At 43.3% G+C, this 131172-nt stretch overlaps 4 protein-coding genes and 1 pseudogene across 13 annotated transcripts; 3 read left to right on the top strand and 2 right to left on the bottom strand.

Annotated features, from left to right (window-relative positions):
- Window positions 1-15087: 15087 nt before the first annotated feature.
- HSD11B1 (hydroxysteroid 11-beta dehydrogenase 1) lies at window positions 15088-45358 on the top strand. The gene is made up of 6 exons (XM_054474744.2): window positions 15088-15304; window positions 16104-16234; window positions 17024-17135; window positions 17258-17443; window positions 42870-43013; window positions 44733-45358. Exons 1-6 carry the CDS (start codon window positions 15217-15219, stop codon window positions 44948-44950), a joined length of 879 nt encoding a protein of 292 aa, XP_054330719.1. The 5' UTR covers window positions 15088-15216; the 3' UTR covers window positions 44951-45358.
- Window positions 45359-51239: 5881 nt separating this feature from the next.
- Window positions 51240-55932, top strand: LOC129029947 (adenosine receptor A2b-like; annotated as a pseudogene).
- A 10512-nt stretch (window positions 55933-66444) lies between these two features.
- On the top strand, window positions 66445-91983 carry TRAF3IP3 (TRAF3 interacting protein 3). Of its 9 annotated transcripts, none has more exons than XM_054474402.2 (17): window positions 66445-66704; window positions 67034-67215; window positions 70417-70816; window positions 72943-73090; window positions 73241-73298; window positions 73508-73532; window positions 73803-73832; window positions 73932-74027; window positions 82652-82723; window positions 85030-85170; window positions 85279-85416; window positions 87025-87160; window positions 87785-87847; window positions 88980-89039; window positions 90133-90269; window positions 91007-91120; window positions 91718-91981. In XM_054474402.2, the coding sequence occupies exons 2-17, from the start codon at window positions 67130-67132 to the stop codon at window positions 91808-91810; spliced, it is 1797 nt and encodes a 598-aa protein (XP_054330377.1). In that variant the 5' UTR covers window positions 66445-66704; window positions 67034-67129; the 3' UTR covers window positions 91811-91981. The 9 variants fall into 9 exon arrangements, 8 of the variants coding, with proteins under 8 accessions (XP_054330377.1, XP_054330368.1, XP_054330385.1 ...); XM_054474393.2 differs by having other exon boundaries at window positions 67031-67215; XM_054474410.2 differs by having other exon boundaries at window positions 67019-67215; window positions 70417-70756.
- C1H1orf74 (chromosome 1 C1orf74 homolog) lies at window positions 91975-94424 on the bottom strand. Of its 2 annotated transcripts, none has more exons than XM_054474756.2 (2): window positions 94063-94424; window positions 91975-93363 (listed from the first exon to the last, which is right to left on the bottom strand). In XM_054474756.2, the coding sequence occupies exon 2, from the start codon at window positions 93286-93288 to the stop codon at window positions 92479-92481; it is 810 nt and encodes a 269-aa protein (XP_054330731.1). In that variant the 5' UTR covers window positions 93289-93363; window positions 94063-94424; the 3' UTR covers window positions 91975-92478. The 2 variants fall into 2 exon arrangements, with proteins under 2 accessions (XP_054330731.1, XP_063528580.1); XM_063672510.1 differs by having other exon boundaries at window positions 94059-94238.
- A 953-nt stretch (window positions 94425-95377) lies between these two features.
- On the bottom strand, window positions 95378-115749 carry IRF6 (interferon regulatory factor 6). The gene is made up of 9 exons (XM_054474689.1): window positions 115542-115749; window positions 111571-111642; window positions 110840-111016; window positions 105985-106189; window positions 104923-105051; window positions 101945-102103; window positions 100171-100563; window positions 99343-99461; window positions 95378-98329 (listed from the first exon to the last, which is right to left on the bottom strand). The coding sequence occupies exons 3-9, from the start codon at window positions 111011-111013 to the stop codon at window positions 98105-98107; spliced, it is 1404 nt and encodes a 467-aa protein (XP_054330664.1). The 5' UTR covers window positions 111014-111016; window positions 111571-111642; window positions 115542-115749; the 3' UTR covers window positions 95378-98104.
- Window positions 115750-131172: the final 15423 nt, after the last annotated feature.

Raw genomic sequence — 131172 nt, 5'->3', positions numbered from 1 at the left:
GACTTCCGCCATGAGTGGAAGCAGTCTAAGGCCCTCACCAGATGGAGATGTCGGCACCGTGCTTCTTCTGCAGGCTGCAAAACCATAAGCCAAACAGACCCCTTTTCTTTAAAAACTACTCAGCCTCAGGGGTTCCTTTACAGTAACACAAACAGACTAAGACACCGGGCATGGGACAAAAGCCTTTGATACTGAAGACCTCAAGAGAGGAAATCTAGAAAGCTGAAGAAACAATTATCAGTAATGGCCACAGCAACATCAATATCCCCCAGAGATAAGGGAAGATATTTCATGAATTATGATCAAGAAGCCAATTTTTGGCTGAAAATAAACTTTCCTTCTCCAGCAGTGGCTCATGCCCATAATCCCAGCAGTTTGGAAGACGGAAGTGGGAGGATCACCTGAGCCCAGGAGTTCAAGACCAGCCAGGGCAACATAGAGAGACCCCAGTCTCTACAAATAAAAAAATTAGCAGAGTGTAGTGGTGCATGCCCAGCTACTTAGGAGTCTGACATGAGAGGATTGCTTGCACATAAGAGGCTGAGGCTGCAATAAGCTGTGATGGCGCCACTGCGCTCCAGCCTGGGCAACAGAGTGAGACCCTGTCTCAAAAAATAATAAGAAGATAAAATAAAGAACCAATTTTTAAGTATGGAGAAGAAAAAGGAGCTCTTTAAATGAAAACGCAACTGGACATTTAAAAATTAAAATGAAGCGCCAGGCATGGTGGTTCATGCCTGTAATCCCAGCAATTTGGGAGGCCAAGGTGAGCAGATTACCTGAGGTCAGGAGTTCAAGACCAACCTGGTCAACATGGTGAAACCCCATCTCTACTAAAAATACAAAAATTAGCCGGGCATGGTGGTGCATAACTGTAATCCCATCTACTCAGGAGGCTGAGGCAGGAGAACCGCTTGAACCCAGAAGGCGGAGGTTGCAGGGAGCCAAGATCACGCCATTGCACTCCAGCCTGAGTGACAAGAGTGGAATTCTGTCTCAAAAAATTAATTAATTAATTAAAATTAAACTTAAGCATTGGAAGATAAAATTGAGGAAATCTCCCAGAAAATAGGACAAAATGGAAAGAGATTAAAAAAATAAGACATAGAAAGATAAGAAACTTAAAACATCAGCTCAGGAGCTCTGATATCTTCTATTAAGAAGTCCAAAAAGAGAGCACAGAGCAAATGAAAGAGAATAAAATAATCAAAAAAATTTCTCTAAAATTTACCAAAATACAAGATTTGAATTTCCATATTCAGTGGACCCAGTGGGTGCCCAATGCAATGAACCACAAAAACAAAACTCATCAAAGCATATTATTGGAAATGTTAGAATCCCAGGAATAAAAGGACCCCAAAAGTCCTGGAGAAAGAAAAATAGTTCACAAACCAAGGGTCAGAAATCTGAACAGCAGTTGGACCTCTCAGTGTCAACACTGGAAGCCAGAAACTGAAAGGCAAGACAACAACATCTTCCAATTCTGAGAGAAAACTTACCTAGAAATCCTTACCCGGCCAAAAAACAATCAAGGAGAAGGTAATGCAAGGACAAGCAGATGGGGCTGACCAGAACTGTCACACTGTCCTTTATTTGGCCAGAGTCTGATGGATTAATGCCCTCTTAAAGATGTTAAAAATGTGAAACATCACTCCTGCATACAAGGTCTCAAAACATTCCCTTATCATACATGAGGAAGTAAACCAAGAAAGAGAAAAACAGGAGTTCCCATTCCCAAAGGAAAGTCCCCAGATTCAGGGAACAGGAGGACTAAGGGTTTCAGTAAAATGTCTCCAAGAAAAAAATAAAGGAGCTCATAGATTACCCAATTAATTTGACCTATTTATTTGAATTTTATATCTCTTGTCAGAGGGTTTGAAGGACATGTACAACTAAGAAAGCAAACAAATCAAAATGAAGTGATTATTAACTCCCAGGAATTCAATGAAGACTAGAAGAAAAGAAATGCATCATAGTACACTATATTGTTCAGCTGTAAACAATTAATCATAATAATATAAACACTATTGATTTAATTAAAATTGTGATATTATAATATTAGGAATCTAGAAAAAAGGGAATGGGTGTTTTGTGTTGTAAAAAAGCAAAATCCCAATATTCCTTAGCAGGAAATGAATAAGTAATTTCCAAAACTGCAAAATCAAATAGCAGTAAAAGCACATCGTTTACAAATGTGGAGTTGGTTTTCAGGGGAAAATAAATTAAGATTTAAAAGTGATTGCCTGTCAGTGGGACCAGGGCTGAGAAAGGAAAGAGCAAGGATTGTTGTCACTAGTTGTAAACCCTTTGTACCAGGTGACTTTTTAAGCCCTTCTCATGTATTATATTAATAAATGTAAAAACTAGTTTGTTTGTTTGTTTTTAAAAAAAGGAAATGGCTCAGTCATAACACAGCAGTCTCCCAGGGAATATATTCTACCTACCAGTCAGCATGTTGATGCCTGGAGCCATTAAATTAAGTCTCTAACAAGCTAAAGTTAAAAGTATTTACCTAATTACCCAAAGTAGAAGTTGGGACCGGTGTGTCTACAGGTTACTTTAGAAGCACCTGGGGACTGTCAAAGAAAACCAGAGCTAGAGAGCAGTTAAAGTGGTAAAAACAGGTTTTCATCGGGACTATTGCAATGGGGGAAAAGAGATCTCAGTAAAGAACTGGACTCAATTCCAAATACACCATGGGCAAGTGAGTGATAATTTACACTCAAAGAGCAGGATGGTGACTGGTGGATGGAAAATTACTAAGAGGAAACATCAGGGTTGGGATAAGGAGGGTTCTGGCTGAAAGGAAACAGGATTATTTCTGAAGACAGGCCAGGGTGGTCAGGCACCCCCTGGGGGATGATGGCAAATGAAAAAACCAATTAGAGATGAAGGAATCCGGTATTAAAATGGGGGGGTGGGGTGGGGGCGCAGTTCTTGCTAAACTGACTTAGCAGGATTCTTTGTAAAACTGGATTTTACAAGGAAGTGCCCAGATGGGCCTAGAAGGTTCAGGAGCCTAACTAAAGTTTGGCCAAAAAAATCTTTGTCAGGAGCCTTGTAAAAAATACAGATTCCTAGGTCCCACCCTTAATAAGCCAGACTCAACAGGACTTGGTGGGGTCTAAGGATCTGCCCTTAGTTCCCACAGAGGATTCATGGAGGTTTGGGAAACACTGGACTAGAGTAGAAATCAGGAGTGTGTGTTAGGAGGAGCAAGGACATCAGTTTACATGTATTTTATGTGTGTATAACTATTTCTGTATATATAAGTCTCTCTCCTTCCCTCCCTCTTTCATTCTCTTTTATTTTCAGTTAACCCATAAATCCCTCTGGACTGCTGACGGCATTGCCAGAAATTAAGTAGCCATCCGAGTTATCTCTCCCAATCCTGGGGCTCCCTCTGCTGGCAGAAGCGTGTTAAAATTCTTAGCATCCTATATCTAGAAATTCTCCTTCAGTTCCCTATTAGGTCAGTTTTTCGAGACTGTCGCCAAACCCTCAAATTTCATGAATCCTCCCATCAGATATAAAATACAAAGTGAAGCCTGGGAAAACTTTCTTGCCTTAAATTTGTGAATATATAAAGATTAGGAGGGAGCAGGACAAGGCAGAAATGAAAATGAAAGGTATATGCTGTGGTCAGTACTGAGAAAGAGGAGACATTTGAGAATTTAAGTTCCCACCTTCTTCTTCCCGGCCCTCCCCCAGGAGATATGAATAGATGGGAAAGCTGCATTTAGCTGCTTTCCAAAAATGCAAAGAAGGAAACAAGTTAAACTAAAAAGCTCACTGAATTTGGAAGCAGAAGGCAAGGATTCAATATCCACCCGTCCTCTACTTCCTCGATTCTCAAAAGAAGTGGTCTCCTTTTCCAGAGCCATGTGCCATATCATCTGGAGTATGACTCCATAAATCATATCCTTCCAGTGATCTTGTTTTTACATTCTACTGGATCTTTCCCACAAACAGAAAGGATGTTCAGCCCAGCACACTGTCTGGCACAAATGCTCAATGCATTTGAGCATTTGAATAAAATTTGAATGAAAGTTTAACTCATTTCTATCCCCCAAATCAAAACCCTCTTTCAGATCTCCATGCTTTTCAAGTGGCTCAAAATTGTGGACCAGTAAACATTGCATTCCCTCAGGTACTTCACTCTTCAACTCACAGCATTTCCACTTTAGCTCCTCTGGAACTCTGAGGCAAAGATCTCCAATGATTCCTTTATGCCAGACCCCCTGTATTCTTGGCACTTCTCACCTTCCTTGACCTCTCCCATCTCACTGAGACCTGTTCCCTTGGGTTCTGTGCTGTCTGTCCTCCTGCTCCCAGCTCACCCTTGTTCTCCTTTGCTGGCCCTCCCCTTCGGCCCAACCCTCAAACATGAGTGTAAGATTTCCCTCTTAGCCTTCACTCTGTCCCTGGTGGCTTCATCTCCTCCTATGGTTGTAACATTAACTTCCATGATTTAATTCTCCCAATTCTATATCTTTAATCTGGACCTTTCTTCTGAGTTCCAAATACCTACCAGACATCTGTATGTGGATGTATAAGAATCAGTTCATCCATTAAACACTCAAAAAATGCTTACTGAGCACCTACCCTGTGCCAAGCACCGTACTAACACTGGAGATGCAGGGGCAAGCAAGGTGGAAATGGTCTCTGCCTTCCCAGAACTATCTAATGGGAAAGGCAGACAGTGAACAGCTAGGAGTAAAAAGTGATGAGTGCAATGATTAGAGAAATGCCTAGGGTTCAGAGAGCACCTTGTCTGATCCCCAGCATTCCCTGAAGGTGTGACTTTGAAGAGCAGTACCTGAATGATAAGGAATTGGGGCAAGGGGAGGTTCCTGGGGAAGAATTTCAAAAATTATGAAGAACTTGTAAAGCTGTAATAGGTAGTTTGGACTTTATCCTAAAGACAATAAGGAGCCACTGAATCTTCCAAAGCAGAGAAATGTGCTGATCAGTTGTGGTGTGAAGAATTGGATGGATTAGAGCCTATGGGGAACTTCACAGTGCTGGGATATTCATGTCTTAAGTTGGATGGTGAGCCACGAGGCTTTTGTTTCATACTTATGCTTTATACATTATTCGTGTTTTCCTATGTTCTTTTGTGAATACCAAATATTTCACAAGCTAGTTTTAAAAATTAATAGATTGGGGAAGGTGAGGTGGCCAGAGAAATGTGAGGAGGTCACTAAAGCAGAAAACAGCGGTGGCCTGAGTTAGGATATGGTCTGGCTCTGTGTCCCCACCCGAATCTCATCTCAAATTGTAATCCCCAGGTGTTGAGGAGGGAAGGACCTGGTGGGAGGTGACTGGATTATCGGGGTTCCCCCATAATCTCATCTGTTCTCATGATAGTGAGTGAGTTCTCATGAGATCTGATGGTTTAAAAGTGTTTGGCAGTTCCCCCCTTCGCTCTGTCTCTCTCCTGCCACCAAGTAAGATGTGCCTTGCTTCCCCTTAGCCTTCCACCATGATTGTAAGTTTCCTGAAGCCTCCCTGGCCATGCAGAACTATGAGTCAATTAAACTTCTTTTTTTATATAAATTACCCAGTCTCAGGTATTTCTTTATAGCAGTGTGAAAGTGGACTAACACAGATGGTCACAAAGGGTGAAGATTTGGAGATGGTTCTAGAGATACTTAGGAGGTAGAATCGACTGTACTTGGTGATTAATGGAATATGGAGAGGGAGGAATAAAGAACTCCTAAGTTTCTGGATTACTAATTAGATGGATGGTGAAGCCAGTGATTGAAATAGAGATCAATGGGAAATGGTGAGTAAAAATAACAAAGTCATTGGAGAACAGTTTGGCAGTTTCTTAAAAAGTTAAACATGGCTGGGTGTGGTGGCTCACACCTGTAATCCCAGCACTTTGGGAGGCTGAGGCAGGCAGATCATGAGGTCAAGAGATTGAACCATCCTGGCCAACATAGTGAAACCCTGTCTCTACTAAAAATACAAAAATTAGCTGGGTGTGGTGGTACACCCTGTAGTCCCAGCTACTCAGGAGGCTGAGGCAGGAGAATTGCTTGAACCTGGGAGGTGGAGGTTGCGGTGAGCCAAGATCACACCACTGCACTCCAGCCTGGCCACAGAGCGAGACTCCGTCTCAAAAAAAAAAAAAAAAAAAAAAAAGTTAAACATAAGTTTACCATATGACCCAGCAATGCCACTCTTGGGCATGTACCCAAGAGAAATAAAAACATACGTTCACACAAAAATTTTCATACCAATGTTCATTGCAGCACTATCCATGATAGCAAAAAAAGGGGAAAATTCCAAATGTCTGTGAATTGGTGAATGGATCAACAAAATGTGGTACATCCATACAGTGGAATATGATTTGTCACTAAATGACACATGTTACAATACGGAAGAATCTCAAAAACATGTTAAGTGAAAGAAGTCAGACAAAAGATCACATGTTGTGTAGTTCTACTAATACAAAATGTCCAGGGCAGGCAAGTCTATACATGGAAATTAAATTACTGGTTGCCTGGGGCTGGGGGTGGAAACAGGGAGTGACTGTAAATGGGCACAAGAAATCTTTTTGGGAGATGGAAATGTTCTAAACTAGATTGCAGTAATGATTTCTCAACTCTGCAAATTTATTCAAAATCATTGAATTGTACACTTAAAATAAGATAATTTTCTAGTATATAAATTGCACTGCAACAAAGCCGTTAAAAAATAATCATGTCAGTTTCAGCATGATGAATTTGAGATGTTCAGGAGGGCCTCAGAAGGAGAGGGTTTGGGTAAGCAGGTGGTTATACTACCTGAAGCTTAGGAGAAATTGCTGCACAGGAAATAGAGACTTTTAAGACTCATCCATCAACACAAAGGTTGTAATTATAACCATGGGAAAGAAGGGAATTATGCAGGGAATATAGAAAAAAAAAATGAGAACAGAATCAAGGCCAACTCCAACATTCAAGGAATCCAGAAGAAAAGATAAGCCTATAAAGAAAACTGAGAAGCAGCGAGAGAAATAGAAAGAAAAGCCCGGTGACTATGAATTGACAGAAGCCAAGGGAGGAGGATGTTTGGGGAGGTTAAAGTGGCAAGTGATACTTAATAAGAAGGATCAAGGAGAAAAAAAGCATGGTAGAAAAATCCAGCTGGTTATAGGAGAGCCCAATAACATTGCTGGGCATAGCTCCAGGGGCTGCAAGCCCTTGGGGTCAAGGCCATACCCAGCGCAGCCTGGCAGGGAGAGTGAAGTGCTGTTGGGGGTGTGAAGCTGGATTGAAGAGCTGAAAGAGTGCAGAAGATTCAGAATTTTTTGCATAAGGCAATGAGGGGCTACAAAGAGCCAGTGGATAGAGTTCTGGGATGGGGATGAAGAGGCCACAGAGGGCAAAGTCTTCATGACTTGAGAACAAATGGCCAGAACTACAGATTCCAACAGTGGGCACTCATGGCCCTCAAAGATGTGCCTCTGCTTGCTTCTCCAGGCTTCTTACTGTGTAACCCCACCTTGTAAAATTCAGTTATCCAGCCATATGGAACTGTTCATAGTTTCCCAAACATGACTTTCTCTTTCACACCTCTTTCTATTTTCCCACACAGCTTCCTATGCAAAGAATGTTCTACAAACTAGCCCTCCCCTCTCCCCACACACTCCTGAACCCAACTCAGTGCTCACTGTTATCATTCTTCATTTCCTGGAACATTCCTGCTCATATTTCAACATGGATCAAAATGAACAACTTCCTGGAAGCAGCTCCTGCTGGCCCGTCCCACATGTAGAATGGGCTACTCCCTTCATTATGCCCCTACTGTAGACTTCCGTTAGTGCACTGGTAACGTCTTACACATTTCATTTATTTCCATATCTTCTTCTTCTAGGGCATGGAGAGCATTTCAATGGTGTTTTTATTCATAGTACCTGACCAACAGTAAATACCTAACTAAATAAATGTTAGTAGATGATTCCTCCACCCTGCTACCATGTGCTATGTACCTCTTTTGCTACTTAGGGCCTTTTTGGGCTGTTTGTGGCCAGGATGCTGGGCTCCACTTTGGTAAAGGTAGACCAGATGGCTATCAGTAGCCATGGTCCAGAATGTTTTGTCCATACCTGAGACCATTTCTCAGGTTCTCAAAGCCCAGTGCCACTTCTAAGCTTTTCAAATTAAACACAGGACACTCAGTTAAATCCAAATTTCAGATAAACAATGAATGATTAATGGCTTTGTTTTTTCTTTTTTTTTTTTTTTGAGATGGGGGTCTTGCTATGTTTCCCAAGCTGGTCTCAAACTCTTAGCTGAAAGTGATCCTCTCTTTGGCCTCCCCAGTGACTGGGATTATAGCCAAGAGCCACCAAACCTGGCTTGAATCATGTTTTAGTGTAAGTATGTTCCTTTCAAGACATCTTCCCTTCAATAGTTTAGGAATATTTCTTTCAATAGTTTATCCCATCTTGATAGGTAGATAGCTTAGATAGAGGATAGGTAGATAAGATAGATAGATAGACAGACAGACAGATAGACAGACAGACAGACAGGCATCCTTAAAATAACTATTTGTCATTTATCTGAAATTCAGATTTAACTGGGCATTCTGTATTTCTATTTGCTAAATCTGGCAACCCTATGTCCCACCAGGGGCAAGTGACTTCCTTCTAATGCTGACATCCTTGGAACCTTGAGATGCCCACCTGGCTGGGGCTGTGGTGCCACCCTAGTGTGCTTCCTGAAAGTTGGGCTGACCAACCAAGAGAAAACACAAGATGGGCCAAAGCCCTGTGGTGGCCATGCTGAGGTCAGTCCTCTCAGCTGTGTGGGGCTCTCCCACCGCTCCCCATGCTGCCAATGTTTCAACAGACCTTCCATTGAATAACTTTGTTTAGTTATTACATGGCCCCCTCTCTCTTCTATGCTCAGATGTGAATCCACAGGAGCTAGGCAAGAGAGAAAACCTGAAAAACTACAACTACAACATGCTTAGAACTGTCTACTTAGATCATGCCCTTAAAACATAACAACAACAGAATTTTTTTAATTATAAAAAGAACTGTTTGCGTCTCCATCTCCACTGGGGGCAGGGATCAGACCATGCTCGTGACCTTGTGAGGGTCTCTTCTTCCCTAGAAGGCCCTTGGCTCTCCCAGGCAAATAGATTCCAGGTATTCTACCCACTCAGTCCCCTACCACAAGCTACACGTGCCAGGCAGGAACGGGAAAGCACACAGAGGGCAATTTTTCCCATGCCTACTTCATTCTCCCAGATCCACAATTCTGTTAGCTAAAAAATAGAATAAATCTGTCCATTGAGACTGACATGAAGGATTGACAAATGAGAACTTCTCCCCTCATTAGATACACACATGAGGGAGGAGAACAGGAGGAAGGGAAGGAGGAGGGAGTCTGTTATTGGACAAAATCGCATGAAATGATAGTTCTTTCTATAGAGAGGAAAGGATCTTGGCAGCTGTGAGTTCCTAAAATCAGACCTGAGGAACTGGGGTGAGAATGGGGGTGGGGGTGGCAAGAAAGGGAGAATCTTATGCATTATTGTGTTAGTTCGTTTTCACACTGCTGATAAAGACATACCTGAAACTGGGAACAAAAGAGGTTTAGCTGGATTACAGTTCCACTTGGCTGGGGAGGCCTCAGAATCATGGCGGTAGGCAAAAGGCACTTCTTACATGGCAGCATTAAGAGTAAAATGAGAAAGAAGCAAAAGCAGAAACCCCTGATAAACCCATCAGATCACAAGAGTAGCAGGGGAAAGACCGGCCCCCATGATTCAATTACCTCCCCTGGGTACCTCCCCCAACACGTGGGAATTCTGGGAGACACAATTCAAGTTGAGATTTGGGTGAGGACACAGTCAAACCATATCATTCCACCCCTGGCCCCTCCAAATCTCATGTCCTCACATTTCAAAACCAATCATGCCTTCCCAACAGTCCCCCAAAGTTTTAACTCATTTCAGCATTAACCCAAAAGTCCACAGTCTAAAAGTCTCATTGGAGACAAGGCAAGTCCCTTCCGCCTATCAGCCTGTAAAATCAAAAGCAAGCTAGTTACTTCCTAGATACAATAGGGGTACAGGTATTGGGTAAATACAGCCATTCCAAATGGGAGAAATTGGCCAAAACAAAGGGGTTATAGGGCCCATGCAAGTCTAAAATCCAAAGGGGCAGTCAAATTTTAAAGCTCCAAAATGATCTCCTTTGACTCCAGGTTACACTGATGCAAAAGGTGGGTTCCCAAGGTCTTGGGCAGATCCGCCCCTGTGGATTTGCAGGGTACAGCCTCCCTCCTGGCTGCTTTCATGGGCTGGTATTGAGTGTCTGCGGCTTTCCAGGCAGATGGCGCAAACTGCCAGTGGATCTACCATTCTGGGGTCTGGAGGACATTGGCCTTCCTCTCACAGCTCCACTAGGCAGTGCCCCAGTAGGGACTCTGTGTTGGGTCTCCAACCCGACATTTCCCTTCCACACTGCCCTAGCAGAGGTTCTCCATGAGGGCCCTGCCCTGCAGCAAACTTTTGCTTGGGCATCCAGGCATTTCCATACATCTTCTAAAATCTGGGCAGAGGTTCCCAAATCTCAATTCTTGATTTCTGTGCACCATGTGGAAGGCTCAACACCACGTGGAAGCTTCCAAGTCTTGGGGCTTCCACCCTCTGAAGCGAAAGCCTGAGCTCTAGGCTAACTCCTTTCAGCTCCTTTCAGGCTCCTTTCAGCTGGGACACAGGGCACCAAGTCCCTAGCCTGCGCATAGCACAGGGACCCTAGGCCCGGCCCACGAAACCACTTTTTCCTCCTGGGCTCTGGGCCTGTGATGGGAGGGGCTGCCATGAAAGTCTCTGACATGGCCTGGAGACATTTTCCTCATGGTCTTGGGGATTAACATTTGGCTCCTTGCTACATATGCAAATTTCTGCAGCTGGCTTGAATTTCTCCTCAAAAAATGTGTTTTTCTTTTTTACATCATCAGGCTGCAAATTTTCTAACTTTTATGCTAGTTTTCACTTTTAACATGGAATGCTTTTAACAGCACCCAAGTCACCTCTTGAATGCTTTGCTGCGTAGAAATTTCTTCTGCCAGATACCCTAAAAAACCTCTCTCAAGTTCAAAGTTCCACAAATCTGTAGGGCAGGGGCAAATGCCAATAGTCTCTTTGCTAACACATAACAACAGTTACCTCTGCTCCAGTTCCCAACAAGTTCCTCATCTCCATCTGAGATTACCTCAGTCTGGACCTTATTGTTCATATCACTATCAGCATTTTTGTCAAAGCTATTCAACAAGCCTCTAGGAGGTTCTAAACTTTCCCACATTTTCCTGTCTTCTTCTGAGCCCTCCAAACTGTTCCAACCTCTGCCTGCTACCCAGTTCCAAAGTCATTTCCACATTTTCAGATATCTTTTCAGCAACAGCCCACTCTACTGGTACCAATTTACTGTATTAGTTCATTTTAACACTGCTGATAAAGACACACCCGAAACCAGGAAAAAAGAGAGGTTTAATTGGACTTACAGTTCCACATGGCTGGGCAGGCCTCAGAATCATGGCGGGAGGTGAAAGGCACTTCTTACATGGAGTGGCAAGAGAAAAATGAGGAAGAAGCAAAAGTGGAAACCCCTGATAAACCCATCAGATCTCCTGAGACTTATTCACTATCAAGAGAATAGCACAGGAAAGACCAGCCCCCATGATTCAATTACCTCCACCTGGGTCCTTCTCACAACATGTGGAAATTGTGGGAGATAAAATTCAAGTTGAGATTTGGGTGGGGACACAGCCAGACCCTATCAATTCTCATATAATGCTAAGATCCTCTCCTGTTTCAACGTTGCAGTGTTATTCTCCCAGGAAAGGCAGAACCTCTGAACACAGTGTTCACCTACTTTTTACTCTGAGGTTTACCCAACAAGATTCATTTTCAAATGAGACCACTAGCTTAACAAAGCTACTAAACAGTCATGAAAAGCACTACAGCTGCCACCTTCTAAATGACAGGTGTTTCTTTCATGATCAACGTTTTATGCCAAATGCAAGGAACTTCCCCTCTGCCTGCCCCTCCTCACATTTTTGCCATCTCCTATCAGTCTCCCCAGATTTGGCCCATCCTTCATAGTCCCATTCTTGTTCATTCAGCCCCTATGTTCTTCTCACTCTGTTGCTTGTGCTTGATTCCATTTACTCCGGTGGGAATGATCAAATCAGAGAGAATTCCTGGCTGGGCTCTAATACTCACCTCCAGCAGTGAAAAGCCCATTCTGTGCAGGTAGGCTCCAGGTATCTGCTGAAAACCTGCTCTGGAATGTGAATGGTCAGTGTATTACAAAGGAGGGTGCAAGAAGTGGAGTGAACACTTCTCTGTTTTGCTATGGAACTTTAATTCAATCAGGGAATACTTGACTTGAAACAAATGCTAGCTGAAACAGTTGTATTTCATTTTGTCTTTATTATTTTTTAAAACTTTGTTGAGAACCCCAGAAAGAAGATTTGGGGGATGGGATTGATCTGTTCTGACCAGAATGCTGAATCCCAGTAATTTCCCCAGATTAAACCAGGCTCCAGGAAGACAGCAATTTTCTCATTGCTGCAGTATCTCAAAAACACTAAAACAGCAAGTTTATTGAATGCCTATTTTGGAGCAAGGCTATTGGGAAAGGGAAAGAGACAAAGATGAAAAAGACATAATCCATGTCCTCCAGGAGTTTACAAGCTAATGAGAGAACCAGCCATGTAAATATGGACACAAATTGGATTAGATGTTTATTATATAATATGGTCAAAGTGTGGTTCCCATGGGTCTCTGAGACCCTCTTGAAGGGTTGAAAGGTCAAAACTATTTTCATAATTATACTAAGACATTACCTGACTTTTCCAGAGGCTACAGGATGTATGCTAATGCCACTGCCCTGAATGCTAATGGAATGTATGCTTACGTATTCTTGAGTTTTAGAAAAAAATCCTTAGTCTTAATTTCTAATGCATAAATTGCAATAGCAATATCAATAGGTAAAACCTACACAGGCAAAAGTTCTTTGAGGTCCTTGGAAATTATTAAGAGTGTACAGGGGTCCTGAGACCAAAAATTTGAGAACTGCTAAGATTTAATGCATCAACTACCATTACACAGTGTCCTTGTTTCTCACCAATGCATTTTATACAGCAATTATTTTATCTAATCCCATGAAAATCACTTTATTGGATGCTTTTGCCATATCCTTATTTTCTAGCATCGTAGCTATTAGGTCATCTAATTATTAATCTGTTTGTGTCTTTGGGTTTAAATGTGTCTTTTGAGGCCACACAATGTTGGACTTCATTTTTTAATGGAGCCAACAATCAGCAATTGTTAATGCATTTGCTTTGTGTTCTATTACTCTGCAGTTTATCTTACTCACTGTTATTTTTGCTTTCTTTAAATTTATGTTTTCTTAATGGACTTTAAAATTCTTTATTTCTTTTTTATGTCAGACAATAAACATCCCTAGTCTGCCCATCTTTCTATCATTTCAGCATCATCATATTTCCAAATAACTTTTCATTGTTTCCTATAATTTTACTATTAATAGTATAGGATTAAGAAAATAAACCTTATCTGGGTTCTGGCTGGCACTTCCTTCCCTCTAGGGATGAAAATGGAGTCTAGCCTGTAATATATCTTGGTATCATAAATATATTTATAAAATTATACAAATGTAGCTTGCAGTTCTAAAGGCATGTAATCTAATTTTTAGTTGAATTTTATCTTTTTTCTCTTTTTGTCCTTCATAGACCTCGAGCTCTGTCTAGCCCTCAACTGTTCTCAAATCTCCATTGTTTTCTACAAGTGACCCTCACAGCTGTGGGCCTTTGTTGACAAATTGTTTCATCTCCTCTGGGTCTTAAATTATTTTCTCTTACTCTAAAGTGAAAATTCGATGAATGTTTCCAGATACTGCACTTGGAATCATAACTTAATTTCCCTTAACCTTGTGTAAATTCTGTCCCCCCACTACTCCCAACTCCTATCCCTCCTCCAAAGCACTGATACTTATTATCACATTTAAATGTTTTCCCTGCTCTACTGATAACTTACAGAATGCAGGATTGCATTGTGATGGGGTAATTTCCATGAGTTGATTGGTTGGTTTTGAGTTGAAAAACTTAACAACGATACATCTTAAATTCTTTCTTTGAGGATTATTCCTTAATGAATTCGTGCTACGGACATACTGAGGTGGTTATTTTTATATTTCCCTGATAATAAATTCTAAATTGCTAGGGGTTTCTCACCACCCTCGTCCTTTTACTGTTACTAGATCTATTTTTAGCTGGTGTGGGCGTCCCCAGCTAGTTTCACTTGCCTAATGCTAGTTCTTTTTTCTTCTACATCAGGTCGCCTCTTCCTACCATCTTCTCCATGTTTCTTGTTGCTCTACAGCATTTACAAGACCCAGTTTAATAGTTTAGTGCCTTTTTTGTCACTCATTATTTCGTCTTTGTTCTCTGTTAAAGTAATAGGTGTACGATCCGTTGCACTTGCCTTAGAGTCTTGAACCAGTCTTGGATTTCCCGCCATCTGGGTTCTGGCTGGCTTGCAATTTCTCCTTTGATGTAATACTTTTTCATTGAACTTGAGTGTGGGGCTTATAGAGTTTCTTTGCTTTCATTATTTTTTCCCAAAATGTGCACATTTTTTTCTTAAGCTTATTTTGCTGTTTTGTGTTGTTATTTTTAATTGCTTCCCACTGGGTGGGGAAGTAGGGGGACTGAGAGTGAGATTTCGCTTGAGTTTGGCTCTCCTTGCTATTACTCACATTTCCCCCCAGAAGCCCTACATGCACTCCTCTGTCTCTGTCTTTGACAAATCATTATTGAAAGATCATTGATCCCTGGCGTAAATGGTGTTAAGAGTAAGATGGACTCGGGTAGGGATGCTCAGGAATCCAGTCCTGTACAGTCATGAGCTTGGCCATCTGGAAGTCTCCTCTTGCTCAATGAAATGGAGTAAACATTGTCCATTATGAAATCCACCACACAGGCTGCCAGGGACGAATGGGATCCCACCCAAAGCCAATCGCTGCTCTGACAGGGAAATTGGCTAGCACTGCCTGAGACTACTCCAGCCTCCCCCGTCCCTGATGTCACAATTCAGAGGCTGCTGCCTGCTTAGGAGGTTGTAGAAAGCTCTGTAGGTTCTCTCTCTGTGTGTCCTACAGGAGTCTTCAGGCCAGCTCCCTGTCGGATGGCTTTTATGAAAAAATATCTCCTCCCCATTCTGGGGCTCTTCATGGCCTACTACTACTATTCTGCAAACGAGGAATTCAGACCAGGTAAGTACCCATGCGTCTCATTTTGGAGGAATAGGTTTAAAAAACACAGGGGTGCTTGAGTGTTCCTGAGGACCAACATGTGTTCTTGATCCTCAAAGCTGGTGAAAATGAGGGAACCCTGAGGTAAGATGGTATTTTTGTGTCCTCCAGCTACAGGCTGTGGGCAGGGGGGACTGTGTAAGAAGGGTAATCGTGTAGCCAAAATCTAGCCAAATAGGCCATGCTTTATTTGGCACCCTTAATGGAAAGCAGTTTCAAATCTTCTACAAAAATGAGAGTAATACCCAAATTCACAACTCAGCAGCTAATTGGGCTCTATGAAGAGACTGATAAGTGGGAGGCAAAAAAAAAAAAAAAAAAAAAAAAAAAAAAAAAAAAAAACTGGAGATGATGACTACATAGAAGTGAGGGAAAATCCCTGGAATTTCTATGAACACATGTGTTTTGATTCCTTGTTAAATGTACTTTCAATTGAGCAAAATTGAAAGAGTCCAGAAATGTCTGGAACTCCAGCATTTTAGCTGAACCATGACTTTTCTGGCTTCATCCTATGATCTCTTTCCATGGAGGTTTTTAGAAATGACAGTAGGGAGGCTGTCAGCCCAAACCTCCCACTTCAGAGCATGTTTATGAAAGACCTGGCCTGTTCCCACAGTGATTTACACAGTTTGTGACAAACTGATCTCGGCTCATAACCTTTAAGTTACAAATTGAGATAAGCCTGCCTATATCCAGAGAGGGAGAAGGAATTTTGCTGCCAACTTGGGTATGGTCCTCACTTCCTTTTGGGGTTCCCCAGAGATGCTCCAAGGAAAGAAAGTGATTGTCACAGGGGCCAGCAAAGGGATTGGAAGAGAGATGGCTTATCATCTGGCGAAGATGGGAGCCCATGTGGTGGTGACAGCGAGGTCAAAAGAAACTCTACAGAAGGTGAGGGTTCTATGCCCGCAGATACATGTACCATCACATGCTCAGATGTGTTCTTATATATGCTCACATACACACAGAAGCTAGCATATCGCAGATCTATATACAGATGCACATGCACACACACAGACACTTAATTTTGCGCTCTCATATATAGATTCAAACACCAAAAAACCCACAGGAATATAAAAGTATGCATTTAAGCATTCATTCTTGTGTGTGTGTGTGTGTGTGTGTGTGTGTGTGTGTAATATATTCTGCAACAGAGTCCTTGAGCTATATATGCTCACAGACATGCCTAGTCACACACATTTACACATGGAACTACAGATACATAGGGATGTTTTCAAAAACTGAAATCCCAGTACCTGCTCATGAATACATATCCTCATACCCATGCAGACTCCCAGACACATGCCCTCTCATGGACTCACAAACCCAAGGATGTACAAACATTCACAAACCTAGAGCTACCCACATAGTAACCAGCAACTACACTCATAATGCCTTCAGAAATGCCTATTCACAGAAGCCATCAGCATAAATCATGAACTTAAACCCCAGCACGGGGATGATTTATCCATTTGAACCCCACCATGTTTCAGAAAATATTTCAGACAGAGGACGATGATCATGAGGGTTATATTAGTCAAAACACACACAAACATACTTACCATTTCTTACCTAAACAGGGCTGTGAGCAATCTCTCATTTAAGCCCCCCATTACTTCAGAGACTACCCCCCAAAAATCTGCAGCTAAGACTGATGCCATTTCTGCTGTATCACTGCAGGTGGTATCCCACTGCCTGGAGCTTGGAGCAGCCTCAGCACACTACATTGCTGGCACCATGGAAGACATGACCTTCGCAGAGCAATTTGTTGCCCAAGCAGGAAAGCTCATGGGTGAGGCTGTTTCTCTTCCCTCCACCTCTGAACTTTGCCCTTGGGTCACCAAAGAGCTTTTGGGAGGAGAATGGGAAAGGTATCAACCCCAGATGATTTCTTAATATAGCCATCTCTTGCAGGAGGACTAGACATGCTCATTCTCAACCACATCACCAACACTTCTTTGAATCTTTTTCATGATGATATTCACCATGTGCGCAAAAGCATGGAAGTCAACTTCCTCAGTTACGTGGTCCTGACTGTAGCTGCCTTGCCCATGCTGAAGCAGAGCAATGGAAGCATTGTTGTCGTCTCCTCTCTGGCTGGTGAGTGGGACAGGGACATATGTGGAAGGTAGAAGAAAAAAAATGCCAGGGATGATGCTAGGCTCTGAAGTAGACATAAATTTTTATCAGTTTCCATACAGAGAAGTAATGAGGGATTGGTCAAGGTAGGTGGGCTATAAAATTCTTTTAAGTAACAGAGAAAAAGCAGTAGCTCTGAGCGCTCATTGGAAGACTGAATTGTTTTCTACAAAGTAAAGTCAAAGGGACTTGAGGGGCTGCTGGAGGTACAGCCTGTACTGGTCCTAAGGGAGAGACCTAGTTACAATATTAACTTGAAGTTGAAATGTTCATAGTAATATTAAACAAAAGCTGATTAACAGCTTACTCATATGCATGAACGAGCAGATGTACTGATAAGAGACTTGTAGGCGGGTGATTTGTGGACTCAATGAGAGGCATGCATCCTGAGTAAAGGAGACACTGTTACAAACTAGTAACACCATAAAAAATGAAGGATTGGTCAAGGTAGATCGGCTACAAAATTCTTTTAAGTAACAGAGAAAAAGCAGTAGTTCAGAGTGCCTATTGGAAGCCTGAATTGTTTTCTACAAAGGAAGGTCGAAGGGACTTGAGAGGCTGCTGGAGGTACAGCCTGTCCTGGTCCTAAGTGAGAGACCTAGTCACAATGGATAAAAAGGACTTTGCTTCCTCTATGACCAAAAGCCATAGGTTGGTGAAGTTATGTAAATGTGAAGGTACAACTGAGAAGTGAACTATTTTAGCAACACACAGTTGTCTGATAAGTGGGCTAAGCTAAAGCTAAATAAAATGAACAACGAGAAAAAAAAAAAAAAGATGAACAGACCTGCCTATACTGGGTGTATTCTCCAAAATCTGAACATGTTAACATGAAAAGATCAATTTAAACAACCAGCTGGGTAGGGAGGAATTGTGTCCAGAGAAATGGTCATGAAAAGATCTCTGTGGGATCAAGAGAGGTCCCTGGTGTTCTGGATGGTGGTAGCATCAGAAGCCATCACCAGTAAAAAAAATAGTGAGTTCCCAGCCTGGGACATTTCTAGGCCCATTTTTATCATAGATCCAGGAGACAAGTTCCACACATCTTTGTTGATTAGTCAGTTAGAAGGATGTGGCTGGAAAGTGCAAACACCAGGATCAAAATCCGCCATCTAAATGTAGTTCCTGGCAAAATAAAAACAAATAACCTAGAGGACTCTGTAAACTGTTAAGCACTTCACAAACATTCTTATTGAAATTAATAGCACCATCTGTATTGTAAAGAGTTCTCCTTTCTGGCCCAGGGAAGGCCTGCATAGTGATTGGATAAAGGGGCAGTGTGTCTGTGCTACCCGCCAAACAGAGTGATTGATATGCATCCCGGTGCTTCCCAGACAACACACACTCCCCACCCCTCCCCAGACACAGACTCTCTCTGGGCTGGAAGAAAGGGAGAGCTTCCAGATGCATACTGAGTGGGAGGGTGCTGGGCACATCCCCAATCCATCCCAGGGCATTGGCCAAAATCCTCACATCGGTCATGATGTAGGTGGCTTTAATGATTTCAGTTGATTAACTAATACATTCACTCTAGGCAAAGGATGTATTTCACCTTTGACAAATGTAACTTTCTAGAATGTACCCACGATCTAAATGTGCTCAGAAGGACTAAGAATTACTGTTGAGCCCAAGGACGTGATGAAATTCTGATAATCTCTGTTTCCCCATATCTCCTACACTTATTGAATGACACTTGGTAATTTCCATGAACTCTGAGAGATGGGAAATCTAGCTGGATGAGTATCTTTGATGTTTATTGCTTGTGTAGCCAAAAGATTCCAGCTTTTTGGCCTTGAAACCTGTCTACAAACTTGCAAAGTACAGGCACATTGCTGTCTTGCCGCAACTGAAGGATATTCTCTGCTTTATGATGTATTCTTTTAATCAGTCAGTAAACATGTTCATTAATCCTTCCTCTTTAAAATCTAAACTCTATAAATATGGGATGCTAAACATCAAATTGATCTTAAGGTCAGCCAAACAGTACTGGGATGGAGTTTTAATCATTTCTTCTAGGGAATACATTAAGTTGTTTATTGAGTTTCAGTGATAAAGAATTGTTTTTATCCACAATGCATTTCTGGGTGTTGCATTACATGGGAATACTATACTTCTAATATGTTCCTTAAAGGCTTGGTTACCTCTGTAGCATTAACAGAGACAATACTGCTGCTTCTGGGAACCTCCTTGTAGTCCACATCTATCCACTATTCACCACCTTTTCTTGGCACCTATTGAGCAAGTTTCTTGTATGTGTAACATCCTGTTACATTGATTAGCCTCCTCTCCTTCCACCACTTGCTAGTTAGGATGTAAATTCAGCTACTGTAACGAAGACCCGAATTTACAATGGCTTAAGCAAATCTAAATTTATTTATCTCACACAAAACATGCTGGATAGGCAGTCCAGGGCTGATATGGTAGTTCTGTCCTATGAGGCTGCCCAGGAGGCCTTCTATCTCAGAACCACCATTCCTAGAGTGCTTGTTTACATCTACATGTCCAAGATGGCTCATTGGCATGTCTGATTCTAACTCAAGAAAATGAAAAAAGAAGGATACCACCTGGAAGGTGTACACTTTTCTTCTGCCACAGCTGGCTGCAATTGTTATCTTTATTCAAAGGGAACATGTGTCCAGCTAAAAATCAGGAGTTCTATTTCTGTAAAAGACACTGACATTGATAAACAACTAGCAATCTCTCCCACATCACCCATGCTAAAAAACACGTAAGACTAGAAAAAAGTATACCCTCCAGGCCATCCCACATGTGAACCACACACACACACATACACACACACACACACACACACACACACAAAAGACTCATTCCCTCTCACATTCAAGGTCCATCACAAAAAACAAAGTCCTTCCATCAGGCAGTGCGTGCAGGGGACAATAGGGTAAGAGAAAGAATGGAAAGAGAATACCTAAATAGCATTTGTGAAACAAACCAAAGTAGAAATATTAATACTGAATTTGACTAAAAAAAATCACTGGAGTGGGCAAAGAACATTTGAAAACATCTGGAAAAACGTTTATCTGACATTAGTCAAAATAGGCCATCTTAGGTTCAATATTAGAAAAGTAAAGTTGGTTTCATTTTCGGGCTCCTGGGCTTGGTGAATCCCATCACTGAGGCGTGTGTCATCAGTTGCACACATGGCAGCTAGAACTGAGCATCTAAGGCCATTTCTCCACCCGCTTTATGCCCCTGAGAGGAATCATGGACAAACCCTGTCTTCCTCTGCTCCCTTCTCCTCTCAAAATCTACTTAGCCCCCTACCTCCTATGAAGTCTTTTTCAGAACTCACCAGAGCCATTTCAATGTTTCTTCTTTGTCTTTATCTACTACATTTTGGTAAGTTAACTTTAGAAATCTTTAGAAGATTAGAAAGTTTCTAAAGTTTAAAGTTTAGAAACTTTAGAAAGAGAAAATCATTTCTCTTTTTTGGGTTTATTGGTAATCCAAATACTGTTAATACTACTCGTAACTACTAATAACGCAAATGTTAAACATACTCGGCAAGCATACGTGTAGGGATAGTAATCCTTCTGGATCAAGGAAAATGCAAGGTATATTTTGAAGTGAAATTGGACATCATAAAAGACTCAGTTGCTTTAAATATTCAAAATGAAAATAGATCAGAAGGAATAAAAGAACCTTTTCAATAACCTTTGAATCAGACTTCTCTTGAGAAGCTCCATAAGTGTCTCCAGTTAACTATTCACTTTTCTCCAAGTAAATCTTTTTAAAAAATCAACTTTCCCTATATATAGATAGTCTTATTCAAATGTATTCCTTTTCTGTTTTACTCATTCGCAGCATTGTTTCATACTGTTTTTTAATGTACGTGTGCAGTCTTTCAGGCACTTTGAGTTGACTAGCCGGGGGCAAACATTCATAAGACAGTGCTTTGTGGGAAAACTCAAACTAACAGATGAAGTCACTTGCTGGATCTTAACCTTTTGTCAGTGGAGGTCTGCCTGTGTGGTCTAAACCTATTTCAAAAATTCAACATTATGAAGTGGGGGAAAAAAAAACAGGTTTTTCAACTACACATATCAACTAACAGGACTTGGAAGACCTATAATGATGTTTTGCATAGACAAGGATATACAGATGTTAATGTCATCCCCGCCTTCAGTTCTGGCATACCCACTCCTTCCTGAAAGGTGGGCCAATGTCTCAATGTATGGCTATGCCTCAGGGTATTGGGGGCGGGGGGAACCCAAACTCCAGATTATGAACAGGCCTCAGAACCAGAGTGGAAAGGGGTAATTTATCCCTCGCCACAGTTGTTCTCATTTTTCTAAGAAAAGATGCCTCTTTACCCTTAAATCCAATTACCTCAGAAATAATCTTCAGGAACCAGGATTTCTGAGGTGAGTGGAAGTGTTTATCCATGTGAACGTAAGCATTTACATGAGGGATGGGGAGTGGCAACAGCTGCACAGGGTTGAACTGTGTGGTATGCAGAGGCGAGGTATGTGTGTATGTAGACGTGTCATCCATAGGGCCTATAAGAATGCCAAGAAGGAGATCAGAGTAAAATCAGCAACCTGGGCATAAAAATTCCAGAAAATTTATTCTATAAAATATAATCATTGTTGTCTCAATTTAAGAGATCGTGTTTGGGCAACATTGTGAGGATTGAGACAGAATCTGCTAGATTTATTTAGGAATTCAGTTCTGCATCGGCCCCAAAAAGAAAGGAGTGGGGGAGATTTGAAAGGGAGGAAGACTCTTTGATGAAGACAGTGACAATTTAGTGCAGGTTGAGAATAATATAATGCTACCCGTAATTATTGTTGCTTCATGTTCTCTTCTGGAAAGGCTAGGCTGAACTTAGGTAGTCGAGGTTACTTATCCCTGCTAGACCACAGGTTTCATTCAAGTGCACTTGTGGATGGAAATAGCAAGGTTCTACCATCATTCGTATCTTTATGTTTCCTTACCAAGGAGTTTGAGAAGGCTTACAACAAATACATTCTATTTGGAAAAACACAAATAGAAAACTAGGTCTTAAGGAAAGGAGAATATAAATGTGCCCAAATTAGACTCAGTATAGATCCTGTGCTTAAGCTTCAATATTGGCACTTGAATTTCTTAACAATAAGAAAAAGAAAAGAAAAAGGACAAGATCAGTATACAGCCAGCACTCTGTATGCCTGGGTTCTACATCTGTGGAGTCAACCAAATGTGGATCAAAAAAAAAAAAAATGGGGGGAAATAAATTAACAGAGTTCTAATAAGCAAAACTTGAATTTGCCACATGCTGGGTACTATGTTGAATTCACAGAAATGATATAAGGCGTAGGCACCAAATTAGGTATTATAAGTAATCTAAAGATGATTTAAAGTATACAGGAGGATGTGCATAGGTAATATGCAAATACTACATCATTTTATATATGAGGGACTTGAGTATCTATGGATTTTGGTATCCACAGAAGATCCTGGAAACAATCCCCCTTTGAATACTGAGAGATGACTGTACTCAGAGCAGGAAAAATGCATGATTCTTATACTCATTTAATTGTTTATTTTTTGTGTATTTTTTAAAGTCTAGGTCTTTATTTGTCATTTTGTCTAAGGTAATTTGGAAATATGTACCAGAAGCCTTAAGAATGTTTCCTTTGGCCGGACACAATGGTTCACGCCTGTAATCCCAGCACTTCGGGAGGCCAAGGCGGACGGATCACGAGGTCAGGCATTTGAGACCAGCCTGGCCAAGATGGCAAAACCCCGTCTCTACTAAAAATACAAAAATTAGCTGGGTGAGGAGGTGGGTGCCTGTAGTCCCACCTACTTGGGAGGCTGAGGCAGGAGAATCACTTGAACCTGGGAGGTAGAGGTTGCATTGAGCCGAGATCGCAGCACTGCACTCCAGACTGGGGCAACATAGTGAAACTCCATCTCAAAAAAAAAAAAAAAAAAAAAAAAGAATGTTTCCTTTATTTCACCCAGTCTAAGTGCAAGAATATATCAAGGAAATAGCTATTAAATTAGTCACAGATTTAGGTACAAAAACATTTGTTGTAGGATTTTTTAAATTGCAAAACACTGGAAGTAACCTAAATGTCTGGCAGTAGGAAAATAACTAGTTGTACTATATATATATATTTGTATCTGTATCTGTATCCATAGCTATATCTATATCTCTGGAAGGACATTTTCCAAAATATTAGCATGATTATATCTAAACTATAGAACAATGAATGATTTTTATTTTTAGCTTCATATTTTTCTTCATTTTCCAAATTTTCATTGTGTGTGTGTGTATGCATGCATGTGTAACTTTTATAATCATAGAAACATTTCAATAAGTTGTTGGGAGTGTTGTTTTTTCCATTGCTTTGTGCCTCTTTTCATAACCTTTTATGAGAAATTCATTTCAGAAATTATTTGCTTCTTGCTGTGCTTCCTTCTTTTGAATATAATCATATACACCCTCAATATCTTCAATGGATTGGTTCCAGGACCTCCCACAGATACCAAAATCCTTGGATGCTCAAGTCCCTTGTATGAAATGGCATAGTATCTGCATATAACTTAGGCACATCCTCCTGGACACTTTAAATCCTCTCTAGATGACTTATAATACCTAATACAATGTAAATGCTATGTAAATAGCTGTTATATTGTATTATTTAAGGAATAATGACAAGATTTTAAAAGTGTGTACGTGTTCAATACAGACACAAAATTATTTCCTGAATATTTTCAACCCATGGTTGGTTAAATTCACAGACGCAAAACCCATGGATACAGAGGGCTGCCTGTATTGATTTCCATAAGTAGAAGTTTGCTTAAGTACTTCAAGAGGAATGGTCGGGGAGAGAGAGCAGAACTTCATGTCTGAGAAGTTCATTCTATAAACAAACTTGAACAAGTGCTTCCCAAACATAGTCATTCATTCATTCATTCAAAAAATATGCATGAGGGTCAACTCTGAGTCAGGTACTATGCCGGATGCCAAGGCTATGGCAGGGAGCAAGAAGGCCAAGGCAAGATACCTGTTGTGCACCCACATTCTAGTGTAAGCCAAGTTGTTACTGTATTGTTTATAGTTGTAAAAACAAACAAACAAAAACTAGAAACAACGTAAGTAGCAACAAACATAAAACAAACACTCTAAGGGATAAAAATCATGTTATAGATCTATTGGAAGGGTTTTTATTTCTTGGTATACAAAATAGTAGTATGTTTTACAACTGCTTGCCTCTGAAAGCTGTTGAAACACAGCATTTTACCCACAGTGACTAGGCTGTGCTCTCCTTAAAGGCAGGCACATTGTTCATTCATCTCTGATTCCCTGGAGCTAACAAATTTTGCAAATAATCAACACATTCTTCTTGAATGAACAAATGATAAAATGGCTTGCTAGTACCTGGATTTCTGGCTTCATGTCTTTCCTTAAATTGTGTTGGAGACTCACAGTCATATTTTCCCTCCATATTTCCTTTCTGTTTCTAGGCCTTCGTGTCAGGGCTTCTTAATAAGGATACTATTGGCCTTTGGTGAGGGACAATTCTTCATTGTGTGGGACTGTCTGATGCATTGTCGAGCATTTTTTAGCATCCTTGGCTCTGAATAATTCAATCTAAAGGCCACTCATAGAGGCCAAGCAAGATAGGCATCTTCACGGGGGAGGAAGGTGGCAGCACAGATTGAAAAACTTGAGCAGGATGGGACAGGTTTGTGTCACAGAACAGGTTTGGGACATCAGAGACTGAGTGAGATGAGGATGGCATTCTCATGTGGGGCAGCAGTGGTGGCCTAGTGTGAAGTTTCAGAGCCCAAGTGGGCCAAGGAGGCTATTCATGTGGCACCTGGCACAGGGTATCAGAACTAAGGGGGGTGATGAGGGCATCTGCAAAGGGGCCTGCCGTGGGCAGCCCGACATAGGGTGAAGAAGGCATTCACCAGGCATTCATGTAGCCTGGCACTGGGGTGTCAGAACCCAGGTGGGATGAAGAGGCCAAATGAAGAATGATCACATACAGGAGCATTAATCACATAAGTAACACATATTGCAGATCTTGGAAGCCTCAGGTTCTCACTATCAATGTTACAAATATGAAAAGGAAGAAAATGAGAATGAATCCTCTAGTGTTGGATTGCAATTGGAAGTGTGGGTATGAATTAATAATTGTTTAATATACAAGGACAGATATGTAAATATAGATGTGTGTCTACATATACATGCATGTATTCACTCACTCTGATCACTGACAGGACCTGGGAGCACACTTGGTGCCCAGATCTTGTTTTCTAAATATCGTTCTCCACTAAAACAAAAAAAACAGAAAAAAAAACCACCAAGGCTTCTTAGAGAAATGATTTATTCCAGGGCAGTGGCAAGAAAGGTACAAGATAAGCCTGAAAATCTTGTTCTGCCAGTAAGTACAGAACTGCTCAAAGGATAATAGGCACACATTACTAGGACACAGAGGCTAACTTTAAAGAGATCCCACTAGCCAAACCTAGAACCATTGGGGCATCAAAACAAATAATAGTATCAGATTATCACCCATTGCAAAAATAGGAAATAAGTCCATGAAGTCATAAATAAATGCATGAATAAATAAATTAAGAGAGGGGAAGGATTTTTCATGAAGTGGAAAGCCAACTGATACGAAATGATGAACTTAGAAAATCACCATTTGGTAACCATAATTGTAATAATTCAGCCAGGAAGCAACAAAGGATGCTAAAAGTAGTGGGTAAAAGTTAAACAAGGAAGAGGGTATTTACATAGTCTCAAAGTACTACCCTGTGCAACAACAACCAAAAACACCACAAACGACCTGATTCAAAAATGGGCAAAGGATATATGACAGACCCACAGCTAACATCATACTGAATGGGGAAAAACTGGAAACCTTTCCTCTAATAATTGGAACTAAACAAGGATGCCCACTTTCACCACTCTTATTCAACACAGTACGGGAAGTCCTAGCCAGGGCAATCAGGCAAGAGAAAGAAACAAAAGACATCCAAACTAGAAAACAGGAAGTCAAATTTTCACTCATTCACATGACATGATTTTATAATCAGAAAAGCCTAAAGGCTACACAAAAAAACTCTTATAACTGATAAACAAGTTCAGTAAAGTTGCAGTATACAAAATCAACATACAAAAATCAACAGTGTCCCCATATGCTAACAGCGATTAATCTGAAAAAAAAAAAAAAGCCATTTACAATAGCTACAGAAAAAAAACAAAACAAACGAACAAAAAAAAAACACCTAGGAATGAATTTAACCAAGGAGGTAAAAGACCTCTACAGGAAAAACTATAAAACACCCATTAAAGAAATAGAAGAGGACACAAACAAATGGAAATATATCCCATGCTCATGGATTAGAATAATTAATGTTGTTAATATGACCATAATACCAAGAGCAATCTATAGATTCAATGCAATTCCTATCAAAAGACCAATGACATTTTTCACAGAAATAGAAAAAAAAATACCTAAAATGTTTAGGGACCCAAATAGCCAAAGCAATCCTAAGCAAAAAGAACAAAACTGCAAGTAATACATTACCTGACTTGAAAATATATTAAAGGCTATAGTAACCAAAACAGCATGGTATTGGTAGGAAAATAGACAAAACAATGGACAAGAATAGAGAACCCAGAAATAAACCCACGTATTTACAGCCAAGTGATTTTCAACAAAGGCACCAAGAACATGCATTGGGGAAAGGACAGTCTCTTCAATAAATGGTGCTGGAAAAACTGAATATTCATATGCAGAAGAATGAAACTAGATCTCTATCTCTCACCATATACAAAAATTAGTGCCCAACAGATTAAAGACTTAAATGTAAGACCTGAAACAATGAAACCAGAAGAAAATGTAGGGAGAACATTCCATGACATTGGTCTAGGCAAGTATTTTATGACTAAGACCCCAAAAGCACAGGCAAAAACAAAAATAGACAAAGAGGACTATATTAAACTAAAAACCTTCAGCATAGCAAAGGAAACAATCAACAGAGTGAAAAGACAACCTGTTTAATCGGAGAAAATATTTGCAAAATATTCATCCGACAAGGACTAATATCCAGAATATACAAGGTACTCAATAGGAAAAAAAATAACTCAATAGGAAAAAAAAACTATCTGATTTTAAAATGGGCAAAAGACCTGAACAGACATCTCTCAAAAAAAGACATAGAACATATAAATGGTTAACAAGTATTTGAAAAATGCTCAACATCACTAATCATTAAGAAAATGCAAATTAAAACTACTATGAGATATCATCTTATCAAATTGCTGTTATCAGAAAGACAAAACAGCAGATACTAGTGTGGATGCAGAGAAAAGGGAACTCTTATATACTGTTGGTGGGAATGTAAATTATTACGGTCACTATAGACAACAGTTTGGAGATTTCTCAAAAAACTAAAAATAGAACTATCATATGATCCAGCAATCCTATTATTGGGTATTTATCAAAGAGAAAGAAAATTGGCCAGGTGAAATGGATCATGCCTCTAATCCCAGCAGTTTGGGAGGCCAAGGTGGACGGATCACTTGAGGTCAGGAGTTAAAGATCAATCTGGCCAGCATGGTGAAATCCCGCCTCTACTAAAAATACAAAAATTAGCCAGGCGTGGTGGCCTATGCCTGTAATCCCAGCTACTTGGGATTATAGCTACTTGGGAGGCTGAGACAGGAGAATCACTTGAACCCAGGAGGCAGAGGTTGCAGTGAGCCAAGGTCGTGCCACTGCACTCCAGCCTGGGAGACAGGGTTAGACTCCATCTCAAAAAAAAAGAAAAAGAAAATCAATATATCAAAGAGATATATGCAACTCCAGTCATTTGCAGTAATGTGGATGGAACTGAAAGTCATTATGCTAAATGAAATAAGTCAGACACAGAAAAGCAGTGCATGTACTCACTCATATGAGGGAACTAAAAAGGTTTATCTCATGAAGGTAGAGAGTAGAATGATAGTTAACGGAGACTGGGAAGGATGTCAGCGTGTGGGCAGGAGGGTGAAGAGGGGTTGGTTACTGATTACAAATATGCAGTTAGAAGGAATAATTTCTAATGTTCGATAGTAGAGTGACTATAGTTAGTAACTATGTATTGTACATTTCAAAATAAGTGAGGACTTGAAATGTTCTCAACACAGAAATAATAAATGCTTGTGATGATGGATATCCTAAATACCCTTACTTGATCATTACATATTTTATGGATGTAACAGAATATCACATGTACCCCATAACTATATACAAATATTACTTATCAACTCAAATTTTTTAAAAAATTCAATGGGCAAAGGACTTGAATAAACATTTTACCAAAGAAGACAAACAAGTGGCCAGTAAGCACATGAAGAGATGCTAAACATCATTAATCATTAGGGAAATGCAAATTGAAACTACAATGAGATACCACCTCACAGCACTAGGATGGCTACTATCCCCCACAGCCACAAAAAAAAAAAAACAGAAATAGCAAGTATTGGTGAGAATGTGGGGAAATTGGAATGCTGTGTACTGTTGATGGGAATGTAAAATGGTAGAGTCACTATGAAAAACAGTATGGTAGTACCTCAGAAAATTTAAAATAGAATTATCATGTGATCCAGCAATTCTATTTCTGGGTATATACACAGAAGAATTGAAAGCAGGAGGCCAGGTGTGGTGGCTCGTGCCTGTAATCCCAAGGTGGGCGGATCACCTGAGGTCAGGAGTTTGAGACCAGCCTGGCCAATATGGTGAAACCCTGTCTCTACTAAAAATACAAAAATTAGCTGGGCATGGTGGCAGGTGCCTGTAATCCCAGCTTCTCAGGAGGCTGAGGCAGGAGAATCACTTGAACCCGGGAGGCGGAGGTTGCAGTGAGCCAAGATCGCGCCACTGCACTCCAGGCTGGGTGACACAGTGAGACTCCATCTCAAAAAAAAAAAAAAGGAAAGAAAAGAAAAGAAAAGAAGGCAGGGTCTCAAAGAGATACTCGTATATCCATGTTCACAGGAACAGTATTTGTAATAGCAAAAACACTGTATGTTTCACTATTAGCAACCCAAGTGTCTATCAGTAGATGAATGGATAAGCAAAATGTAGTATGTATATACAATGGAATATTATTCAATCTTTAAAAGGAAAGAAATTCTGACACATGCTATGACACGGCTGGACCTTGAGGACATCATGCAAAGGGAAATAAGCCAGCCACAGAAAGAGAATGAACCCTCTGGTGTTGGTTTGCAATTGGAGGAAACTCTATGATTCCACTTATATGAAGTTCTTAGAGTGGTGAAAGTTATACAAAGTTGAAAGTAGAAGGGTGGTTGCCAGGGGCTGGGAAAGGAGAGAATATGGAGTTATTGTTTAATGAGTATAGTTAGTTTTGCTACGTGAAAAGAGTTCTGGAGATGGATGGTGGTGATGGTTGCACAATAATATGAATGTACTGAATGCCCCCGAACTGTTTGCTTAAAAATAGTTAAGATAGGCCCCGGTGTGTGATGTTCCTCTCCCAGTGTCCATGTATTCTCATTGTTCAACTCCCACTTATGAGTGAGAACATGCAGTGTTTGGTTTTCTGTCCTTGTGATGGTTTGCTGAGAATGATGGTTTCCAGCTTCATCCATGTCCCTGCAAAGGACATGAACTCATCCTTTTTTGTGGCTTCATAGTGTTCCATGGTGTGTATGTGCCACATTTTCTTAATCCATTCTATCATTGATGGACATTTGAATTGGTTCCAAGTCTTTGCTATTGTGAATAGTGCCACAATAAACATGTGTGTGCATGTGTCCTTATAGCATGATTTATAATCCTTTGGATATACACCCAGTAATGGGATTGCTGGGTCAAATGGTATTTCTAGTTCTAGATCGGCTGGGGGAAGGATAGCATTAGGAGAAATACCTAATGTAAATGATGAGTTAATGGGTGCAGCAAACCAACATGGCACATGTATACCCATGTAACAAACCTGCATGTCATGCACATGTACCCCAGAACTTAAAGTATAATTTAAAAAATGGTTAAGATAGTTTTTTTTAAGTACCACCCGAAAAAAAAAAAACTTACTGATTATGATGGGGAAAAGAGTAATTTTACAGAAGAGAAACCTGATAGACGGCACCTGATTCAAATGATCATGGTTTATTAACATCACCAGTAATGGAATAAATTGAAAATGTGTATCACTTGATGGGGTGCAATGTGAAGAACAAAAGTTACTTCTGTGAACCTGCCAAAATGCATAACCTGAATCAAATCATGAGGAAACACCGGATAAATCCAAACTGAGGGACATCCATCAATAGCGCACTGGTAAATGTTTAACAACAAGCTATCCAGAGAGGAAGAATCAAAAGCCCTGATTTGTAGCCTTTCTGTGGAATCAACACTCCCATGATGACCATATCCACATGACATTCTCTTGCTTGCAAAATTTATAAACATTTAACCATCAGCTCTCACAATCTAGTACAAGCCAGCTTCAGCATATCAGCTTGTACAGAATAACTGGCTGTACTCTCCAACAGTGCCAAGGTCATGAAAATAAAGGAAAGACCAGAATCATTGCAGAGCAAAGGCAACTGAAGAGTCATGACAACTAAATACCAACACATGATCCTCGATTGGATCCTTTTGCTATAAAGGATATTATTGGCACACATGACAAAATTTGAATAGGGTCTGTGGATTAGATAACATGGATATGTCAGTGTTACTGTACTGGGTTGAATAGTGGCCCCAAAAAAGATATATCTACATCCTACCTGCCTGAACCTGTGAATGCAACCTTATTTGGACAAAGGGTCCTTGTAGATGTAATTAAGTTAAGGATCTTGTGATGAGATCATCCTGGATTAGCCAAGTGGGCTCTTAATCCACTGCCAAATGTCCTTATAGAGTCAGAGGAAGAGAAGACACAGACAGAGAGAAGAAAAAGCCATGTAAAGATGGAAAGTAGAGATTGTGACGTAGCCACAAGGAATGCCGGCAGCCACTAGAAGCTGGAAGAGGCAAGAAAGCACTCTCCCTCCGAGTCTTTGGGGGGAATGTGGCCCTGCCAACACATTGATTTCAGACTTCTTGACTCCAGCTCTGTGAGAGAATAAATTTCTGTTGTCTTAAGCCACCCAGTTTGTGGTAATTTGTTATGACAGCCCTAGGAAACTAATAAATTCCCTCATTTTGATGACTGTATTGTGATTATGTAGGACAGTGTCCCTCTGTGTAAGAAATGAACACTAAGTATTTGGGGGAGATGGGACATGAGGTCAGCAATGACCTCAATTACAGCTATTACCCTCAAATGGCTCAACAGAAAAAAAAAATAGGTTGTGTGTGCTATTCTTGCAACTTTTCTTTAAGTTTAAAATTATTTCAAAAGCAAAAAAAAAAAAATCCCCATCCTGGGAGTCCAGTGACTTGGAGGACATATGAAAGTGAATTCTGTGGGGCTTTTTCTGGGTTCTTCAGAGATACCCTGCAGGAGACACCACTGCTGCCACCCATTCCCCCTGCAGTTCCCTCTGTGTGAGCAATGCCTTCTCTAGCTCATTATTTTCAGTTCAGCTTTCTCCTCAGTTCCTAGGCCTCAATCAGCCCAGGCCACTTGGCCCAGTCTACCCCACCATCCCTGGGCAGGTGACCCCAGGGCAGCCCCCATCCACAGGATCCACATTGGGCCTCTGGGAAGCCAATCCTTGGACTACATGGTTGATCCCACAATGCACTCAGCTTTGTTCTCAAGCAAGGGCAGTTCCAGCCCTCCCTGTTGCCTTTAGACTTTAGATGTGAGTCAAATTCCAGTCCCTGAACTCCAGGGTACATACTAAAAGTTCTCCAAATAATGCTGTTGAGGCCCCTCTCATATGGCCTAAGTGGAGAGGGATGAAACTGCCCTGAGCGTTGGTGGATATAGGCACAGGACACTGAGAACTCTCTCTTATCCAAGGGTGATTTAGGCTAGGCACAGGTGATTAGGCAATGCAGGCAGAACTGGTTTGGGCCCACCCTTCAACTGTGGATGTTCCTCAAATCTATTCTTTTATTCTTGCCTTAGAAGATGTGCTGATACTCTGAGACTTTAGGAAGAACTCCATTTCACATCCCGTCAACAGGCCCCATACCTTGCATGGAAATATTCTTGCCAAAGTCACCTTGTGAAATTTAGTAAAAGTTTTATCTTATTTATCTCTGTTACATTTTTGTGCTATTTCAACACCAAATGCTCTTTCCTAGTGATCAGCCAAAACTTTGCCCTGGGTTTTCTCTGGCCACCTTAACTGTCCCCTCTCAGTCTCTTAGGTTTCTTGGCAATTCTCCAACCTTAATTGTTGGTTTCCTCAGGATTTTTCTATCCTAAACTCTCTTCTCTTTTCACTCAACACACTTTCCCTGGATAAATCCATTCATTCCATTGCTTCAATTATCACTGGATTGTGGGATGTCTCAATACTTATGATGACACCTCAGGTCTTCTGGGGTATGGAGAAGATAGGTGGATTTATCTTGAGAGCCCAACTCAATCCAAACAACTAAAGAGTTTAGACCATGAGGGTCTCAACTGAGAAAGGATTTTTAGGAAGAGCTGGGAAAAACGGGGGGCAGGATCCCAGATGACTCTCTGGCCTTGAAGCCATTTAGGCCTGATGCACTTCAAATTTGGCCTCATTCATTTGCCTGGGGTTGCTCTAAAAGTGTGAAGGCAGGCAGGAATTAAGTTTTTCAATCCTTGTGCACTCCCTTCTGAGCAATCAATTAAAGCAGTCTAAAATCCACCTTTGAATTGGTAATCATTTCAAAATCTCAGCAAGGCAGTTAGGGATGGAGGGTAGAGAGAGGATGAATGAAAGCACGTAGGCCTCCTTTTGACCTCTTCTACTCAGCTAACAAGCCTCAGTGCATGGCTTCTTTGCCAGTTCTCTGGCTCTTGCTGTTTCTACAGTGGCTGAGTCCCAGCATTTCTGGGACAGAGCTAATTACAAACATTCTGTCCCACTTATCATCATGTCTGCCTTCATCCTTCTGAGACTCTGTGTCCCATATTTTGCTTCAGAAAATATAGTCACCATAGCTCTGTTTCTTTGTGTTCTAAAATTTCCCAGGAAGCTAGCTGCCATCTTTCTCTTCTGCTATGATGGCCCACCCTCCCACATAAGCCAAAACTTAACCTTGGGTAGAAACACTTAGGCTTCCGACCCCCTCAACTGCACGACTGCTTCATGTGTATTAGAACAGTACATTTATTTACTTATTAATTTTGTTGAGCACATACACTGGCACATTTAAAAAAAAAACTGGCAGTCTAACAAGTGGATCTCATAGGGTGCAATCAGAAAACAAGTTGACTCTTTCTTCCCACTGCCTGTTCAAACCTGTTCTGTGCGCAGGTCCTCCCTGAGCCTGGACATGAGCTAGGGCAGATGGCAACACTTTTCTGGTTACTCCAGGTCAATAAAAAATCCTATGGCTGCCTCTAGTCCCCAGAACAGTCTCATTTCCAAATAGGTAAGAAGTCTAGTCATGTGCAATACAACTTTAACCAAAGCTTCTCCCCTTGCTAAACTGGAACCTGCTGTTGGTAGGAAATGTGTTCGTTCTTTCCTCTCTTTCCCCACTTTCTTCCCACTCCCTGACCCCCTCTAGCCTGTCTTGGGTTAAAGGCAAAGGAAGAATGCAGGGAAGAGGATAAGGAGTAGGAAAGGTCTTATTTGGCTGGCACCCAGCTAATACATTGGTCTTCTCTTGACATTCAGAACTCACGCTCTCTGACCATTTGGTGGATGATCAAATCTGACTCCTGCATTGCATGCTTTTGTGGATTCTTTGGAGGCCCTTTCTGGAATACTAGTTATTCTTCTTGTGGTTTGGGCAGCAGTTGCTTATGTTATTTCCTTTGGGCCCTGGGAATACAAGAGAATACACTCACCACTTCAGGCTGTCCTTTTGGGCAGAATTGGAAATGGCTCCAGAAGAGAAGGGATGAGTCCTGGGACAAGGCCCACAGGGTGGTGAGCAGAGTGTGGGATGGATTTCAGGTCCACCTACAAGGGAGAGTTTCCATAGGTGTGACACAATTTGGGCTATGCAATGGCTTTGCCCATAGCCATGGCCTCTCAGATTGAGTCAGACCCCAGTCCTCCTTGCTCATCAAACTCTTTGGGACAAGCTCTCTGAGGTCTCTTTGAAGTCACTCTCACGAAGACTGATGTGAGGAAAATCCCCCACCCCTTCTTTTTGGAAGATCAATGAGACATTGCTAATTTCTTCTCCCTAACTCCTATCCTCTCTGGCCTCCCAGTGTCAGCCCCTTTATTTCCTTGGGATGTTTGTTTGTGTTTCCATGTTCCCTGTAAGTGCACAGGTGGTCTGGAACCTCCCTTCAGAACGTGGAAGCCTTTGCCAATTACTGTGATGTTCTCAGCCTTTGAACCTCAGCTGAAACGAAAGCAGAAAAAGTCAAATTTTAACATCCTGTTACATGTTGTTTACTCCACTTTGACCAGGCCTTTTGACTCATGGAACCTTTTTTAAAAAATAAAAATCTAGATTTTTAGAGGGATTTTGCCCTTTTCAGCTTTCTGAAACTTCTAAATATGGTTTACATAGAGCAGAACATAGGGGTTTCCTCACACAAGCTAATTAGCATTATGTGGAAAAATGTTTAAGAACACACTTGTGAATAGAAATAGACTTTAATTAAATGCACCAAGGTTGTTTGGGAATGGAAGATTTTTCTCTCTTCTCTTCATTTTTTTTTCTGTTTTTTTTTTTTTTTTAAATATATGTTCCAGCTTTCCTTTAGTGAGCCTAGACTGGTTCACAATCCTTATCTGCAATTCCAAAATCCAAAAAGCTATGGGAAAAAAATGGAAACAATAATAAAACTCCAAAAACTAAGGATTTTCTTTTCATAATTAAATCTACCTAATGAATTTAACCTGAACTGAAGTGAGGCTACGTAAATCCTTTATTTATCTCAGTATGAACTTTCCAATGTTTTAGTGCAGAAATAATAACATGCTCTCTTACAGGCTGCCCCCTCCAACCCTACTGGAGATGCGATGTAGTATCTATTAATGCCCATACCACCATCTATAATCCAAAAACAAATTAAAATTCCATAATACATCTGGCTCTAAGAGTTTTGGATAAGTGTTTATAAGTCTGTACTTTTGTAAAAGAAAAAATGCAATAAATTTTGCTATTATTTTCTTTGTCTGACTAGCTTCTCACTGCCTATCTAACTCCTGCCTCTAATTTTTGTACAAGCCATTCTTCCACCTCCCTGGTCCTTCATGTACTTCCTTTCATCAAGGAGAATTTACAACCTACCTCCTCCAGGTGGAGTTTCCTGATAGTCCAATATCTTTCTTCACCTAAACATCCAGTTTAGATTTGAAATACATGTTTTCCTTAGTCATGCCAGTTTGGATTTTAAAGAGACTTAACTCATAATTCAGTGACTGCTCACCCAGCTGTCATTGTGGGACTTTAGCCTCTTCCAAAGACCTCTCCCCATTTCTTTCAGGAGTTCCTAGATGATGTTCAACAAGCTTAGGCCACCATGCCTTTCCTGCCCCACACTCATTCTCAAAACCCACTATGAATATCATTTATGGATAAAGCCACTCTTTCCTACTGAACTCTTTAGCACAGTCCTCTACTCCATAAACAGACTAGAAGAATGGGGGGCAGAGCTCAGATCTGCAGGTTAATGGTCCTTATTTGCACATGGTCCTTACGTGCATTGAATTTGAGTACTGGCTTAAACCTTTACAGATCAATAGCAGGTCACAAAATCTGAGAGATGTCAACAACAGCTATAGCCATATGTTATTATGTTACAGTGTACCTCATGCATAGTCTTCATAATAAAGGCTAATCGTTTTTCAATAGTCTTTGTCCAACCTTATATGCTTGCATAATAATTCATTTTTTTCACCAATTAAAAGCGGGCGGATCACGAGGTCAAGAGATCAAGACCATCCTGGCCAACACAGTGAAACTCCATCTCTACTAAAAACACAAAAATTAGCCAGGCATAGTGGCACACGCCTGTAGTCCCAGCTACTCAGGAGGCTGAGGCAGGAGAATCACTTGAACCCAGGAGGCGTAGGTTGCAGTGAGCCAAGATAGTGCCACTGCACTCCAACCTGGCAACAGAATGAGACTCCATAAAAAAAAAAAAGAAAAACCAAAAACATTTTTTAGGCTGGGCACGGTGGCTCATGCCTGTAATCCCAGTACTTTGGGAGGCCAAGGCAGGAGGATCACTTGATGCCAGGGATTTTAGGCCAGCCTGTGCAACATAGTGAGACATCTCTACAAAAAATAAAAAATAAATTAGCCAAGCACAGTGGCATGCATCTGTAATCCCAGCAACTCAGGAGGCTGGGGTGGGAGGATGAGCTATGATCTCACCACTGTGCTTTAGCACTTCAGCCTGGGTGGGTGACAGAGTGAGACCCTGTTTCTAACAACAACAACAAAAAAACTTTTTTAAACCATACATGCATCCATGTCATGAATTTTTCAGGTGGTCTTCTGACATGTCTGGCTCCTTCACTACTTCTCTCCTTTCTTCTGCTTTCACTTTCTCTCTTCTCTTACTTACCTCCTTCTCCTACAAAACCATTTAGGATTCTTCTATGTACCTTGAGCATAACCTGAGGCATAACTAAGGATAGGCAATGTGATGCATGAGCTCCATAAGTGGTATAAAAATAACTGCTCTAGGAATTCAGACTATGGCTTTGCAGGATATCTTGCTTCTGTATCTCTGTTGCCACCTAGACAAACACATTAAATGTCATAGTCAATATCTTTATTGTCATCTAGGAGTGTGTAGTGGGCTGAATGGTGGTCCTCCCCCAAAAGATAAATCCACTTAGATCCTGTGAACGTGACCTTAAGTGGACACATAAAGTCCTTGAGGATGTAACTAAGATCTCAAGACGAAATCATCCCCGATTATCTGAGAGGCCCTGAATCCAATGACAAGTTACCTTATAAGAAGAGTAAAAGACCCAGACAGAAGAGAAGAAAGTGATGTGAAGATGGAGGCAGAGACTGGAGTTGCCAGCACAACTCAGCTCCAACTGCCAGCAGACATTAGAAGCTAGAAGAGACAAAAGAAGGATTCCCTGCTATAGCTTTTGGGGGGAGCATGGCTGTGCTGATAACTTGCTTTTGGACTTCTGGATTCCAGTACTGTAAGAGAACACATTTCTGTAGTCTTACGCTACCAAGTTTGTGGTAATTTGTTATGGCAGCCCTGGGAAATGAATACAAAGGGACTAGGAGTGACTAGCCCTGTTTATTTATGGGTATCCTCATCTGTCAGCTTAGAAGTGAAAATAATACTGCTATTCATAAATTTTGCCTATTTTGGACTCGACTATCAAAAGAGAGAGAATCCTCACCAACGCAGGAAGAACTGGATTTAACACATGGCTCCTGGAAAACACTCATATAAAGAACAGTGGCTTCTGTAGAGGAAGTACCACCTAGTGTTCAAGAGTGTGGGCCACTAGAGTCAAATCTGAATCCTGGTTTGAATCCTGCTTCTCCCACTCATTAACCTTGAAACTTTGAGCATTTATCCTTTAGACTCTATACTGGCACATAAGAGCTAAATAAATGTTAGCTCCTATTTAGCTCAATTTCAGAGGTTATTGTGTTTGCTCCATATGCTTGCTTATTTTTGCAGAATACTTGTCTCCGCTTACTTATGCCTCTCCATGGCTGAAATGGCTACCCCAGTCCCAACCTTACATAACCTTTCATTCAAAATTCAACAGCAGCAATCAGAATCTTTTGGTCACTTGTCTCAATTTATTGAAAGAGAGACCACGATGTGTGTTCAAGCCAGTGTGCATATTCGTGATAACTGGGCCAACCTTCCATGGCTAGAAAGATAAAGGCTCTTTGAAGGGGATGAGGGCAGGAAGGCCATGGCAAGCATTTCTAGTACCCTGTAGCTTTTCACATTTTATATATTCCAACCTATTTATGTCTTCCTTCATAGTATACGCCTCCAATTTCATGCTTTAAAAAGTATCTCTAACTTTGAGATTAGAAATTCACCCATAGCTTCTTTTAGTTTTTTACTTTCCACATGTACTCTGTGATCTAATTTGAATTTATTTATTAGAATGGCACTTTTTTCCTCCAAGTAACTAGCTATTTGTCCCAACATGATTTTTTGAATAGCTCATATTTTTCTCACCAATTTGAATACTAATACTGCTAACAATAATAGCATTTTCTGAATGCTTTCTATGTGCCAGAGTTTGTGCTAAGTATATTACATGGGTTACTTCAGCTTGGTTATATTATTATCCACATATTATAGCTAAGAATTGTCATACTTGGGATTCACACCTGGGTCATCTGACTCTAGAGCTCATACTTTTAATTATTATGCTATTCTGATAAGTAATGTGGATCTATTTTTGTCTCAAACAATAAGGAAAATTATTGACATAACTGGAAGTCCAGATGTAGGGCGGGCTTCACAGTTGACTTGGCTGAAGCTCAGTGTCCCCGTGATTCTCTTGGCTCTGCTCTCTTCCATGTGTGGCTTCATCCTCAGGCTGACAATGAGATAGCTGCAGCAATTCCAGCCCCCATATCAATGCACAAAAATGTGTCAGAAGAAAAAGAAGATTGCTACTCTCAAAAACTCTTCCAGAAGAACAATAACTTTTTGAGACACTCCAACAAAATTTTCTTCAAGTCTCATTGGTCCAAAATGAGCCACATGGCCATTCCTGTATCAATCGTGAGTAAGAAGAATGGGATAAAACAGATTACGTAAGCTCACACCTACAGTTAGGAATGATGTCAGCTTTCTTTTGGCACATGGGCTGCATAGAAGTGAGGATAACTATCAATAAGAAGTAAGTTCAGCTCTCAGATACAGAAAACCTAAAATAATAGTAGATTCAATAAGTTAGAATTTAGGCCGGGCATGGTGGCTCATGCCTGTAATCCCAACACTTTGGGAGGCCGAGGCAGGTGGATCACTTGAGGTCAGGAGTTCAAGTCCAGCCTGGCCAACATGGTGAAACCCTGTTTCTACTAAAAATACAAAAATTAGCCGGGTTTGGTAGTTCACACCTGTAATCCCAGCTACTTGGGAGGTTGAGGCAGAAGAATCACTTGAACTTGGGAGGCAGAAGTTGCAGTGAGCCGAGAGTATGCCATTGCACTCCAGCCTGGGCAACAGAGCAAGACTCTGCCTCAGAAAAAAAAAAAAAAAAAAAAACAACAAAACACACACACACACACACACACACACACACACACACACACACACACACAGAAGTAAGTTAAAATTTAAATTAGGTCTGAAGGTAGGCAGTATAGGGCCAGTATAGTATGGCAGCTCCATGGTCACCCAGGTTCCTTCCTTCTATCTAAACTATCTAAATGTTTCGCCATCCTCAATACATGGCTTATACCTCATGGTCCAAGATAGGTCTGGAGCCATAGCCATTATATCTACCTTCAGACACCAAGAAGGACAAAGGAGTGGGAAGGAGAGACTGGCTTCTCCCTTTAAGGATGTGTCCCAACATTGAAACCAAAACTAAAGATACAACAAAAAAGAGAAAACCACAGGCCAATATCCCTGATGAACACAGATGCAAAAATCCTCAACAAAATACTAGCAAACAGAACTCAACATTTTAAAGGATCATTCATCATGATCAAGTAGGATTCATCTCCAAGATGCAAGGACGGTTCAACATAAGCAAATCAATAAATGTGATACAACACATCAACAGAATCAAAGACAAAAACTATATGATCATTTCAGTAGATGATGAAAAAGCATTTGGTAAAATGCAACATCCCTTCATGATAAAAACCCTCAACAAATTGGGTATAGAAGGGATATACCTTAACATGATAAAGGCCATATATGACAAATCTATAGCTAATATCTTGCTGAACAGGGAAAAATTGAAAGCCTTTCCACCAAGATTTGGAACAAGACAATGATGCCAACTTTCACCACTTTTATTCAACGTAGTACTGGAAGTTCTAGCCAGAGCAATTAGACAAGAGAAAGAAATAAAGGGCATCCCAGTTGGAAAGAAAGAAGTCAAAAACCTCACTGCAACTTAACAAAAAGAGATTACTTCTTCTCAGGTAATAGTTTAGGGCTGCTTTTGATGGACTTACATGATGTCTTCAAGAATCCAAGGTCATTCCACGTTTCTGTTCCACTATAATTAACATTAGCTTTTCCTAAAGTTCAAAAACTGACTGCTACAATTCCAGCCATCGTATCTGAGGTTCATTAGGAGGAAAGAAGAAGGGCAAAATGTAAAAGTTGCATGCCACCTAAATCCATCTAATTTATCGGAAATCAATATCTTTCCTAGAAACCTCGTCTGTTAGATTTCTCATTGCCCAGAACTATTACGTCGCATGGCCTATTAGGGCAAGAAAATCTCAGGGAGATGAGCATTTTAAAATGATTACGTTGCTGTCCTGAACAAAATCAGACTCTATTATTAAAGAAGGAGGAACGGATATTGGGTAGATAACACTGTTTACTATCATTTTCCATCTAGAATATTTTTTGCTATATGATATAAAACAAAGAGTTAATTTTTTCCAATTAGTTAACCACCTTTCTCAGCATCTTTATTAAATAACCCATCCTTTCTTCATTGGTTTGACATAAAACATATTATATTTGAAACATATAGAAATTCCAATTCTGATAACTGCAGAGTGGCACCTGAAAGACCATCCTTCCCCAGATTACAACTATAAACTTTTGACAAAATATCGATGACAACCATTGAAAGCACTGGAGATTAACCAAGAGCAGATAGAAAATGGAGGGTTATTGACACTTGGAAGAAGGAAATGACAGTAGGCAAGTTTCTCAATTGTATAGCTTTATGCCTAAGGGCAGCCCCAATCAGTGCCATATCTGGGATAGAAACCTGCCATCTTGCCAACATGAATAGCTAGAAGGAAGAGGTTGGGGTTACCGTAATAGCTGGAATGCAAAGGGAATATGCTGGAAAGGAGAGTCACAGTGGAGAAACACTGAATCCTATACATAAGCTCTGTCCAAATCTCTAGTTGTTCTCTGAACAATGCATGGGCAATGCAGAAACCAAGCAGCCAAGTTAAGATTCAAATAATTGAACAGAGATTTCAGTTGATACTTATTACAAGAGACAGAGTTTCACCCAAGTTAACTGGCCACTTAAAAAAAAAAATCAACACTCTTTGGAGGAATGTGACAGAATCCAGGCACCCTGCAATGTATCATTCACAATATCCAGGATACAATACAAAATTAACACCCATACAAGAATGGTAAATATGACCCATACTTAGGAGGAAAGGAAATCCATAAAGATCAATCTTAAAATTACCCAAATTCTGAGAATTAGCAGACAATGGATTTTAAAGTAGTTGCTATAACAATGCTCGGTAAAGACTGTAGGGTCTCAGGTCACTTCTACTCTCCTCTCCTAAAAAGGGTATTAATAATAGTTTATCCTATTAGGCATATGTCCACATATCCTCCAAACAACTTGAGTGAGAATTAACCAGTCTGGTGAACGTTTTTTTTTTAAAAGTGGCTTTGGGTAGAAAAGCGAAGACAGGATTTTGTTTTTTGTTTTTTTGAGATGGAGTCTCTCTCTGTCACCCAAGCTGCAGTGCAGTGGCACGAACTCAGCTCACTGCAACCTCCACCTCCCAAATTCAAGCGATTCACCTGCCTCAGCCTCCTGAGTAGCTAGGACTACAGGCATGCACCCAGCTAATTTTTGTATTTTTAGTAGAGATGGGGTTTCATCATGTTAGTCAGGCTGGTCTCAAAATCCTGACCTCAAGTGATCTGCTCGCCTCGGCCTCCCAAAGTGCTTAGATTGTAGGTGTGAGCCACCACACCTGGCCAGGACAGGCAGTTTTTTAATCCCTTTGTAAGGAAAGTAAAACATACCCTTTCCATTGTCAACGGGTCACTGAGTTGGCAGAGATCACTTGTCAAACTCTTGGATCCCCAGCACTTGGTTCAGAGATGGAAGAGTTAGCAGCTGTGGAATTACATGGCTCTTTTGTAGCCCAGCTTGTTTATCACCCTTACCAAAACCTTAAACAGTCCCTCTTGAATGAAGGCTGTCCTGCAGCCCAATCCCACCCTATGCCTTCGATACCTTAATGTTTTCAAAATTCAACACAGCAGTATAACTTCCATGGGGAATATAGAGAAACTAAGACTCAAAGGGGTAAAAGGACACCACAGGAGTTACAAAGCCTACTACAGATAAAGATCAGCTCTGTCAGAAGCTGAAATGGGCAGCCTTGTTAACCCATTTCTTTAATCTATCATTTAGGGAAAGTGGCTTATCCAATGGTTGCTGCCTATTCTGCAAGCAAGTTTGCTTTGGATGGGTTCTTCTCTTCCATCAGAAAGGAATATTCAGTGGCCAAGGTCAATGTATCAATCACTCTCTGTGTTCTTGGCCTCATAGACACAGGTAAGGTCAATACTTTGTGTTTTTTTTAATTATTATACTTTAAGTTCTAGGGTACATGTGCACAACGTGCAGGTTTGTTACATATGCATGCATGTGCCATGTTGGTGTGCTGCACCCATTAACTCGTCATTTACATTAGGTATATCTCCTAATGCTATCCCTCCCCCCTCCCCCCACCCAACCGGCTCGGTGTGTGATGTCCCCCTTCCTGTGTCCAAGTGTTTTCATTGTTTGATTCCCACCTATGAGTGAGAACATGCGTTGTTTGGTTTTTTAATACTTTGAATAACGACCTGCAGATGAACTGTCTGCCTTACCATTGTGGATAAACAAGGGTGCTGAACTCCCTGACCTCATGCGTAATGCACTAAAAACAAACCAGTGCAGAAAGCACTTGCTCTCTCATTTAAAGGCGTTTCTGTCACTAGTGGAGGCTCTGGCTACTCTTTGACTCTCCTTTCCATTTTGATTACCAAGGTGGCTGGGTCTCACCACATTCATCACTTAACCCTTTGCTGAACACCTTATGTCCTCATGGACACTCAATGGCCATTACATTTCTATATGAGACTTATCAAAATACAAGTTTGTGTTTCTTAAAAGCAGCACCAGTAATAAGACACACTGGTATCACGAACTCTTTGATGTGATGTGCTGAGAAGGACACAACATCATTTTTGTGGTGTTCTTGCCAAAATACATGACCCCACTCCAATCATAAGAGAACAATGAACAAAACCAAATCAAGGAACATTTTATAAAACATTTGGTCAGTATTCTTCAAAAGTGTCAAGGCCATGAGAGACAAGGAAAGGCTGAAGAACTGTCACACATTGGAAGAAAAATGGGAAGAAATTACTACTAAGTGGAATCCTGGATAAGATCCAGGAACATAGAAAGAACATTAGTGAAAAAATAAGGTCTGTAGTTTAGTTAATATATTGTATCAATTCTATTATTATACCTGTCGTAAATCATTGCACAATGGTTATGTGTGATGTTGCAACCAGGGGGAGCAGGTGTGGAATATAAGGGGGTACTGCCTACAATTTTTACAACTTTTCTGTCAAGTCCAAATACAAGTTTATCTAAAACATGTGGCAGATATTAAAAGAAAATGCTCTTTGAAGAGTAAGTGAGCAACAGTTAGAGAAATAGACAGAGAGACCGAGACCCAGGGGGAAACAAGAAAGGAATGGAGAGAGAGAAGTTGTGTAAGATGGACATGAAAACTTGGAAGGGGAGAGAAGTGAAAGTGGTGACAAGGGAGCAAAAGCCTGGATTCTTGTGTATCTCTTCCTTTTACAAGACAGTAAGTCATTATCATACAGCACTCTGGTTTTGCCCACTGGCACTTCCCATTAGCTACTGAGTCATTATGAGACTTCTATCCTCATTCTGCTCCCCCATATTACTTCTCCGCCTCCAACCAAAATACCCAGGAGAGGAGCATGATTCAGATCTCCCAAGTAATCACCTCTAACTGCTCCCACCAATCTCCATCCAGGAAGGCAAGGCCCCTATTAACACTAAGGCCTCTCTTTGCCCAACAGACTCTAACATACCCAGTCTCTCTATGTATTCCCTATAGCGCCTGTGAGGCTTGCAGAGCAAACACTGCCAAAAGCCCCTGACAGATAAGTGGTTGATGTCTCCAGGCCTTCCATCATGTAGACTGTCCTAGTCGGATAACCCTACTCTTCCCTTGTCATTCTATAGAAACAGCCATGAAGGCAGTTTCTGGGATAGTCCATATGCAAGCAGCTCCAAAGGAGGAATGTGCCCTAGAGATCATCAAAGGGGGAGCTCTGCGCCAAGAAGAAGTGTATTATGACAGCTCACTCTGGACCACTCTTCTGATCAGAAATCCATGCAGGAAGATCCTGGAATTTCTCTACTCAACAAGCTATAATATGGACAGACTCATAAACAACTAGGAACTCCCTGAGGGCTGGGCATGCTGAGGGATTTTGGGACTGTTCTGTCTCATGTTTATCTGAGCTCTTATCTATGAAGACATCTTCCCAGAGTGTCCCCAGACACATGCAAGTCATGGGTCACACCTGACAAGTGGAAGGAGTTCCTCTAACATTTGCACAATGGAAATGTAATAATAATGAATGTCATGCACCGCTGCAGCCAGCAGTTGTAAAATTGTTAGTAAACATAGGTATAATTACCAGATAGTTACATTAAATTTATATCTTATATATAATAATATGTGATGATTAATACAATATTAATTATAATAAAGGCCACATAAACTTTATAAATTCATAACTGGTAGCTATAACTTGAGCTTATTCAGGATGGTATCTTTAAAACCATAAACTGTACAAATGAAATTTTTCAACATTTGTTTCTTATTTTGTGGTCTGAACTCTTTATCTGTTCCTGAGTGGAAGAAATCACCCTAATCTTTGTTTGGTGGGGAATATTGTGTCTTTACCTTTTCTGTGTATTTCTGATATTCTTCATATTATTGCATATTGCTCCTCTGGGAAAGAAGACACCTAGGCATAAGGAACTAGGGCAAACCCAGGGAAATGGAGGTCCCAGAAACTTGAGCCACAGACCCAATGCCCGTTTACTGCTCTCAGAGGACATCAAGCATCTGTACTTTACATGTGAACACTAAACTCTACATTGAAAGTTTGGAGAGGGGGAGTTGGAGTTCAAATCCTGCCACTCACTCATTTAGACATTTACTCATTCAACAAAAATTTAGTAAGCACTTGTTAGGCATCACCTAACTATAATTAAATGGGAAACAAAACATCAGCAAAAGGAACAACTCAGCAAAGCCCTATATTGATCAGGGCCCAAGAAGTAAGAGATGACACCCTCAAATTGTGTAATTTTAGTAGCATTTAATAAAAAAAAGGGGCAAGGCACAGGGAAATCACAAAAGATAGTGATATCTCAGGGTTAGTTGCAGCTGTTTCCACCGTAAGTCCCACAGGGACAAGAGAAGAGACCTGTTACAAAAACCTCAAGATGTGAAGACCTGTGTGGAGAGTACCACATGGCAGGAGCTGTGACATTTAGTTAAGAGATGCAGCCAGCCAGCCAGCCAGGCGCTGTGGCTCACACCTGTAATCCTAGCACTTTGGGAGGCTGAGGTGGGCAGATCATGAGGTCAAGAGATTCAGACCATCCTGACCAACATGGGGAAACCCCGTCTCCACTAAAAATACAAAAATTAGCTGGGTGTGGTGGTGCGCGCCTATGGTCCCAGCTACTTGAGAAGCTGAGGCAGGAGAATTGCTTGAACCTGGGAGGCAGAGGTTGCAGTGAGCTGAGATTGTGCCACTGCACTCCAGCCTGGCGCCAGAGCGAGACTCCATCTCAAAAAAAAGAGATGCAGCCAGCCCACCAAGGATTGTGAAGGAGGTATCTAGGGGAAAAAACACCCTAGCCTCACCTCACACTCTTCCCTCCCTCTGATCTCTGGCCAGTGTTTTGCATTAGCTGAACAGAGGGGCAAGGGAGCAGATAGGTATAGACCATACAGGTCAGCTTCCCCATGTACAGAGCAGACAGAAAAGGGTAGAGAGTGTTCTGGAGAAATGAATGGAGTATATCCATCAGGAACCCCAACACTCCCAAACATACAGCTTCCATGGTAAGTAATGCTGGGACATGAGACATGTGCCTAAAAGTGCAGGGGAAATTTTCTTTTCCCGCCTCTGAATCTAAACGGCTGGGCAGCAGAACATATTGGAATCTATTGAGCCTGCCAGCCACATGGACAAAGGGCTGGATCTCAGCCTGCTAATATGGCTGCACTTTTCTTAGAGGTCCTTCCAAGGCTATGCTCAGTGCAAGGGAGCAGGAGAGACCTGGCTGCATCCATGTGCAAAAACAAGACAAAACAAAAAGGGCCAAAAAATGTAGTCTGGTTTCTGACATGAAATGCACCCACACTTGCAACGTCGCCTAATATATGTCCTGGTTTCTGATCAATCAGATTAACACCCTTCAGTCTCTTGTAGAAATGAGACTCCTTCTTCACAGTGAGATGAAGTGCAGTAATTCCTTTACTCAAAGGTAGAGATAATATTAAAGCTGAGTTAGAATTTGCCTGGGGAGAGGTTAAACCTCTTTCTAAATGAGACTTTCTTCAGAATCCAAAGGGGAAGATCTCAAAACATAGGTCTGAGAACTGAAACCATCTACACCCACATAGCTTATTATCTTCATTAACATGATTTTAACATTCCATTCTCTTTATCAGCATGACTTTACTATTCCAGGAAATTCTTGTCCGCAAAGATAAATGTTGCAAGCCCATTTAAAAGTGCTGAACTTTTCAACAGATAGCATCAAATGACTGCTACTCTTTAAGACTGCTTGGAACGCTTAGTTCCAAACCCCAGCTTCATTGTGTTCACCAGTCTCCAGCTATGGCATCACAATCCTCATCCAATTCAAATAAAGTCACCATGCTGAAGTCTCGCCTTAACCTAGACTTCAAAGCCCCATAAAGACCCTGACTTTACCCTCTCCACTCTCAGAGTCTACTAAGACTCCATCAAGACTCCAGCTTTGCCTTATCAACAGGTTGTTTTGGTGGTCATTTTTAGGGAGCCAACATTCAACAAGTCCTTCCTAAGAGGTCCTCTCAAGGGTCCTCATCCAGTTCCTAACCTGGCTCCCCTGCCCCTTAAATACCTGTCCCATCTCTCAGGAGTGGCAGGGGTTCCAGCAGCTGGAGCCAAGTTCCAATTTCAGTGGCACCAGCAGTACAATGACCCTTGTCTTTGGACTAGTTCCACTTAAAAGAACCTAGCCGTCCTAGCTCACTTTATCATGAGCTCAAAAATATACATCCAAGGACGTCCATTTTCACATCCTTATGTGAAATCCAGATGTGCATCACTCACTTCTCGCCCACATTAACACAAAAATTCAGCTTCTCTTTGTAGGTTCCAAAAGTAATTATATTCTCACTGAAAGTATTAGCAAGCAAGGTAGTGTTTGCAATATGCAAGGTAGCATATCTCAGAGGCGAGAAGGAAGACTAAGTTTACATTCATTCAGCGTGCATCATTTTTTTTTTTTTTTTGAGACAGGGTCTTGCGCTGTCACCCAAGCTGGAGTGCAGTGGCATGATCGTGGCTTCACTGCAACCTCGAACTCCTGGGCTCAAGCAATCCTCTGGCCTCAGCCTCCCAAGGAGCTAGGACTACAGGCATGTGCCATCGTGCCTGGGCTGATTTTTTAAAAATTATTTTTAGTAGAGATGAGATCTTGTTATGTTGCCCAGATTGGTCTCAAACTCCTGAGCTCAAACAGTCTTCCCATTTCAGCCTCCCAAAGTGCTGGGATTACAGGCATGAGCCACCGTGCCCAGCCCGGTGTGCATCATTTAACTCAAAAGATCCCCCTTGGCCATATTGCCCTCAAAGTGCTTCCTCTAGGCTTCCCCTCTTAATCTGACTTTGACCCCCCAGAGAATCCAGCCTCCAGCCTCCTTCTTCTCCCTCATATATTTATTATGCACAGTTGATTCTGACTCTAGCTTGAGGCTATCCAGCAATATCTTTTTTAACAAAAATAGCCTCTTCCCACAAAGAAATTCCTTCACCAAATATTAAATTTGTAGTAGCCAAGACAATTGAAAACAACCTTAATGTCTACTCATAGGGAAATGTTCAAATTATAGGAATTAAATTCAATATTATGAAATCACTGTGTCATGGTAACAAGGGATCAAGTCAATTTATACGTACATCCGTGGAAGGAATTCCAAGGCATACTGTTAAGTGTATAAAACAAGTTGCTTACAAAGATGCATAATATAATTCCATTTATGTTAATAAGTTATACACACACACACTCATGGAATGAGGATGTGTGGATTCCATGTGAATGGAATGGGGAATATAACTAGCATAAGGCACTATTGTAAGACCTGAGAAAATTAGGAACAGCTTTCTTCCAAGGAATACACCTGTGATTCTCAGACTGGCAGTGTTGCAAGTTGAACCATGTCCCCAAAAAAGACATATTAAGGCGCTAATCCCTAATACCTCAGAACATGATTTTATGTGGAAATAGATCATTCCAGATATAATTACTTAGGTGAAGACAAGGTTGCACTGGATTCAGGTGAGCAACATGACTAGTGTCCTTTTAAGAAGAAGGCCACATAAAGGCAGAGACACACAGGGACAACACCTTGTGATGACAGAGGCAGAGATGCAAGTGATGCAGCTGCAGGCCAGAGTACACCAAGGCTTGAAAACCCCTATCAGGAAGCAAGAAGAGGCAAGGAAGCACTCTCCCCTACAGGCTGCAGTAGAAGTGTGGCCCTGTCAACAACTTGATTTCAGTATTCTAGCCCCCAGGACTGTGGATCAATAAATTTCTATTGTTTTAAGCCACTGCATTTGTGGTACTTTCTTTGGCAGCCTTTGGAACATAATAGAGGAAGTACTTTCTTTGGCAGCCCTAGGAACCTAATCCCTGTATTAGGGATCCCTAATACAGGGATATGTACCCCTTGCCTTGCTTCTCTTTGTGGCCCAAGATTATGATGTTATCATAATGTAATGATTATAATATTATCATAATCTTGGGCCACAAAGAGAAGCAAGGCAAGGGATACATATTCCTTGACTCAGAATTTTACTTCTAGGAATCCTGACACACAAATGTGATCTAATTAAAACAGAATCAAGTCATACCTCCATCAAAACCCATAATTATCCCATTCATTCTGAGTAAAGGCCAAAGTCCTTACAGAGACCTCAAAATTTTACATGATCTGGGTCCTCATTGGCTCTGAGATGGCATCTCCTTCTCTTCTCCCCTCATTGCTCAAGCACTCTAAGAGGCCTCACTTGGCCTCCTATCTATTCCAGAGCATGCCAAATATGCTTCTACTTCTCTATACCACATGGCCAGCTGCCTTACTTCCTTCAGATTCATTCAAAAAGTTGCCTTTTCATGGGCTAAGGACATGAATAGACAATTCTCAAAAGAAGATATACAAATGGCCAACAAACATGTGAATAAAATGCTCAACATCAGCCAGGCATGGTGGCTTATGCCTGTAATCCCAGCACTTTGGGAGGCTGAGTTGGGTAGATCACCTGAGGTCAGGAGTTCAAGACCAGCCTGGCCAACATGGTGAAACCCCATCTCTACCAAAAATACAAGAATTAGCCAGGCATGGTGGCAGCATCTGTAATCCCAGCTACTCAGTGGGCTGAGGCACGAGAATCACTTGAACCTGGGGGGTGGAGGTTGCAGTGAGCCGAGATCACACCACTGCACTCCAGCCTGGGCAACAGAGCGAGAATCTGTCTCAAAAAAAAAAGAAAAAGAAAAAGAAAAAATGCTCAACATCTCTAATGATCAGGGAAATGTAAATCAAAATCACAATGTGATACCACCTTACTCCTGCAAGAATGGCTATAATCAAAACAATCAAAAAATAATAGACATTGGCATGGATGCGGTGAAGAGGAAACACTTCTGCACTGCTGGTGGGAATGTAAGCTAGTGCAATCACTATGGAAAACAGTGTGGAGATTCCTTAAAGAACTAAAAGTAGAACTACCATTTGATCCAGCAATTCCACTACTGGGTGTCTACCCAGAGGAAAATAAGTCGTTACACAAAAATGATATCTGCACATGCATGTTTATAGCAACACAACTCACAATTGCAGAAATGTGGAACCAACCCAAATGCCTATCAGTCAATGAGTGGATAAAGAAACTGTGATATATATATATATATATATATACACACACACAATGGAATACTACTCATCCTTCAAAAGGAATGAATTAATGGCATTCACAGCAACTTGGATGAGATTGGAGACTATTATTCTAAGTGAAGTAACTCAGAAATGGAAAACCAAACATTGTATGTTCTCTCCTAAGTGCGAGCTAAGCTATGAGGATACAAAGGCATTAGAATGACACAACGGACTTTGGGGGCTCAGGGGAATATGGTGGGAAGGAAGTGAGGGATAAAATACTACAAACTGGGTTCAGTGTATACTGCTCAGGTGATAGGTGCACCAAAATCTCACAAATCACCACTAAAGAACTGACTCATGAAACCAAACACCACCTGTTCCCCAATAACCTATGGAAATAAAAAAAAAAATTTTTTTAAGTTGCCTTTTCAATGAAGCATTCCTTAGCCACCCTAAATAAAATTTCAAACCCACCCTGAAATGTTCTTTTTGTTTTGTTTTTTCAGACAGGGTCTCTCTCTGTCACCCAGGCTGGAGTGCCATGGCATGATCACAGTTCACTGTAACCTCTACCTCCTGAGCTCAAGCAATCCTCCCACCTCAGCCTCCAGGGAGATGAGACCACCGGCATGTGCCACCATGCCTGGCTAATTTTTGTATTTTTTGTAGAGACGGGGTTTTGCCATGTTGCCCAGATTGGTCTCAAACTCGTAAACTCAAGCAATCTACCCGTCTTGGCCTCCCAAAGTGCCGGGATTACAGGCATGAGCCACCATGCCAGGCCTGCCATGAAATTTTATGTCTGCCTTCCCTGCTTGTTTTTTCTCCTTAGTACTTATTATTATCCATATTGTTGGTCATTTATCTTGTTTATTATCTGTCCTTGTCCCAGTTACTATGGTGACATAACAAATCATCCCAAAACTCAGTGGCTTAAAACATAAAACGACATTCGCTTCGCTCGCAAATCTGTAGTCTGAGCAGGCTCAGCAGGGATACTTAATTTCTGCTCCACTCAGCAAGATTGGGTGGCTCAAAGGTCAGGAACTATAATCACCTAAAAGTGTGATTGTGCCTGCCCTGGGAAGACATGAACAGCTAGACTCTGAAACAGGTAGGGCACTTTAGGTGCCTGGCTCCTTGGGTACCTGAAGCTAAGCAGGGAGGGCACAGTGGGAGTCTCTCTCATCTTTGTGTGATCTCTCCACATGGTCACTTGGAATGGCAGCTTTAGGGTTGCCAGACTGCTTGGAGGACTTGAGATCTCCAAAGGCAAGTGTCCCAAGAGAAAGAGCCAGGCAGAAGCTATATTGCCTTTCAGGACTGACCATATGCTTTTGGTCAAAGCACTTCTGAAGATGCACCTCGTTTCAAGGAAAGGGAATACAGACCCCACCTGTTGATGGAGGACTGTCATTGTCACATTGTAAGAAGAGCATGTGGGATGAATGGGCTAAAAATTGCTGCAGCCATCTTTAGAAAGTACCATCTGCCACATTCCCCCTGCTAGAATGTTGGTTTCATGAGGACAGGAGTTTTTTCTGTTTAGTTCAGTGTGCCCCCAGCACCTAGAGAAGCACCTGGCACATACGTGTGGGCCAGAGAAGATCATGAGGTATCTAGATGCAAGTGATAAACTGTTGTACCAGACACAGAATCAGGAGCTTCTGAGGGTCACATAAACACAGGAAGAAGGCAGGTTTGCAGGAGCCAAGGCCCTGCAGATTGTCAAGAGGACAGGAGTGGGAGGGCTGATTAGGAGAGGAGGAAATGAGTGCAGAGACAGAAACACTGTCAGGTGACAAATTGATAGCCAAAGTCAAGTTAAAATTAGTTTTTGCCTTTAGTCTGAACATGTAAGAGTTCTCCTTAGGCCCAAAGATATTGTAAGGTTTCAGCCCATGTTCAGGATAAAGCAGCCTTTCTCTGATTCTGCTAATTTTGGGCTTATTCACCCCTCCATAGCATTAGGGGAGCAGAAGATATGAAAACTAATAGCCAGTATCTATGAGTTAATATTAAACTAAATCTTTGGTCTTTTGCAGGGCTGTACTGAGAAATGTTTAACAACTAACTCTCCAGAAAAAGAAGAAACAAAGCCTTAATTTGCTGATTTGTAGCATTTGCCTGTATCTATGATGTAAAGACTCTTACTGTGGCCAACTTCAAGTCACCAACAGGACATCACGGCATGTGGATTGGGAAGAGATGGACACCCCCGGCTCTCTCAAGCCTGTGTACTGGCTCCAGCACATCATCATGACTTTCACTTTCCACATTCCTGACAGAATTCGTTATTCTTAAGGAGACAGTTCACTCTCTCCTCCTCCAGGACTTGAAATCAAACTCTGATAACATGAGTCAAATTGGCGTTTTCTGTTTTTTGTTTTTTGTGTTTTGTTTTTCTGTCAGCAAGCGTGGCCAAGCTGACTAGCAGTGACAAGACATCAACATTCTATAATACCATTGCCAGGGAAGGAGAGGCAGCAAGGGCTCCTGAAGACATGGGATGCTCATACTCTTCCATTCTAAGGGCGTCAGCATCCTGCATGAAGTCAACAGCCTCGACCAAGGTGTCAGGGAGACCTGCAGTCATGACTTTCAAGTTTGTCAGCACTGCATTCCCCTGGGAGTAACAGAAAATCCAACTGTCTGACAGTGGCTGGCTGAATCAGGCAGAGACTTATTTTCCTCTCCTAACAAAAAGTCTGGGTGGAGCTGACTAGGGCCTTCGGGGACCTGGGCTCCTTCTGCCTTTCCACTCAGCTCTCCATCCTCCTCCTTGTTGCTGGGTGTTCACAAGACAGTGGCCCCACCCTCAGCATCACTCAGTGTTTCTGGCAAGAGAAGGAGGAAGGTGAAGGGTACAGGATGCACACCAGCTGACTCTGACCCCTGATAATGAGCACACTGGGAAGCCCCATCCAAAGACTTCAGTTTACATCTCACGGCCCACAGCCATGGCATGTGGCCACTGTTCCCTTCAGGGGAGGCTGAGAAATGGAGCTTTCAACTGGGCACATTGCCACGCCAAACAAAACTGTGGTTCTATTCAGCAACCAATAGTGTTTGTCATAAGTATAAATCACCAGAGAAGCAGGGAGATACAGTCAGAGCAGAAGGACACAGGTCTGAAGACATCAGCCTCCTAAGCATGCTGACAGCATCCACTCACACTGACCATTTGCAAGGTCCTACTTGGGCACCACAGTTCTATCTATGCTGGAGGAAATCCGGGGCCTCCCACATCTGCAAATTTCCCTTTGAGAAATTGTGATTCCCTCTCTTCAGTAAAGAATGTCATGAAAAGGCCTAGATATCAGTAGGAGGGAGCCCTGAGGAGGTGACCTCAGAGGAGGAGCACACACAGGCACAGGGGACAGACATCCAAGCTGCTGTTCCAAAGATCTCCTTCTCAAGGACAGTTAAGTCCCCCCTCACCAACAAGTCCCTCTCCAGAGCTGCTGTGCTACCATTCTCCACACTGACAGGACCTTTCTCCTTGGCTGGACCACTCTGGGCGAGCATGTGAAACCCACCCCAGAGCACTGTCCATGGCAAACTTCAAAGGATGACTGGATCAAAGACTCTCTAGAGCAGGGTTCTCCAAAGCTTTTGATCACATACTTCATTATTAAAACATGATTACACTTGGGGAATTCAAAAGATCCCCAAGATGGAAAAAAATGATTAAGCATGTGTGCTTCTAATAGATATATGGTTACTATTTATTTAATATATGCATATAATATTTGCTAGCATAAAACATAGGCAGAAATTGAAATCTTAAAAGGACAAGCTAAAAATAGAGAGATGCGGCTGGCAGACGCATAGTGCAGGCACACACAACTGTCCCACGTGAGGCTCATGGTAGACAAGGCCCTAGTAGATGGGCCATGGGCCCAGGTAGATGAGGCCTGGAGCCTGGCTGGCCAGGCCATGCTGCTGGAGGTGCAGGGCGCACCCGTTCGTGGTGTTAGGGCTGGCACGCCAAGTGCACTGCGGTCGTCCACCAACTCCTTCCTGGTGTCCCTGACGTGGCCGTGGGGCTCTTCGCCTTCCCCTTTACCATCATCATCAGCCTGGGTTCTGCACTGACTTCCACAGCCACCTCTTCCTTGCCTGCTTCATGCTTGTGCTCACACGGAGCTCTATCTTCAGCCTCCTGTCCATGGCCATCAACAGGTACCTGGTCAGCCACAGCCGGCTCAGGCATAAAAGTTTAGTCACTGGGACTCAAACAAGAGGGGTTACTGCTGTCCTCTGGGTCCTTGCCTTTGGCATTGGACTGACCCCATTCCTGGAGTGGAACAGTAAAGACAGAACCTCTAACAACTGCATGGAGCCCTGGGATGGAACCATGAATGAAAGCTGCTGCCTTGTGAAGTGTCTCTTTTAGAATGCAGTACCCATGAGTTACATGGTATATTTCAGTTTGAGGGGATAAGTCCTGCCCCCACTGCTCATAATGTGGCTGATCTCCATCAAGTTCTTCACAGTGACCTGCAGGCAGCTTTAGTACACGGAGTCGACGGACCACTCAAGGACCACCCTCCAGCAGGAGATATACACAGCCAAGTCGCTGGCTGTGATGGTGGGGATGTTTGCTCTGTGCTTGCTACCAGTGTGCACCATGGACTGTGTCACTCTTTTTCAGCTAGCTCAGGCTAAAGATAAGCCCAAGTGGGCAAGGAAGATGACCATTCTGTTGTCACATGCAAATTTGATTGTCAATCCCATTGTCTATGACCACTGGAACAGAGACTCCTGCTATAATTAAATTATTTACAGGTATGTTCACTGCTGGACTGATCTCAATAATGGGAATGGGCAGGTCAGGGCACAGCCTGTTCTCAGTGTGGCCTGTGAAGCAGGCTCTGGCCTCTTCGAGGAGAAGGCATAAATACATAATAAACAATGGGACAGGACATGACTGGCTGATTCTCATTGTGAAAGATAGCTATACCTCCCAAGCACATGGGCTGCCTCTTTTGAGCACTCCCCTGGAGCTACCATATATCTAGGTAACATATACATGTTATTAGTAGGCTCCAAGGGTTGACAAAGATATTTATGGTTCTATTTGGCTGCTTTTACTGTGTTGATGATGCTGACAGCTTGAATGGATTTTAAAAGCATGTTTTGTTTTGTTTTAGAGTCTGCCTCCTTTATGGTAGAAAATGACAAACTCTTTTACTCTGAAACACTGTGAACTATTATAATGCAAATATGTTTTAACTTAGAGGCAATGAAACAATAAAAGTTGCCTGTACTAAAAATGTATATTTGTTTCTAAGAAGGCAGCCAGGAAAATTAAAAGTATAATTCTTCAATCAAGAAACTGCCATATTAATTTGAGGAAATGATAGTCTCCTAAGTTCTTAAGTAGAATTGTCAACACGTAATAATTTTAAGCCCCGTTCTTTTCCATATACAGAAAACTACCCGAGGGGAAGAAATTGGAAGGATGAGATCCCTCTTCTACCAAATTCCCCTTTCCAGAGCTAGGGAGTGAATTTCGCTTCTCTCCAGAGTTCAAGTTTGGCCAAGTTCTTGGAACCTAAAACATGAACATTTCACTAAGTAAAATTATATAACTATATGTACATATTAGGTGAAATAAAAATAAAACATTTTTAAAATTAAATTTAATTAATTAAATAGAAATTCCAATATTCTGCCCATCCGAGTAGTTCTCCTGCACATCCCCCTTTGGAGGCTATGGCTCTAAAGTTGTATTAGAGAAAGAAGTCAGCATATGTTATGCTTTTAATTAGCCCTTTGGGACGTGAGTTATGGGACAAACCTTCCCTTGGCTTAGGGCGAACTCCAATAAGTCAGATACAGAAAGAAAAATATTGCATTATCTCACTTAAAAAAAAGAAAAACTTGAATACATAGAAAGAGAGAGTAGAAAGGTGGTTGGGGTACAGGGATGATGGGGAGATAAGAGTTCAAAGGGCACAAAGTTTCAGTTATGTAAAATAAATAAGCCTAGAGATCTAATGTACAGTATAGGGGCAGCAAAACTCCACCTCCATTCTCAGAGAGTCCTGGCTGAGCCCAAGAATTAAACTGACATAAGACAGATTAACAGAAGACAAGGAAACAAATTTATTTAATAGAAATTTTACATGGCACAGGAGAACCTCATAAGGAAATAAAGACCCAAAGAAGCAGTTAGAGTCAGTTACAAATTCAGTATACTGAATTTGACAAAGAATAGCACACTGTGAAATGTGATAAGGCAAGTGGCTTGGGCTAGGGTACTTAATTGGCTAGAGATGCAACTGGGAAGATAAGGGTTAGTTTAACAAGGTTTGTTTGTACAGATTTCTCTTGGCTTCAGCTTCTCATCCTTGATGATAAGACTGTTCCTTTTTTTTCCTACTACAGGGAGGATGTCTTTCCCATGAGAATGTCATCTGCTTTTAAGAAACAGCTCAAAGGTCAGAGTGATCATCTTGCACTTGCTGCTTTTTAAGTGCCCTTAACTCAAATAGTCAATATGACAGAATGGCGTATCTTTAACTCCTGAAACATCACGAGGACTATAGTTAATAGTATTGCATCATATACTGGAAATAACAGAGTAGATTTTACGTACTTTTACCACAATAAAAAAAGGTGACTATGTGAGATGATGAGTACGTTAACTTGCTTGACTGTAGCCATTATTTCACTATGTAAATGTACAGTCATGCATGGCTTAACAACGGGGATAAAACCTGAGAAATGCATCACAATTGATTCCATCATTGTTCCAACATCATAGAGTGTATTTACACATACCTAGCTGATAGAACCTACCACACACCTAGGCTGTATGGTGTACCTACCGCTCCTCGGCTACAAACCTGTGCAACATGTTACCATACTGAATACTGCAGGCAATTGTAACACAATGGCAAATATTTGTGTATCTAAACATATCTAAGCATAGAAAACGTACAGTAAAAATACAATATTATAATCTTATAGGACCACTATCGTATATACGGTCCATCATTGACCAAAACATCATTATGCTATGCATGACTGTATATCAAAAAATCCATTTTTAAAAGATGGGTACCAGATGAGCACTGGCTGAGTTGGGGAGGCTTTCTGGGAAGGATGATAGGAAACAGCAACCCTAGGGGAGGACAGATTGGTACACCGCATAACCTGGAATCAGAGGGTGGAAACTGGGGACTGGCCCAAAAGACCCTTAACAATGAGGGGCTGAGGCCCAAGGGACACAATGGCAGAGCGTTCGAGCATCTCTCTGCTGAGCGACTGGCTGCCCGGGGACCGCTGGGGTGGTGTGCGTCAGGGGCTCCCTCACACCGTCCTTGAACAGTACCGTGGACCACAAAAGAGCAAGGCTGCCCTAAGGAAAGACTTTGCCTCTTCGCCGGCCTCCCTTTGGGCCGTCAGGGTGGCAGCGCCACCCCGTGGCTGAATGTGGTGGTGTACCACGCTTCAGACAATCTCCTTGCCCACTGCGTAGCAGGTTCTACCTCAGGGCGGCCACCACCTGCACACCAGCGTGCCTACCAGTGAGTCATCGCTTAGGTCCCTGAACTGACCTAGAGGCGGGGCTGGACTCCGGCGTCGGGTAACTCCGTCCGGCTGCTGGGGCCTACGTTTGGCATTGAGCCCTGGGGAACTAGACCTGTTCAATAGCGACAGCTAGTGGTCACCCTCAAAAACAAGGTGCTCTGAGCCTCGCGGGGAAAGCACTGTCAAGAGATGGGGAAATCAGGACAGATTATTGGCCTTGAGTGGAAGGTGGCACATTTCCGAAGCCACTCTTGGGTAAAATGGTCTGTCGAAAACCCAAACGCTTTAAAGTGATGTACAACGACCTTGGCTGCCTCTCCAGCCACATCTCGGGCCACCTGCCTTGCTTTTGATTTCCCCAAGGACAAAGAACTGCCGGTCCTCTGAAGCACCCTGATGATCCCACTGTGTGTTGGCCATGCCATCTCCTCTGCCCTGAGCACTCTTCACTCTCCCCATTGCCTGGTTAACTCCTGGGCCTCCTTTAAGGTTAAGCCCAACCATTACCTCCTCCAGGAAAACTTCCTTCCCTTCCACCCAGTCCAACTCGCAAGGCTGGAGCAAGTGAGCTCCCACCTCTATCCCATGCCTCTACAGCTTTCTGTATTTGTTTATCACTTGAGTTTATCACACTTTTTAAATTTACCTGAAAATTGTCTTGTGTGTCTGTAACTAAGAGAAGATACTGACAATATTGTACCCATTGTTGCATCTCTAGTACTGAGTGCAATTTTAGGCATTTAGAAGTTATTTAATATTTAAGAAATAAGGAATTCATAGACCCTTATACTGGGAAAGGCTTTAGAAGAAATGGAGACCCACAGGGGCAAAACAGCCTTGCATTTCAACAGAGAGGTGAAGACGGATCTAAAAGTCATCTCACTGGATCCCAGTCATTGCCTGTTGCCCCACACCACGCTGTTTTTGCCCCCTGCTGACACCCAATGCACTGAGCTCTCAAGCTGGTGAGAGAGCCTTCCAGCTCTACTGACCCCGCCATCTCCACGATGCCCTAAAGCCCAGCTTGATTCCCTCCCACCCACTTCCTGGAAATCTTTGCTGTCAGAACTAACCTACTTCTTCACTAAACTTCTCCAGCAAACCCACTCCAAGGTTTTATCCCAAAGGAAGTATTTTAAAAGAAGAAAAACAAATAAATGCATGCATGAAGATGCCCATTGGCAGAATTATCTGTAAAAGCTAAAAATTAGAAATGACAAAAATCTCCATATAATTAAATAAAATTAAATTCCTCTATATAATTTCCACATGAATAAAATTCCTAATTATATCATGCAAACTAAAACGAGTTTCACTGCAACATTGGAATGTTTTTATTTTTACTTTATTGTGTTATCAAATACTTCCATAGTATTTACTATATTTAGGAACTATTCTACTGAATATTAACTAATTTAAATCCTCAAAAGAGCCCTGTGAGACAGGTGCTATTATGATTCCCATTATTAGTCAGAGCACATTTGTTTTGGTCTAATTTAAAATAGAATTTAAATGACACACAGTGAGAAACACTACGAGCCACTTCAAATGTTTTTCTTCCATAGAGAACAGTGTAAGACACATTCTTTAAAAAACTTAGTTAAATGAGTTTTAAAACTTACAAGATTAGATCAGACAAAATGCATTGACTCACTGAAACTACTCCTCCATTTTCACACAGCTACAGATCTGCAAGTCCATTTCATCATAACCATTAATAAATCGCAAGACAGATGCTCCAAATTGCAGGTGTTGCTAATAGTGATAGCTCATGTTTCTTAGTGCTTTACAAGTATTATATCTGGTAATCCTATAACAATTCTGTCAAGTAGATATTATCAGTTATAGCCATTTTACAGAGGAGGGAACTGAGATGCAAAGACCTCAAACATAGTGTTCATGCACTCTAAGCTCAAACAGATAGTAAGGGGCAAAGCCAGGCTTCACACCCAGGCAGTCTGACTTCTGGTGTCCCTGCCCATCTAGCCCCAGGCTGCCACTCAGGACAGCTTCAGAGTGAGCAACAGTCTTGAAGTATAGATGACAGATGTGATAGATAAAGTAATACTGTTACAAAGTTAAACATAATCACAGCTCTGAATTATTACAATTACAGAAAATTATTATAACATATTAATTTTTATTATGTATATTAAGTTGTATTTGCATTGTATTTGCCAGTGGCTAATAATTATCCAGAGCAATGCTGGATCATGTGGCTACTGTTTAATAATAAGGACATTACTAAACACATTGTGGGACACTAATATTATGAAAGACCATGACGATGTGAAAGCAAAAAAAATGGAAAAAATGGAAAAACAAAAAAATTTATAATATAGTATCAAGTGAAAAAACAAACATATAATTCATATAATTACATATTACAAAAATGTAGATTTCACTATGCTTAAAATATTATTAAAAAGAAATGCATGTGATCAAAAACTAGAAGGTAGTGTGAAAAATATGAAACTAATTTGTCTTTGGGTAGTAGGTTAAGATAATTATTTTTCTATTTTAAAAATCTTTTAGTAATACTATATTAAAATTTGTATAAATCTGAAAAAAAAAAAGGATAATCCGAATGCTTTCCAACTCATTTCTCTGTCCATCTGCCTTTAGTTTTCTAAGCAAGCCCTAAAGTTGCTCTCTGCAGGCGGGGGCGAGGGCGTGTGCAGGGAGTGCTGATGGCAATCTAATATGTGAGCACTTTTGGTGAAATCAGTTTGGTTCGGTGTTACAGCATCAATTTAATATTCTTTGTTACGGATGATAAATCGTACTGAGTATAAAACAGATTCTAAAGGTTTGTGTAGAAATGTATAAAATGTATAGAAAAGTCTCTGGAAGATATCTCAGTTTGGAATGTGAAGGCATTTGTGAAATAATTAGTATAGTTTAACTGAGGCTGTGCCAAGAGATGACAGTTTAACTAGGAAGGAAAATTGTCAGTTTCAGAAAGAGGATCACACTATTAAATGACCTAATTTTGTTAGACGGCCAACATCCCCAATATCAGAGTATTAATGAGTACAGTTACTAGCACTGAGGCTCTCAGAATTCTTAGCTAAAGACATTGATCATGGCTCTGACTGCCTAGGCTATGTGAAGAAACATGACATATAAAAAGTAAGTAGAAGTATATTTTAATCAACAGAAACCTCATATTTTTTATTTTTGTTGAATGATAATTTTTGGAAACTCAGTAATTTACATAAGAATATCTTTTAAATAAAGAATGTGGGCCAGTCACAGTGGCTCACACCTGTAATCCCAGTACTTTGGGAGGCCGAGGCAAGTGGATCACTTGAGGTCAGGAGTTTGAGACCAGCCTGGCCAACATGGCAAAACCCGTCTCTACTTTAAAAAATACAAAAATTAGCCAGCATGGTGGCGTGTGCCTGTAATCCCAGCTACTCGGGAGGCTGAGATGGGAGAATCACTTGAACCCAGGAGGCAGAGGTTGCAGTGAGCCAAGATAGTGCCACTGCACTCCAGCCTGGGCAACAGAGCAAGACTCCATCTCAAAAAAGAATGGATTTTTTAGCCACAAACTAGGAGTCCTATTTACTGGAAAACTCACACATACACTGGGGAGAGGAGGGTGGTGCTTCGGCTGAGCTCTAAAAAGCAGTAATTTTTCATTTAGAAAAGGGCATTTTATGAGTAGAAGACAAGTCATTATGATATTTAACTCAGGGATAGCCTTATTTCATATTCTGGCAGTACTCAAGGGGACAGAACCTCAAATGAAGGATAAAGAAGAGAAATGAAAGCTCTCTGAAGATTAACTTGTGGTTTGTCCTTTCCGTCCAAATAGAGATGGGTGCCTGGGAGGCCCCCCTTTTTCTGTTCTACATTACCTTTCCTTTTCTGTTTCCTAATATACATACACTCCTACCTCTATACCTACCCCACCTTCACCCCCAAGCCTGAGGCTGCAGCCTGTCAAGGCCCTTCAATGTCACAGCCAGTGAGACCACCTTTCTTATGAGCCTACAACAAAAAGTAACTTGTCCCTTGCTCAATGCTAGACCCACAAGAATTTATCCACAGTTATTTGTGCCTTATGGTTAGGCCTTTCAGATTCTTAGAATCTAAACAACAGATAAATCTCTTGCTAATATTGAATGTCTCTTACAGCATAAATTTGAGGTTTCATTACACGAAAAGGCTCTCTACCAACAATGATGATACAAAGCAAGCAAAGACAAGAGGAGGACTTAGAACTCTGTCCTGCCACAAACGTACAGTCATAACTCAACAGAGCAGCAACCTTGCAAACGTAGGAGTCAAGGAAATACTTATCTTCCTCCTGGTGAGTGTAGACTGTATCATCTCTGAGAATGAATATTTGTCTTTGGGATGTTTGTGTGGACATCTGAGTAAACAGTTACCAGCTAGACACTTGGAAAACTAAGGAGGAGAGTCTGCAAGTCACCTGATAAGGAGAACTTGAACTTGAATGGGAACAGACTTAAGTATGCCCGCCCTGAGCTGCTCTGCAAAACTTGGAGTGCCAAGGCCACTGTGGACTATCCTATTAAGAGTGTCTGCAGCACTATTCTAGAATGAATAACTTAGACTTGAGGAATGCAGTGCTGAAGAAACTTTGTCAGGAGTGTAGAGAAGGATTCTAAGGCAAGAACAACTCTTATGAATGAGGTTGCCGTTTCCCAGAAGATAGGTAGGAGTCACCCAGTAGAGTGGAAAGAGGAGTGGGATTAGAACTGGTAACACCCATGAGGGGACCCCCATAAAGTGTTTAACTTCATGGTGGCTCATGCCTGTAGTCCTAGTACTTTGGGAGGCCAAGGCAGGTGGATCACTTAAGGTCAGGAGTTCGAGACCAGCCGGGCCAACATTGCAAAACCCCGTCTCTACTAAAAATACAAAAAATTAGCCAGACATGGTGGCACACGCCTATAATCCCAGCACCTCCAGAGGCTGAGGCACCCGGGAGGCGGAGGTTGCAGTGAGCTGAGATCACACCACTGCACTCCAGCTTGGGCAACAGAGCAAAACTCCATCTCAAGAAAAAAAAAAATTTTTTTAACTCCTTAGTGCTGTCTCTTAGAGTATGGGAGAAGTCATATTAGCATATAGTTTAGTTACCCCAGCTGTATAATAAAATCTGATAATCTTACACATGCTTGTGTGGTATTGTGAAGCAACCAGGCTATAAAGGAAAGGGTAGCTTACCCCATACTCATCGCCTCATGGGGGACTACACAGGGCCCAGCATCTATCAGGGAAACTGTTTCAGAATATAACCATCAAAAAAGGGAGCCGTTGTTCCCATTGAACCTGGAAATTATGAGGAGAAGCAAAGGATACTGGCCACTAAAAGCCTGCTGCCCAGCTCAACAGCAGCCTGAATTAAACCCTCCATTGGAGGCCAGCTGATGATTACACTACAAATCTCTACTTGAGCTTAATTTGGTAAATTCGTTTTCTTAAATCCATTTTATCTAGATTTTAAAAATCATTAGAATAGTTACACAAATGACTCTCTACAATTATTTTAATTTCCACTGTATTGTGGCTACTTTCCATGTATCATTCCTAAACTTATAATGTCTTTTCTCTTTTTTAAATTGATTTAGCTCGCTGATAGTTTATTTTATTGATTTTGTTTTCTATTTGTATGTCTACCCTTCCTCCCCCTGCCAGATGCACACACAAAACTGAATTTTTTTATCAATTTTAAACAGGATTCTAACTTATGATATATTCTCCTCTTATCATTTCAAAATTCTCACCTCCTTTTTTTCTGATCATTTTTTAGCAATTCGTTTGAAAATAAATGAATAGGAAATTTATTTTTAATCTTCTTGATTTAGGTAATGAAAATGTTTAAAACTAGGAATTTTCCTTGAGTTCTGCTTGGCCATACCTCACAGATTTTGCTCATAATGTTGCCACTATCACCATTTTCAATGCATTCTTAATTGCAGATTTGAAATTCCCTCTATATTTCAGAGTAAATGGGAAGAATTTTTTTCCAAGAAGTTAAAGTATTTCTTTCTTCCATCTTTTGTTATTTATTTCAATTGTATTGTACTATGGTCAGAAAATCCTGCCATAATAGAGCAACTTTTCAAAACATACACTGAGGTTTGCTTTTTGATCAATATGGTCAATTTTTTTAATGTCTCATGGGCATTTGAAAATAAGGTATATTTTTTATTCTCAAAGTTCTGTGTGCGTGTGTGTGTGTGTGTGTGTGTGTGTCTTTTTCAATATAGATAGATAGGTATGACAACCTTATTAATTGTTTTGTTCTCAGAACACAATGTTAAGAGCGCAAACCTACTGTCTAGCAAACCTTGGTCCAACACTTTCCGTGTGATCTTGAGTATATCATTGACCGCCCTAAATCCCAGTTATCATGGGGGTAGTATCCCAATGACTGCGGAGCTTTGTAGACATTTCTTTCTGATGTTTAATGGAGTCCAAATAGTAGGTCTCTATAGGAATTCCTATTAAAATCTCCTGTCTTTCTTTACACTCTAATGCCCTGAACTCCCAGAATCTTCTCACTCTTCTATGCCAATAAAAATTCTCTGGCCAGGCGCAGTGGCTCATGCCTGTAATCGCAGCACTTTGGGAGGCCGAGGCAGGTGGATCACCTGAGGTCAGTAGTTTGAGTCCAGCCTAACCAACATGGTGAAACCCCATCTCTACTAAATACAAAAAATTATCTGGGCATGGTGGCGTATGCATGTAATCCCAGCTACTCGGGAGGCTGAGGCAGGAGAATTTCTTGAACCTGGGAGGCGGAGGTTGCAGTGAACCGAGATCGTGCAATTGCACTCCAGCTTAGGCAACAAGAGTGAAACTCCATCTCACTCTGTCACCCGGGCTGGAGTGCAGTGGCACGTTCTTGGCTCACTGCAACCTCTGCCTCCCAGGTTCAAGCGATTCTCGTGCCTCAGCCTCCCAAGTAGCTGGGTTTACAGGCACATGCCACGACATCTGGCTAATTTTTTATATTTTTGGTAGAGATGGGGTTTCACTATGTTGGCCAGGCTAGTCTTGAACTCCTGACCTCAAGTGATCCACCCACCTGGGCCTCCCAAAGTACTGGGATTACAGGCGTGAGCCACTGTGCCCGGCCAAAATTCTCTTATTCTTTCATCTTGGGCTCCCCAAGCCCTCTGTCCTCTACTCATTCCCATCTCTATGTGTCAAACTCCAGACACAGGGCCTTGAGCTATTGTCTCTCATCCTGAGTAAATGCCACTTGTCTTCAGTCGTAGTGCTTGAGAATCCATCCTCTGCTTTTCCCTGCCATTCCTTGTCCTTTTTCTCCTCAAAGAACAGAGAAAGAAGCAGAAGCAGAGAAAATGGTGACAAATTCTCCACATGTTAATAAATGTGATCACAGCTATTTTTAAGTCTCATTACCTGCCTCACGTGTGTCAAATCTTAGAATTCCAAAGAGCCACGTACATCACCCAACTACCACAGTGAGTAGCATCCAGACAAGGTGAATTTTACAAGGTTACAAAGCTGCTCAGTTAACTTGTCCCACTCCAGTTTCCTCTCCACTATTTTAGCCTGAACTTCTTGGGAATTTCCTGGCTGCATCATTTGTGATGGCTTCATCTTAATGCATGCAAATCAGTTCCCTTTAGTTTTTCCCTAAATTTCCTAGTCTGGTTGACTGGATAAAAAATGTGTAGAAGACTCTGCCTTCTATTCCTTCCTTCATCCCGCAGCTACCCACCTTTACACCCCCTCCTCCTTGCTCCAGAAAGGAGCAAATCCAGAGTTGGCATCATTCCAGAATCTGAGAAAGACACCAGCTACTTCAGAAGAGCAGAAACTCTTTACAACACCAGGATTGGGAAGAGGTGGCTAAAGAAAAAGGAAAATGCTTGCACAAAGAACTACCTGATATACATGAAAGCCTACACTGAGAACATCTCATCTAGGTCTTACCACCAAAAAGGCATTTTTTTCCCTCTCATAGAAACCACAAAGGTCTGAATCTGACCCAGAGGACTATCCTTTTCTAATCGTGGAAAGGAATCTTGACTTGAAACTGTCCAAGAGCTCCGACCAATCCAGTAGCAAGAGAAAGGGTGGCCGGGGTGCCTACTGATGGGAGGAGCTCCTGAGCCCAGCCCTGGAGGCCTCAGAGTTCAGGGGCCCACTTAGATGATACCAGAGAGCAAGAGAGAGGAACTGGGGTTTGCGAACCTTGTGGCTTTGTCTGTTTCCTGTTTCAGCAAGGCTGCTGTGCAAAAAAGAAAGACAGTACCAAGAAGGGACGTGTTAATAGGGCCTAGACCTATGGATTGAAAGCGTGTGCTTTACCCATCTGCTATCTTGCTCCATCTGAAACCAGAGCCAAGATCTTCCCAGGAGCTGGAATGCTTTCCTGAGTGGCTTGAGTTGGCGCCTGGGACTTGGAGGTAACTGAGAAGGAGGATGCTTTTGTGTCCAGGTTTGGGAACTCCAACTTTGGGGTAGGGCAGAAGATGCTCTACCATCCCAGCTCCCCTGGGTGAAGAGAGAGTGGGTGGCATAGTTTAAGGGTGCCAGGGGTTTGGGTAACGAAGAAAGTAACCTGTGTTGGTTTTCTGTGGCGCTAGCCATGGCACAGGGTACAGCTTGCACCACTCCTCTGTTCCAGTAGATTAGATTACATTAGATTAAGAGTGAGTCAAATGACTTAAGAGTTCAGGCTACCCAGTGATATGGGCATGAATTAAATGACCTTTTATAGTTTTCTTCAAAGCAGGGATCCCTGAACACAAGACTGCCTTCCCAGCAGCTTGAACGCAGGCCCCTCTCCCCTCAGTTCACACTGAGAGCTCTGGGCCAGGAAGGCCAACCCATGCAGGAAGCCATTCATTGTCTCCGTTGCACACATGGCCAGGAAGTAAAAGCAAGACTCAGAAAGGCATGTCAAGCCACAGTCAGGTGAGGAGCTGTGCCCTGTTCTCTCTCTGCAGCCTGAGAGACCAGGCTGAGCCTTCCCAGCCAGTAACCCTTCTTCCTCCAAGCTCTAAGTGAGCCCAGTCATGCTGCCAGGGGGGAACCTGAGAGATGCCAGAAAGCCTGGGCAGTGGCCCAGTGATCTTTCTTTGAACCCTACGGGGACCAGTTCCCTTTTCTTTAGCAGCCTATCCCTATCAGCCGTCCCACATACCTTCTTGTTTTCAAGCAAGTCAGTAGGGTCCAGATATCCCAGAAACCTGGGTAGGGTTCTATGCAGCATGCTGCACCAAATCCTAGCAGGTGTGGTAGCCAAGGCATCTGGGACCACTCTCCTCTCTAAGGAGCCATTTCCATTGCAGCTCCTTTTTTGGGTAAGAAGGCTCAATGTCTGCCCCAAGGAAGCAGAGAGCAGAGCAGCTGTGTGTTTCAGTGGACTAAGGTTGGTGGGCTGGGTGGAGAGCCCAGAGAGACCTCATCTCAGGCACTGTCTTCTCCCCCATAACCCTTTCCTCTGCGGCAAGAAGGTAGGAGGATTCTCAATGTTCTGCCTCCAATACAAAACCTGTGGGGAAGCTGGAGCCAAACAGGGAGGGGACCTCACACCTTATGTGTGACGCAGGCAGACCCCATCTCTTCCTTACCTTTCTGCTTGGTGTAATTGGGATGGCGATTATGTCCAGACCACAGAGAAGCCCTTTCTCCTTATAGCCCAAACCCAGAGGTCAGAGGAACCCAGAGGTCAGAGTCCAAACCCAGAGGTCAGAAGTAAATGGGACTTCAGCCTGGGGCCAGCATCCCCTCAATCTGGTAAACAATATACTCTGTCAAAGAGAGAGAGGGTTGAGAGGATGAGAGAAGGCATTCTTGGTCCTAGAAGTGCTAGTTTAGCTTGGAGCCTTTGTCTTACAGCACCAAGTCTTCAATATCCAACATCAGCATAACAAGGATAATATTCGCAATTACTTTTGCACCAACCTAATAAGAATACTTTATGTCTTTATTATTAAAAGGTAACATTTATTGTGTGCTTCATGCCAGGTGCATGGCCTGCATTTTGTCATTTAATCCTTATAACCTATAAGGCAGGTCCTAGCCCCATTTTATAAATGAGGAGACTGGGGCTTAGAGATGTTCAATAGCTTATCTAAAAACACACACAGGTTGTAGGTGACAGAGCCAGGACATGAGTCCACACAGTGTGACTCCAAGAGCCAGGGCTCTCCACTGCAATACATGGCAGAATAGCCAGGGGCTGTGGCTCAGGGATGCTGTGAGTGTAGGTTCTAGACATGGAGTTCACATGCACATAATCCTGGGTCTCCTCCATTCAGTCATTTATAACAATAGACATGGGTCTCTCAGACCCTTTCTTTTAAGACTTTAAAGAAAGAAAGTGGCAGGGAGGAAGTCAAGGGACCACCCTCTATGCCCACTCCCACCCTTATCCAAGAAGAAGAAGTAAGGAAAAACAAAGAAGAGAGCCATTCAGAATGGGTATGTAGAGGACAAACATTAACAACCTCACATTTCTGCTTGGAATCAATGTTGCCTGACACCAGAGTATGCCCCTCCAACCCTCAAGAGTCAGGCATTTGAGTGTCCAGGGCTTGACCACACAAAACTCCTCTCAGGGAAGAAGACTGCCCCACCCATGACCCTGGGGAATGAGTGGTAGGGTCAGAGAGAAAACAAGAATCCTGCAGAGAATTCCAGACTGAGCCAGGATAGCGAAGTCCCAGTAAAGGGGCAGAGAGTCTGCTACCTGTTGAGTCTGTTTGGCCTATAAATAAACCCCAAGGGGTTAGAGCTAGCAAATGCCTGCTAGTTGGTGAAGCTGAGATACTCTTCTCCCAGGGTGGTGGGTAATGAGGTCGTGGGAGGAAAAGAAGCAGCAGCAGCTGTGAGGGGGAGTCCCTCTTCCTTCATCAGTCCCTGGTCTGACTCCAGTGATCAGAGGAGGCAGGACACAGAATTTCCAACGCTCAGGATCCAGCTCATCCAAATCCAGCCCAACTCAGCAGAGTGACCAGAGGGTTCTAGGAGGATAAACTACAGAAGGTAGGTGGGGAAGAGTAGGAAAGAGAAAGGCACAGAGAAGGAAAAGGGGATTCAGGTCTGGGTGCTATGTGAATATCAGGTAAGGCCATGCAGAGGGACATCCTGTGGCCCCTACACCAAGCCTGTCTCCCTGGAAACTTCTGATTACTGTTTTTGTTTTGTTTCTTTTCTGTTTGCAGCAGCCTTATTGAGGTATAATTCATGTGCTTGTGGGTTTGGATGGCACAATCTGTGTCTGGGCTAAGGAAAGCAGACTTGGCACCAGAATTAGCCCTGACAGGGAGGTAATCCTAAAGAAATGGAACCCTCAGCCCCAAGAGTATTGGAGCCAGATGCTCTGAAATGGGTTTTGGCCAGCACTAGGCATGTGGCAGATGCTCAGTCAATACTGATTGGACTTGATCTGCACCTGAGAGACACAGCCCAGTCCTGAGCTTGGAGTAGGGGGCCCATGGACCATTGTCAGGACAGGTTGGAGGAATTAGGGTAGGGTTTCCCTCCTAAACCATGCCACGTCCAGGCTCACAAGCTAGTTGCTAAAAGTCAAGAAGAGAGCAGTGGGTCCTGGTCACAGGACTGGTCACCACCTGAGGGGGGTGTGGTTAGCCCTCCAGATCCTTGAGAAGTGTCACCCAACTATGTTAGTGACAGCTTGCACCAAGAGAGCAGTAAAGATACTGACTTTCCTTTTCAACTGGGGGATAAGAGGGCAGATTGGCTCAACTTAGCTGCTTCTCTAGAAGTCTGGAAAATGAACACACACCTGCCATCCAAGAGGCTATAAGCTCATTATGATTTTAATCAATTATTTCTCATGTTCCCCTGACTTAGAGGCATGGTAAGACGTTCAGTCAAGGAGTAAGTGGCAGCCATAGAGACCCTTTTACTTTACAAAGGGGAAACATCAGCTAGAGAAAAGCAGGAATTCACTTTTATAAGATTGTATTAGTTCATTAGAGACTGAGCCCAAGAGTCCTGACTCCCAGTATGATACCACCATGTCCTCAGTTTTCAACACACATGGATGGAACCCTGTGCTATTTCTGCCCCCTAGCCTAGGGAGATAGTCATTTTTCTGCCCATCTTCTGACCCCTCCCCTTCTCCTCCCTCTTGGCATTTGGCAGATCCAGGCATCTATTCCAGGAACTGGAAGCCAAGCGCAACAGGTGCTCGGAGGTCATCATGATCAACCCAGAGCCCAGGCCCTCCCCTGGCTTGGCACGGTGGGCTGAGAGCTATGAGGCCAAGTGTGAGCGCAGGCAAGAGACCCGTGAAAGCCGCCGCTGCCGTCCCAATGTGACCACTTGCCGCCAGGTGGGGAAGACGCTGAGGATCCAGCATAGAGAGCAGCTCCAGAGAGCTCGACTGCAGCAGTTCTTCAGGAGGAGAAACCTGGAGCTAGAGAAGGGCAAGGTGCAGCGTCTCCAGGCCAGGGAGCAAGGGCCCTCCAGGTGGCCAGGCCAGGTGACTGTCCTCAAGGAACCCTTGTCTTGTGCCAGCAGGATTTCTTCTCCCAGAGAGCAGGTGGGCCGTGTCAAGGGACATACTGCTCTGTGCTCTGGGACCCTCTCTGGATAAGGAGGGTGGGTGGGCTCAAGGTCACTAAAGAGTGATCTAAATTAAGTCCTTCTTCCTCAGTCATATAGTAAAGTTGCCAAGAGCTACTTATAGTAAAGTTGCCAACAGCTACTTATTCAGAGATTTTTGCTGTTGTATTTTCATTTGTTTAGCTCTTTTTGTCCTGCACTTGACTTGTAAGAGAGAAAAAATAATTTTTAAAAACAATTCCGGGCTGGGCATGTTGGCTCATACCTGTAATCCCAGCACTTTGGGAGGCCAAGGCAGGAGGATCACTTGAGGCCAGGAGTTTGAGACCAGCCTTTTGATAGAGACAAGACCCTGTCTCTATCAAAAACTTTACAAACTAGCCAGGCATGGTGGTGCACACCTGTAGTCCTAACTAATCAGGAGGCAAAGATGGGAGGATTACTTGAACCCAGGAGTTTGAAGCTGCAATAAGCTATGATCACACCATTGTACCCCAGCCTGGGCAACAGAGGGAGACCCTATCTCTAAAAAACTTAAAAATAAAATAAATAAAAATAATTCCAAAGGTAATGCCTATATCAGTTCAAATTTAGGCAACATACACATATCTTCTACAGCTATCTTACAGCATTCATTCATCCATCAGTCATCAAATATTTACTGAAAGCTTATTATATGCCAAGTACACAGGCCAGTCTTCTTGACACACACACAGACACATCTGTCCTCTTTTCTTCTGCAAGGCTGTTGTGCTCACTCTTCTCACTTCCTCTTGTGTCATTCCAATTCTATTAAATCACTTGGCTATAGCCTCATCTGGTCCAGGAAGCCTTCCCTGGCTTCTCCAGGCCACCTCTGCTGTCTATGGGCCTTGTGAGGTTAAAATCTTCTAAGATTGTGTAACCCTTAGAGGGCCCATTAGTCTGGCCTGGAAAGGAACAATGCTGGCAAAAACCAGGGTATGCTGAGATGACCTTGGCCAGCAAACCATCTTCCTACTGAGGTTGTGAGCATGTTGACAGCAGGGATGTGTCCACTAGGTTCCATGGAAATGCTTGGCATTGTTCCCTACCCAGAGTGGGTACTTCATCAGGGCTTCTTAACTAGTGGATCTGTTATGCTCAATAGGAGATGCTGTTCAGAGAAATGATCCTAGAGCCCAGTTGCAAAAGAAAATGAACTGTACACTAAGCAAAAAACCTTCCCACAACTCCCCACTTTACCTAGTCTTCACACAAAACCTCAATGATTTTCTAGCTGTTACTAAGAGGAAGGAAGCTTTCCTTTGAATATGGAAGGAACCTTATGGATTATCTATTCCAAACTCCTCACTACACAGACAGAAGACTGAGACCTAGAAAAGATGGGATCTGAACCCAGATCCCCTCACTCCCCACTCAGACCAGTTCTCTTTCCACATCACCATGCTGGCTATGTAAGTGGCCAAAACCAAATAAAGAGAGAGAGAAAAAAACAACAACTAGAGATTCTAGTGAGAAAACCTAGAGAAAAGTACAGCTCCACATATGCCTGGCCTGAGGAGGACCATTTCTGCCAGTCAGGACAAGGATGTCAGGAGCAGGAGAAGCCTGTGTGGCTCTGAAAGCTTGAGTGGGCTACTTTGGTTTTGTGGATCTGAAACATTGTCTTCGTCCTGTAATGAATTACCACAGACTGGGTGGCTTAAATAACAGAAATTTATTTCTTACAATTCTAGAGTCTGGAGGTCTAAGACCACAGATCCTGCAGATCTGGTGTCTGATGAGAGCACTCTTCCCACTGTGCAGATGGCCTTCTTCTCATTGTGTCCTCACAAGGCAGAGAGCAGAGAGAGAAAGCAAGTTCTCTCGTGTCTCTTCTAATAATGGCACTAATCCCATTCTTGAGGGCTCCCTGCTGTGACCTAATTATTTTTCAAAGGCTCCACCTCCTAATACTATCACATTGGGAGACAGGATTTCAACACACAAATTTGGGCGGGGGGACAATAAACACTCAGTCCATAACAAACATGATGGTTAGTTCTTCCTTCTGAAATCATCAGGAGAATCCTTCAAGAGGCTCCAGGCAGTGGTTTTCAGCATTCCCCACTTGCCTTCCAGGTGACAGGCACCAGCTCTGAAGTCTTTCCAGCCCAGCATCCTCCTCCCTCAGGCATCTGCAGGGATCTGACTGACCACCTCTCCTCACAGGCTGGGGGCCTTCCTCCACAGGACGCTCCCATCAAGAAGCCACCCAAACACCACCGTGGTAAGAGCAGAGCCTCCCTCACTCCACAGGGCCTGCAGAGAATCCTGAGACAGCTGTCCCAGCTCACTGGCAATGGAGAGTCCCTGTCCCTCCCCACTTCCCTCACTTCCTCCCCATAAGTTCTAAATCTACTTATCCTCCATCTCTCAGGTACTCAGACAAAGGCAGAAGGACCAACAATTAAGAACGATGCCAGTCAGCAAACCAAGTGAGTTCCTGACGCTAACCCTCTCACATCCCATCCATTCCTCTCTAGAGAGAACACAATGAATTTCCATGTCCACCTTAATTAAGAAAGAGGAAGCCCTTCCCCACCCTACTGGCTCTTCAGAAGGGATTTCAGAAGGAATCGACCCACTGCCTCCTGACTTGATTCTTTGGTCCATTATCATGATTTTTAATTTCTTCTCTTTCCAGTTACGGAGTTGCAGTTCTGGATAAGGTAAGAACATATTCACTTTGAAGGGGTGGAATCAGAAAGTATTAAGCTCTGACATTCTGGAATTCCATGATAAACTTGGTTGGGATGGAGGGGCATCTTCTTCCTGGATGGCAAGGGCATACTGAGCATAGACGTGGGGACTAAAGGGACCCTGTCAGAGCCAAAGCAGAAGAGGTTTGCTCTACACAAGCCAACCCAGGCTCTGGTTCTATGTCCCAGGGTTTCAGGGGACTTAGAGACATTTTGAATACCCTTGTTCTTTTTCTCCAGGAAATCATCCAGCTTTCTGATTACCTCAAAGTAAGTGGCATGTGACCCCTCCCCTCAGTTCCTCCATCCACCTACCCCCGATCCTCCAGGTTAATCTTACCCTCTTGCACTTTGTGCCCGCACCCCCAGGAGGCCCTACAAAGGGAGCTGGTCCTAAAACAGAAAATGGTGACTCTCCAAGACCTACTGTCCACTCTGATTCAGGCCTCTGACAGCTCTTGGAAGGTAAGGGAATGAAATTTTTTTTGAACAAAGCTCATGGGCTTCTATATGTTCCCATCTCATTTTTCTTTCCACATCATCACAGTAAGAGAAGGGGTTTTCTCACTACTGAAAAGTGAGCTGGGAAGAGGCAGGAGATGAGGGGGATGGTGCTCAGACCTAGAAGTCAAACAGGTCACAACAAATATATGGGTCATCACCTGAGGGTCATGGTGCTACATATCCAAAGAAGACCCAGAACCAAAAGTGGCAAGAATTCCCATTTTTTAATTTGTTGGAAGGAATGAAGGAAGATCTCAATATAGTTTATGTTACTGAATATGGTAAATGTCAAATATTTTCATATGGGATTCACACTGATATTTATCCAAACCAGCATGCCATGTACCCACTCAGTCCAAATAAAAATATCAGAGTGGGAAGGGACCTTAGAGAAAATCTGGTCTAATACTCTTATTTTGCCCCTAAGGAAACTGAGTTTCATAGGGGTCAAGTAACTTGCCAAAAGTCACACAGCTAGTTAGTGGCAGATCTGCAACTAAAATTCAGGCCTTTGATTTTAGTCCATTCAATGTACAATATTCATAGGTTATATCCTCTATACAGAACACTGGACTAGCACTAGAAATAATGAGATTATTTAGATAGGGTTCTTGCTTTGAGAAGGCTCATGGTTTTGTAAGAAAGACACATGACTAAACAATACAAAAACATGAAAAATAAAAGAAATGTTTTCAAGATATAGGAAAATACAAGAAGGAATGAGTGACTCCAGAGAAGAAAAGAGCCAGGGGAATACTTATACAAGCATTTGCCAGGAAAATATGGAAGCAGGAATAGTATTTTAGTTGGGGTACAGGCAAAGGTCTAAAGGCAAGGCTGGGCGTGGTTGCTCACACGTGTAATCCCAGCACTTTGGGAGCCTGAGGCAGGTGGATCACCTGAGGTCAGGAGTTCAAGACCAGCCTGGCCAACATGGCGAAACCCCTTCTCTACTAAAATACAAAAATATTAGCTGAGTGTGGTTGCACATGCCTGTAATCCCAGCTACTCAGGAGGCTGAGGCAGGAGAATCACATGAACCAAGAAGGCAGAGGTTGCAGTAAGCTGAGATCACCTCATTGCACTCCAGCCTGGGCAAAAGAGTGAGACTCCATCTCAAAAAAAAAAAAAAATCTAAGGGCATAACACAGTCTAGTAAAATGGTTCTCCAATTTTTTATTTCAGGTTCCTTTATACTTTTTAAATTATTGAAAATACATAAGAAATGTTTATATTTACCATATTAGAAATTAAAATAGTTGGCCAGGTGCCGTGCGTCATGCCTATAAATCCCAGCACTTTGGAAGGCCGATGCAGGAAGATCACCTGAGGTCAGGAGTTAGAGACCAGCCCGGCCAACATGGCAAAACCCTGTCTCTACTGAAAATACAAAAATTAGCCAGGCGTGGTGGTGCACACCTGTAATCTCAGCTACTCTGGAGGCTGGGCCATGAGAATCGCTTGAGCCCAGAAGGTGGAGGTTGCAGTGAGCCAAGATCGTGCCACTGCACTCCAGCCTAGGTGACGGAGCAGGAAAGGAAAGAAAGAAAGAAAGAAGGAAAGAAAGGAAGGAAGGAAGGAAGGAAGGAAGGAAGGAAGAAAGAAAGAAAAGAAAAGAAAGAAAGAAAGAGAAAGAAGGAAGGAAGGAAGGAAGGAAGGAAAGAAGGGAGGGAGGGAAAGAAGGAAGGAAGGAAAGAAAGGAAGAAAGAAAGAAAAAGAAAGAAAGAAAAGAAATTAAGACAAATTGAGAAAGAATTATTAAATTTAAAATAATGATAGTAAAATATTTCATGCTAACATAAATTACATGTTTTAAGAAAAACAGTCTGGGCGCGGTGGCTTACACCTGTAATCCCAGACTTTGGGAGGCCAAGGCAGGTGGATCACTTGAGCTCAGGAGTTCAAGACCAGCCTGGGCAACATGGCAAAACCTCGTCTCTACTAAAAATACAAAATATTAGCCAGGTACATTGGCATGCACCTGTAGTATTAGCAACTTGGGAGGCTGAGGCAGGAGAATCTCTTGAGCCCCAGGGGTGGAGGTTGCAGTGAGCCAAGATTGCACCACTGCATTCCAGCCTGGGCGACGGGAGCAAAACTCTGTCTCAAAAAAGAAAAAGAAAAAGAACCATATTTTCAAAAACAAAATTAGTGATGGGAGTGTCATTGCTTTACACTTTTGCAAATATTTTTAATGTCTGGCTAAAAAAAGACAGCTAGATTCTCATATTTGCTTCTGTATTCAATCTATTGGTTTAAACATAAAGAAAAATTCAGTCTTCACACAAATATGTCATTAGAAAAAGTAAGACTTTGCTGACCCCTTAAAAGGGTCTTGGGGATTCCCAAGGTTCCTCAGAATCCCCATGTTGAAACCTGTAAATTAGTATATACTATAAATTCATGTATTAGTATGAGCTACAAGCAGCTTGACACCACCAAAGCATAAAGCACCAGGTGGAAAGAGATGGAGCACACAACCTCACCGGCCTGTGTGACATCTCACCCTACCTCAAAGATGGCTTGAGCAGAGAAAGAAAGATGATGGGAGAGTAAGGAACAAAACTGAGAAGTTGCAGTGATGTAAAAAAGACTTCCTAAGCTCAGCCCTGCTCCTCACATCAGACATTGTACCTGGATTTTTCAATCTATGGTCAGGGCTCCTGATTGTTAGGTTATTTTCACTGACAGAGTGGGAACTTTGGGCAGACAGCTGTGCATGTGAGGTGGTTTCTGGTCCTCAGCTAAATTGAGATCCTCTCACTCATTTGTTTGACAGTCATTTGATAAGTTCCAACTCTGTGCTGGGCCTTGTGCTACAGGGACAAACAACATTACAGTCCTAACTCTTGAGGAGCTCACAGTCCAGCCATGAAGACAGAGACATGTAATAAATAACACCAAAACAGTGTAATAAGGTTATAGCAGCAGTGCATACAGCATGATGCAGGGAAAAGAGAAAGAAGGCAGCAATTATTCCGCCTGAGGTGGACTAGGGAAGGCTTTAAAGGAAGGAAACCTGGCCAGGCATGGCAGCTCATGTCTATAATCCCAGCACTTTGGGAGTCCAAGGCGGGTGGACCACTTGAGGCCAGGAGTTCGAGACCAGCCTGGCCAACATGGCGAAAACCCATCTCTACTAAAAATACAAAAATTAGCTGAGCATGGTGGTGCATGCCTGAAGTCCCAGCTACTCGGGAGGCTGAGACACAAGAATCGCTTGAACCCAGGAGGTGGAGGTTGCAGTGAGCTGAGATTGTGCCACTGCACTCCAGCCTGGGTGACAGAGCAAGACTCTGTCTCAAAAAATAAAAATAAAGGAAAGAAACCATTTTAGCTGAATCTTGAAGGATGAGTTGGAGCTCACCAGTAGAGAAGGAAGAGTGATGATGAGGGAAAAAAGCAGAAAGTAGAAGAGTGTTTAAGGTAAAGGAATTGGAATGATTACAGGCCTATGTATGGCAAAGAATTGGGTATAGCAGAGTATGGCTGAAACGAAGGTGTGTCAGAGTAGTGCCAAAGAAAGGATCTTAGACAGGTCTTTAGAATTATGGGTCTTAAACTTTTTCTGTTGAACAAGGTATCTCAAACTTGAATAATGAAACCCATATATGTGTATATATAAAACCAGAGATCCATTAGAATGCATGCTACCCAGCTTGAGAAACACTGCTATAGGTAATAAGCTGAGTAGGAATGGAACTATGCTTTATTGAGGTTTAAAGTCCTATACTTAGCAATGTCTGGCTCATCCTTAGAAGGTATACAATTACTATCTGAGGAAATGACTTGTGAATGATCAGATCTGTGTCTTAAAAGGTTCTCTAACTTCCAACTGGATGCAGTGTCTCACACCTGTAATCCCAACACTTTGGGGGGCCAAGGCAGAAGGATCACTTGAGTGACCAAGACCAGCCTGGGCAATATAGTGAGACCTCATCTCTACTAAAAATAAAAAAATTAGCCATGCATGGTGGTACACACCTATAGTCCCAGCTACTTGAGAGGCTGAGGCAGGAGGATCGCTTGAGCCCAGGAGGTCCAAGATGCACCACTGTACTCCTGCATGGGGTAACAGAGCAAGACCCTGTCTCAAAAAAAAAAAAAAGAGGGGGGAGGGTTCAAGGATTCTCTAACTTGTAGCAATAAGAACGCTGGCTCCAATCGGGGGTTGGGGGAGTTGAGAATCTTGTAATATCCCAGGTAAGACACAACCAGAGCTTGAATCAAAGCAAGCTTTGTGGGAATGAGGGGGGATATATTAAGAGACATTTCTGGGTTTGTCTCCAAGGAGGAGTTTCACCCCATGCTCCAGCCCAAGAGCAGAAGTTCCCTTGGTTGTGGTTTTCTCCCTCCCTTCTTCTCACCCCTCCCAATCCTCACCCTTCTCTTCTTCATCGCTCCCCCCCACCAACCCCCAGCTTCCAGTTTTAAAGAAAAACAGTCTCAGACTTTTTCAGTTAACAGCTATTGTTTCCCCTAAAATAAGGCAATTCAACTCTCTATCTCTTCCAAGAAAGCCTCAACTTCAATAAAAGTATAGCTCTGGGAAAAATAATCAGAAGAAAGTGGCCAGAAATGGTTCAGACCTTTATTTTTGCCATTTGACCTTCATAAATTTGAATTTACAACTTCACATGCTAAGAACTCACCACAAACTCCCTATTAGAACTCCAAGGATCAGCTCCCTCCGCTGGCTTCACCTCCAGATGTCTCTAGGCCTTTTGGATACCATAGGCCCTGCGGCACTATTGAGACTCCTGAGCAGGGTCCAACCTTCAGGGCAGAAACAGCTCTACTAGCAGAGAAAGTAAGCTTTCAATATTGTGCAATACAAAAACGAGAGCAGGGCAGCCTTGGGTTTGAAGATCTGCATCGTGGAATTATGATCTTGAGATGACAGCACAGCGGGGATTGGCTGAAGCCCTAAGCAACCTCTACTACAGCAGAGATGAGCTGTGGGCTGGTGCTTCTGTGGTGAGGTGGTGGTGTTTCTGGAGAGCAGATCAGAGGCAGGGGAAAACCACGCAGAAGCAGGAGCTGAAGACCTCAGACCGGCACCAGGTGTGTATGGCCTCCGCCTTGTTCCTCTCTTCACTGGGGGTTATATGCCCTCTGAGCCCTCAGCTCCCGGGGTCTAACTGCCTAGAATGTCAGCAGTAGTCCTGTAAAAAGTGCTTCTTCCCACATACTGTAACACTGGGCTTCAGTGTGGGGAGCCCTGGGGCTCGGACCAGGAAACTACATGCCCGATTTGCAACAACTTGGCTGCGACTTTTGTGACGTTTTGGGGAGTCCAGAAAAGCAGAGCTGTGGAAAGAGGTTTCGTTCAAGCTCCAGACTTGGGTGGCCCTTCATCCCCACTGAAGGGGCTATCGTAAATTGTCTTCCGTTGCAACACGAATGGAAAAGTAATCTGGGGTTGGGCCAATATAAAAACAGTTGAAAGAGGCAAAATATTGGATTAAAGCCATACTATGGAATGCGGAGAGAGGAGATACCCCAAAAGGGTAGGAGACTGGGAACATTTTAAGAATATTGCCTTAGGCCTGTTTTCTTCCCAAAATATAGCAAGATAAACCTTCACCTTGGTAGGTTTGATTGCATTCTGCATAGAAAGAGTTTGGGCAAAGGCAAATGTGTGGAGCCGGAAGATGTGAACCAGAGGAGGTAGGTGTACAGCCAGTTGATTTCAGGACCTGTGGATTGACAATGAACAGGCCACAGCGGAATGCAGCCGTTTTACCAGTTACTTCAAAGCTCAAACAGTAGAAGTCTTTGTCCACATCTTCCAATGGTCCCAAAGCCCTGTGCTTATTGTAGATGCCAAATCCCTGACTCTCTGCTCTCCCTAACATGAGACGTTAGGAAAAACATTAATAGCAGGAGGCACTTTAAAAAATTATTTTTGGCAACGCTTTTTGCTTTTGCAAGCCCCAGCTGAGTAACACAGGAAGCTGAAAGGGTGGGGGCACCCCCTGGCTCCCATGGTTAGAAGAATAAGACAAACAAGATCAAAACAGGAGCTGCGAGATACCACTTCCTGCCTCCCCCAGGCACCCTGAAACTCACTGAGGGAGGCGGACCTCAAAGCCGAGCCCCCTCCTCTACCCCCAGACCGTTACAGACCGGAAATGTTATAAGAGATGGAAACGTCCAGGCCATCTGGCTGAGAGGGGCCATGGCGTCTCGGGCCTAAAGAGAGGTGGAATTTCAAGACCTCACAAGCGTCCCACTTGGCCTGGCTGGAAAAAGCCAGAGAAAGGATAGGAAAACCGGTCACTGCCTTTCTCTGGAAAACTTGCTCTCATTGATGGCTCCCCTACCCCCTCCCCTACACACATACACCCTACACAAAACTCCAGGCTGCAATAACAAAACCCCTACCTGGGCAAAAGGGGCAAGTCGACAAAGGGAGGGGACAAAAAAGTGGCAGGGAAGCTGTAGCCACTAAGCTGAAATACTGAAAAACTGAGAAACAGATTGGCTCTTCATGCCGGCCTTGCTGCCCTCTCGCCCTTGAGATTAGCATCTTTCTTGGAATGTCCAAAATACCATTAGACAGCCCCAGCTTATGAATAAATAGAATGTGACTTTCTGGGAAGCTCCCTTACACCCCCTGCCGCCCTCACTCTGCTTTAATATCTCTCCGTTTCTTGCTTTCTTAAAGAAGTTCTCATCTTGAGTCTAGTATGTACTTGTGCATGTGGAAATGTACGTATGCAGGTGGAGGTGTGTGTGTGGAGATGGAAGTGTGTGTGTCCAGATGGAACTATGCGTGTGCATGTGGAGGTGTGTGTGCATGTGGAGGTGTGTGTGTGTGTGCATGTGGAGGTGTGTGTGTGTGCGCATGTGGAGGTGTGCGTGTGCATGTGGAGGTGTGCGTGTGCCATGTGGAGGTGTGCGTGTGCAGGTGGAGGTGTGCGTGTGCAGGTGGAGGTATGCGTGTGCATGTAGAGGTGTGCGTGTGCATGTGGAGGTATGTGTGTGCATGTGGAGGTGTGTGTGTGCATGTGGAGGTGTGTGCATGTGGAGGTGTGAGTGTGCAGGTGGAGGTGTGTGTGTGCATGTGAAGGTGTGTGTGTGTGCATGTGAAGGTGTGTGTGTGTGCATGTGGAGGTGTGCGTGTGCATGTGGAGGTGTGTGTGCATGTGGAGGTGTGAGTGTGCAGGTGGAGGTGTGCGTGCGCATGTGGAGGTGTGCATGCACAGGTGGAGGTGTGCATGTGCATGTGGAGGTGTGTGTGTGCAGATGGCGGTGTACATGTGCAGGTGGAGGTGTGTACAGGTGGAGGTGTGCATGCATGTGGAAGTGTGCGTGTGCATATGGATGTGTGTGTGTGCATGTGAAGGTGTGTGCGCGCATGTGGAGGCGTGCGTGTGCATGTGAAGGTGTGCGTGTGCATGTGGAGGTGTATCTGTGCATGTGGAGGTGTGCGTGTGCAGCTGGAGGTTTTGTGTGTGTGCAGGTGGGAGTGTGCATGTGCATGTGAAGGTGTGCGTGTGCAGGTGGAGGTGTGTGTGTATATGGAAGTGTGTGTGTGCATGTGAAGGTGTGCGTGTGCATATGAAGGTGTGCGTGTGCATATGGAGGTGTGCGTGTGCATGTGAAGGTGTGTGCGCAGGTGGAGGTACGTGTATGCAGGTGGAGGTGTACGTGTGCAGGTGGAAGTGTACGTGTGCATGTGGAGGTGTGTGTGTGCATGTGAAGGTGTGTGTGTGCATGTGGAGGTGTGTGTGACAGGGAGGGGAGTGTATTAATCTCCTAGGGCTGCTATGACAAAGTACCACAGTCAGGGGAACTTCAAAAACAGAAACTTATTTTCTCATAGTTCTGGAGGCTAAAAGTCTGAGATCGAGGTGTCAGCAGAGTTCGTTTCTCCTGTGGTCTCTCTTCCTGGCTTACAGATTGCCATCTCTCTCTGTGTCTCCATGTGGCATTCCTGCAGTGCCCTGATCTCCTCTTTTAACAAGGACATCCATCATATTGGATTAGGGCCAGCTTAATGGCCTCATTTTAACTAACCTACATCTTTAAAGACCCTTTCTCCAAATATGGTCACATTCTGGGGCACTCAGGACTTAGGACTTCAACATAGGAATGTTGAGGAGATATAAATGAGCTCATAACCGAGGGCAAGGGAGGGAATAAACATTCTCCCGGGAGGGGAGACTGCGTTAGCCTCACTGGCGTACATTTTACAGGGAAAAGTCCATGTACAAGACTGAGAAGAGGTGAGGAGTGTAGAAGTGCCTAGACAGGAGAGGGAAATAGTGAGCAAAAGGGTAGCTTAGAAGCTTTCCTTCCAGGGCCCCCCTGCTATGCTACCCTGAGCCATTTGATAAAAATCAAGGTAAAAAGAGGACTTGAGGCCAGTCTGATTCTTTCTTGTCCTAGTCCAGAGAAACAGGAGAAGATCCTCTTCTATCCAGCATCCTTTGTCATCTTTGCTCCTGCCTGCCTCCTGAAAGAGTTCACTGTTTGAGCACCAACCATGTGCTGGGCAGTAGGATAGGAATATAGAGTCAAACTCTTTGCAGACTAGATTTCGGCCCAAGCTCATTAACTCATCCCATTTGCTCCAGGGACAGCTTAATGAAGACAAACTGAAGGGGAAACTGAGATCCTTAGAAAACCAGCTGTACACCTGTACCCAGGTAAGCATTCTGAAGGATGCTTCCATCTCAGGAATCTAGAATTAAATGAGAAGAATGCTTTTGAACCTCAATCTTACTTTCAAGAAACGCCACCAGATAGAGAATAACACACCCATTCCTACTTACCCAGTTCTGGCTTGGCCATTTACACTTTAGTCTTCCTCTCCCTTCCTCTCCCTTTTTCCCAGTATCCTTCTCTTTGCACCCTGGAGGAATGCCAGCAGTAACCACTTTGTCAGCTCCAGGGGAACCTTGAGAATACCTGACACTGTAGGGAAAGGCCCTTGGTAAAGATTCACACCACCAAGACAGCCCTTTACACATCCTAATCTTTGAACAGATGAGTTAGATGTTATAATGAAGTCTTAGAAAATTATTTTCATTCTATGGGTAACTTTTTTCTGTTTTTTCTAGCAACCTCTGGAAGAATGTAAAAGCTCTTTTATTTGGCTCTTCTGTAACACCATTTTCCAGCATTAGTAATCTCTTGATTGGCCTAATCTTGGTTTACAAGAGATAGAAAGAAATCAGCTTTCTTTCTGAGAAGTGATGGATACCTGACAGGTGGGAAGATGTCAAATAAGAGAATGGGGTGAAACAGGCAGAATTCTCCCATCTGGAGTTAGAGAGAGAAGCCAGTCCTGGCCATGTTGATGGCGTCTTACAGGGGAAGAGAGTTTATGGAGTCTATAAGTTTCTTGGTCCACAACTTTCATTTTTTCAGCATAATTTGCTTTGTCAGGACTAAATAATGCCAACCAAGTTCACAGGAGACTAATATATAATCCAGAATGCCAGTCTATTCATTTTCAATAGGGAATAACACATAACCAGTGCCCAGCATGGATGGTCATTGGATGTCCAATAACTGGGACATCCCCTACATATGACCTCAACCAGGTTAATTCCTGGATCTGGTTTTTAATGAAAGTTCCAAAACTATAAGACTCGCTCAAATTTAAATCCAAAATTTCAGACAATTCCAAAGCTAAATGGAAATGATTTCATATTGATCCCTAAATTGTTGTCATCTGGTCTACTGCTTACACAGCGGGTAATCCAGAATTGACAATAAAATCTGCCTGCCTTCTCCAATATCACAGGGCATAAAGATGAAAGAAAGGGAGAAGGCAAGACCCCCAGTGAATCTGCAAAGCTGCGCTTGTGTCTCCTTAATCCTGCAGCCAGGAGGAAGTTTATAATGCAAATGTATTAACTTTAAAACATTGAGTTCATTAGGCATTGTAGAGAAGCTACAATGATTTTTTTTTTTAAAGCAGCAGCAGTATGCTCCCTCCCTGAAGGAGTTTACAATCCAGTATGAAAGACAGATGAGTCAATAGAGTAGAATAATAGAGGCATGCAGGGGATACTATGTGAACACCATGAACACTAAGAAAAGCTACCTAATCCATAAGACATTGTGGGATGGGGGTAGTTGGTCAATTTATCAGAACTGATGATACTAGACTGAATCTTGAGTATGAATAGAAGTTAACTGGCTGTAGGCAGAAGAAGCTATATGGGTAAAGGCAGAGCCCCAAAAAACAGAGTGCTGGGGGATCTGCAAACATCTCAGCTTAGGTGGAAGTAGCATGGGATGAAAGTCTAGGCATGTAAGTGGAGCCATGACAAGGAGTTTGGATGTGATTCTTAGGATGCTGAGAATCCATGGAGAGATTTATACAGGAAGTGGCAAGATCAGATTTGCATTTTAGAAAGAACCCTCTAAATGCAGGACTGAAAAGGGACTGAAGGGAGGCAAGATTTGAAGAAAGGGAGGCTGTTGCATTAATCCACATAACACTACTACTAGAGCCTGAACTAAGGAAGCAGCAGTAGGAATAGAAAGGAGACAGATATGAGCTGTTAAGGAAATTGTCAAGGCTCAATGACCAACTGATTACTGGGAGGAAGTGAGAGAGAAAATGAAGATTGACTCCCTGGTTTAGGGTTTGGAAAAGCCTGGATGGATGATGATTCTGGTCACTGAGATAGGAACCCCAAGAAAAAAGAACATGTTTAGAAAGATGAGTCCTGTTTAGACATGTTGGATTTCAAGAGCTTGTGGAAGGCCTCAGATATAATGCCCAGCAAGCCTAGGGCACTGTTTATTATGCCCCCCACTCATCTCTCATTGCCTGAGGGACTCTCCTTGCTAGCTCTACCCTAAAAGAAATGGCTCACTAGATTACTGGTATCTCTGCCTGGGGGAAGAACCAACTTCTTTTCATTTCTGTATCCCAGCTCAGGATTTGGCACACAGAAGCTCAATGTGTACTTGTTGAATTGCATCAAATTTACAGAAATACTCCCCTTGGGGAATGAAAAAAGTACTACTGGAGATGGAAGACCAGAAAAACAGCTATGAGCAGAAGGCCAAGGAGTCACTGCAGAAAGTGCTGGAGGAGAAAATGAATGCAGAGCAGCAACTACAGAGCACACAGGTATGGGGATGCCACATAGACATGGGGCTGAGGACTCCAGACAGCTTGGGGAACAAGGAAGCCAGCTGCACAACTCCCTGGAACTCTCTCCTCTCTGATCTCCACCAGCGATCCCTGGCCCTGGCAGAGCAGAAGTGTGAAGAGTGGAGGAGCCAGTATGAGGCTCTGAAGGAGGACTGGAGGACCCTTGGGACCCAGCACAGGGAGCTGGAGAGCCAACTCCACGTGCTTCAGTCCAAACTGCAGGTACCAGGCACTGGGGGTGGGGAGGGAAGACAGGGTATGGGGAGGAGGGATGGTGATGAAAGAAGCTATTCTGGATTAGGGACTCCAAAGGCAGCTGACAGCATCTGGCTTTCAGTACCTCAGTCACCACTACTTTGTACCAAATTCACTGTTTTGGCTCTGAAATCTAATTTTGAGTTTAGCAAGGATGTCTGCATTGCTCATGCAAATGAACTAAGCGTTCATTGGAATGACACCATCACCACCCAAATGAAAAGAACTGGCTGGAATATTCATCAGCCTACTAATGTCATCTCCCAACCCACTCTCCAAAATCCATCCCAAAAAAGCATCCAGTTCAGAATTGCTCACTGTTGGCACAGAAAGAATGTCACTAATTTATTTACAGGTGAGTACTAACACTTTCTGCCAATGTGTTTTTTAAGCAATTATATTTAGCAATTACAATTATACTCTTGGCATCCTCAAGGGTTCCATCATCTTCAATCTGTCCTAAGCCTCAGTTTCCCCATCTCTAAAATGAGGATAATAGTACCTACATCATAAGGTGGTTCTGAGTATTAAGTAAGACGATCCATGTAAAGCACTTAGCACAATGCCTGGCACATAAAAGCACTCAGTAAATATTAGCTATTATTTTGCATAGATTTATTTACCTGGTTTGGAATTTTGAGGATCCACCTCAAAAGCTGATCTTTGTAATTTTCCTGAAGCAGGGCTCAGCACAGCCCATTTGATAAGAGACAGAGTATGTGAGTCTTATCAAAGGAGTGAACCCAGCTGGTCACTCTGCGTGGTATCCACATCTCAACCTTTGTTGTTCTCTTCTTCCCATTACCTATAAGGCAACTCCTATGAAGATTTTTGTGGGGGGTTTTTTAACTTTGAATCTTTGTGGAAAAAAAAAGACCCTAACCAAAAAAAAATTGATACTGCCAGAAGAAGAAAAAAGAGAAAACGAAACCATCTAGAAAACTAATGACTTCGTATTCCTTAATTTGGTGATTTACCGAAGTGTCAAGACATGAGTCCCACACCAATGACAACCACTTACATTTCCCCTAGAATGGCAGATTTTTTAAAGTACTGGGTTTCCTAAAGCAATTCTTATTTTATATATTCTAATTTATGTAAATGAATGTGTCACTTAGACCTGTCACTAGAGATGGTTTAGAAAATAAACTTACACTACACATGCCTCAGTCCACTTCAAAACTACTGGCACATGCCTGTAGTCCCAGCTACTCAGAAGGCTAAGGTGGGAGGATTGCCTGAGCCCAAGAGGTCGAGGCTGCAATGAGCTATGATGGCACCACTGCACTCCAGTCTGGGTGAAAAAGTGAGACCCCCATCTCTAAATATAAAAAAAAAAATAAAAGACACGAGTTCCTTGTGAATATCAAAAGTCTAATCTGCTGTTATAAATGTGAGGAACAAAGCAAAGGGAAGAATAGGAAAAAAGAAAGATTTCTCTATTTTCTCATCTCCCTAACATTCCATCTCTAAAATTCCAGAATTTTCTATATTTTCCTCTTCCATGGTACCCGCCCCCCAACCTCCACCCCAACACTGACCTCCTTCTATATCGGCCCCTCCTCCTCCTTACAGGGAGCAGATAGCAGGGACTTACAGATGAACCAGGCCCTGCGATTTTTGGAAAATGAGCACCAGGAACTGCAGGCCAAGATTGAATGCCTGCAAGGGGACAGAGACCTGTGCAGCTTGGATACCCAGGACCTACAAGGTACTCTTCTCCTTGGAGGCCTTGGGCACATGGCAGCCATGGCCAAGTGAGCTAAGAAAAAAGAAACTGAGTTAAGAGAAAGGCTTCAGCCTTTTATTTGTTTGCTTGATTTGGTTGATTGGCTTTATAGTCTCATTTTACCTTGAGGGAGAGGCAGGACTGTTTTAATCATCCAAAATTGAAAATTAATTTCACTGTACTAGATAGAGTATCTTGTTGTCTGAGCTCTCTTTTTTAGCCCATCCCTCTGGGCCAGATCACAGCTGCTCCCACATCAGTCACATATGGCAAGGCCACAGTCCTAATTTGAAAGGGAAAGGTCAGTTGAAACACAAGGCATAGAGAAAGTCTCTCAGTCACACCCTCTGTGTCCGCTGATAGAGAGGACTAGATAGTGTGTAAACACAAGCCTCAATGCAACCCAACATTGTTGATGCACAAAACCTGAGGTACTTGGCTTCTGGTTTACCTCTTCAGAACTGGGACACGAAGACAGAGCAACTTCCAACAGACACATGTTAAAGGCCACGACAAGACAGCATCTATTACTAATTTCCATCCTTAAGTACTGAGTTCATTAAGTCTTGGGTTCCTTTATTTTGGCTTGCATTATTGCATTTTCAGGTCAACTAAAAAGGTCAGAGGCGGAGAAACTCACCCTGGTGACCAGAGTACAGCAGTTGCAGAGTAAGTTCGCTTTCCAGATTCTGAAAGTCCACAGGGTTTTCCTGGGGCTCCTGGCCCACAAAAGGCACCCAGAGTAGGGACTAAGGGCCCAGTCTTTGGCATACGCTCTAACTCTGTGCATTTTCAGACCCTCTTCTTGTGAAGTGAGGTCATTTACATAGCTCTCCATAAATTATGTATTAGCCTCTGTTCTTTTTTTTCTACTTTTCTCCTTCCATGCCAATGACACCACTTACATTTCCCCTAGAATTGCAGATTTTTTTTAAGTACTGGGTTTCCTAAAGCAGTTCTTATTTTATATATTCTAATTTATGTACATGAGTGTGTCACATAGACCTGTCACTAGAGATGGTTTAGAAAATAAGCCTACACTATACATGCCTCAATCCACTTCAAAACTACATATTGGGCCCAAAGAGGAAAAGGGACTTCTCAGAAGAAAAGCAGTTTCTGAAAAGCTGGAGAACCTGACTCAATTAATACGGCTGCTGGTTGCTCACCACTTTAACCTCTGACACCTGATAGAGAAGTTTCATGCAAACAGCAATGATTATTAAGAGAGCAAAGCAACCGCAGGGAAAAGGGAAAATCTTCAAGCAAAGACTTGAAGATAGAGGCATGGTAGGGGGAGATATAAGGATGCTATATTCATAGCAAAGTACCACAGACTGGCTGCCTTGAAGAACAGAAATGTATTGTCTCACAGTTCTGGAGACTAGAAATCCAAGATGTCAGCAGGGTTGTTTCCTTCTGAGGGCGTTTAGGGAAAGATCTATTCCAGGGCTCTTTCCTTGGCTTTGTAGATGGCCATCTTCTCTCTGTGTCTCTTCACGTTGTCTTTCCCATGAACATATCTGTCCATATTTCCCCTTCTTATAAGGACACCAGTGATATTAGATTGGGGCCCACCTGAATGACCCCATTTTACTTGATTATCTTTTAAAGAACCTATCTCCAAATAAGGTCATAATTTAAGGTACTGAGGGTTAGGACTTCAACATATATATTCTGGGGGACAAAATTCAACACAGCAGATGGGAACATATTTAATAACCAAGGTTCCAAGCAAAGTTCTGAAAACTCTTTGTAGTAAATATGCTAGCATAGACAAGTTCCTTGTGTTTTCCAACAGGTTTGCTTCAGAATCAATCCTTACAGCTTCAAGAACAGGAGAAACTCTTAACAAAGAAAGGTCAGCAAATTTATCACCACAAATTCTAAGATATTGCTCTTCCCTTACCTGCCTAGAGGCAGCGGGATGGACTACATGACCTCCTGGAGTCTCAGCCAGTTCTGGGAGTCTGTTAAGTCTGGGATGTGTGGGAGCTTTTTAAGGACTGACCATTGGCTCTGAGGACACTTCAACTAGTTAGCCTTCTATCCTGAGGTATATAAACTGTGAAAAAGGGTTTCTATTCTCTTTGAAAGCACATGTCTGTGTTGAACATTTCAATAAATTTATTTTGAACTCAGGATTTCATGTCAATTTTTACACACTTGATTTTCCAAATCACATCCAACTCGCCAGCCCCAAACCACATAGCATGCCAGAGTCAACTCACTCTTAGCCCTAGAGAGTCTACTGTCCATGTTTCCTGAGAATTCACTGTGTATACAGAGGGGCAATAGCTCCTCACCTGTCCACTACACACGACCTTTTGTTTTCTCCTCACAATCATTGGGCATAATATAATAGATAAGGCAGAAATTTTTATGCCCACATAGTATGGATAAGAACATGAAAGCCTATGGTGACACAAACTAACAACACAGCTACAACAACAATCCAAAACTTCTGACTCCTAGTCCATGCTCTTTTCACCAAGACTAAGACTGCAGGGTGGCTAAAAAACCATCTTTAACCGTATGAAGATAAATTTTAGTATATGACTGCCATCTTCACAACTTTCAAATGAGGACATCAGGGAAAAGGGATTGTATTAAAGCATTCACCAAACTTATTTGACAAACTAGGAAGAATGTGACATACAACCAATGAAATTCAATTAATAAGTATTCACTAAAACTATCTAGCACTAGATAAGACTGGGGATACAAAGAAAAGATGCCAATCTTGCCCTCAAGGAGCTCAGATTCCAGCTGTCTGTCCAAGCTTAGCAGGGGCCTACTGGAAGTTAACCTTTATGTCAGAGAATGCCATCAGTCTAGCCAAGAGCACGCCCTCCCAAGTTCCCTCCCCTCTCCCCACTCCCAGTGGTCTCACCCTCAGGGCCCTTCCTCAGGTGTGGGCCTCACTGTCACCAAGAATCTGGCTGCTTTTTTAGATCAGGCTTTGCCCGTGTGGAGTCCAAAGTCCTTCCCTAACGAAGTGGAGCCTGAGGGTACAGGGAAGGACAAAGACTGGGATCTCAGAGACCAGCTGCAAAAGAAGACTTTGCAGCTCCAGGCCAAGGAAAAGGAGGTGAGAGGGTGACCTGAGATAGTGAGGGCTCATTTGCAGAATAGCAGAGAAACCTGGGAGGCAGTCAAAGAGCAGGGATTTCAAAGTTTAAGTTGTGAGTGGATAACCACAGACATTCATTTGCCTACATAAAGTGTCTGTGCTTTTGGGCTGACGTGTCGATCTTTTCCCTTCCTTATTTATACCAACTCCTATTCAAGGTTTTATTAAATGGTTACCTTTTAGAAAGTCGACCAAAACTCAACACATTTAATAAAAATATTAACTTCTCAATATGTCGTCCCACATTGAGTATCTTAAGTCTTTATATGTCTTTTAAAGAGTAAAACTCTTCCTTTGTACATACTCACAAACATACACATCCCCAGAAGTATTGATATGCAACTAGCTCCCGGGAAAGAAACTTGTACTAAGGTCACTTCTAGGTCGTTTGTTCTATAAGAACTTCATTTTACGGTGCCTCTCATTTGCAAAGCACTTGCACGTAAAGTCATATAAAAGAACTTAAATGTATAAAATGTAATACTATAATATGCACTACTGTCAATCATTTAAATGAACACATTCCAGACAATGTGAGACAGTCAAAAGACAAACTCAAATCCCTGAGAATGGCTGGGAAGGGAAGATAGTGGTAAAAATTCCAAATGAGTGAAACTTACAAAGGGCAGTCTCCCCTGCCTGGGCTCTGTCCTAGACAGAAGTGACAGTGATGACTTTGGTGATGTTCTCCCCAGTGCAGAGAACTGCATTCAGAGTTAGACAACCTCAGTGACGAGTATCTCTCCTGCCTGCGTAAGCTGCAGCACTGTCGAGAAGAGCTGAACCAGAGCCAGCAGCTGCCTCCCAGAGTAAGAGGGTCTCTCCTTCCCATAAAGCCCTGGATGATGGGTCGATTCCTTCTTTAACCAAGTTTTGCAGATAAAATGTATCAGCCCACGCCAACAACTGGCCATCCTGTCCCACTGTGCTTGGTTTATACTATACTGACATTATGGCAACCATTGAAAAAAACACTGGCTCGTGCATCAAAGCCCAACTTTCACAGAACTCTCAATGCCAGAAGGAAAGACTTACTCTTAGCTAAAGTATGAAAGGGTGCTCTTTTAGCCGATGATAAGCATGGTGGCAAGAACAGAAGGACACAAAAGTACTGGGGAATACAAAGAAAGAATATAATTTTGCTGGGTTATTTTCCACCCTTCATTATTCATATCAGTATTTATATATCTGGTCCCTGATGGATATGGCTCCCTGGGCCAGAGAACATTGGTTAAGTGGTTTTACCCCAAGACAGGTGACAAAGTGGGAGACAGAGTAAAAAGCTTTTTCTCCACCACCAACCCAGGGTTTTCCACTGGGCTAGAGTAGGAAGAAGAAAGATTTTTGCCTACATCTTTTCCAATCAACTCATGACCACTTTCTTCTGTCTCCCTGTCCCCCTACAGAGGCAATGTGGGCGATGGCTCCCAGTGCTGATGGTGGTGATTGCTGCAGCACTGGCAGTGTTCCTGGCCAATAAAGACAACCTGATGATCTGAATAATTGTGGCAACTGCCTTGGGTGAAAATCAGAAGCAAGCAACTCAACAAAAAACTCAGAAGGTTTGGGTACATTACAGCTTGGGTTTTCCAACTGACTTAGGATTTCTGACTTTTTATTATTTTCTTAACCTACTGTAAATAAACTTCACCTGACCAGATTGTTCCTCAGAACTGTGTTTATTCCTCAATGGTGTATTACATTAACAAGTATCACATATTTAAGCATACTGGTGGTCTACTCTCCTCAAATTCAGTTGGAGGCATATAAACATGCAGAAAAGCCCCCAGCCCTACTTTCCTAGCAGGCAGCACCCACATAGAGCAGGTATATTTACAAGGTTACCATGCAAGAGTGTTTGGCTTGTCTTCCACCACCCTGCTTTTCCTCTATCATCTCTTTCTATCTTTTATCTAGTGAAAATGAAAACATCTCCACTAAGAGGACTTCCTAGTATAGAAATGGCAAGTATGTACTATCTACCAATTTGCTACTAGCACCACCATTACCTATTTACATGCCCTTTGCATTTGTGGCCAACTGATTACAGCATTGTGCCTTAGTGTACTCAAGACACTTGGAATTGGCAGTTGAGATGATTATTTGCCATCCCCAACCTAGAGATGATCATTTACTGAGTACCTTCTATATGGGAGGAGAGTTAAAGTCAGAGGGCCACAGCCGGCAGTGTGACTATCTCAGAGGAGATGCTGAGATCAGCAAAGTCATTCTGAGTCCTAAATCGGGTTCTGAGGTCCTTCTCCCAGGTGTTTAGAATGTCCCTCAGGCCTGGGAACAAACTCTCTGGGACACTAAAGGAATAGAGCAGGATTGGGGGTTGACCTAGCAACCATGAGATCCGGGCAGTGAATACTCGTAGTGGAGTCAGAGCTAAGCAGTTGTCATCTCCCTGGTTCAGGTGAAAAGTATAGGGGACAGGATAGCCCAGGAGGATCCCAAATACAGTACACAGATTCCAGTCTGAGGAATGGAGCCTGCTGTAGGAGACTGCTAGAGATAAGTCCCTCTGCAGCCCCTGCAAATGTGTAATGATCTCAGCCACGAGGGCCTTCAAGTCCTGAAGCTGGTCCAGGGAGCAGACAGAAGGGTGAGGCTGGCAGCTGGAAACATCCACAAAGGCTACGGTACCAAGCAGCACCTGCTCCAAGTGCTGACATACATGCTCAGGACTGACAATCAGGCTGTTTTCTCCAATCTCAAGGATGTGAAGTCCAAAGGTCAGGAAGCCAAGCCCCTGCAGCTCCTCCAGATAGCTCTGGAGCTCTGATGCCCCTGCACAGTTGCAATCATAGAGCACAGCTGGCTTCAGTCCCCGGGCCACAGCCAGCACCTCTCCAGCTAAGTGAAGGCAGATGGCTTGGGGTGGACTCCGTCTCTTTCCCATGCCAAGGGTCTGCTGAGCAGCTGCCACCAGCAGCTGAGGGCTCGGTGATGACATGAGATCTAGAAGCAACATCAAGAATGGCCTCCTTATCTAGCCCGAGTTCCCTTCCCTGGGTGGCATCTTTCAGCCAGACACTTGAGGAGGGGCCTAGAAACAAAGTAGGAGCAGAGAATTATTAACAGCCAGTGACACACCAGGAAACCTTGCCAACAGCCTTCCCGTTAAATCGAGGTATCTTCCAAAGGTTATTCTGTCCCTCCCTGCTTTGAAATGGCGACCCAGCCCAGACAAGATAGTTTCACCGATGCTGCTTGATTTTTCTGGTTGACTTGGTCTCCCTCAATCTTAAATTCGTGTGTTTTTCTAGCCTTATAGCTAGATTTATATTCCCTCTGGCTTTTATTCTAAATTTTACCTGTTGCAAATTACGTTCTCTGGCTCAAACCGTAGGGAGTTTGGGGCAGAGGCGGAGGCGGGGCAGTGTTTGGCAAAATTCACAGCATTTCGCCCGAAAGCCCTTCTGGGACAGAGCTCCAAGTTCCAAGTGTATCCTTTCCACTGACAACTCCCCTACTCTTCCCGCCAGAGAATAGTTATAAGAATAGCAATTTGATTAATATACACCAGAATATGGACTAACAACCATCTCACCCTGACACATGAAAATGAATGAATGAAATCCGCTAGAACTGCAGAAGGGTAGTATTTTAACTTCTGCTGGCCCCGCCTTCCCTTTCTGTCCGACATCAAGGACCCTCGGAAGATGGGATTTATCCGATCCACACATCCCACACCACAGCAGATTATAGTGATTTGCTAAATGAGGCATAATTCTCTCTCACATACGTTCTTTTTCCACTTCCGCTACAGGTTCGCGGGCTCAGAAACTTTTTGCGGCTTCCTGCCTGCTGCCAGAAAGGCAGCTAGTCCCCCACGTCCAGCCGCAAGTAACACTGGAAATCCCGCCTACGCCGGGAAGACCCCCGCAGCCCGCTCTGCTCCAGTCCCGCAGGCACATTCTTGCGCATGCGCACCCACTCGAGTGCCGCCCTCTTTTCCCCCATTCCGTGACGTCATCCAGCCGCTCGCGCGCCTCGCGTGAGAATCACTAGCTAGGCCGCCTTACTGCGCGCCGGAACTTTAGGCCACCGGGCGGCCCGCCCTTTCCGGCGAGACAGAACCCGGCCCCACCTGTCGGCTTAGGAACGGGGAAGGGCGGAAGTAAACGAGAAAAGGCGGAACCTGGTGAAACTGGTTTCCCGCTGCTGCCCTCATTTTGCTTCGCCGAACGCCCTCCCTGTGTTATGACGTCTGGTGTCCCACTTGACTGGGAATCCAGAAACAGGGCACACAGCACTTAAATTAACACCTTTGGTTTGTGTCTGTGGAAATACGTTTTGTCCAGACGAAACATACCTCAAGACAACATATTTTGCAGAATAGCCTCACCTGTGGGTGGTGCTGAAACGTTTTAATTTTTTTTAACTTGACTTCCCTAAATCCTACATTTGAGAGGCCTACAACAACAGCTCTCTAGGGAGGGTGTGAAGGTGTGAGTATTCACTTTGAACAAATATGTGCCAGTCATGCTGCTAGGCCCTGGAGGTATTGCAGTGAGCAAAACAGACAAAACCCCCACTTTCATGGGGCTTAAGTTCATGTCTACTGAATCCAGTTTGCTGATTTCAAATAAGAAATGAGAAGTGACGACACAGAGGCTTTCCAGTCAGGTCATTACAAAGAAAATGTGTTATTTCACGTAAGAGTTAACACCTTTTTAACTACCAGCGATTTGACCCATGCCACGAAGGGAAAGGGTTTCTTGAGAAACCCCCAGTATCTAAGGAAATGGCCCCAATTTATTTATACTTGGAGCAGGACAGAGATTAAGGAACAGCGGACACCTACACTGGAGTTGTCACTCCTGGATCTATCTTGGTGGCGCCTTCAGACCATGAAAAGTGAACTGTACAGTAAAGATGGGGTCAGCATGGGAGGAGGACCAGCTTATAGGAGTTACCAGCCTAAGGCTGTCTGGTTCTTAGCTCAGAGGGAGTCAGAAGCTGAGAGTAGAAAGTAGTCTTCTAATTTTGGAACGTTTTCCTTCCCGCATTTATTTAATTTTCCCATGGTGGTTAACAATAAATCTCTAAAAGACTGATTTAGTTCATTCATTTATTCCAGCAACAAATATTTGAGAACACACTGTGTCCCAGACACTGTTCTAAGGACTGGCAGCGAAGTCCAAGACAAACAATCCCTACCTTCAGCAAGTTTGCAGTCAAGCAGGATACAGATGCTGAGCATTACAAGGGAAATGATTATTCTGAGAGAGGAAGTATGGGGTGCTATGGGAACATATAACCAGGGACCTAATTCTACGGGAAAGGGACCAGCCCAGATCCAACACTTGCTCTCCCAGTTTACCTCCAATAGGTTCTTTTTAACTTGAACTTATCTTGTTTGGTGGGGTACACAGTGAGGAAAAAAGAGCTAGTGACAAAATCTAAATCCCTTCTCAGTCTTAAGCAAGGTGAAGGCAAGGGAGTAGAAGATATCAAGGGAGTGAGTGGTGGTAGCTACCAAAGGAGATAGCAGACTAAGGCCCTAAAAAAAGAAAGGAAACCTAAATCTATCCAGCAGGACCAGAGAAAGAGCACTGAGGGTAATCAGATGGAATCCCTGCATGTACTCTCCCGGCATTCTGAAAAGAAGCCAAAAAAAGGAAGAAACCGGGGTATCTAGTTAAGACCTCACAAATCACTCATCCATTCCTCTGACATGTTCATAAACTTTTTATAGTGGTTACGAACCAAAAGCTTGGTATTTCTTGGCACTTTTCCAATACCCTTTACCAGCTCACATTATCTGGGCTCCCACCCAGGCTACAGATAGCCTGGCTGTTGGCACTTCACAGAAGGGATACAGACTGGCCCAGATTCAAGAGCTGCCCTTCCAGTTTACCTACAGTGGGTTTTTAACTTTGAGCTCCCACATAGAGATGGGGCAGCCAAATATCAAGACCAAATCCCTCACTTCACCTACTCAACAAAATGACCCCCAAAATGTAAAGTTTCTGTGCCTTTAATGCTTCCTGGTCCCTAAAAGTCCAACTTTTCCTCGAAGCTGGGCACCTGACCTTTAACCAGATTTCTTAATCTTTTCATGCTTTTCATAATAGCAGATTCCACTAGGTCTCTTAGAAACTCTAAAAGCAAGGCTGAAGCACTTTAAATAAATAAGTCCTCATGTCACCACTGATTTTGAATTTTTAGTTTTTAAAATAAGGCTAGCTCAACTTTTGAGTCATTTTGAAAAGTAGGAGATGGCCTGGTTTAAAGGTACCAGACTAGACATAGGCTTCCTTACTACGTCCCGACACAGACAGATAGGCATCACTATTCAAGAGGACTGGGGCTTGGAACCACAGATTAGCATCTTATTTGCCATTTAGGTCCCAGATTGCTTGAGCCCAGGAGTTCAGGACCAGCCTGGGCAACATAGCAAGAACTCATCTCTACAAAAATAAAAAAAAAAATTAGCCAAGCATCATAGTGCACGACTGTTGTCCCAACTACTCAGGAGGCTGGGGCAGGACGATTGCTTGAGCCCAGGAGCTTAAAGCTGCAGTAAGTGGTGATTTGCCACTGCACTCCAGCCTGGGCAACAAAGCAAGACTGTCTCAAAAAAGAAGAGAAAGCCGAAAGGGTTAGAGACTCAGCAGATGTTTCTAGATAAGACCAGTTTGTGACATATAGAGCTGCATTGTTCTATACCACTCTTTACCTTCACTGTTCACACTCAGATACCTCCACTAGTAAGGGAGACAAGCAGGTTTGTGCTAGGTGAGCCTTTCCAGAAGAGTACTGCCCAGCCCTTCTTCATCCCAGCCTTAACACACTCAACAACCCATTTCTTCCAACTGCAAAAAATCTAAATGATACTGTCCCTTTTGTAGTCAGAGAAGTATATTTTAGATCCCCAGCTCAGTGTAGCTCAGAGAAGAAAATAAGAAAAATAAAGCTCTTTCCTCTTAAAGCTACCACCTGAGTCACATACTGTCACCTACCGCCTCTCCCCGCTGCACCCCCCAACACACACACACTGGTATTTGAGTGGTAATAAGGTAAATGCCTGACAACCTATTCTTCCACAGAATCCCTAGGCTTTCTGTGTCAACAGCTTCCCTTTAGAAGCCAAATTTGTGAGCTTTCACTCCACAGGCTGGGTGACTTTCAGACTTTGGCACCCATTTCTATTTAGATATCAAGCATAGTTTCTAAGCAACCAGCCAGCCAGCTCCTCTCCCTCTCACTTCCCCCATCAGGGAGCCAGCTTACTATACCAGCAGAACAGGTCAAACAGAGCTCGATCCTGGAAAAATCAGTGCTTGAGGAAACTTTAACAAAACCAAGGAAAAATGTGGTACAAGAACAATGCAGAAGGATTCTGTTCCAGGCAGTTTAGCCTTGTACAAGTAGAAGAAGGTCATTGAGTCCGTTTTAAAGCTGGATGCAATTTCAGGCACTACTCCAATCTCTTCACTTTATAAGCAATAAATCTGAAGCCCAGAGGTTAAAGGACTTATTCAAGGTCACACTGGAAGCAAAGCTGCAGCTAGAACTTTGGTGTCCAAACTCCCAGGCCAAATCTCCTTCTACTATGTTGTATCATACTACCATTAGGAGATTTGAAAAAGAAAAGCAAAGTCTGAAGGGTGATTTTTCCATAAATTAAATCAGCTTTAAATCTAGGCATATTTGGAGAATCACAGACTTCTAATACTGTTAGAGAAAAGAGAGATTTAAAAGCTGGTTAAATCTAAACAATAAAAAAATCCATATGTACAATATTATAAAAAAGAGAAGGAAAAAGATGGCATTCACGATTACTGGGGAGGCAGGGCAGGGGGCAGTTGCATGCTGGGGGTGGGCTGCATGGGCTGCCAGCTCTCCTGGGTTTGAAGGATGCGGTACAGCTGCTTCAGCTGAGCAACGATGTTATCCTTGATGTCTGGGGTTGAGATCTGCAGGCGGACACTGCCACTATCAAAGGATCGTGTGAAATCACCAGAAAACATCTCGTAGATCATCCGAGCCACTACTGGAATGACCTGTTCAGGACACAGAACACAGGTGTATCCTCTGAGGAAAAGGTATTTTTAAATAGCACAATGGACCCAAGATTGAAGGACAGACCAAAGAAGCCCTGAGGAAGCCCCCCATTCTGATGTCTAAATATAGGATATGCCTTCATCTCTCTGGATCATCCTTCTGCCAAGGATCACTGTGGAAGGTGGTTCAAATGAAGGCAAAGAACCTAGATGTAACATTACATCACATGCCTAAATAAATGACTGCTTATTTTGCAAGACTTTTTACAAAATATCATCTATTTCTTGCCTTGCTACACAACTCCAGGGGCAAAGCCCAAGTGGCCTTGCTGCCACTTCCTAGAATAAATTTATATTCCTAAAAGTAACTCAAAAGGTTTTTCTAAGAAAGGCTGGAAAAGGCCAGGTGTGGTGGCTTACACCCATAATCCCAGCATTTTGGGAGGCTGAGACAGGAGGATCACTTAAGCCCACAAGTTCCAGACCAGCTTGGGCAACATGGTGAGACCTCATCTCTGCTAAAAATAAAATTAGGCCAGGCATGGTAGCCTGTGCCTGTTGTCACAGCTACTTGGGAAGCTGAGGTGGGAGGATCACTTGAACCTGGGAGGTTGAGGCCACAGTGGGCTGAGATGGTGCCACTGCACTCCAGCCTGGGCGACACAGCAAGACCATGTCTCCAAAAAAAAAAAAAAAAAAGTGCAATTTACATTGTGTGTGTGTATGTGTGTGTGAAGAAAACCTGGAAAGGGTTATATCCTATGAGGTTTCAGCAAGACTCTAAGGTTAGTAAGAGAATGAAAGATAAGATCTCCACTAAATCAGTCACCCATTTTAAGGACCCTGCCTTTCCCAGCATGAGTCCTACTGCACAAACCTGAGTCTGTTACCCCATCTGATGAGACTGAAACCTACATGGGCTGATGGATGCTTGATGAGGGCTCAACCCAGACCTGGGGGCTAAAGCATTGGCAAAAAGATGAAGAGTTGTTGACACAGCCTTATCTTCTCACCTGAACCAAGATGAGTTTCCTTTCCAAGGGTTTCCCATCTGGCCATTCTTCCCCAAAGCATAAGTAGATCTCAAACGGTGGCTGCTTCTCTATCTGTCCTTTCTGGTGGGCAATGAGATCTGCAGAAAGTGGAAGAGCAAGTTTGGTATACTGGGTCATTCCACATCCACTCAACAAATACCATCTTTTATGCTGTCCATTACAATAGCCACTAGCCACATGTGCTCACTAGTTTTCAATTAATTAAACAGTTCCTGGGACACATTAGTCATATTTACATGCTCAATAGCCACATATGGTTTATGACAACCACACTGAACAGCACAAATATGTTGAACAGTACAAATTACAGAGGGTTCTCTTGGACATCATTGATCACGACTTGCAGTTCAAACCACATTGTAAAAAATTCACATCTCAGTGCTTTCCCTAAAACTGCCTGCTTGAATTCACCACTCAGATAATTCCCAAAAGAATATCTGCTATTCTGAATATGACAAACAGGGTTACCTTCCAAAGTTAAAGACAAGCTGGTAACATTTGAGGTGTAATGACAGGGCTGCCTCCCTCTTCTGCCATTGAAGGAGCCACAACCACCTTAAAAATAGCTTCCAAGTACGTAGCCTTGGAGTGAACCTCCCTTCTTTGTTGCCTAGGTCACCTCCAATTTTTAGAACTGAAGTTCTGTTCTCCCTTGACCTCCTCCAGACTAAATTTTTTAAGATCTTTGCCATGCCAGGAAAGCAGGAAGGTGAAAGACAGGGATAGTGGAAGGAATGTACTTCCAGAGAACGATTCCCACCATCAACCTTCTGAGAAATGACTTACCACTAAGGAATGTTTCCAGACAAAATAACTTGACCTTCTTTTGTCTCTCAATCAGGTTGGGAGCAACAAGTGATGGGGCACATGGCCCAGACCAGTACACCTTGCACTGGCACAGCCTGATGGCATAAATGGCATGACCGCTGACCTCCAGGATCAGTCCTCTGTCCATGACGTCCAGCAGCTTGCTAGTGAACAGCTTCTGCTTCTCATTGGTAATATGCTCAGGACCTGGGAATTTGACCTGCTCCAGGCTGACGGGACCAAAGAGCTCCTCCTGGTCAGGCATAGGACCCAGGTCCCCATAGAAGAGTCGGCAGCCCTGGGGGTTGCTCACAGTCATGGTCTGCCCGTACTCCTTCCCACGGTACTGAAACTTGATGTCCAGGTCAGTCACTGCAAGGTTAGAGATGACAGTGAGAGTCCTGCTTCACTGCTCTGCCTGTTCATCCCTGTGACTCATGCAAGTCCATTAAGATCAAGCCACCTTTCAACCAGCATTCAGGAAGGCCACTGCCATAGTTATCCTTCCTGCAATAAAGGGAGACATCAACATATCCCTGGAACATTCACTCAAAAGGCTGCCTGAAGGCAAACAGTTCAAGGTCCATCTCAACTATTTCTGTTCAATCACCACACCCCAAGGGCTACAATTTCATCAAGTAAAGTGGTCCTGGTATCCCCACACTATACTGACTGAGTCCTCACACCAATGGTCATTGGAAGGAGCTAAAAACTAACGTATCTGGTTTGTTTATCATTTTTAGCTTATTGTTTAAAGAAACTTGAGGAATAAGAAGCAATACCAAACAATTTTTCTGAAAATGACATGTGAGCACACACACTGGGGATCTGCTCTAATAATATACCATAAAAGGACACAGTTCACATCAAAGTTAATTTTTACTCAGCAAATCTCCATTGAACCCAATGGCCCTTATCAAAGCTACTTAGCCTCTTGGACAAAATTTTATTAATAGCACTCACATGCCTACCATGTGTAGTGTGAAAGGGAGACCCAAGCAATGACGTTGATTCTTCATTGAGATAAATTTGTACCAAATTCAGAAAGAGGTTTTTTTCTGTAGGTCCTAAAGCCTCTCAAAATCCAAGAGCCTCCTCTACCAAATCCATGGCCATTAACCTCCCTGTTCCACAACTGGCCTTGTCACTAAATCCCCCTGCATGACTGATAAACCTGGGCCTCCTACCCACCTAAGACCTGAATAACCTGGAGCTGGAGCTGTAACCAATCAGAGCGTCCCTATGGGCAAGTAAGTATCAGCCAATGTTTGTTTGTTTGTTTGTTTGTTTCAGATCATGTCTCAGTCTGTCACCCAGACTGGAGTGCAATGGCCTGATCAGGGCTCACTGCAGCCTCAACCTTCTGCATTCAAGTGATCCTCCCACCTCAGCCTCCCAAGTAACAGGGACCATGGGCATGCACTGCCATGCCCAGCTAATTTTTTAAAAATTTTTTTGTAGAGTCTCACTATGTTGCCAAGGCTATTCTCAAACTCCTGGCCTCAAGCACTCCTCCCACCTCAGCCTTCCAAAGGGCTGGGGTTACAGGTGTGAGCCACCACACCTAGCTGGGCCAGTGTTTCTTTACTTCTTCCCTGGTGACTCATGGGCTAGCCAGGAAACAGAAACAGAGGGTGCCTCTGAGATAGGTAGTTTTTCAATACATGGCAAAGAAATGAAGTTAGAAAGCAGGATAGGAAAGAGTCTATAACAGAAGCAGAAGACCTAGCAAGAAAGATAAAGTCTCACTTACTTGGGAGAGAGCTGATCCACAGTTCTGGAGAGCTATAGAAGGGCTGTATAGGTGCCTGGGGTACTTCCATCTCCAGGGGTTCAGTTTTGGGCCACACTGCCTCTGGGCTGCAGTTGCCCACACTGCAATTGCCCACACTGGCTGGCGCCATGGGAGAACCTAAAACAAAAGCATATGGTGAGCAGACAGGGGTACCACACATGCGCATCACTTGCTGATGCTCTGAGAACTCACAAGGTCAGTAGACAAGAACTAAACACTGAACCCTGACCCAGTGTGATCTTCCAGCCCATCAGTGATTCCCATAACTAACACAATAAGAAATAAGGTTCCCCTGCACGTTCCCCTGCTCCTGCTTCCTAATCATATTATTTCTCCCATAATTCATAGTTTTAAAAACCTTTGTTTGCTGAAGATTAACATAGACAAGTGAGTTTTCTCTGGAGGTTAAATTACAAGGAGTAAGACATTCCATACTGTAAAATTTGGCCCCAGCAATTAAATAGAAGCTGGTTGTCTTCCATAAAACGAACTCAGCTGAATTAGCTGATTAGCTTCGAGGAAGTGTTAATACATAGAAATACCTTTAAAAACAAACAAATACTTTTACATGCATAAAATGCCTGGAAGGATACTCAAGAGCCTAGAAGGACCTGACTCCTCCAGGGAAAGAAATGAAAGGTTCAGGGACAGGATAGAAGAAAAACCTTTCCACTGATTTACCTTTTTGTACCATTATGAATGTAAACCATGTGGAAGTATTATTTATTCAAAAGGATCCAATTAAAAGGTTTTTTTAAAAAAAAAAAAAAAGTATTTCCCTGCTACTGTCAAAGTTGACTTGCTCCAAAGTCTACAGATTTCTCCTCCTAGCCTCACCTCTTAGGCATCTATTCTTCAACAATTCTTCATCCTCTGCCCCAACAGCTCTGAAATCACGAAGGTTAATGTTTCTTTGACCCTTTGTGTATAAGTCTGGTTGAATTTATGTTCCCATTTTACTTTTTTGTTTTCAATATCTATTCTACAACTTTCCAAAAAAGGATTAAAGGCAACTCAAAACATAAGGACACACAAATATTAGCTTTAATAAAATATCAACAGAAATAGGAAATCAGGATCCTGGAAATAAATTGCATCCTTTTAGGGGGTGAGAATAACAGAATGCGTCAGCCAGACATTTGGGAAAGGATCCTACATTTCTAGATGTTCAATTTCACTAAGTAAGAATGTAACATGTGGCAATTTTTTGTTTTTACTTTTATTTTAGTTTCAGGGATACATGTGCAGGTTTGTTATATAGGTGAATTACATGTCCCGGCGTTTGGTATACAGATTATTTAGTCACCTAGTTAATAAGCGTAGTACCCAATGGGTAGTTTTTTATCCTCATCCTCCTCCCACCCTCCGTCCTCAAGGAGGCCCCAGTGTCTATTGTTCCCTTCTTTGTGTACATGTGTACTCAATGTTTAGCTCCCACTTATGAGTGGGAACATGTAGTATTTGGTTTTCTGTTCCTGTGTTTTAGTTCACTTAGGATAATGCCCTCCAGCTACATCCATGTTGCTGCAAAAGACATGATCTTACTCTTTTTTATGGCTGCATAGTATTCCATGGTATATATGTACCACATTTTCTTTATCCAGTCCACCATTGATGGGCATTTAATTTGATTCCATGTCTTTGCTATTGTGAATAAGTGCTGCAATGAACATACGTGTACATGTGTCCTTATGGCAGAACAACTTATATTCTTTTGGGTATAATCCCAATAATGGGATTGCTGGGCCAAATGGTAATTCTGATTCAAGTTCTTTGAGAAATCACTAAACTGCTTTCCACAGTGGCTGGACTAATTTACATTCCCACCAGCAGGATATAAGTGTTCACTTTTCTCCATAACTTCATCAGCATCTGCTATTTTTTGACTTCGATTACAGCCATTCTGACTGGTGTGAGATGGTATTTCATTGTGGTTTTGATTTGCATTTCTCTAATGATTAGTGACATTGAACATGTGGCAATATTGACCTGCAAGATCTCTATGAAACTTCTCTTTACCCACTTAGTTGCAAATATATAAGTAGAAGGATAAATGAAGGAGGGCCAGTGGACAGACAAGTGTCATTTCCTGTCTCAAAGGTAGAGGCATCACCTACAGTAGGGTACCTGAAAATCCTAAATAAATCATCTTGATATCCTAAGTTTTATAGGTGGCATAAGTTATCTCATTTTGACCCGTTGCAGCCAGGTGGTACTAAAAAGACAATGAAAAACTGCTTGGCTGGATGCAAGTTATTTGAGTAGGCGCATTTCAGTGGATAAATGAAGTAAATTTGCTGCAGAAGAGCAATTCAACGTGTGTTCAAGTATCCTCAGAAAATGCAGTGGGAGATTCAGCACCTGCTCTGTCACACAGTGGATTCTCAAGCTCCAAACTCAATTTTCCTAGGAAGCTGGATTCAAAAGCCCATAAAAGAAAAGTCTCTTGCAGATAAATCCTATCAGAGCCGAGTACTATCAGCTACAGACTTCACAAGTTTCCCGTGATACAGCCTAAGCAGAGTAGTCCTTGTTAAGGAAGTGACACAGAATTTATACCAAGGGAAATATTAGAAGAGTTTTCCCGTAATGCATAAAAATGACACTGTACTTGGCCTGAAGGAAACTGGCAAAATGTGTAACTGATGATATATTTGTATGTTGGGTTAAGAATGAATTCAAATTTTTTATTTCTTTGAATTAGCACATAAGCTTCCAAAGATGTTCTATTGCCTGGAACCCACCCAACTCTACTGGGATAACTAAGCCAGCACGGAGTTCCTCACCTCTGACTCCCACTTGCTAACAGTCCAGTAGCCTGGCTGCAGGGATCAATCCTGCTTTCAGGGCAGTGGTGGCCAATGTATTGACAGTTCCAAGGTCAAAACTCCTTACATCCTCCGTATGTCTCTGTACCACCCATCATCCCCACTCACCATTGATGTTCAGGAAGGGGAAGGTGTCCTGGATGGGAACATGGTGCTGCGACTGATCCAGCTCATCTTCCTCATCTTCTTCATCCACATCATTATCTTTCTCATCCCAGGGAGCAGACCCTGTGGATCCTACCCAAGATACACAAGCTCACAGGTGAGCCATTCAGGTTGCACTGCCACCCCTGCAGCTGACCCACCATTCAAGCTACGGACTGCTAGCCCAGAGGCTCCTCAGGTTCAGTACACACCCTCAATGTCCTAACTAAAAAGAGTGAGAATCAAGGGAATGAACACTTCTCTCATGGAAGGACCTCCCTAGATTGACTGGAGCACATGTCTAAATTATCTGGCTGTTAGTACTTGTTAAGTATGGAGTTAATTGGAGGGATCAGGAGATACTCTCTTAGTCGAAGTATCCTATGAATTAAATGATCACTCACTCAATATGTATAAAGAACTTATTACCCTGATCTTGTCACTATTATATGTACCCAAACATCACTATATACCCAATGAATATGTACAATTATTATTTGTCAATTAAAAAAAACTTTTTTACAGATCATGTTATTTTTTTTTTTACAGATCATGTTAATTGATTCTCACAATAGCTTTTGAAGTAAATGGGAAAGCTGAGATCCCATATTTTAGAGTTGAAGAAACTGAGGATCACAAGAGGTAAAATGACTTGATTCAAGTCCCACAAATAGTAAAGTGATAAGGGCCAGGTTTAGAACGCAAACCTCTTAAGCTTTAATCCCTTCTCCTTCAAAACTACCTGGCCTCTTGAATCCCAAGAGAGGCTACTTTTACAGTAGAACTGTATACCCCTCCACTTTCTAATGCTTTAAGTAACCAGGCTAAAAAACATTCCCCTAAGTAAGCAAGATTTTGCTGAGTCTGCGTCTTTTGTTTTCTGGGTCCTTCCCAGAGAAAGGCTTTCTTGCTTTATCCATCTTAAACTGTGTAAATCAGGCTGTTTTCAAGTTGACTATCTCTTTTAAGAGTCCAGCCCAGAATCTGGCATACTGCCCACCTTCTCCCCAGCATCTGGGGCCTCACCTGGGTTAATGATCGAGCCCTGGGGCTGAGGGATGTCACACACTTGATATATCTTCACTGGGTTCATGGGCACCTCCTTGGTGCCATCATACATCAGGTTGAATTCTCTGCTCTTATTGAGAGCACAGCGCAGCTGGGCCTTCCATTTAGCTGGGTCAGGGTCATCCACCCCTTCCTGGTACTTCCCTGTCTCTACAGCCCAGGCCTGAGAACAAGAAACCACAGTGAGTCCTATCATTGCCCAGAGCCACTGCAAAGCGTGTGTTTACCCTTTCTCATAGACACAAACACACACACACACACACACACACACACATACACACACACACACACTTTTGCATGACTGCCCCACCATCCCAACCCCAATTTACAGAGACTGCAGCAGGAAACACTGCCCTTAGGACCAGGCAAGACAGGTGCCTAAGGGAAATAAAGCCATGTGCAAACACAATATATTAAAAGGAGGAACCTTATCTCAAGAACTGGTACCAGCACTCATCAAGACGACAATGGTCTAATGAAGGGCTGAAGATAAAGCCTGCTGAAAATACGCACCAAAGTGCAGATGGTAACTCTGGATGGCAGAATTTCAAGTAACTTTTTTTCTTCACTTATTCATTTTTGACATGAGTTGCTTATACGACAATAGGTAAGACAAAGAGGCATGGCAGAGGATATGAAGAGTTTGGCCTCCTGTGTTCCCTCCTGTCAGTCTTCAATCTAATACATAAATAAAGAATTGTAAGCCAGGTGCAGGGGCTCAGGCCTGTAATCCCAGCACTTTGGGAGGCCAAGCCGGGTGGATCATGAGGTCAGGAGTTCGAGACCAGCCTGACCAACACGGAGAAACTCTGTCTCTACTAAAAATACAAAATTAGCCGGGCATGGTGGTGCATGCCTATTTTCCCAGCTACTCTGGAGGCTGAGGCAGGAGAATCACTTGAACCCAGGAGGTGGAGATTGTGGTGAGCCAAGATCGTGCCATTGCACCCCAGCCTGGGCAACAAGAGTAAAACTCCATCTCAAAAAAAAAAAAAAAAAAGAATCGTAGAAACCAAGTGCCTTTAGGAGGGAAGGAAACACACTGGGGGTTCAGCTTGTCCCACTGGCTGAGGGCCTCAAGTCCTAAAAAATCCACACCCCTCACCTTACCCTATCCCCTCAAACTTCTGCTTCATTAGAAACATCATGCTGTCAACCACACCAGTGGCTGGCAGCACGGACTAAAACCACTTTGACTCCTTCTCTCTGGTTTTCAAATATGGAAACTCATGGCACTTTCCCCAGACAAGAAGTTAGCTTCCCCAATGAGGAAACGAAAAATCTAAGCCACTCAAGTCATAGACCAAGGTGCTCAGGAGCAAAGCAGGGAGTAGACACCTAGCCCTACTTTCAGCTCTAACAGGCATTCTTGTTTCTGCTCATGGGATAGCCACTCTCCCCCATTGCTAACAAGTTCTCTGATCTCTTTGTGCAGGAGTACAACTTGTTCTGATGCCGAAAAAGTAGGTACCATTAGCAGAGAACTCAAGACAGGAAGCACACACCAGCGTTTTCAAGCTAACAGGGTATATGACTTGTCCAAACCCAATCCCTTCCTCTGATTCTGATCATAGGCTTCTTCCTCAAGCTGAAATTGAATTTTTCTGCCCCATCCTTTGAGAGCTCTGATCTCCTTCAGTCGCCCCCTGAAGAACCTCACAGTCATGAGGAAGTTTCCTCAAAAGCTAATCTAAATACTCCTCCTCCAATTCAGATCACTTCCTCTTACCATCTTTTCAGATTTGGGTCCCTCCGTTTGATTGTGGTATGGAATGAAGAAGTTTGACAACATTCTGCTGCCCCAGGTGGCTGAGCAGACACTAGGGGGCCTAACTGCTGCTCCATTCTATCCAACCCCCTACAGGAGATTTCAACTTCACTGGTCGCTGGTATCTGGAAGGCCTATCTCCAGTTACCTGGCAGTACCTGGCTGCTGCCTCCCCACATTTTCCCTTCCATTTGTTTGATCCTCTGTGTGCCCATGCTAACTCTGGCCCCACCCAGCTGACTCGGGCTATGAAGACTTTGGCAGAGCTCTGCACATTTCTGTGGTTCCCTAAAGCCCTGCTCCTCCATGGAGAACAGCCAGACCAACCCAGAACCAGAGCCCCAGCCTTCCTGCTCACCACACAGCCATCCCCAGGACCCACCCAGATTGCACTGGGCACCCAAGGCTGATGCAGTGAAGAGCCATATCGTTTAAGACTGGAACTTTAGAATCAAGAAAGGAGGCCAGGTGCAGTGGCTCACGCCTGTAATCCCATTACTTTGGGAGGCTGAGGTGGGTAGATCATGAGGTCAAGAGATTGAGACAATCCTGGCCAACGTGGTGAAACCCCGTCTCTACTAAAAATACAAAAATTATCTGGGCATGGTGGTGCACACCTGTAATCCCAGCTACTTGGGAGGGTGAGGCAGGAGAATCACTTGAACCCGGGAGGCGGAGGTTGCAGTGAGCCGAGATCGCACCACTGCACTCCAGTCTGGGTGACAGAGCAAGACTCTATCTCAAAAAAAAAAAAAAAAAAAAGAATCAAGAAAGGAGCGCCTAGGAGGAACCATGTGGCAATCATTGTGATTTATAAACATCGCTTGTTCAAACCCATTCTGAGTCTTGCTAGCAAGAGATTCTGATCACTGTGCAGGTCCTTATTTCTCTTCCTAAACAGGAAATAATCTCTGCATTTTTATAGTGCTTTACAAATCCCTTTCCATACTTTATTTCACTTGATTCTCACAGGCAAGACTAATTTCATCCCCATTTTACCAAAGGGAGAGCTGAAGCCCAGAGAGGTTAACTTGCTCAGGGCAACACATGCAGTTGATGGTAGTAGAATTTGAGGCCAGGTCTTCCAGTTCTTGATCAGAAAGGGCAGTATAATGGGGGGTGGATGCAGACAGAAAGTAATGGGTTCAAATCCTACCCCCACCACTTACTGGCTGTTTGACTTTGGCAAGTTCTTCAGCCCCTCTAAGACTTAGCTTCTGTATCAACAACATGAAGGTAATACCTCCCTTACAGGGTTGTCATGAGAATTAAAAGAGATAATGGACACAGACACCCATTTAATGTTAGTGCCCCAACTGCATATTCTGCTAAAGGCCATCAGAGCTTGGTACCTGTGAAAGCACTCTCCCTCTGCACTCTGCAAACAGATGCACAGATATAACTAAAACAAAGCCACCTCCCAACAGCCCAATTTTCCTCAAGCCCCAAGCATGCAAGCCCAAAGCATCACTCTCATGAGTAGGGCTTTCAGGAAATAGCCTCTTCCCCAGGGCCAGCCACTGTCAGACACTTGAACCGCAAATCCAGTTTCAGACCACGGCCACAAGAGGCCAACTGGGCCAAGATGGGCCCATGCCCTTCTCAATGCCAACTCCAATAATTGGTGCTGGTTTATAGGCACTAACCTTATCAACTTTTATATTGTTATTTAAAATCTAAATTAAGAGCTGTCATTTACCTTCTAAGTACCTTCAGGTCAATATTCTCTCTGCCTGTCCTCTCTACACCTGACATAACTGAGTTGGGTGGGAAACACCCTAAGGATGGCTTTCTTTTGAACCCTGCGCTTACATTTTCTGCCCTTTCCCAACCCAATTTCAGCAAGGACCCAAAGCATGAATCTTGAGAGACCCACAGTAGAGACTGTATTTCACTTGTGACTTCTAGCTTATACTCAAAGAAAAGGGCAAACAAACTAACTTCTCAGTGTCTTGGGATGCAGGAACTAAAGCTACTCATGAGATGGAAGTGACCAAGAAAGAAGCTGGTCTGGAGCAGAGGCACAGCCTCCAGGGTTTCAAACCATGTGAAAACCTTTCCCACAACAAGCCTGTCCACCTACTTCTGTCTTAAGTCAAGCTTTGGTTTCACTTAAATTTTGTAAAATGCTCTGTGATTAAATCTTGTTTTCAGTTAAATAAAATGACTGTCAAATCAGTGCTATTTCTTATTTTTAAAAACATTTATAAAATTAAAACTTGTAATTAAATCACCTTTAATTTTTAAGCCCCAGTTATAGATGGGGCGAAATACTTTAACTCAAAAGAAAAGCTTGCCAGGTGTAGTGGCTCATGCCTGTAATCTGAACACTCTGGGAGGCTAAGGAGGGAGGATCACTTGACCCCAGGAGTTCAAGACCACCCTGGGCAACATGGTGAAACCCCGTCTCTACAGAAAAAATACAAAAATTAGCCAGGCGTGGTGGTGTGTGCTTATAGTTCCAGTACGTGAGAGGTTGAGGTGGGAGGATCGCTTGAGCCTAGGAGGTCAGGGCTGCAGTGAGCTATGATCATGCCACTTGCACTCCAGCCTGGTTGACAGAGCAAGACCATATCCCACAAAAAAAGAAAAAGAAAGAAAAACTTGCTGAGAGCCCTCTATACCAATCACATAGGCTATACTGCATGCCTGCTAACACCTGATAGTTCTGTCCTGGCCTGAGTATCCATTCCCAGGCCCAAGCACCTCTCTGCATAGCAACAGCTCTGAGTGATTGAGGAGGAAGAGTCAACTGCTCACCCTCGCTAGCTTTTGAAACAAACACATCACTACAATCACTAATGAGAGTTTTAGCCAACCCCAGCTGGTATCCTTTGGGATGTGAGTGAGTACCTTCAATGAGTGGGAAAGAATAAACAGCTTCAGCCATTGCAGACATGCCCCCAAAAGAGGAATTACTATGCCTGCTGAGTTTGGGCACCCCCATCATAAGCATTCTCTCTGTTTCACCAGAGTTTTAGATCTGGTATATTCCCCATGCCAAAAAAAACCCAGAAAGGTCTGATGGTAGAAGAAGTCCTTTACCTTAAAAATGGTATTTTCCTCTTCTTGTTGAGGGCTGTGCCGGGTGGCATGTTTCCAGGGAATCTGGAAGCGTTTAGAGTCCCTGTGTAGCCAGATGAGCCCAGGGTAGAGGCCACTATCCACCTGGGCCACCAGCCAGGGCTTTAGCCGGACTCTGCGGGGGTGGAGGGCCATGATCTGGGGGGTCAGAGGGAGAAATGGGAAGAGCAGAAGAATTAGGCCAGCCACTGGGAACCCTTCCCAGCCACCTTTCCCACCTACTAGAGCTACAGTTTCACTAGATTACAGCAAAGAAACTAAATATGGGAATAAGCTGTGCCAGGTGGGAAAGAAAAGAGGTTAAAAGGTCCTTTTTATTCTGATTCCAAAGCCATTTATACTTCATGCTCTAGCCAAATCAGACTTATCAGGCAAGTAGATCACATTTCTTCCATTTAAATCCTGAAGCAGAAAAATAAAAAGGTGATGTCATCCTGCTGGAACACAGTCCTTCCTGAAGCACCAAGGGCTTTGGAAGAGAAGGGAAATTGCTCTTTTCAATCTCATCTCAGGAGAGGGAAGAAAAAAGTTATGGAAACAGCAACAACTATATAAGTGAGAAGCTGACGCACATTCTCTTTTTAAACAAGACAACTAAAGGTGAATGGGAATATTTTAGAAATAAATGACACCATCATGATGAGGGAGAAGTAGATAAGGGGTAGATCCTGGACTCCAGAGTCCTCACTTACATGGAAGAGCAGGCAGTGTGTCCACAGGGATCTGAAGAGTCGGCTTGTCTTTCCCTTGACCACTCAAAGATTCTGTATGGAGAAAAGGGGGGTCTCAGCTGGCTATCCATACAACAATCCAGTGTCTGGGAGAAGGCTTGGGAACATTGGCGACATAGGCTGAGAACACGTCTCCGCTACTGAGTCTGGTAAAGCTCAGAAGCCCTAGAATAACCAAATACTAAAGTACTAAGAGTACTTAGAGTACTAAAAGCAGTCATGAGACAAGCTTTGCATGGCTAGGACAGCCTCCTCCCTTGGGTCTGTTTATCTCCCAATGAAGGCTGGAGTGAACCGATTGGTTGCCGGAGCCAGCCTGGGTAAAGTCTGCAATTGATTCTCGTAAGAATACATGGGCATAGCAGATAACATTCAAGAGCAGCTGGCACTCACAGCAGAAAACAAAAGCCTTCCCAGATTTGGTGACTGATAAAAAACAGTCACTGGAGAATTGTTTGTCTGAGATGTTATGTTTGGATTTTTTGGTGTTCTTATTTTGTTTTTACTTAAGATGAGAATGAGATGCCTGGAAAAAGAACACTCATTCAACAAATATTTGTTCATCAGCTACTGTGTGCCAAGCACGGTGTTAGTTACTAAACATTAAAGCTCCATGTTCCTTCTTGAGAAACTCCACATTGGAACTTCTCAAGCCCCACAATGGCCTGAGGAGGAGTGGAAGATAAATAGGTCACCTTCATACCCAGAAAGATCCCTACCTGGATCACAGTTCTGAAACCAAACAACCTTGCAGCAAAGATGCTAAATATGGGAATAAACTGTGCCAGGTGGGAAAGAAAAGAGGTTAAAAGAGTCAGCTGAAGGCTCCTACTCAGAAGAGCTTAGCTGATGGGGTGGCCCATAACACCACTTCTCTCCTCAGCCAGACTCCCAACAAATGTGAAAAACCCAAACCCAACTCAGTGTCTGGCACTTTAAGAGCAAGGCAAGACCTGCTCTCACCTGAGCTTTCTGACCCAATTACCAAGTCCTGCAACTGAAACCTTCCCCCTGGGAGCATAGTGGGTAGGTCAGGTTGGCATGCAGTGTTCAAGTGCCCCCATGTAGTTGGCCTTGAATTACGGTGTTTTGTAGGGCAGCATGTGAAACCATCAAACCATGGAGTGCATTATAAGCCTTATAAGGAGGAGGGAATGCATATTCTCTCAAGGGCTAGTTCTACCTTCTGCTCCCCAGTCCTATCACTACTGAAAAGGGGATAGAGCAAGAGAAGGAAGAAGAGGATAGGGAAATAGGCACCAAACCAGTCAATCTACAAAAGAGCTTTTGAGAATTTCCATTGCAATGCTGGTAAGTGCTGTGTTTGGGCCTGTCAGACATTAAAATCCAACTCTTGACCGATAGTGGACTTGAAGAAAAGTCCAAAACGACTTATTGTAGTTGATCCAAAGCCCACCATGAAAAAATTAAGGCAATCAGGCCAAGACCAGGAGCTGCATCTGATGATGGGAAGGGAGAAGCAGCCACCCATAGAGATCAGTGATTAAGATCTAGAGCCTTGGGTTCTCAGTGTTCTCCTAAGATAGGACTACACAAGAGCAGCCTTGCCTCAGCCCCATGGAAGGAGCCCCAGCCTGCCCTCCTCCAAGCCCATGCCCTGCCTCCCTCACTGTAAACCCTCTCCACCTTCTGAAAGTCAGCCAAGATCTCCCCCACTCACCACCCAGTAACTACAACTCTAAAAACAGGCAGAGATGGAAAAATTGAAAACCCAAATGACGAAGACAAACGGTTCATTACATCACAACCACAGGCTGCAATATTAAGTAGCCATTAACAACAGGTGTCAGAATTTTTATTATACTCAAGGAAATGTTTACAATGTGAAGTTGTGGGGGCAGGGGAAACACAGCATACAACTTGACTGTGTAGCATTATCTCCATCTTGTAACACAGCATGTACTTGCATACATGTGCACATACACACAGAACTGAAAAAAGGAAATAAATACAACAATGCAACAAAATATTTGTAATGGTTATCTAGTGATGGAACTATGGGTGCTTTTTACATTCTCCTATATACATTATATATGATTCATATTTTCCTACAATGATATGTTTCAATTTATAATTTAAAAAACTACAAGTAATTTTTTTAACCTCAGGACAATAAGACATTTCTTATGAAGGATGGTAACAACAATCCTTTGTATCTGTGTAGGCTTTACAATTTTTACACGAACCTTTACCTAACATGTCTGATTTCATCCTCATGAACCTGAATGTGATATTACTATCCCCATTTTACATCTGGGCTGAGCTGCTTTATTTCCTAAGTCAGAGTGTTCTGTACCAAACCCTGCCACTGCACCTTGTCTTCCATGTCCCTCTCATCTTCTGCACACCAAGAAAGTAAACTAAAAACATCAACAAAGGTCCCAGCAGCATAGAGGGCCAATAAAGTGATTGAGGTGGAGACTGCATAACATCCACTCTCAAACACACCTAAATCAGAGTTCTCTTTCTAAACACTCTTGCCACCCAAATCTCAATGCCTGCAGAACCACCTTAGCCTAGATGAATTCATCTTGGTATCTCTAGCTGCCATCACAGCAAAATGTAAGGCCTGTGTCTCTAACAGGTACTTAATCAGCCAAAGAACAATGATGCTAACCTATCTATTCCCCTCACAGTGAGCATAGAGGAGGGACACTTACAGCCTCCTCCGAGCACTAACTGTCCTCTCCATACCCCTATTCTAGGGAGCAGGTCCTCCATAAACACCCTCATTGCCACCTCCATAGCTCCTCCCCAGACTAGTTTCCAGGGGCACTGCCACACAAAAGCCGAGATTTGGCCATCAGTGGTTTTGCTCAGGTTAAAACACACGCCATTTCTTGCAGACAATTCTTAGCAGTCCCAGTTCTTCCCTTTCTCCCGAAGGAAGTGAAATGCCATCCTCTAAGTTCCGTTCCTCAGGCTTCCCTGTTTAGTTTAGCCCTGCTTAGGGGTAAACTCTAGGCCTCTAGTCAAAATGCCCACACCCTTCCCTTCTGCTAGATGGAAGCTGGGGGATGGCGAACGGGAGTTACAAGGTATTGAGTGCCACTGTCATACATCATACACACGTCTCATCTTAAACCACACTCCTGGGTCAACACCAGCTTTCACCAATCCCACCCAAGCGCCTTCCTCTCCCTATCCATCTCCTTTCCCTCACTTCCACTCTTGACATCCACCAAGAGAACAGGTTGGGACAGGGTGACCTCTTTACCACAAAGCAGGCTCCCTGTAAAGAGTGACACCTCAGGCCTCCTTTCCAAGTCAGGCCTGGGAGACTTTCCCCTTTCTCCACACCACCCTCCAGCCCCTTCGGGCAAAGAGGGCCCACCCCCAGAGCAACCACACCCCAGCACCACCCTCCCCAGCACCTAGCTCCGCTCCTTAGAAATCCAAGGGTGTCTCCCAGGCCCAGGGCGAAGGGCCTAACTGTGCCAAACACTCAGGGAGGGAAAACAAACCGCCAATGCTCCAAAGCTCCTGGCCACCCTCACTCCAGTTTCCCAAAACGCCCACTAGGACCAAGGGCCTCCGGACCTGGGAAGTCCCCTCTCTGGGACACAGGGGCCAGCGGCAAGTTGGTAAGACTGAAGGGGGCGCGGTGCTTTAGCTCTACCGGATAGTGGGGTTGAGGGCCGAGAGCAGTGCCCTCCGCTTTGGCGGCGGGGGTAGGGAGAGTAGACACAAGTGTAGATTCGAGAGGGGCCTAGCGCTACAGAACTGAGGCCGCCCCAAAGCTATCTGGAAGAGGGCGACAGGCAACCAGCCCCAGTGGGTACCCACCCCAAACACACAGATGCCCCCAAGCAAGTTCTCTCACCCCCTACAAACTCCGGGGACGGGTCCTACCCCACCCACGGGGGAGCCTCCCCTCCCTCAAGCTGGTCCCCAGAAGTTGGCGTACCCACCTTTGCTCAATCTGTCCACCAGAAGCGGACGTCCCTCCGAACCAAGTCCGCAGCGAAGATCACCCGTCGCTACCACGGTCCTCGACGTCTTAGCCAAGGGGCGCCTGGCTCTACCCAAGTAGGGACTGCGGGTTCCTCTCCCCGTCCCACACCAGCCCTTACCTGCCCGGCCCAGGTGCGCCGAGCTCACGTCAGCGCCTCGCCCCAGGACGCCGCAGCCCTCGCATCCGACCGGCCACGCCTCCCAGGTGTGGCCACGCCCCCCGGCGTTCGGGATTGGCGAGTTGCAAGAAATATGACACCCCGCGTTTCTGGGCTGCCCGGCCCAGCGGCGTCCGCCCACTGTCCCACCCTACTCCTCCGCTTCTAACTCCGGCTAAGAAAGTCCCAGATTCAGGCCTAGCCTTACGCCTCAGGGCTGGTGGTCCTGGGAACTGGAAGCGACTGGGAGTTCAGATCTAAGTCGAGAGGGTGCCTCCCTCCTTCACGCCCCATAATTACCCTGCAGTATGCAGACAGTTAAGCACAAATAAGGGTTTTGAGATTCTGGGTTGGTCCTACTACTCGTGGGCCTGTGTAAGTGGAGTTGTACATGAAGAAGAGAACCAGGACACTTGGTCCTGTCTGGGGGAAGCCATAGGCTTCCAGGACTAGAATTCTGCCTTTACTCTGCCTCTCACACGTGTGACCCTGGGTAAGTTACTTAGCTTCTTTGTTTCTGTTTCCTCATCTCTTCAATGAGAATAATAATTCCTGCCTTCTTTTTTGTTGTTGTTTGCTTTTTTCTCTTCTTTTTCTTTTCTTTTTTCTTCCTTTTTTTTTTTTTTTTTTTTGAGATGGGTCTTGCTATTAAGTTACACAGGCTGGTCTCCAACACCTGGGGTCAAGGGATCTGCCTCAGCCTCGCAAAGTGCTGGGATTACAGGCACTGGCACCCAGTTCAATTCCTTTTTTTTTTTTTTTTTTTTTTTTTTTTGAGGCAGCGTCTGGCTCTGTCATCCAGGCTAGAATGCAGTGGCACAATCATAGCTCAACCTCCTGGGCTCAAGCGATTCTCCCACCTCACCCTCCCAAGTAACTGGAAATACAGGCATGGGCCACCATGCCTGGCTAATTTTTTTTTTTTTTTAGAGACAGAGTCTCACTATGTTGCCCAGACTGGAGTTCCTGCTTCCTCTGATCACTATCGTGTAATGATTAAAAGCATAGCCTCTGGAGCCAACTATTGGGGTTTAGACCCCAACTCTATCAGTTACTACAGACTTGGGAAAGTTTCTTAAGCTTTTTAGGCCCTGGTGTCTTATCTGTAGAAGAGGTCAGTAATAGTACCTACCTCAGGGGTATTATGGGAATTCAATAACTACATGTAAACTGCTTGCAACAGTATTTAGCACTTATCAAGTGCTTTATATGTACTTGCAATTATTATTGGCGTAAAGATTAAAAGTACCATATAGACAGTGCGTCAGAGAACAAGAAGGCATTCCTTGTTATTACCTGAAATCCAAGTCCTGCATGTACCCTAACAGGTGCTTGATGAGATTTCCCTCACCGTCCTCATCTGTCTAGAGGACAGGTTTGCAGGAGGCTGTGCAACAGTAAATGAGACTTTTAAAAATCCCCCACCCTCAACCACTGAGCTGTCGTAGGTGAAATGGGGCATGAGCAGGTCACTTAGGTTTTGGTGTTTAAAGTAATGAGTGAGAAACTGTGGAGGAGTGGTACAATGAGTTGAATTGTCACCCACATACAAAAAAAATTGTATTTTGAAGTCCTGACCACCCCCACTGCAACCACAGCCAGATGTCAGAATGTGACCTTATTGGGAGACAGGATCCTTATGGAGGTAATCAAGTTAAAATGTAGTTATTAGGGACAGCCTGAATCCAGTATGAATGGTGTCCTTATAAAAAGAGGAGATTTGGACACAGAGGCAGATACCCACAGAGGGAAGGTGATATGAAGAGACACAAAGAGAAGACAGCTAGCTGCAACCCAAGGAGAGATATCTGGAATAGAGCTTTTTTTTTCACATCCCTCAGACCCTTGATTTTGGACTTTTAAACTCCAGAATGATGAAACAAAAAATTTCTGTTGTTCAAGCCACCCACTCTGAGGTACATTGTTATAGCCCTAGCATACTCATACAAGTGTGTTGAAGAGCCCCAGATTGATAATAATGTAGGCATGATTCCAAGTCCCAATTTAGCTTTGGAATGTGGCCAGCAAAGGCCTGGGAAGGCAGCAAGGCCCCAAGGCCTGACTCAGCCAGCCTCTGTCTCAACCACTGCCCTGTGGCCACTCTTCCCTTCACTGGGGCAAGGGCAAGCTCATCAGCACAGCTAGCTGTTTACTGCTGATGAGTGCACTAGACAAATAGCATCTTCCATCTGGCCCAGGGCTGGGCTCTGGGGACCAAACAAGCTCCACTACAGGTATATGAGAGGGATGAGGGGTAAGGCCATTGGGAGAGTGTCATTTGAGGGAAGTCAAAACCCCAATGGCATACAAGTATGAGCCCACACACAGGCACTCACTTTTGCACCAGCTGAAATTCCCATGACTAAGGGGATGTCTTAAGGACCTTCTTTAGAAGACATATATTTTGGAATCAGAAAACTCAAGCTGGGAGGGTCCTTCTGGATTATCTAGATCAAGACTAAAACTGACTTAGCCAGTTTTTACCCACACAGTATTTTAAATATCAGGAGATCTCACATAAACATCCAGATTCTCAGCATCTCTTAAAGAGTCAAGTGCCCTGGATGCTCTACCAGCAGTTCTACCTGGCAACAGTTGCCCATTTAGAGGGAGTCTACACGTTACAGCCAGTACAAACTCACTCTATTGAGCTCACTCATTTACTTTAATTGCCTGACCCTGTGGGCATCTGATTGCAACTTCTAGTCTAAATTCTCCCTTTTCATAGATGAGAAAACTGCGGCCCCGCGAGGTCAAGTGATTTACTCAAGGTCACATAGCGTATTAGCCACAAACCAAGACTAGAACACAAACCCAGGGCTCTATCCACTTGGACCCTGCTCAGCTCCCCAGCCAGAGTCTATTCTGACCTGTTCTGCACTGGCTGTTAACTATTAAAAAAAAAATCGCCAGGTGCAGTCACTCACACCTGTAATCCCAGCACTTTGAGAGGCTGAGGCGGGCAGATCACCTGAGGTCAGGAGCTGGAGACCAGCCTGACCAACATGGAGAAACCCCGACTCTACTAAAAATACAAAATTAGCCAGGCTTGGTGGCACATGCCTGTAATCCCAGCTACTCGGGAGGCTGAGGCAGGAGGATTGCCTAAACCCGGGAAGCAGAGGTTGCGGTGAGCCAAGATTGCACAATTGCACTCCAGCCTGGGCAACGAGTGAAACTCCATCTCAAAAAAAAAAAAAAAAAAAAAAATTACCCGTGGATCTAGGTACTGTTGATATTGTTGATATTGTCATAAACAAAACCAAGTTCCTACACTCATGTCACTCAACTGAAGAATTAATGAAAGGGGGTAAAGCAGGTGGAATTAAGGTAGAGATCAGGAGGAACTCCCTGGCTCTGCAGGCAATAAGCCCTGGCAATAGGCCACCCTGATGTCTTCTATTCGATACACACCTCATCTGCTTGATCTGGGGAATAAGAACATCTTGTGAGTCTTTCCACAGGCTCTTGAGGAATCAGTTCTTCTGTATTCTCAAAAGAGCCTCTTCAGGATTCAGTCATTCCCAACATGCCCTGGGCCTGCAATGCTCCCATCATTTTGCCCTCCATTGATAATCAGGTGCGGCATTGCTGACTCACTAGTGAGTCTGAGTTTCAGGTAGTGGGACGTACATTTCAGCATGGGGGCCCTGATTCACAGCCACAGGGAATGAGGAAATTCCCCTCTCCTGTTCCCAGTCAGCTCTCATTTGGTAGAAAGAGTTTCTTTTTCCACCCAGAGACATAAATTTTACAATATCAGACATGTGACAATAAAACCATGAACCCAAATCCCACTCTCTTCTTGGCAGAGCAGAGGGCATGGCAACTGGGACTCCTCCCAAAGGCTCCGAACAGTGGGGAGTTTAGTGTTACTGGAGTCGGTGGATAGCAAAGAAGCTGTGCATCTCTGGTGGGGTTGCTAAAGAGTCAGGTAGGGACATTGCACTAAACAATCCAATTATGTGCTTTCAAAGGAAATCAGACTCCAACCTCCCTTCTGGAAGGCATTCTGGAGCCCATCAGGTCTACCCTCACTCTTCTCTTGACCCTGGTTTATCTCTGTCTCCATCCAAGTATCTTAAAGCATCAGGGCTACAGATGATCCTAACACATTGCCTAAGCCACAGCCTAAACTGAATGCACATTGGTTGTTGCTCTCTATAATGGCCTCCAAATTCTAGATTCACCAAGATGGCAGGAAGCATAAAAGAATCTCACTTTCCAATCCAAGCAATGGCACAGACTTTGGCTTTGGACTCTAGAATTCTCCACCAAAGTGTTCGGAACATCTTCTGAGTCTTTCCATAGTTAGAAGACCCCTTTTATCCTTGAAGCAAGCTGAGCATTTGAAAGTGTTCTCAAAGAAGCAGCTTTTTTTTACTCCAAACTTGGATCTCTATGGGAGGCGAAGGAGGAAAAACAAAGCCCAGGAAATTATTTGGAAGTAAGCTCCCCCTTGGGTCCCTCCCTTCATTCTTCTGCCCATTTATTCCAAATCTTGAGGGTCCACTTCCCATCTTCCCCAGCATGGAGAGCTTTCTCCTTGGCTCTGCAGACAGAAGAGCTGAAGAAACTACAACCACCATGAATGTGAGAGTTCGGAGTTCTGATTCAAAGCTGCTTCCCCATTGAGACAAAATGGTGGCCGGATTTTGGCTTCATGGTCAGTACCAAACAACCTATCCTGTGACTCTATGGTGCTTTGAAATGAGATAGTAGATATGAACACTCTCTGAAACAGGTGGAGTGCTGTGCAGATGGAGTGACCATCACTGCTGTTATCTGCTCTTTGTTTCCTTTGTGTAGATAATTCTCTCCAGGCTTCAGCCAAGCCCTAAGGGCAGCAAGGTGCAGGCCAGACAGGAACTAGCAGAGTGTTAGGCTCAGTTTGAGCTACAGAGCACTAGACAATGTGTCGATTTCAGAAAATGAGGACTCCAGGAGTACAGAACCTTCGGGGAGCAGTGTGGCAAGAAGCTGGACTCCTGTTCAATATGAGTGAATAACCAAATGTGCTTTTCTCTTCTCCCACCCCCCACCACCCCAGATCACCTCAGGTGATCAATGACAGTGAAGGAATTTTTAAAAACATATTAATCTATAAGGTTAAGAGATGACAAAAAGCATGAGAGTCGATGGATGAGAGAGCTCAACAAAAATAATAGAAGACAAAATATTATTTCAACAAAAATAGGATGTGGGTAGGGGCCGATGCTTTGGTTATAAAGCTTTCAGTCCTATTTGATTAAATCTTAAAGCAGATTTATGCACTATTTAACGAAAATATTATCATTGCTTTTTTTCAAGAAAGAAGAAAGAGCACTTGGGGAGTCAGGAGACCTGGGTGTCAGACCATTCTCTGGCACTCCATGACAGCAGAGCCGCATCAGAAAAACTAACTGTGCTTTGGAATGAGTCAAAATTTGTCTCCAGTTTCCTGTCTCTCATTTCCTAACTGTCTGGGCAGTCTGAGCCTCAGTTTACTCACCTCCTAAATGAGAATGCTGCCTATTTCATGGGATTGACAATAGGATTCAATGAAATAAATAAAACAATACCACGTCTTAGAAAATGTCATTCTTTTCTATTGCTGCATCCCCCTCCCCATCTTTAGGCAAAGATGTGGCACAGTTCAGGGCACCTGGTATTCACTTAATAAAAACCTGCAGCGTTACTGTGTATTTGTTCTTGGGACAGCAAGGATACAAAGCATCTCTTCTCTGCTGATTGGATTAACAGCAAGGCCCAAGTGTGACTCTCAGAGCCTAGTGAAGAATTCGTTGAGGAGATATGGCTAAGGGACAGGGAAGACAGGGTAGAAACGAGAAGTTCTTTGACCAAGTAGCAGCCCCACCTTTCAGCCCTCCACTGTCAGAATGTTCTCTTCATGTAGTCCACATGCTCAGCCTCAACCTACACTGGCCTCCTATCCAATTACCCTGGCCTTCTGTGGAAAAAGGTAAAGATGGTTTCCATGGGGAGTTCCACTCTCTTGAGTGGCTCTGGACTGGCCAGGGAAGGCCTAAGGACTACCTGCCACACTAATTTCTCCACATTGCCTAAAATTCCGGTTGCATAACATTCAAAAAGGTCCCTGCCCTAGACACTGACAGCCTAAACCCCACCTCAATTTCTACAGCTTGAATCGCAGCTTTGTCCAAGCTAAGCTTGGGCCTAAGAAGTGGCTAGATGCTACAGAGGGTTAGCCCAGTCAAAGAAGAAAGGGGGAATGTATATATAAATAAGAGATTTTCAATAACAATCTCATGTAACCCCTGACGGGGAGAGCACCAAAGTCAGAAGCAGATAGGATTTTGGTTTTTCTAAGACAGACCAAGACCAGGGCCCTGGGTCTACCTGACATGAGACACAAACATCATTCCTTCATTCACCCTTCAGTAAATCTTTATTGAGCACTATACACCAGAAAAATCCCCACCTTTTTGAAACATATTGTCTCCTGTTCCTATGAAAGCCTTCTGTTTATGTGCCCTTCTGCTATAGTGACTACCTCCCAACTCCCAGCTTTCAGCCCCACTCCAATCTATTCTACAGCCCTCTGTGAGCTCCAGTCCCATCACTGTCCTGCTCAAAAACATTCTGTGATTTCCTAATGCTTACTGAATCAAGAAACCTTATTCCCTCATCCAACATATGCTTATTGTTTATCTACTGTGTGCCAAATTTCTGTTCTAGGTGCTGGGGACACAGCAGTGAGCAAGACAAACAAAAATTTCTGCCCTCGTGGTGCTTATATTCTAGCTGGGGAGACAGGCAATAAACAAGTAAAGTATGTAAGTCCATGGCAAGTTCTAAGAAGGACAACGGGGCAACTGAAAAAGATTAGGAGGGGGTGGAGTGGATCCAAATTTTACGTGGACTAACCAGGGAGAAGATGACATTTGAGTAGAGCGCTAAGAATGTGATGGAGTCAAGTGGGTATCAGAGGGAAGATTATTCCAGAAAGAGGGCCCAGCAAGTAAAAAGCCCCAGGGCAGGAATATACTTGCCCCACTAAAGGACCAGCAGGGAGGCCAGTGTGGCTGGGGCAAGGGGAGAGTTGGAGGTGGGGCATATGAGGTCTGAGAGGTAACAACTTTTACTCTGAGAGTGAGCAGGAGCCACTGGAGGCTTCTGAGCAGAGGAGTGACGTAGGTAACTTGTTTTGCACCATTAGTCTGGCTACTGTGCTTAAGCTAGAAGGGAGAAAAAGGTCAGGCAGAGAGAGACCAGTTAGAAGGCCCCTCTCTGGCCCTAGCCTACTTTTCCAACCATATCTTCCACCATTTTGCTACCCTTCAACCATAATAAATTTGTCTTCCTTGAATATGCTTTGCACCTGCTGATCTACCATCTTTAATGAAGTTGCCTCCATTTGGAATATTAATAACAGCTGGAACAATAGCTACTGCTTAATAAGCATTAATGACCATTCAAACACTTTTCATGATTATCTAAGTTCATTTACAGACATCTTTTTTAATGTTCATATTTTGTCCCCATTTATTGAGAAAGCTGAGGCTTTTTACAAATTGTGACCAGCTGGAGGGCCCCGTGCCCAATCAAACATAGGATGTAGAGCCATTGATGGCCCTTTGGTCTCAAGTGGACCATTTCCATCTTTGAGGGTCTTCACATGACCCTCTGAGTATTTTCTCAGCAGAAGTCTTCACAAAAGGAGAGGGGAATGTTTAAGATGATCCTTAAAGTTCAGTAACCATTTTCTAGATAGAAAAGGAGAAGCAGAAAATAATTTCAGGCAAAGAGGCTAATATTATAATAGTTCAGCAGTACCTCATGGGATAGTCAGGAAACTGCAATTTGCTGAAGTGTAGCATTTGCAGGGATGAATTAGGCAGGAAACAGAACTGGAAGGAAGGCCTTGAATGTGACATGAAAGAGTTGGACTTTCTCCTCTTTACAGTGAGGGGCACTGAAAAGTTTTGGGTAAAAAAACAAAAATATTGTTTAGGTTGGGCAAGGTAAGAGTGTCTAGAAATGGTGAGGACTGTGGCTACCTGGAAAGCATGCTTTCTTTCTAAAAGAAGCAGCCACTAAGCTCTGGCTGACGGCTGCCGGACAGAAATACAGGCCCAATGTTGCCACTGGGAAATCTAGATTTTTATGTAAAATCTACTAATTTTTTATACATTTGCATTTTTTAACTTTCAATTACATGAGCCATATAAAACACCCCACAGGAGCTGTCATTTGGGTGCTTCTTTCCTGGAGTATGAATAAGCTCCAAGAGGACAAAGGCTTTGTCTGTCTTGTGTGCTACTGTATTCTCAGGGCCTCTCACACAGTAGGTGTTCAACATATCCTTGCTAAATGCATGTGTGTGGGTTAGTGAATAGCATTTCTATTTTATTCCTGAGGAAACTAAGGCCCATAAAGGATACTCCCCAGGATCACATGAGAAGTGGCCAAGCTCAAGTTCAAGTCCAAATCCCTGAACTTCGAAATAGGCAAGTGGATTTGCAAGAGACATAGAATAAGAGTAGGAAGAGCGCTTCATCAGACCCTTCTATCCCCCCCATCCCAGGGCTGTTCCCACATGTTACCAATGTCCTGTGCATGACTCCACCCGGTTTTAAATCCCCTGGGAAGCTTTTGATCCCTCTGAGACTGTTTTACCCCTCTTATTTTGTTCAGGCCCAAGAATCAGAGACAAGGCTGCCTACACACCACCTGTCCCTCCCCAGCACAATGACATCTGCATACTGTTGAGCTGCTGCTAGCAGTAGCAGTTTCTCCTGGGCCTTTTGAATCCAAAGAAGGACCCACCAAGCCTACGCTGGCCAGGTGCCTTGCAGCTTAATTCCCTGGGGTAGCCAGGAAGCTTCAAAGCTCTTGTCTGCTCTAGTTCACTGTTTATAAAACACTATGAGAAGAGCTGGGCACAGCTGCTGCAGAATAGAAATGGAAGGTGGTAGGGAAACAGTAGACCTAGCAAAGGGGTATTTGAGGAAATATAATACCAGCACTGGAGGCTTCTAAAATAAGAGTCAGAACTTTGAGTGGAAATGGCCAAAGTAAATAAATAAATAAGTGTTTTTAAAAGTAAAATAAGGGAAATAATTTCTACTAAGTCCTACTCAGTTGAAATAAAATAAATACTTCCTTTCTTCTTCCTTTCCTTTCTCTCTTCCTCTAGCTGGCCAGTTACTCAATAAACATTTAATAAAGAACTTCAGTGTTCCACATTCTTCATAACTGCCAGGTAATGATTTAAATGGTGCCCATGAGCTGAGTGTATTATACTTAATTCATGCACTTCTGATTTATTAAGAAAGGAGAAGGAGGGAAGGAAACACTAGCATGTTTTACCAACTATGGCTATTCACAGGGAGAATGTTGTTATTGTTCTTGTTCCCCAATACAAATCTAAGAGTAATTTACTTATGTTAGCTTTTCTGGAATTGTTCCAGAATCTTGCACTTTGAAGGAAAAGTTGTGGCTGTGTATTCTGCCCCTCTCTGTTTGGAAATCCCCTGCACAGCTTTGCCAGCTACTCAGCTTGGTTCATCAGGGGATTTTCTTAAAATTTAATTTTTAAGAGTTTTATCCAAGGTCTCAAAGCTGGTAAATGGTGAGTAGGAAGTTGATTCTGCCCGATCTGTCTGACTCCATGCCCTTTCCATTAGGTCATGAAGGGGAACCTGAGGATTGGAGCTTTGGAATGTTAATCTTACCCAGAGGCCTGAAGTAATATCTCAGGATGTGAACATGTGTGACCATCTGCCTGTCCTGGGGGTGGGAAGAAGGCAGCATGCTCTATCCTTGACCCTGATTGAGCCCAGGGGCTGAATCTGGAGCTTTGGGGCCTGGGAACCTCTCTACCTGCATCAATGTCTGGAGGCCCCGAGAGTTTCGCTCAGGCTCAGAGCAGGCATCGCAACCTCCCAGTTACTATTCTGTGCTGTGGCAAGTGCCAGCTTGTCCTCTCTTCCCCACCCAGCCCAGGAAACCGGCAGCATTTCTAGTTCAGGCCCGGACCCGTCCTGGCAGCCTGGATTCCACTGCCTAGGCAGGAAGCTCATCTCAGCCCAGTGACCTTTTCTCTCTGTTTTTTGTCACAGAGGAATTTCCATGCCAGCAGTGTGGGGCAATGGGGGTGGGTGGCCACAGGTTTCCCCCTTAAGCCACAAGAGCCATGGATTGGAGGTAAGCTAAGCACAGGGAGGAGGAAGGATGGGAGGGAAGGATCAGGAAGATTTAGAGAGTCCATTCCTCAGGCTGCTTCATCCTCAAATTCCAAGGTAAATAAAGGTGTTGGGAAGGATGCACTATATGTCCAGCTGCCCAGCCCTGGAGATCCTCCCCCTAGAGAACTGAGAGGAGTTTTCTCACATTCCCACATGCAGGAGGGAAAGAGGCTGGGCCTGGACAGGTCTAGAGAGTTCTGTTCCCCTGCCCCAGGGGAACACGCCTAGGCTTGCTGACCTCTCAGGTAGGAGTCTGTCAGGTTGGAAGCTGGGCCTCGCATTGTGTGTGTGTGTGTGTGTGTGTGAGTGTGAGAGAGAGACAGACGTGTGTGTGTGTGTGTGTGTGTGTGTGTGTATTGGGGGAGAGAAGCATATAGGATAGTGTGGCCAGATTTAGCAAATAAAAATACAAGATGCCCAGTTAAATGTGAATTCCAGATAAACAATCAATGCATGAATACACTAAACAATTATTTGTTGTTTAACTGAAATTCACATTTAACTGGGGATCCTTGATTTTACTGCCAATCCCAATAAAGGGAGTCGGGGCTTGAGGGAACTGGACTGAGGCTGGCACGCCATTCCTTTGCCTCTCTGATTTCAGTGAGGTAGGGCTAATTCCTGGACATATACCCCTGCCTTGACCTGCTCCTAACCTTGAAGCTAGAGAATCCCCTTAGACATTGGCTTTTCAGGGCATACATGGGCCCCAACCCACATAGCTAGGGCTCCTTTGACTTCAGTTCTCAAACTCCAGAGACTTTCATGACAACTGTTAATGCTCCATCCTGGAGCCCCTTTGAAGATGAAAAGCTCTCCTGAGAAGTGGAGTGCTCTGTTGTTGTAATTAACATAATTAAAAGCAATTTGTCTCATAGTCCCATAGGAAACTGGGGGACTTCCCTTCTTGTATGAAATCCCCACCACACTCTCCCAGGAGATGGACACCACTTCTAACCCAACCCTAGCCCCGGTCCCTGTTCCCACCCCATTCTGACTTAGATATAGAGGTTGTTTCGTATTTTTTGTTTGTTTCACCTTTTCAGATGATTCTTCATCAAAACAGGGCACCCAGATCTCCAGACACAGGACCCCATCTCTCCTGTTTGTGTCTGCTTTCCTGGGTTGAAAACACCTGGTGAATGGTAAATCCCGAAGCTTTACCATTTCAACCTTAGCTCTGCACCCAGACAGAAAGGATGTCCGCTGCTGTGGTCTCACCTCTCATCCCACATGCCCTGACCACTAGAAGCAAATGCTTCCTTGATTCCAAGAGTCAGGTTGTGGCTGTGCAGAGTGACCAGGCAAAGAACATGTAAGCATTACTCTGCTGAAACAGCTTGGTCATGCAATGGTAACCAGGTTGGGAAAGTTCATGTCCAGAAGCCCTGCACAGAGTCTGTTGTCTTAATTATTTCTAGGAGTGCATCCTTCTGCATTCCCCAAGGAGATGATAAACTCTTCCACAGAAAGAGCTGCAGCATTTCATTCCCCAGTGGCCCAGCATAGAGAAGATGCTGTGTTACTAATTGGGTTGGGCCAAATTAATCTATTCCTGATAGGCCAAAGAAGCATCTCTGTCTCTTTCTGGGTTTCCAGGGCTCTTACCAGACAGCTCTGGGATTTCCTGGCATACCTACAATGTGATTAGAATTTGGCCTGTTGTGATTGTCAAAATGGGCCAGGCATGGTGGCTTATGCCTGTAATCCCAGCACTTTGGGAGGCCAAGGCAGGTGGATCACTTGAGGTCAGGAGTTCGAGACCAGCCTGACCAACATGGTGAAACCCTGTCTCTACTAAAAATACAACAATTAGCTAGACACAGTGTCAGGCGCCTGTAATCCCAGCTACTTGGGAGGCTGAGGCAGGAGAATTGCTTGAACTCAGGAGGCAGAGATTGCAGTGAGCCAAGATCGTGCCACCACACTCCAGCCTGGGCAACACAGTGAGACTCTCTCTCTCAAAAAAAAAAAAAAAATTCTAGACTATGATCATGGCAAGTTAGCAAGAGGCTATAAAATTTATCTGTCACTCAGAATCTATTTTTTAATACCTTTATGTTGGTTGTGCTTTAGATTCTCTTGGAAAATCATGAGAGAGAAGAGCCCTAGAGTGCAGAGGAAAGCACTCTGAGGGCTTGGTCTTTAAAGTTTGCTTCTCACCCCGCAACATACACACACACACACACACCCATGCATCCACACTCACGCACACCTTCATCTGGGAGCAGCAGAGCTAGCTCTTCCCCACCCATTTTCTCTTTCATTCAGTTTAACTTAATAGGAACTAAGGCTTAGACAGCAAATAGTGCTCAATAACAATAATCATAGCCTGAATTGAGCATAACTGACCTGGCCTCTTTGAGATTCAGGGTTACCAGAACATGTGATTGAGGGATTCTCTGACCGAGGCTCAATGACAGACAGTGGTGAAAAGCCCTCTGAAATAGCTTCACCACGAGAGAGGAGACTCTGGATGGGTGACAGAGGGCCTAGGACCCATCAGAGGGGGAGCTGGTTCTGGAAACAGCATGCAGCTGACACTGACACCTCCTTCCAATCCATTCACCTGACCCTATGGGACTGCTAGGGAAATGGCTAGCACTTGTGAACTGAATAGTCTGGACCCTAAAGAACTGTGCCATTGACAGCTAGTCCTGGCATGGCAGACATGAAGCAGAGTATCACAAGTTGCAGGGAGCTAGGAAAGAAGAAAGGGGAGAATGGGGGAGAATGTCTGCTTTTGCCTCCTGGAACACAACCAGATTTCAACAGCAGCTACTCAAGATGAGGGTAATCAGGACTAACCCTTTGGACTGGGTTAGCATTTTTGAGAGACTTGGCGAAACCAGGGGAAAGAATGGACTTCCTGCTAATCGAACCCTGTAGAAGCTCAGCCTCACTGAGAATCCCATACTAAAAGAAACTCAGTCCTTTTCATTAAAGACTGAAACACAGGGACAACTTTTAAGAATGATTATTCTTAAAATAGCATATCCTACTTAGGAAATAAACCTTAACTATCTTTTCTTGGGAAAAAAGTCTAGTGTCTTCATTTTTTAAATCAGGAATACAGAATTCTCAGGATTTCCTTTCCTTTAATGATTTTTAAAGTGTTTTTGTTTCTTGAAGAGCCAACATGGGTTCAAGGGTATATTCCTGTGTGGTTGAGAAAAAAATTTCTCTTTGCATTCCAGCAGACAATGTCTAGACCTGGCCCAGGCTGCCCTCATCTCTCTTTGCACTAGAACCTGTCCTGTCCCAAATACATTCACCGTCATCTACCCTAGCCATCAAAGGAATTACAGTTACAGTTACTTTAGGGCTGGAGAACAAAATTATCCTAACATTTATCTGGCTCCCAAATCCCTAGTTGTGTCTTCAGACAGAGCTAGAGGAGCTATTAGTTAGCAGAATAAGGGTAGTACTATTCCACTGCACTCAACACTGAATTACAACCAGTTTTGCAATCTGCCTTTGTGGAATATCCAGTGCAAGAATTTATAATAAACTCATGAAGGGACTTTTTTTTCTTTTTTTTTTTTTTGAGGTGGAGTCTCACTCTGTTGCCCAGGCTGGAGTGCAGTGGTGTGACTGTGGCTCACTACAACTTCCGCCTCCTGGGTTCAAGTGATTCTCCTGCCGCAGCCTCCTGAGTAGCTGGGATTGGGATTACAGGCACACACCACCACACCCGGCTAATTTTTGTACTTTTAGTAGAGACAGGGTTTTGCCATGTTGGCCAGGTTAGTCTTGAACCGCTGACCTTAAGTGATCTGCCTGCCTCAGCCTCCCAAAGTGCTGGGATTACAGGCGTGAGCCACTGCACCCAGCTGAAAGAATATTTTTAGTTATAAATTTTATTTCTAAAAATTTTAGTTCTAGCCAGAATGAATGCATAACAAAGAAAGTAAGAAGAAACAAAAATGTACAAGAAAATGATAAAAAATCTTGTTCATGAGAAGTGGATATGGTTGTTAAAGTAAATATGAGAAAAGCTGGTGTTTTAGGGGCTTCACTATCTAAAGAAGAAAAGCTGCCCCCTAAATGGAAGGTAAATAACTGCTCAAATAAAACATTAAAATCGCTGAAGCCTACCACACCAGATGTAATAGTCTCAGGGGTTAAGGCTGGGATGTCAAAGTTACACCAGGGAGTGATTTGCTAACAGCCAAAAGGGAGAAAACATTGATTTGGGCTAATAGGCAATTATAGACTCAGTTTCATTCAAGATTGTAATTCCTAACTTAATTTTTTAAAAAGCAGGACCACAATCTGTACCCTGGGGATTTTTTACCCTTATTTCTCCCCCTCCAAAAATAAACAAATTCTTGTAAGTCATCACATAAATGAATCAATGGTGCTCAGAAGAGTGGTGATTTTCTTGGGCAAAATGGCACTTAACAGGCGAAAAAGAAAAAAAAAATGCATCATATGTAAGTCAGGCCACCTTAGACTAGATTAATCACTCCCTCCTCTCCGTTCCCTCAGTGATGGCTCACACTTTCATGAGAGAATTTATCACATTGTGATGTTGTGGAGAATCACTGGCTTCTATGACTGCTCCCTTTCTCTGGACTGTGAGCTCCCTGAGGCCAGAGACTTTGTTTTATTCTTTCACATAAATTCCCTTGGCACTTAATATACCCCCGGAGTGCAGTGGTACAGAATCAATGATTACTCAGCAAACAAACACTCCCCAGGTTCTGTACCACACCCAGTTCCCTGTATGAGGTGTAAAAGTCATTTAGCACTAATGTGTCACTGGGATTTAAATCCAGATCGATGTGAGTCCAGCATCCTCAGTCTTAACTCTTTTGTAAACCTGCCTTTCCTAAGAAGGATCAGTCCATAAATGGGAGACAACATCAGCTTTCCTCTTCGCCAGTGGCTGCTCCGCCTTAGTCACCTTGCTGGTTCTTCTTCATCTGTCCTGTGTCTTAAATTCGCAGCTACCCCAGGGCTCAGTTTTCAGGCTTCTTCTCTATATTTATACTAAGTATCTCATTCAGTCCCAATCATACACTGACCACTCTCAGATATGCTTGGTCATCCTGGCAGCCTGGACCTCTCTCCTGAACTCCAGATGTGCCACATACCTGGACCTTTCCACTTAGATGTCTAAGGGGAATCTATCTATAGCTTAATATGTGAATTGAATTATCTGGACACTGGCTGGGCATGGTGGCTCATGCCTGTAATCCCAGCACTTTGGGAGA

This window comes from Pongo pygmaeus, chromosome 1 (genome assembly GCF_028885625.2).
Source record: "Pongo pygmaeus isolate AG05252 chromosome 1, NHGRI_mPonPyg2-v2.0_pri, whole genome shotgun sequence".
NCBI lineage: Eukaryota > Metazoa > Chordata > Mammalia > Primates > Hominidae > Pongo > Pongo pygmaeus.
This window is presented reverse-complemented; position numbering and strand designations above follow the sequence as displayed.

Bases quoted from the DNA above. Each gene is read 5' to 3' on its own strand.
- HSD11B1 (XM_054474744.2), top strand. From the start codon at position 15,217: ATGGCTTTTATGAAAAAATATCTCCTCCCCATTCTGGGGCTCTTCATG. The intron at 17,136-17,257 runs GTGAGGCTGTTT...CATCTCTTGCAG, and splicing joins CCAAGCAGGAAAGCTCATGG to GAGGACTAGACATGCTCATT. The intron at 43,014-44,732 runs GTAAGGTCAATA...GTCATTCTATAG, and splicing joins TCTTGGCCTCATAGACACAG to AAACAGCCATGAAGGCAGTT.
- TRAF3IP3 (XM_054474402.2), top strand. From the start codon at position 67,130: ATGCAGGAAGCCATTCATTGTCTCCGTTGCACACATGGCCAGGAAGTA. The intron at 70,817-72,942 runs GTGGGCCGTGTC...CTTGCCTTCCAG, and splicing joins TTTCTTCTCCCAGAGAGCAG to GTGACAGGCACCAGCTCTGA. The intron at 89,040-90,132 runs GTCAGCAAATTT...CTGCTTTTTTAG, and splicing joins GAAACTCTTAACAAAGAAAG to ATCAGGCTTTGCCCGTGTGG.
- C1H1orf74 (XM_054474756.2), bottom strand. From the start codon at position 93,288: ATGTTGCTTCTAGATCTCATGTCATCACCGAGCCCTCAGCTGCTGGTG.
- IRF6 (XM_054474689.1), bottom strand. From the start codon at position 111,013: ATGGCCCTCCACCCCCGCAGAGTCCGGCTAAAGCCCTGGCTGGTGGCC. The intron at 100,564-101,944 runs GTAAGTGAGACT...CTAACCTTGCAG, and splicing joins GTGGATCAGCTCTCTCCCAA to TGACTGACCTGGACATCAAG. The intron at 98,330-99,342 runs GTGAGAAGATAA...TGTCCTGAACAG, and splicing joins GGAAACTCATCTTGGTTCAG to GTCATTCCAGTAGTGGCTCG.